We start from the raw sequence: 144,179 nt of genomic DNA, 5'->3' as shown, positions 1-144,179 counted from the left end.
AAGTTTTCATTCTCACTTTTTCGTGTGGTATGGCTCACCTTAGTTTTGAATTTTGCTGATTTTTGGATTACTTCCCTATGGTGTTCTTTAGAAACTAATGAGAAGAATGGATTTATCACAGGCACTTTTATGGGGCCCACATGGCTTCCGAACACAGGAACTTCCTCTGGCCGGGGCACAGGCAATTCGCGTCCGGACTTCAGCCGTTGAGTCTCGATCATCTTCATATGACGAGTCTTACTCTGTACGGCGTAGATTCAACATATGAAAGCTCTCAACTGGATTATCTGGCTCTTTAGCCTTGATCATGAACAGTCAGCACAACCTTCATATGATCAAAGGGTCCAAATATTCATTTAGAGAGTTTGTTTTTATTTATTTTTATTTTTTTTAAAGGGCGTCTGTCATCCATTGGAGATTTATCAAATAAATGGGCCCAAATCCACGCTCCTAAATAGGCCCACAAATTGTGAATTTAGCAACAAAGTGAGGTTTCTTAAGCCCCACACTACACAAGTAAGAGGGGTACGTGTGTGTGACATAATCTATCTATTGGATTGGATGGGCCAATGATGCAGGGGAGGACGTGAGGTCGAGCATTGTCTTCTTCAAAAGGATAACTATTCCGAATCCACAGAACTTCTCTGAACTCCTCACAAGACTTCTCGAATCATAAGAAAAGAAAGCAAGAAAATAGAAATAAATTTTAATAAATTCGAAATTGATTGATGAATTAATAAAAATGATTTCACAACCCTTTAAATAGGGTACCAAGCAATGAGAAAGAGATCAGAATCAAACTACAATTAAAACTCCTAGAATTCGCAACTTACTATAAATAGTAAACTTACTATTTATAGACAGACATGATATGTGATATGTCTATTAGTGCGTAAGGTTTTTGGTCAAAAATAGTAAGTGTCCTATTTGGCTTCACCAAGCTATTCTCCTAATTTTTCTAAGCTCTTTTCACGTTGGACGCAACTCCTAAAGCCCAACGGATGAAGAGTTATAATCAAACTAAAACTTACTATTTATAGTAAAAACGGAATTAACATAGGGAAATGATCATCAATCTGGTGGTAATTCACAAATCCGGCTTGGGTAACCCCGCATAGCCGAGTTAGTTGGCTAAAGTAGCTCGTTTTACCCTAAAATCATATATTTTACGTCTGATAGCTCATTCTAGATTGCGAGATACACTTGATTTAAGGATCAACGGTCCGGATCACTTCTGTCGTCGACCGAGCATTTTCTGATCCATCTTGGCCATGTAATTGTCCGTGACCCTCTCTACATCAGTCTCCTCCACTTCAAAAGATCTCGTCATCGAGTTCTCGTCTCGTTCTGGTTCATGATACTCGGTCAAGTCTGTGATGTTGAAAGTCTGTGAGATCGTCATGTCATCTATTGTCATTGATCTTTCAGATGATTGATACCGTTCCAATCTTCTTATTTTTCAACTTGTTGTACGTTCTGGTCGGAAATCTTTCTTTGCACAAATGAACCATTACTTGGTCACCCACTCAAACACTTTTTGTCGCCGATGCTTGTCCGCTTGCTCATTGTACTTTTTGTTCGAGGTATGAAACTTGGTCTGTACCTCTGCGTGAATGCTTATGATCCTGTCTGCCATATGTTCTGTTACAATGCTCATGCCAAAGAGTTTGGGCAAAGGGACCAAGTTAAGTGTGTGGGGAGGTACTCGTCCGTAAATAACTTGGAACAGGGATTTCCCCGTTAAGCGGTTCACCATGTTGTTAAATACAAACTCTGCTTGAGACAAGGCTAAATCTCACTACTTCGATTTTTCTCCTGAAATACATCGAGGGAGGTTTCCCAACGTGTGATTCACAACCTCGGTCTGCCCATCAATCGACGAGTGGTAGGCGCTGCTGAACTGAAGTCATGTATCGAATCAAGTGCACAAAGTTCGCCAAAAGTGGCTAATGAACTTCGTGTCACGATCAGAAGTAATAGTCTTGTAACCCTGTGTGGCCGCGCAACTTCTCTGAAGAATAGATTCGTCAAGTGTGTTGCATCGAGAGTCTTCTTGCATGGAATAAAGTGCGCCATCTTAAAGAAACAATCTACTACCACGAACACCGAATCCATGCTGCGTTGTGTTCGTGGGAGACCAAGTACGAAGTCCATAAATAAATCCTCCCAAGGGCCGTCAAGTACGGGTAACAGGGTGTAGAGGCCCGTATTATGAGATTACCCCTTGGAGGTCTGACAAATATAACAACATTGGACTGTTTTTCCTACATCACGTACCAATTGCGGTCAGCAATACCACTCTTCCATAAGAGCTTGTGTCTTGTCTCACCGAAGGTATTCACTAAGGTCACCTCCATGTAGCTCTTAGATTACTTGTCCCCTTAACAAACTTTTGAGGATGCACAGTCGGCTCCCCTTGAAAAGGAACCTGACTTGCACATGTAAGTCACCAAGGTGACCTTCTTGGCATCTAACCCATGTGTCATTGAAGTCGTCGTTGTTGGCATATATGTCCTTGAGGCGCTCGAACCTAACAACCTCATTGCTCATAGTGACTAACAAAGTTGCACAACGACTTAGTGCATCGGCTACTTTGTTCTGTTGCCTAGACTTATGTTTTAGCACGAACGTGAATTCCTTAAAAAATGAGATCCATCTAGCATGCATACGGTTAATGTTAGCTTGGCTATTAATGAATTTGAGAGCTTGATGGTCTGTGTAAAGTATGAATTCCATTTGAATCAAATAATGTCGTTAGTGTCGTAGTGCCTGAACCACTGTGTACAACTCGATCTCATATGTAGACCACTTCTTACGTGCATCGCTAAGTTTCTCACTATAGAAGGCTATCGGCCTACCTTCTTGAGACAAAACTCCCCCAATATTGACATATGAGGCATCACATTCAACTTCAAACAGTTTGTCGAAGTTGGGAAGTATAAGAACGAGGGTCGTGGATAACTTGCGTTTAATTTCGACAAAGCTCCTATCGGCTTCATCAGTCCACTGAAACTGCAATTTCTTCATGCAATATGTGATTGGTGACATAATGGTACTGAAAATTTTTACAAACTGACGATAGAATGTCGTTAATGTATGAAAACTTCGCACTTCGTGAATATTTGTGGGAACCAGCCACTCTCTGATTGCCTTCATCTTCTCCTCATCCACCTGAATGCCCGTGGATGTTACGACAAAACCCAGAAATAACAGGCTATCAGTCATAAAGTTGCACTTTTTTAAATTGAGATACAGTTCATTTTCAGTGAGCACTTGAAGGACCTTTTTGAGGTGTTCCATATGGGTGGTTTCGTCTTGACTGTATATCAAAATATCATCAAAATAAACTATAACAAACCGCCCAATGAAATGTTTCAGAACTTAGTTCATCAATCTCATGAATGTGGTAGGCGCATTCGAAAGACCGAAGGGCATGACCGTCCATTCGTATAATCTTTCCTTGGTCTTAGAGGTCGTCTTCCACTCATCACTCGACCGTATTCGAATTTGATGGTAGCTGCTCCTCAGATCTAAATTAGAGAATAATTTCGCGCCTTCAAGCATGTCCAACATATCGTCCAACTGTGGTATGAGAAATCTGTATTTTATGGCGATCTTGTTGATGGCCCAACTGTCGACACACATGCGTCAACTCTCATCTTTCTTTGGAGTTAATAGAGTTGGTATAACACATGGGCTCATACTTTTTCGAATAAGACCCTTACGGATCAGTTCCTCCACTTGCTCCTGCAGAATCTCGCACTCATTCGTACTCATCGAATAGTGAGGACGATTGAGTAAACTGGACTCATGGACGAAGTCAATATAATGTTGGATATCCTACATGGGGGGTAACCCATCAGGAAGGTTATCAGGTCAAATTTCTTTGAATTCATGTAACAAGGGTCTTTGTCTTTTAGGGATGATGGTAGGCTCGAGTTCTTCCCCTTTTACAATTAATGCATAAGCATATCCTGTTTCTTTGGATTCTTCCACGAAGTCCCGTATGCTTAAGAGAAAACGACCCTTCACTTTAGAAGTTTCAGGTGGTTCGTCTAGATCTATAGGGGCCAATATGGTCTTCCGACCATCCTTGACGAAGATATATATGTTATTTCGCCCTTTATGAGTAGCGTCACGGTCAGATTGTCAGGGTCGACCGAGTAGTATGTGACATGCTTCCATGTCAACCACAAAGCATACTACTTCATCCTTATAATGTTTGCCAATTAAAAAGGATATAGTGCACCATTTAGTTACCTTTGTTTCGCTGACCTTCTTGATCCAATCGATTGTATATGGGGAGGAATGACGCTTTGTTTTTAATTGTAATTTTTCACCATGACCTTGGAGACGATATTCTCGCTACTCCCACTGTCAATGATCACATCACAAACATTTCGATTCACTATACACCTAGTTCAGAAGATGTTATGCCATTGTGCATGCACTTCTTTTCTTAGCGCATATAATAGCCGCCTCACGATGAGCGACTCGCCACAATCTTACAGAACCCAACCTAACTAATCTGCCTCGTCCTCTGTGGTGTGCTACTGTTCTTCAACATCTGAATATTCATAGGCGTTATCAGCACTACCATCATTGATGGCGAGGTTCGCCACTTTTCGTTGGGGATAAGTATTTGATAGGTGGCCCGGTTGGGATTTCACTTGGCCGAGCATAGGGGTTCGGGATTCCACTTGGACCAACAGCAGCCGATAAGCCCCTTTGGGGTCTAGCTTGCTCGCTTCCTTGATCTCGGCTCTCAGACGTAGGAGGTTGAGCGCGTGCTCTTATGGGCTCCTTCCCTTTGGGCTATGGAGCTCCCTAGGGCGTCCGTGTGTTAGGACGTTCAAGTTGTGCTTCCGCCCGGGTAACCAACTTGATTGCATCATTCATCATTCAGACGGATTGCATCTGGACCCGATCCTGGATCGCCATATGCAATCTACCATTGAATCGGGCGACTTACTGTTCACAACCCCAAGTGTAGGGTCGCAAGGTAGTTGTAATCTCAGTGAGACCGAGGTCGAATTGTAACACCCTGTACTTTCTAGTACTCGGGTGTTACCATAAGAATCTGAATCAGTTTACATGCATTTAATAAGCCCATGTAGCTTTCCTCACACATTGACACCTAGTGATCCTCAAATCATCCATTTCAACCGTCCAGAACAACATTCGTTCGTACGATAAGCCGTCCACCCAATCAATTTCAAATTAGTCCATCATAGCTTTTGAAAAGTTGATCTTAGGATCTCAATCGCTCCGATGGATCAAAATTTTTAGGTGTATTTGATGATTTAATTATCATATAGAAAGGTATAAAAATGTATTGAAATAGGGTGATATGTGCATACTTAATGTATATAAAATATTACGAAAAATAATATTATATTAAATAAACATAAAGAGTGAAAATTTTACAATGTATAATTGGACTATAAATATTAATGTAGTAGTAAACATCTTGTATAAATATGTATACAAAATATTATTAGATATTTTAATAAAGTTGTAAATTACCTAACAATGCAATTTTAAATATGGTGGTGTATAATTTCAAATTCATATGTATGCATAGTATGATATTGTATATTATGAATTATACACTAGTAAAGGTGTGGTCAATAGCATGTGTATAGTAACATATTAATATTAAAATTATATTTATATAATTATAATTTTTTTAATTAATGTGATTATAAGTAATGTACAATAGAAGTAAATTTTATATTAATTGGCCAGTAACATATGGAGGAAGCCTCAAAAATGGCCCATTAGGATTTTCTAACCGTTGACACTCAATCTTGGGGTGATCCGACCCTTAGATCAACGGTAAACCACCATTGAAGCTAGGGACTGACCCGTATGGCCACCCGGACCTTGGATCTGCCCCATCCTTTGTAAAAGGCTATGGAAAGGCCCGTAAAATAGAATGGATGGTGTGGATTTACCACAAACATCATGGTGGACCCCACTTAACGACGTGCGTGTGTACGACTGGGGCACACCCGCCATGCACCGTAAGTACCTGGCCGATCAGACGTGTCTGACCCGTGTTTGGCTTAAAAAGGGAGAGACATCTCTCTCTCTCTCTCTTGGTTTCACAGCCGACGGATGCGCGTTCGTTTGGGACGCATTGGGGCCCGCCATCTCAGATCAGGTGGGAGATCTGATCCGTCAATCTTGTGCGCGACATGGCCCTAACTAAAACTATAACCTCCATCCCCGTTCACGCGACCTTATGTGCACACAAACGCTGGCGCAAACAAAGCCTGAAAGCACAAAGTTTCCGAAAATGGAAACTGTTACAGCCTGCTGGCATGATCCGAGTGAGGAGAAATCCTCTGATCTTAGGCGTCCATTTAATGTAAATCTCAGCCGTCCTACTGAGGGCGTCACTTCCTCAACACCAGGGGAGAAAACCAGTGGTCGAAACCATCGTTTCACCAGCTGTTTTGAGAAGCCAGTCAGTGGAATCAATCCAGGCCATTCGTGGCTCATCCGACGGTGTTGAGAGGCTTAGGGAAGTGTTACAAAAAGCGCATGGATCGCAGATGCAACGGGAGTTTCTCTTGATTTCGAAATCAGCCGCTTCCCTTCTCCAATGAACCCACCACCCTAATCCTCTCCAAGCTCTGAGAAGGCTTGTCTAGGAGCTTCCTAAGACCCATACGAGTTATCTAGAAGGAGTGGATTGGAGGAAGAAGCTCCACATTTGAATCCACCATTTTAGCTTGGTCATCTTCCTCGTCCAAAACAACACCGAGCCGCAGTCCGAGTTGGGTCGGTTCATGCCTCGCTGGGTTTCCAGCAAAGGAAGGAGAAAGGAAAGAAGGGAAGGAAGGAGAAGAAAGAGAGAAAAGAAAGGAGTGAGGGAGAAGAAAAACAGGGAGCGAGAGAGAGAGAGAGGGACCGTGCAGCTACACCACCAAGACTCGGCTGTCGTACGCGAGTCAGGCTGAGTCACGGCTCGAGTGGATGTGTGGGGTTGGGTTCAGATCCGACTCCAACACTCCAGTGGTGTTGTTGGACACACCGGCCACAAAGAAAAAAAGGAAAAGGAGAGATCAGGGGAAAGAGGAAGAAAGAGCTTGGGCCGAGTCTTGGGCTGGGTCGGAGCATGGGCACGTTAGATGGCCTTGTCCGAGTCAGCGTTACTAGACCTCCAGCGGAGAGAAGAAGAGAAGATGGAGGAGAAGCGGATAGAAGGGGGAGAGAGAGAGAGAGAGAGAGAGAGAGAGAGAGAGAGAGAGTGGGGTTGGTACGGCTACACCAACCTGACTCAGCTGGGTCCTAGCCACTAGTCTAGGCTGTGTCGTGGGCTGAGTGCAGCCTCTGATATGGGCCACGTCTTGGGCTGAGGTTAGCCTTAGGTGGGCTGTAATCCGGGCTAAAAAGAAATCAGCCAGGTTTAGGCCGAATACAACCATTCATTGGGCTGAAATCTGAACCGAGCCCAACCACAAATCTGGGCCGAGCTTAGCCTGCAAACTACTCATGGTTCAGGCTATCTAGGACCTCGACCCTTAGCATGCTCCATCCTGTATGAATGTCGTCAATCGAGTCATCAAGGTGAGAACTTTCAGATTCATCATTAGTTATTTCATTATTAATAATATCGCTATAATTTTCTATCTGTTATAACAATCAATGTCAGCATTATTATCATTAGTAGGATTATGAATATTAAGCATGATTAACCATTAGTAAATTACCTATACTAATGTTAGTCATTACAGACGAATTACGATTATTAAATCTTAGTGTGTCATTTTATCATTCTTAAATATTACCTTTGGAGATTAGAGCACACTATTTATTTCATTGCAATAATTATTAGTGCCTCGTTAGCTAATATTAGGTATATTGTTAATATTAATGATCGCTTGAAATTATTAGTGTTATTAGCATTTCGATCGACTATACATCATTAGCTGTTACTAAGTTGTTATTTTTAATTATTAACGTTATTAATATTGTTATTACATCCATCAGAAATAAAATCCAAGAATCTAACCTAAGCCTAAACTTGAGGATGAAATCCTAGACCTAAGCGGTCTAAACTCTAGGTCAATACCCTAACCATAGATTATGTGTTAGTATTAGCTGACAATTACTACTTATTATCCCTTCCAATATTATTATAAATTAATTATATAAATTAGGTTTCGACCCCTAAGCAAAGCCTAAAACTAAACTCTATGACAAAAACCCTAATTCTACGTTAAAACCCTAAGATGGATAACTCAAACCCTAGGTTGTGATCTTAAACCTAGGTAACTATAGAACTTTGATCTGATTGTACAAATTCATGTTCTTGATAGGATTCAATTCTAAGAGCGCAAACACTTAGCGACACCAGAGGGTGATTCGGTTCATCAGGTGATGATTCTTCCCCTTGAGCTTTCCATTTTCCCATTAGCTTAAGTTATAGTTTTTATTTTTATTTATAGTTGATATCTCCATTTCATAGTCACATGTGTTAATTGTTGGAATTGAATTGCTACATTACATGCTTGATGTTTATCCTGCATATTTATTCATGCTTGCGGATTATTTATGGATTGCTTATGGAACTTAAACTGGTACATCAGTAGGAAATCTCCACCTATAAATGTAAACCCATACTTGGGATATAACCCGACTGGTTGTGATAGTAATGGACTTTCGGCTTAGCGGTTATTGAATAATGATTTAAATTAACCATTGATGTGGGCCTACCATCCAGGGTTGTTGTGTCTAATGGTTTTCAAGGATGGTTTTTTATCGCATGGTTTTGATACTCGCCCTATGTGGCTTATTTTGGTATTTGCCTTATGTGGCTTTTTTTGATATCACCCTATGTGGCTTATTTCTAGTATTTTTCCTACATGGGTTCGATGTTTTATACAATGCAACCATGCGATGGTAAGCCCCATGTATTGTAATATGATTGGCCACTAGTCGACGGAGTTCTATTAAACATCCTAAGATGGTAGTCTCATGAGCCGGGGATGGTGGTAATGGGACACTATACTCGAGCTGTCAGCCTACGCTGGGTGACTAACCCCCTGTAGTGACCATTGAGTTACTTAAATTGGTTGATTGAAACTGGATTAATAACGGTTGGCTAATCATGCATTTATAGCATATTGGCGATGACGGATGGCTATTCTGAATGCTGTAGCACGTGCCCTAGAGTTGTTGGGGTATCGTTTCGCTAGCTCCCAGACCATCGACTATCGACCCCTGTTCCGACTGGATGATCTTTTCCAGGTCGATGATTGCATGGGTGACGAGCCCAAGTCCGACTGGATGTGCATCCCCAGGTTGATGTGCATTAACGCATCCATGCATTTAAAAAGACTGGATCATGTGTTATTTTGATTGCGCTGTTGTTTTATAACTATGCTTACCTAATGCGGCGGTGTGTAATCTTGAGGGAAATTCACATTAAGTCGGCCTCATCCATCAAATATACAACCATACAGGTAGCACAGGTGGCCCAGATGATGTTCACATTCATGTTGGTGAGGAGCAGCCTATAGTTGACAAGGGTGCATGTTTCTATTTGCCGGGATTTCACACTTCAAGATTGTTGCAGTTTACCTTGCTTCACATGTAATGTTATGTCATTTTGTATTTGTAAGAATGTGGACATTGGTTTGTATAAGTCATTATGGGCAACTCTTGTATATTTAAATGGTAATGCAGACTTTCCTTTATGTTTGATTTGTCCATACTACGCTCACCTGCTTACTCTGATAAATGAAAAAAAAAAATGTATACTCGAATTTGACCATCCTTTAAGGTTAACACTCGGGTTTTTGGGAAATGGGTCATATACTTGGGTCCTGAAAACACGGGTCGTTATACGACAGGAACTGAAACTTGCACGTATTCTGAAAGTAACTATAATTAGAAGAAGATGTGAATCTGATTCTGAAGTAATTGAGAAAATAATTATGATTAAAGTAATTAAAACTTAAGAATTCAAAGGTGGGAACTAGAGTTTCCAAGGATCTACTTGTAGAGATCAGGGAGATCTATGCTTGATTCAATGACACAACTGGAATCAGAGTCTCATCTTATCCAATTGGAAGATATCTCGGTAAAACCAAATCTGAACTTCCTTTGACCTAATTCTTAATGGATGAGAGGTGTGAGAACTGGAAGTGATTTTATCATAAAACCACGCCCATGAGACGAGAAAAACAACAAGATTTACCAATCTCACAACCAATCATAAGAGAATCATGAAAATAAGAAGGATTCCATCACCCAACCATGTCCATGGGACGATGGTGAACAACGGGATTTCCTAATTTCACAATCTCAATACATGAAAAGAACATACTCAAAGCTATCGCAGATCTATTGTAATTTGAGTCACAACAAACCATTATAAACTAAAAGTATTTCTTATAATCAAACTAGAATCAAAGATAGTTCAACTTAAACATGAATCAAAGTAATAGAAAACATCCCATCACGCTAAAGCTTCACCTTTTAGCCCTATCTAAGAGGTTTAGCCAATCATAGACATGATTGAATTAGAATCTCTTAAGAAAAGCATAAAAACAACTAAGGAAATGAAAGAAAAACTCTTGGCGACGGCTTCTTCACGCTTTTGCTCTACTCCACAAACCTTAGAAGATACTTAGGAACATCCTAAGGAGTCCTATTTATAGTTGTGGAACTCCAACTTTGGCACTTAGTTGAAAAACTCTAAAAACTGCCTCAAATTTCTGCAATTTTCTAAAATAGACTTCACTCTGCTCAATTTCACAGAATGACCCAGAGTTTCAAAATATGCATCTTTAAGATACTTTAAGAAATATGTTTGTTTTTAGGATTTTTTTTTCACTTCAAATATTTGATTCTCTTCACTCCTCACTTAGTTTTCTTGGATCTTTAGCATGTGAATTCTTTAATTTGGCCTTCTAAGATCCATCCCTTGCCTTGGTGATTCTTGAGCATCAAATCCATGCTTTTAGCACCCTTTTCAATCCAAGTTCTTAAATTAAATTCACCTTGCAACACAAACATGAGTAAAATAAAACATTAAGCATTATCATGTTTATAAAACGAAGATATAAACGAGGGATAATATGCAATATTTGACCCTCAACACAATCCCCAACCAGCATTTTGCTAGTCCCGAGCAAAGTATGCGAAAAATAAACTTTATTGCGCAATGTTCAAACCTTTTTCAGAAAATAATCTTTGTGTAATCAAGTTTGAATAAGTAGACTAAATGATGAGAAAGTGAGATTTTGAAAACCTAGAGTTGAATCACATAAGCAATCAATTAAATAAGTTCTTTATCCATTAAGTCAGAGCATAGTTCGCATATCAAGTTTTTCAATGTGCACTGTGAAAATCAACTTACTTTCTATAAGGATACTATCATTACATCATGTTAGCATTGCTCGTCACTTTAAGATTGGTTGAAAACTCGAGTACTGATTCCGAACTTATCCTATTTTCCTTCTTTTTTTAGTTTTTGATTTTATATCGATGGTCATTTATATTCATTCAATCTTTTCTCTTTTCTTTCAGATTTTTTTTTTTTTCAAACTTTTTCAATCTTTTCACCATACATGACCCTTTTTATCGATCTCCCGTTTTTTAACTGGTTCTTTTCATCTTTTAAGGTGGATAAAATTCTCCAGACTTGATTCTCACCATCTATCAATGATTCACATACTAACAATCAGAAATTCTAGCATTATTCATAGAAAACAATTTGAACGTGCCTTGTGATTTAGATTAACATGATATTCAAACTTCCTCTTAATCAATTGAGCACAAGAACTTAGGTGATAAATTACTTAGATGACTAGACTTTAGTAAGTCAAAATTTAATTCCTATCTTATCATTATACTCAAAACATTCTTAAATAGCAACTTATCGCTTTCTAAATAGATAACCATTAAAAAAATTTCAAAAATTTTACAAATTTTACTCAAAACTGAGAAAACACTGATTAGTTTACCTAATCTCTCACCCCTAACATAAAATCTACATTGTCCTCAATGTAAAAGAAATAAGCATGATTTGCAAAAGAGACAACGTAATTGAAGGAGAAGTGATGGAAAGATAGTACCTGATGAAGGAATTTTGAAGCTTTTTCCAAAGGATGTCAGCGTCAAGGTGGGTTAGCACAAGAATTTAACAATCGAAAAGCAAACTATCCTAAGCAAACGGAAAGCAAACTATCTTGAAATAGTAGAAGCAAACTATCTTAAAACAGCGGAAAGCAGTAAACCTAACTATACCTCCATCAGACTAGGTGGTCAATCCTAGTAAACAGGAATAATCAAATGTATGGACATATCCTCTGAATCAAATTTTTCAACAAATGACTTTAATCGATGTCCATTTACTTTGAATTCTTTGCCATTATTTAGATCTTGTATCTCGACGGCCCCATGAGGATAGACATTAGTAACAGTGAAAGGACCGGTCCAACGAGATCGGAGTTTGCTCAGAAAGAGATGTAACCGAGAATTATACAAGAGGACTTTTTGACCTAATTTTTGAAGAATATGTTGGTCATGAAACACCTTCATCCTGTCCTTATAAATTCTCGAGTTCTCGTACACATCATTCTGGGTTTTTTCGAGTTCATTTAACTGAAGTTTGCATAGCGAGCCAGCGCTGTTTAAATTGAAGTTCAGATTTTAATCGCCTAATAGGCTCTATGTTCCAACTCCACATGCAAGTGGCAAACCTTCCCATAGACAAGTCTAAAGGGAGACATTCCAATAAGGGGTCTTAAATGCGGTACGGTAAGTCCATAAGGCATCGGTCAATTAGATTGGCCAATCCTTATAGTCAGGGTTAACCGTCTTTTCCAAGATATGTTTAATTTTTCTATTAGAAATTTTAGCTTGCCCACTTGTTTGTGAGTGGTATGGAGTACTCACCTTGTGAGAGATGTCATATTTCTTCATTAAGTTCATGAATGACCTATTACAAAAATGTGAGCCCCCATCACTAATGATGGCTCGAGGCGTTCCGAACCGGGAAAGGATGTTCTATTTTAAGAATTTAATGATCGTTTGATGGTCATTGTTCCGACATGGAATCGCTTCGACCCATTTAGTGACATAGTCTTTTGCTAGCAAAATGTATAAATTTTCAAAGGATTGGGGGAGTGGTCCCATGAAATCGATGCCCCAGCAATTAAATACTTCTATGATAAGAATGGAGTTTAAGGGCATCATATTTCGATAGGACAATGCTCCCAATTTCTGACAACACTCACAGGCTTTGTAAAACTCATGAGTGTCTCTGAAGATAGTAGGCCCGTAAAAGCCGCACTACAAAATCTTGGTCGTGGTCTTTTTAGCAGAAAAGTGACCACCACAAGCCTAAGAGTGATAAAAGGAGATGACACTTTGGTGTTCATTGTCTGACACACATCTCCTTAAGATTTGGTCTGGGCAATATTTAAAAAAATATAGATCACCCTAGAAGAACTTACGAACCTCGGCGAAGAATTTTTTCTTATCTTGCGTAGTCCAACGTGTCGGCGTGAAACCTATAGAAAGATAATTAGCAATATCAGCAAACCAATGTGAATGAGAGACTTTGAATAATTATTCGTCAGGGAACATGTCATTTATATGTGTCATCTCAAGGGAATTAGAGATATCTAGGAGGGAAAGATGGTCAACCACTACGTTCTCTACTCCCTTTTTATCTTTTATTTCTAAATCAAATTCTTAGAATAGGAGGATTCATCTAATTAGGCGGGGCTTAGCATCATTCTTAGAAAGAAGATACTTGAGCACCACATGATCTGTGTAAATGATAATTTTAGATCCGATCAAGTAGGACCTAAATTTATTTAAAGCAAATACTACGATTAAGAGTTACTTTTTCATAGTTGAGTAGTTCACTTGGGTAGGATTTAGAGTTTTACTTGCGTAATGAATAGCGTAGGGCTTCTTTTCTTTTCTCTAACCTAAAACCACCCCAAGAGCATAGTCAGACGCGTCGCACATAAGTTCAAAAGGAAGGCTCTAATCGGGTGGCTGCATGATAAGTGCAGTGGTTAACATGCCTTTGAGCTTAGTAAAAGCTTCCTAGCATTGCTCATTCCACTCGTTTGGTGTATCCTTTTGAAGTAGCTTACATAAAGGACAAGAGAGGTGACTAAATTCCTTTATAAATCTCCTGTAAAACCCGGCGTGTCTTAGGAAGGATCGCACATCTCGTATGTTCTTGGGTGGATGTAAGTTAGAGATAAGGTCAATCTTAGCCTTATCTACCTCAATTCCCTTAGACGAGATGCTATGTCCAAGGACAATTCCCTTACAAACCATAAAATGACATGTAACACCCAGTACCATTGAAACACGAGTGTTACCCTTTAAACCCACATCAACCTAAATCAGATTGGATTAACCAAATAACTTGAACTCAACATATACAGGATGGGGATTCCAATCAACATTAAGGCCATCCATCAACGGTCTCCAGGTGCCAAAACGCGCCCTACAATAGTAAAGAAGGTGAGGCTATCTGAACGCTCTAAATTTAAGCCATTGTGTCGATTGAAACTGGTACAACACACTTGTCACCAACACTTGAGAGTTAGTTAGTTGCAAACCAAGTCTTCATCATAACCAATACCTTATATTAACTGTTGAAAACAAGTATCAGGCCCACTCAATCGACAAATCGCATCATATAGGCCGATAATAGTCCAAAGAAGTGTGTAACGGCCCACCTGGGCCTCACCATTGGCCCAACATAAGCCAGGATCCCTGTGTAGGGTCCCCAATGCGATAGTGTGGATTGCGATACTGAAATTTCAGTGGGCCCCTACACGATGCGTGTGCACTAAGAACACTTGTGCGCGAAGTGCACTGAAACCAGTGGCTTGGTCAACAAGCTTTGACTGACCCATTTGTGAATGAAAAGATCTCCCGCCATTTGGAGATTTAAACTGACCACCTTTAAGCTCCAAAGTGGCCCACCCAGGCCACTTTCTGATCAATCCGAGCCATCTATTAGGATCGTAGGGCCCGTCCGACCAAAACCGTATAACTGTTTGGTTTCGTGCATAGGGGCATGGGAAATCAAGCAGGGCTGCTCGGAATCCCTCGTGCGATAGAGATCCATTATGGTGGGCCCATCTGCGACCACCGTGGTAGCCCATGATCGGGATGAGCTGGCAGTCCCATCCATTCATCCATAAATGGATGATTTGTCCGTTGCCAAAAACGGCCGGACATCCACCTATAGCAAGGAAAGAACGAGGGTCCCTTTTTGGAAGTCGGTTGCTGACCGTCTGATGGGCCTCATCCAACTGTCGAAATCCCTTCCTTCATGGCTATATATATGGGACCCTGGTAGCCCTTGGGATGGGCATAAAGGAGAGAGAGGAGAGAGAAAAGAGAGTGGAAAGAAAGAGAGAAAAAAACAGGGAGACCGAACCCCTGTTTCAGCTTAAGAGAGGCAGGCAGCGGCTGTCTCAGGTAAAATGTTTTTTTTCATTTTCCTTGTAGCTTCAACTAGGTGAAGGTGATACTTGCCTGGACCGAAACTAGGCCAAGCAATAGCTGAGTTCGGTCCAGCAACAGTGGTGTTTGGGTCGAGCCAAGCAATGCTCTCTTCAGACCGCATTTTGGGCCCCATTTGGACTTTGTTTTGAGCTCTTAGTTGAGCTTCGAAACAGACTCTGGGGACAAGCCAAAACAATGGTTATATCAAGCTAGAAAATGACTCCATTTCAGTCCAGACCTGAGCCAATCAATGGCTACGTGGTGGACTGAGAAACCTGTTAGGATGGGTCTCTGTTTTGGACCGAGGCTGAGCCGATCAATGGCTCTATATTGGACTGAAAACCGATCCAACTGCAGCACCTGTGTCGGGCCAGGACCCGGCCAAACAATGGTCATGCGTCAAGCCAAAACTGAGAGGGTCTGAGGCTCTATTTTGAGCTAAAACAAGACCGAAGCTGTGGCAGGTAGCAGGCTCCTGAACGAGCACTGTATTAGGCTAAGAGAGACCAACAAGTGGGCCATGATCTGGACATGAAATCGGGTCTCAAGTAGGCCCTGGTTCCAGTCCACGCATGGGCCTTGCAGCTGGACCATAGACCGAATGATGTCAGGCCATTAATAGGCCATGATTAACGTCAGAGGCAGCCCGAGTTGTAGCTCTACTGAGGCAGAAAATGGCCCCATCTGGCCGTTCTAGGCAGCAGATGGGCCTGACATTCAACTGGGCCTCACTTAGAGTTCCGTGGGCTGCTCCATGCACGCCTACTGTAGGCCTCACCTTTCACTTACGTGGGCCGCACCTGAGACCAGATCTCAGTGGGCCGCACCACACGGCCAAACCGGGTGGGCTGCACTGTGTTGGGCCTCACCAAAATGCAGGTGGGCTGCACTGTGTTAGACCCCCACCTTTGATGGGTATGTCCAGCCCAGCAGCAGTTAGCTATTGGACGGACGTCAGCAACCCTGTGGGTCCCACACGCTGGATGTGTTTCATCTATGCCGTCTAAAAGATGGGCCGCACCCTGCATCAATTGGTGGGCCACATATGAGACACCCCACCTTGATGATTGGGGTCATCCAGGCCGTCTGATAACTGACGTCCAAACCCTGGACGTTTGAAACCTAAAGTATTATCACATATAATATATATATATATATACTATATGGCTAGAGTTGGTGGGTCCCACATGTGTGGACCCACCTCATGTATATACTCTACACCTGGGCCGTCCATCTGTTGGACGACCACTGACCCGTGTGATCACCTACATCGTCCATTGCTGGACGGTGCCATGTAAGGTCCACCTGGTGAATCTAAGGTCCACGTGTGAGGTCGGTACAACCCATAGTAATAATGAGCTTGAGCCCAGTAGGGCCACCTTGTTTGGGTAAGCATACGGTGGACCTGTTCACTCTAGCCCAAGTCTGAAAGGCCATGTTAATTGGATGAAACAATGGGAATACTTGACAAAAATTTAAACCGTGATTTTAGGGAATTCCTTGGGTGACTTTGGGGTGCAAAAGAACTTAGACCAACTACGCGAATGCGACCCTGCAGGTGATGCTTTTCCTCCCCTTAAGCTTTCCATCCCTAACTAGACCAGAAATATAGCTTTATTAATGTAAATGGTTAGACTAATGATAAACTGTGTGTGGAAATAGACTGCATTCACTTGACCTATCTATTTAGCATAATGATTTTCATGCTTACTATCGTTTAGATTCTTGATTTCTTTGAGCTGCCTAGATGAATAATCTAGTCATTCATGTTATGTATCTTATGTTAACTTAGTTAGTGTGTATTGATAAAAATATATGTATTGTTCCTCATTCCCTTTTCATATTATGATCTATGTTGTTATAACACATATGCTGTTGGAATCTCTCCATGGGAAGTTCTAAGCAAAGGAGAGTCCATGCTTAGGGTGTAATCAGACAAGTTATGATGTGAGTAGGCCCCTGACATGGAGGTTTTGGTTGTTGGTATTTGATCATGGGGTTTACAATCCATGTGTGGTTTCACCTAACTGACTTGGGATGAACTTCACAACATTTCTAATACCGTTGTTTACTCGTCTTTGGACCATTCATGTCGTCATGTTTTAATCGCCACATTTGGTAATTTCAACATTTCATTCCCAGTCGGCATTGGTGGTGGCCCATTTATGTTGAATTGATTGACCACATGTTGGTGGGTACCACACAAACCCTAAGATGGTAGCCTCATGGGCCGGGGATGGTAGTCATGGGATACGCTGGCATACGCTGGGCCATGTGCTCCCCGTAGTGACCGTGAGCTTAACTAAATTGGCTGAGTGTAATTGGACTAATGACGGATTGACTAATCATGCATACATGACATAGACCAGCATCTATTGCTATCGTACGTGATGTACGTATTTGTCTGATTGGATGTTTTTCTCAAGTCGATGATGTCCGACTGAATGCTTTTCCCAGGTCGATGATTGCATTGGTGACGAGCCCACTGTCTACACGGATGAGCATCCCTGGGGCGATGATTGCATTCAATACATCCACACACTTAATAAGACTGCATCTACTGTGTTTTGGATTACCTGTGTGTTTTTACGTTATTCCTTATTTAGGACGGCAGTATGTAATCTTGAGGGGAGATCACACTGAGCTGGCCACTCATTTATCAATGTTTAAACGTACAAAGGATGTAGGTATAGAAGCCGATGAGTACGCGGCTGACTTGGAGGTGGTGGCGGTCAAGGAGGAGCTCTACATCGAGGACCACAGCAGGAGGTGGCCACCTATTTTGGGCTAAACCAGTAGATTAACTCTTTATTTTTATTTTTAATACATTTAAAAACTTGAGAAACTTGAGGCTATGTAATTGGCCCCCAACTGAGTAGGCCAAAATATTGTTCGTATGTTAGTTCAGATATATATAATGTTTCTTTTCTCACTATCTGCACTTTGATTTACTTGTTAATTACCATTATCTTTAGCTAACTCTTGGTTTCTTGAAATTCGAGTCGTGTACTTAGGTTTTGAAAACCAGGGTGTTACATGACACTTCTCCCAATTTAGTACCAAGTTCTTTTTCTCATATTGTTTCAGCACATTTTTCAAAATTTCCAAGCATTCGCTGAAGGATGGACCAAAAACTGAGAAATCGTCCATGAAGACCTCTAAATATTGTCCCACCATATCAGAAAAAATATTCATCATACATCGCTGAAAGGTGGCGGGAGCATTACACAGTCCAAATGGCATCCTTTGGTAAGCAAAGGTGTCAAAAGGATATGTGAACGTGGTCTTTTCTTGATCTTCAAGGGATATCTCAATCTGATTGTAGCCCGAATATCCGTCAAGGAAATAAAAATCGGAATGACCAACTAGCCTTTCCAAAATTTGATCAATGAAGGGTAAAGGAAAGTGGTCATTCCTCGTGACGGTATTCAGCTTCCTGTAATTAATGCACATTCTTCAATCAATAATAACTCTAGTTGACACGAGTTCATTATTGGCATTGGCTACAATGGTGATTCTAGACTTCTTAGGAACCACTTGAGTTGGACTCATTCATTGGTTATCGGATATTAGGTATATGATACATACATCTAATTGCTTAAGAACCTCGGCCTTAACCACTTCTTTCATGTTTGGATTTAGTCTACGTTGTGGTTGTCGTGAGGTTTTCGCATCATCTTTAAGATGAATGTGGTGAGAACAAATCAAATGATCAATTTCCTTGAGGTTCGCAATCGACCATCCAAGGGCTCCTTTGTGCTCAATGAGAGTAGAGATGAGCATACTCTCCTGTTCTTGCTCAAGGTGGGAAGAAATCACAACCGAGTATGTCTCACCTTGACTTAAATAGACATATTTCAAATTAGAGGGCAAATGTTTTAGGTCAAGCTTCGATGCCTTAAGGTTAGACGGTAAAGGCACTAACTAGTTTGGGGCAATTTTTTAAATTGTGGCCTCCACCGGTTAACTTCTAGTACCAGCACGATCCCCATCTCCCTAATCATGTCATTATCGAAAGCATGGGGTGGGCCAGACATGTCTCTAGAGGGTTAAAGGATAATGTCAAAAGTGTTTTATCTTCCACGAAAGAGTTAATCATGTTAATGTTGTGGAAATCGTCATCATCCTCTAACTGTTTGCCTGTGTTGAAAAAGATATTCAACTCTAGTGTCATATTCCTGAAAGACATACTCATGACTCCATTCCTGCAATTAATGATGAAGTGGCGAGAAATGGGCGACCAAGAATCATGAGAATTTGAGTGCTCAAATAACTGATGGGTTGCGTATTCAGGACGATAAAATCTACCGGGTAGTAAAATCTGTCAACCTAGACCAAAACATCCTCAATTTCCCTTCTCGGTACATGAACTAAGCAATCAACAAGTTGTAATATAGTTAAGGTGGGTTTCAATTCACTCAAACCTAATTATTTATAGACGGATTAAGGAATCAGATTTACGACGCTCCTAAGTTAAGAAGTACATGCTCAATTCGATAGTTCTCAATTACACAAGGTGTGGTTGGGCTATCAGGATCTTTGTATTTCTGTGGCACATCTTGCTTTAGGATGACACTCACTTTTTCAATTAAAAAGATTTTCTTTTGAATATTTTGTCATCTTTTGGTCGTACACAAGTCTTTAAGGAATTTGGCATATGAAGGTATTTGTTTAACCGCATCCAGTAAAGAAATATAAACCTTCACTTGTTTCAACACCTCTAGAATGTCCTGAGAGTTAAAGAGAGATTTTGGTGCAACCAACCGTTGGGGGAATGAGGCAATCGGCTTGCCTTGAAGTTCTGGTTTCAATTCTTGTGGAGCGGTGATAGGTCTATCATCATTGTCCTCTTCCGGGTCCTTAGGCTTTTTAGCCCTTACCAAAATAGATTTGTCAATTATCTTCCCACTCCTAAGAGTAGTGATAAACTTAGCTTGCTCCGTTTGATTTGAAGAGCTTGAATCACTTATCTCATATTGCAGTTTGAGATTAGGGAGAGGTTGAGCAGGAAGCATCCCCTTTCCCCCAATTGTTAAGTGCGACTCTATCCTTTGAATAGATGATGCAAGTGTTCCCAATACTGATCTGATATCCTGGTTGAGTAGCTCTTGGTCTCGAATATGTTTTTGAACCGAATCCTCTTGAGGTTTTCCTTGATTTGGATTTTAATTGAAGAAACCTTGAGGGGTAGCAATTTGTCCATTCCTCCAACTGAAATTTGGATAATTTCTTCAACTAGGATTGTATGTATTAGAGGTAGGTCCATTGAAAGGTCTTTGGTAATTATTCATGACATTAGATTCCTCATTCAACACCTCTCAAAATGCAGGTATTGTTGGACAATTTTCAGTTGTGTGAACGTTGCAATCACAAACACCGCAAACAATTTCCTTAACCTTATCCTTCTTTAGTTCTATGGCCTCGAATTTTCTTATGAGATTAGCCACTTTAGCATTGATATCATCATCTTCTTTCAGAAGGTATAATCCGCTCATTTCCTTTAATTGAGTGGGCCTAGAAGTGGTACTTGATTTTGAATAGGTGTCTTATGATTGTGCGTTTTCAGCAAGTCTATCCAAGTAGTCCCACGCATCATCGACATTTTTATTCATGAATTCCCCATTGCGCATTGGTTCGACCAATTGGCGCATGGAAGATGTCAAACCATTATAGAAAAAGTCTATAATGCACCACATTTCAAAACCGTGTTGTGGGCATGAATTGACAAGATCATTGAATCGCTCTCAACATTGAAAGAATGTTTCTTCCTCCTTTTGGGCGAAGTTCATGATTGACTTTCTAAGGGTGTTCGTTTTATGATGTGAAAAAAATTTCTTTATGAACTCCCTTATCACGTCATTTCTTGTGCTAATAGATCGGGGACGTAGTGAATGCAATCATGTCTTAGCCTTCTCTTTCAAAGAAAAGAGAAAGAGTTTTAGTCTGATCGTGTCCTCAGACACGTTAGGAAAATATAAAGTAGTTATAATCTCGTCAAACTCTTTCAAATGTAGAATGGACTTTTAGATTCAAGTCCATGGAATTTTGGAAGGAGTTGGATCACTCCTGGCTTAATATCCATGTCTTGTATTTTCTGAAAAAATCATGCATGAGAGCGTGCTCACCCCTGTTGGTTGTAAATAGTCTCGCAAAGTACAAGGCATGGGAGCTTGATGCACCTCGTTCTCATCATGGATTTCCTCCACCCTAGGTTGGGGTGGATTTGGAGGTTGATTGACTGGTTGATTTGCAGCCATAAGTTCGGTTAACTCTGTAGATCTCAAGTGGTATCTAATCTTGTGATGGATAGATAACCCCTTAACCAATCCTCCTTCATTCAAGAGATGTAAAGTGTTGTCACGGACCCACTTGGGCATGAAACACTCTCAGCCCTCAATTTCAGATTCTAACCTAAACTTAAAAAGAAAAAGGGAAATAAAAATCTAAAAATAAAAAGAAAGAGAATTAGAAAGAAGTTACCAAATTAGAAGTTTCTATATTAGGATCCTGCAAAAGAAAAAGGAAAGTGAATTAGTTTCTAAAAAAAGAAATAAGAAAGTTTCTAAAAATAAAATTAGAAAGATGAGTTAGTGTCTAAAACTAAAAAGGAAAATTTCTAAAAAAAAGCAACCTAGTTTCTAAAAAATGAAAAAGGAAAGTTTCGAAAAACAAATTAGGAAAGTTTCTAAATCTAAAGACAGAAAGAAAAGATAGTTTCTAAAAACAAATTAGAAATAACCCTAATCTAATCTTATATAATCTTATTTTATCTAATCTTATCTTATCTGATCTTAGCTTATCTAATCTAATCTTATCTAATCTAATCTTATCTTAATTCCAAAACTAATCAAATCCTAAAAACACAACTGTCAGTCCCCAGCAATGGCGCCAAAAACTTGTTCACAACCCCAAGTGTAGGGTCGCGATGTAGTAATAATCTCGGTGAGACCAAGGTCAAATCCACAGGGACTGAAACTTGCACGCATTCTGAAAGTAACTAGAACTATAACTAGAAGAAGATGTAAATCTAATTCTGAAATAATTAAGAAAGTAATTGTGATTAAAGTAATTAAAATTTAAGAATTCAAAGGTGGGAACTAGGGTTTCCAAGGATCTACTTGTAGAGATCAGGGAGATCTATGCTTGATTCAATGACGCAATTAGAATCAGAGTCCCATCTTATCCAATTGGAAGATATCTCAGTAAAACCACATCTGAACTTCCTTTGACCCAATTCTCAATGGATGAGAAGTGTGAGAACTGGAAGTGATTCCATCACAAAACCATGCCCATGAGACAAGGTAAACAACATGATTTACCAACCCCATAACCAATCATAAGAGAATCATGAAAATTAGAAGGATTCCATCACCTAACTATGCTTATGGGACGATGGTGAACAACAGGATTTCCTAATTTCACAATCTCAATACATGAAAAGAACATACTCAAAGCTATCACAGATCTATTGTAATTTGAGTCACGACAAACCATTAAAAACTGAAAGTATTTCTTATAATCAAACTATAATCAAAGATAGTTCAACTTAAACATGAATCAAAATAATAAAAAACATCCTATCACGCTACAAGCTTCACCTCTTAGCCCTAGCTAAGATGTTTAGCCAACCATAGACATGATTGAATTAGAATCTCTTAAGAAAAGTATAAAAACAACTAAGGAAATAGAAGAAAAATTTTTGGCGACGGCTTCTCCACGCTTTTGCTCCACTCCATAAACCCTAGAAGATGCCTAGGAATATCCTAGGGAGTCCTATTTATAGTTGTGGAACTCCAACTTTCGCACTTAGTTGGAAAACTCTAAAAACTACTTCAAATTTACGTCGTTTCTTAAAATAGACTTCACTCTGCGCAATTTCATAGAATGACCTAGAGTTTCAGAATATGCATTTTCAGAGCACTTTTAGGAATATGTTTGTTTTCAGGACAATTTCAAGATTTATTTTCTTCACTTCAAATACTTGATTCTCTTCATTCCTCACTTGGTTTTCTTGGATCTTTAACTTGTGAATTCTTCAATCTTAGCATTTTAATATCTATTCCTTGCTTTAGTGATTCTTGCGCATCAAATCCATGCTTTTAGCACCCTTTTCAATCCAAGTTCTTAAATTCACATTGCAACACAATATATGAGTAAAATATAACATTAAGCATTATCATGTTCATAAAACCAAGATATAAATGGGGGATGATATGCAATATTTGACCCTTAACACAATCTTTAACTAGCATTTTGCTAGTCCCGAGCAAAGTATGCGAAAATTGAACCTTAATGCACAATGTTTAAACCTTACTTTGATACTAAACTGACGCGGGAGAGGACGTGAGGTCGAGCACCATCTTCTTCAAGAGGATAACTATTCCGAATCCACGGAACTTTTCTGGACTCCTCAAAGAGACTTCTCGAATCCATGAGGAAAGAGAGCAAGAAAATAGAAATAAATTAAAATAAATTCAAAATTGATTGATTAATGAATAAAAATAAGTTCACAACCCTTTAAATAGGGGTACCAAGCAATGAGAAAGAAATCAGAATCAAACTACAACTAAAACTCCTAGAATTCACGACTTATTATAAATAGTAAACTTACTATTTATAGACAGTCGTGATGTTTACTAGTGCGTAAGGTTTTTGACCAAAAATAGTAAGTGTCCTATGGCTTCACCAAGCTGTTCTCCTAATTTTTCTAAGCTCTTTTCACGTTGGACACAACTCCTAAAGCCTAACGGATGAAGAGTTATAATCAAACTAAAACTTATTATTTATAATAAAAATGGAATTAAAATAGGGAAACGATCGTCGATCTAGTGGTATTTCACAAATCCGGCTCGGGTAACCCAACATAGCAGTGTTGGTTGGCTAAAGTAGCTCATTCAACCCCAAAATCATATATTTTATGTCTGATAACTCATTTCGGATTGCGAAATACAGCTGATTTAATAACCGACGGTTCGAATCACGGTTCGAATCACTTTTGTCGTCGAACAGGCCTTTTCTGATCCATCTTGGCCATGTAATTGTCGGTGACCCTCTCTACATCAGCCAACCATGTAAAGCTCTTATTTCTCCGCACCCAACTTGAGACCTAAATTCAAAGATCAACAAATGAGCATCCATAGTTATCCATCGGGTACCCGGATCCGATGGGGTAGAGATGCGGAACTCAGAAATTAGACCCGGACATTAGGCTGATACCCGGGAAACCGACCCGCTGAGAGGCCTAGGCGTAATTCATTAAAACACCAGGGGCATTTGTAGATAATGGCTGCCGGGAGAGAGAAACCTACTTAAACATCTTGTCCGATCGTTATCCAGTCCAACTCCCCAAACCGGAATTTGACGACGGAGAATTCATAGCTATAAATATTTCGAAAAACAAAAAATAAAAAATAAAAAATAAAAGCAAAAGAAAAGTCTTCCTTTTTCTCTTTCAGTCTTCTTCTCTCTGCTTTCTCTCTCTCTCTCTCGGTCTCTCCCTCTCCTTCTGAGGTTAGTCTCTCCTTCTCTCAATCTCTCTTTCATTTTCTCTCACCAATCTTCATTTCTCATTTGTCGTTACTTGAATACTTTCACGTTTCTCACCTCTCCAAATTCCAGAAACTCTAGGGTTTTAGTGAGTCTAGGGTTTTGATTCGATTACGGTGCCGATTATTGATTTCTTTTTCAAATGGTAATTTGGTTCGAGGGAATTATAGTATCCTGCTCGTCCAGTGGGGCCAACGGTCTGGTGATCCTAGCTGTCGAAATGGTCTTCACTTCACAACGGGAGATTCTCAAGAAGTCTCCCAGATTGGAAGATCCCAATCCGTCCCATGTGGTGGCTTCTGAATGGATGGTCAAGAGAAGTAATAAGGCAACAGTCCACATTTAATGGGAGAATCCAAGTTTTGAAGGATTAGGGTCTTCCAAGTTGAGGGACCTCAGCGGTTTCGATCACCAAACAATTGGCCTCTGTAATGTTTCTTTGATTCGGTTGCCTCGATCACTTTTTTTCTTTTTGATTTTGATTTCTGCACAAAATCATGTCAGAGAGCGGATTAATATTGGATGAGAAAATCTAGTTTTTAAATTGGTATGAATGTTTATGTATAATTATTGTTGGTGTCGTCTTTGAAAATGTTTCTTGATTTCTTTAGATTGGATTTTGTTGTTGTTGGAGAGCAGATTATACGAGGTTCAATGATCAGTTTACAACAATCTTTGCATTTCTTGACTCTTGGTTTCTCTCTGTTTTAATTACAATGTTTTTCTTTTTTCATTTTGATGTGAAATAACTATGAGTAGTACTCGGTGTAATTCTTTGTAACATTTTTCATTTTTGCATTTCTTGACTCTTGGTTTCTTTCTGTTTTAATTACAATGTTTTTTCTTTTTTCTTTTTGATGTGAAATAACTATGAGTAGTACTTGGTGAAATTGTTTGTGACATTTTTTATTTTCAAGAAATTCAATTCTCACACTGAAATTGCTATTGGAAGCTGATTACAGTGGGAAGAAAAGAGAAGTGAGAAATTAGAATCGTAATTAGAGTCCACAACTTTCTTTTTAACTTCAATTCTCTACAGAAATCATTAGATTGTGGAGCTTAGGTTAATCCATTCCATTCCTATTGAGATTTCGTCTGACATTGTGTTCTTTCTGAGAAGGAATTGAGATATATTGTTTTTGATATTTGCTTCAAATAGCTAATTTTGTTGCTTACTTCATGCTTTTTCTTTTTCTGGAAAATTTGATCTCTTGCAGAAGTTGAAACTGAAAGTGGGGTTATAATTAGAAATAAAATCAGTGCAGTTTTCTGGTGTTGGGGCATTAATTTATGTTAATCTATTGGATTCCCTGAGTGATTTGCTTGGAGATTGTGTTCGTGAAGCCGAAGGATCAAGAAGCTTTTTCCTTCTCAATAACAAACGAAGGATCACAAAATGTTTCAGTGGATATTCCAATTCATTATCGGTTATTGACAGGTGGCTTAAGATGAATGTTGTTGGTAAAGTTGGGAGTCTCATTTCACAGGGTGTTTACTCTGTTGCTACCCCATTCCATCCCTTCGGTGGGGCAGTTGATGTCATCATTGTTGAGCAGCAAGATGGGACCTACAGAAGCACACCTTGGTATGTGCGTTTTGGTAAATTTCAGGGTGTTCTCAAAGGTGCCGAGAAAGTTGTTCGCATTTCAGTCAATGGTGTTGATGCCGGGTTTCATATGTATCTTGATAATTCAGGCGAAGCTTATTTTGTAAGAGAGGTTGTGTCAAGTAAAGATACAGAGAGTGATCAGCATCTGAAGAATTCAGATATTTCAGAATCTACCCAGGATGATAATGGCAGTAATCTACAAAGTGAGAATGGAGTCTCCAATGCTGGTGACATTGAATTCTCAAACGCATGTGTTGAAAATGGCGAGATTGAGAATGAAGAGGAGTTGCTTGAATTTCGCAAGGAGCAGGCTTCTCAAGCGAGTCCTGTTGGGTCACTGGGGTATGGAGCTTATCATTATGGGAGCTTAGATCAGGTGGAGGATTTAGTGAAATCCCAGGGTTCAGAGTCAGAAGTAGTGTTAGTGAGTGTAGATGGTCATGTGCTGACAGCACCCATCTCTTCGTCTGAGGAGAACACTGATTACGTGCAGCTAAGTACGCCCCGGTTCCATCTAGGCCCAGCTGAAGGAACTGAGGTAACAATTGAGCAGCTGCAAGATTCAGCCGAGTTTAGTGGAAATAATGGGGATCTCAGAACCAGTGAAGATGCATGGGTAGCAGGTTTATTTGGTGATTTGGATGAATCCAAACGCAACGGCGTATTCGAAGGTATTCCCCCCGTCTCTGATGGTGCTGATACTTCTGACTATTCATCTGATGGCTGTAAAGCTGCCAGGAAGCTTTCCTACCAAGCACAAGAGGCTCCCAACACAGAGAACGTGGGAGACAATTTGGGCATGCACGGTAGCTCTGAGGATATTGATGCTAGTATGAGTAGAAATGAGATTTTTAGAAGTTGCATGGAGCTTTCAGAACTAACCTTAAGCATCGACGATGAAAATTCACCAGGCACAGGCTTTCCATTGATGGGATTGGCAGTGAATAGTGGCATGTACGATTCACAGGAAAATTCTCCTTCTACTCTCCTGTCAAAGGAGGAAACACAAGCTGGGGATCATCAGAAATTAGAAAATCGTGCCACAGTACCTTTTCCCATCTCCAATCCACTGTGCAATGATGAGTCTCCCACTGTACCTATACAGATTGAGGCCTCTGAAAACAATGCTGTGGTTAATGAAAACACAGATGACGTTGTTTCTGTACCCACCATAACTAATGTTTCGCAAAAGTATGAGCAGCTTGGTGCAGCTCCAGAGCCGCAAAATTCTGAAAGTGAAGGAATGATTGTCCCTGAAGAAGAATGCACTAAGCTCAAGACTGGGGAATCCCTTTCAGCGATCTCTGGTGGTGGGAAGAAGTCTGATGCGGGCTTGGGTAAGGATGTCAAAGTGTTAATTTACTGTTGCAGTGGGTTCCTTTTCGCCATTGATTTAGGATGATGGTTTTTACCTTCTGCTTAATTGTTCCTTATGGCCTGCAGGTTTTGAGATTTCTCTTTGCCGCAACTTTCTCCATGCTGGTATTGGTCTGGGTTCTGCTGAGGAAGCCTTCAATGCCCATCAGATATCTGCGGAGGAGTTTAAGGTCTCTGGAGGATCAATTATTAAGAATGAGAACCTCATTGTTAGATTTAAAGGGCGATATTTGACGTGGGATAAAGCTGCTCCTATCATTCTTGGAATGGCTGCTTTCGGTTTGGACTTTCCTGCTGAGCTGAAAGAGGCTATTCCTGTTGAACAGGTGGAGATGCCAAAGAGCAGGGAAAATAGTCCTGTTCTCTCTTCCGCACCTTCTGGTCGCAGTTGGAGACTCTGGCCAATACCATTTAGAAGGGTTAAAACCCTTCAACACAGTAACAGTACCTCTTCAAGTGATGAGATATTCGTTGATTCCGTGCCTTACTTGAGTCCACTTGCAGAACCAACACAGACACGCAATAGTGATAGTCAGACTTCTCACAAGCAGTTTGTACGGACAAATATTCCTACTAGTGAGCAGATTGCATCTTTGAATTTGAAAGATGGTCAAAATATGGTAGCCTTCAGTTTCTCAACCAGGGTCCTAGGAAATCAACAGGTCTGCCATTTCTTTTACGGTTTAACATTTCTGTTAGGAAGATGATAATCATTTGTCATTGTATCCTGTCCTTGGTAAATTCTGAGAACAATCTTATTCAACAGGTTGATGCCCATATTTACTTGTGGAAGTGGAACACAAGAATAGTTATATCTGATGTTGATGGGACAATTACCAGGTAAATTCCCTTGGATCATTACATTCACTTCAGCTAATATAGTAGTTATGGTAGCATTTTTCATTTCATTGTCTATGGTTTTTTTTGGAAAGGATGAAAAACTTCTTCTAGGCATCACTTTACTGAAAGGTGACAATATTATTCTAATCTTATAGCTAATGGCTTCTGAGTTACTCCTACGGACTTCAGCAATCATATTATATTGAAAATATTTCCTATTTCTGGTATACCTGATAATTTCTTGGGTGTTTAGATCGGTTTTGGGTAACCATGTTATGTATGGATCTTACAGGCACGATCCTTCTAAGTAGGCACCTCTCCTGCTTCGAATCACGCTTCAAACTCGCGTTCCCACTCCTGCTTCCTACCTATATATACTAGAAAACATTCTGAAGCAGAAGCTTCCATGCTCTCGCACCCTTATCTGTTGCTGCTTCACTTCACTCTTTGTGCAACTATAGTTTCGTTTTAGCCTCAATGGGGACATTGCCGAGAAGTGATAACTTCAATATTAACAAATATTTAATGGCCGGAGTATCTAAAATCAAACTTTTGGGCTATGTAATTTGGGCTAAACACTGTAAGAGGTGTTAGTCTCCATGACCTTGGAGATCTGCTATGAGGTACATAAGTTCAGATAATTGCATTTAGCACAAATGTAATCACTGAAGTACAAAAAAAAATGACAAATTTACCTTATGCTGGAACCTTGCATAATTGGAAAAGTAACATTACATGAACAAAACATTATTAATATATGAATAACATCATAAGAGGATACAAGTGCAGTTGCAAGGCAAAGCAATTCTCCATCAGGGGGCATTCGGGTTTTGCTGGGCAGTTGAATGCCTCCAATGTAGCAATTTTTGTAGTTTATGTGCCTTTTCTGCTTTTTACATGGAAATTAGGAGTTTTAAGGGGAAAGTTTTGGCTGCAAATGTATACCTAACCTCAGTTTTATCAACTCAGCACTTCTTAACCAACTTTATTATACCAAAAACAATGATAAAACAATTGCAGGGGTGCAGAAACAAAAGGGAAAACAACAAAAGATCCCAATCCAGCCCTGCAAAAAAGAAAAAAGAAAAAAAAGTGCCTAATCCAGTCAAAACAAGTGCGTAACACTTGCACTCTGGTTCAAAACACATGCTAGACACACCTATGAAACACCCTTAGCCAAAGGGCACCTGAAGTCCTCGATGACCAGATGCAGCGCTGTTGCACCGTCTTTTGCTAAGAGATCTGCCTCACCATTGGCTCTCCTCTGAATGTGGGCAGACAAAAGCTAATCAGTGTTGGGGGCTGTTGATGATGTTGGTGCTGTGGATCAGAAGAAATCCCTCTTTAAGGCCTCGGTGGTGGGGATTTGGAGAGTATCAGTGGAGTCCATGATCCAAGAGCTGGAAGCACAGGCAAAGTCCCATAGTTCTGGAAATGTCCAAGCTCTTAACCTCAATAAGTTTCATGTCCTCTTCTGGTTTCAATCTCAAGAGCTATCTGGTTTGTGGAGAAGCGGCAACCCATCTTGTAAGTTCATACAGGCAGTTATTCCCTTGTTGGAAAAGAATAAAGATATCTGAAAATGATCAGGAAAGGTGGATCAGACTATTTGGTATTCCTCTTGATGTGTGGTTCATTGAAATGTTCGAGTTGGGGGAATGTTATGGGAGAGTGAGTTGGGGGAATGCTATGGGAGGGTGCTAGAGATAGACCCGTGGCTGTAATATAAAATGGTTGACCGTTATGCCAGCTGGTACTGTCATTGAATACCTTGATTATAGGTAGTAGAGTGGATCATTGTATTCAGTATCGGTATTGATGGATGTATTGCACCGTTGGGATATGGAAACATATCGGTATCGCATGGGAAATATTGGATGTATCGCATAATGTTTCACTATTTTTACGAAACATTGGGAAGTTGGTCCAATTTTTCAATGAAACTTTAGGGATGTTAAGAAAGACATCATTAAGCACTTAGAAATCAAAAGATTACAAAAAATAAGTGCTCATAAAATTTTTCCTGGATCCTAAACTGTGTTGTCTGACAGAGTGATGCAACTTCAAAACTAACTAATATAATTTACAAATCATAGAAGACATGTATGAAAACACAATCAATTAATTATTTTTAACCTTACACACGTGGCATACAAGCTAATGAAATTAAATTGTCCATATTATGTCTCGTAACCCAAAAATTAGGTTTATTTCCTCATCTAATGATGGGATTGGTGGACATTTCTTGGACAGTTAAGAATGAAAAGTATCCAATGGTCCTGTTTCAACTTTTAACAACTTTCAATAAACAAGTCCACGAGTGAAAGGTCAGGATCATTCAAACTATCTGATTTCTGAATTTTGGGACTGGGATTTAGCAACAGTAGTTCCACAATTAACTGGTTTAATTTGAAGTTAATATACGATGAAAGAAGCTATTGATTTGAAACATTCAATTGACCGGTTAAAGGTAGCTACAGTAGAAGAGAAGCGGCGTATGACAACGACGACAACAAGCGGTCGTCCTCCAAGGCATCTACACTGGTAAGAGGACTCTTGTAAATCAAACGGATCCAGCACTCAGACATCTAAGCGTCTCCAGGGCCCTAATAATACTAGCGACGATGATCATCTACAGGCTGACCACCTAACACAGGGCGACAAGGATTGGAAGGAGGTTTCTCGCCGGAAAACTTCAACGGAACCATCCTCCGCTAGGAATCGTGTATCCTATACGACCTTGTTCGTCAAAGGTTTCCCGAAGGTTTGGTACCCGCTCAATATCGAACGTGTTTTTGGTCGAGCCGTAGCGGCAATGGACGTAGTAATGCCTCGCGACAGGGAAACAGGCATGTACAGAGGCTTTGCGTTGGTTCGAATGTCCTCGGAGGAGGAGTTAGCCAGAGCTGTTAGCATGTTGCATGGTGTCAAGTTCGCCGGATGTCCGATGTTGGTTCAACGTGCGAGATTCGGTCCTGTGTTCGCTCACGCCCCCAACCTCGCCCGGTGCTCTTTCCTTCAAGGAGGTCCTCCTCCATCAGAATCAACCTACTTCCTGCCCCGCCCCACCACCTGCCAAGCCACTTACCCTGAACCCTCACAATGATCAACACGTCTCTACAGCTTCTAAAATAGGCGTCCCCATCGTACTTAACTCCACGGACTTTCGCAGGGCCTGTGAAGACCTAAAGGACACTATCGTTATCTCGTGCAAGGCCTCCATTTCTCAGGTTCGGGACTGGATATCTGAAACCACGGGTTTCCGGCCAGCTAACTATAAACTTAAACCCCTCGGCTTCAACGAGTTATGGGTGAAGTTTTGTCTCGGCGTCAATCACGAAATGATGCTAATGGCCGGTCATCTCCATTCTAGAGGGCCAGTGGCCAGAGTAATGAGGTGGGAAGAGTTCTCCACCTTCGGTATGGAGAACGTCTGGTTTCAAATATGGGGAATCCCTCTGGAGCTTTGGTTTGACGAGTTCTTCATCGCCGTCGCGGCCTACCTCAGTTCGTACCTTGAACTTGATTCGAAGACGAAGCTGGGGGGAGGAGTTCGGAGTTATCAGGGTTCAAGTTAGTCAGAAGAAGAATGCTTTACCGCCCGCGTCGGTCACGGTGACTGTCGACGACTGGTCCTTTGAATTCCCGGTAGTCAAAGAATCTCTCAACGAGCAGTATCCTTGATGGGGTGACCTATGGCGAATTCGAGAAGATCCGGCGCCGATGTCGTCAGAAACCCTCCTGTCCTCCATTGCTGAGAGAGCACGTGCTCCCTGCTCCAGCGGAGTACCTGTGGGCGACTCTAACTCTGGCGCAGTTGGCTGTTGTCATCTGGACCGTCCGCTCGACGGTTTGGAGACACGTGGACCTCCTCCTGCCTTGCACGTCGCCTCCTTCGGCTGCGTCGTCTCGAGCCCTAATCACGATTAATGTAGTCATATCGCCGGAGATGCGTGGCATCTCGACAGGAACTCGTGCTGCTCAAGTTACGTATACAGCGGATTCGTTGGCGACGCGTGGCGTGTTGAAACGGTCTTCGGGGTCGCAGTACCGCAAGGAAGCTTTTTATCCGGGGGATAAGCTGACGAGCCCCTTGGTTCTCGAGGCAATTTGCAGGAAATCGTCTGACGCTTTTGATTTTCCGCCGCCTGCCTCTTCTCCTTTACGCAAAGTCGGACACGCGTCACACTTCGAAGTTCGCCATGCGCAGGTAGCAGGACACGTGGGTGAGCCAAAATCCTCGTGCTTTTTGTGCGACGGGCCCTCTTCAGATCCGGACCCGAACCCTGCCCCTACCTATTCAACTGTTATCTCTCAACCCGAGACCCGACCTATAAGCCTAACCACCTCAATCCCTACCTCTACTACATCCATGCCCCATCCCAATATCCTGACCCCCATCTTCCGCTCAGATTCCCCTGCCCCTATTTGGAAAACTCCTAGCCTTACCCTTTCACCCCTCCTCTCTTCTAACCCCTATCCTTTCTTTGACCCTGAACTCGACTTGGGTGGGAGAGACACATCCAATTGTACTCTTTCTGATTATCAGTCTTGTCATTCTTCCCCAAATTCCACCCTTGCCTCCTGCATTTCACCTGGTGACGCGTTGGAGTTGGGTCCGCTGACGCTGTTCAACGAAAATTTCTCTACAGAAATCCTAATGGTGGAACCCCTCCAGATGATAGCGGACCCGCATCCAGAGGCCACGCCCTCGGAAAAGGAAAGGGCGGATTTGATATCAAAGTTACAGAACAAACGCTAGATTAAAGAAGCTATTGGGAAGGTGGGAAGGTTTATAGGCCTTTCCTTTGGAGATCGATTGGAAGATTACGTTGCCTTATTCCACTGTATAGAAGACCGTATTAGGCCCCTCCAAAAATGTAACTCGCCTGCCAAATAATTGGCCAAAATATCCAATAACTGCGAGCTTCAATGTCTAGAAGCCAGTCTAGGGTTCCTCTCAGCTTCAAAAGCCTCACCCAGGAGGCAGGGCAATCGAGGAAGGATGGTTATCCAATGAAGATCTTCTCTTGGAACGTCAGGGGTGTCGGCTCCAAGCATAAAAGGAGCCTGATCAAAGCTTCCATCTCTTGTCAAAATCCGGATGTTGTTTGCTTTCAGGAGACTAAGGTTGCCTGCTTTAAGGACAGTCTTTTGTCCACTCTTTGGGGTGCGATCGATGCAAAGTGGATCTCTCCGGACGTTGTTTGGACTTCGGGAGGGATCCTTGTAGCCTGGAAATCCTCCACATGGGATCTCCTCTCGTCCTCCAAGGGGAATTATTCTATCTCTGTTAAACTCCAAGATAAGTGTTCTTCCTTCCAGTGTTTGCTCTCAGTTGTTTATGGGCCTAACATTGACTCTGCTCGTCCTCTGTTCTGGGAGGAGTTAACGCAAGCTAGGCTTTCCTTTTCTGGGCCGTCATGTGTGGTAGGTGATTTCAACGCCACTTGCTATGCGGAAGACCACTCCAAACGTAGAAGACCGACGTCGGCTATGAATTAGTTCTTTGAGTGGATCCAGCTCCACCAACTCATCGATTTGCCGCTCTCGGGAGCCAGGTTCTCTTGGACCAATGGCCTGGTTTCTCCTATCCAATCTTGTTTGGATAGATTCCTCCTTTCTCCTGATTGGATCGAGGCTCTCCCGACCGTCCAGCAAGCGGCTTTGCCTAGAACCACCTCTGATCACTGTCCAATTATTCTTTCGACCAACGAAGACAACTGGGGCCCTAAGCCATTTAGGCTCAATCCCGCCTGGCTCCAATCGGACGAGCTCCGGCAGAAAATCATCGAATGGTGGCCTGCCTTTCAGGTGGCAGGCTTTGCCGGTCAAAAATTTCTGTGCAAGCTCAGACTACTTAAAGCTAAAATTAAGGAGTGGCGTTAGCAGGAGATTAAGGCAAGGGAAGCTGAGACCGACACCCTGATGGCGGAACTCCAGCAAATTGACTCCGAGGCTGAAGATAATCCACTATCGCCTGATTCTCTGTCCAGACGTATAGCCATTATTCAGATCTTGTCGAACTGAGCCATTTAAGAAGAAGCTTCATGGAGAATTAAGTCTAGAGCGAGATGGATCGCTGAGTGTGACAAGAACACGAAAATCTTCCATAATACGGCCAACTTGCATGCTCATTCGAAGGCCATTCTCAGCATTTTTGATAAGGGGAGAAGAATTGAAGACAAACGGGAGATCGAATCGTTAGCCATTGCCCACTTCACCGACCTCCTCTCCGCTGAGAATTGGGTCAAGCCACGCTTGGATAACATCTCCTTCCGTTCTCTGGAGTTCGCCGAAGCTAAGAAGTTGGAAGCTCAGATCTCTGAGGAGGAGATCAAAGCGGCAGTCAATGCTCTGGGTGGGGATAAGTCGCCAGGCCCAGATGGGTTCCTGATATGCTTCTTTCAAACTTTCTGGGAGGTTGTTCGAGTCGACCTCCTCCTCTTCATTCAGGAGTTTCACGATCGGGGGAGATTATCGAAGGGGCTTGGAGCGTCGTTTATCTCCCTCATCCCCAAGGTGGCGGGTGCTAGCTCCTTCTTCGATTTCAGACCCATCAGCCTGATAGGGAGTCCCTACAAAATTCTAGCTAAATTCCTTGCCTCTCGGCTTGCAAAGGTTATCGGCAACCTCATTTTGCCTTCTCAAAATGCCTTCATAAAGGGTAGACAGATCACGGATGTTGCGCTGATAGCAAATGAAGTCCTTCACTCCTGCCATAGGTCCAATCTAAAAGGCATTTTCTACAAATTGGATGTAGCCAAGGCCTACGATCACGTTGCCTGGGACTTCTTTCTCTATATGCTAGGTTGGATGGACTTCGGGGCTAAGTGGAGAATGTGGATCGCTGCCTGCATTGGCTCGGCCCACTTCTCCATTATTCTTAATGCATCCCCCAAAGGTTTTTTCAGAAGCTCGAGAGGCATGCGCCAAGGTGACCCCCTCTCTCCTCTCCTTTTTCTGATTGTGGCAGAGGCGTCGTCTGCTATGCTAACCAAAGGCCAGCAACAGGGGCTTCTTTGCGGAATTAAGATGCCTGCTCTTCCCAACCTGATCACTCACATCCAATTTGCGGACGACACTCTGATCTTTTTGGAAGAGTCGGCGAAATGTATCAACAATCTCCTTATTTCCCTTCGCTGCTTTGAAGCGGTCTCCGGCCTCAAGATCAACATGTCCGAATCTAAGATTATGGGTATCAACGTTCCCTCTCCCTCCCTTCAGACCTATGCAGACTCTCTTGGTTGTCAGGTCGCCACCTTCCCAACGTACTTCATTGGCGTTCCTCTTGGTTGTTAGGTCGCCACCTTCCCAACGTACTTCATTGGCCTTCCTCTCTCTGTGGGACGGCCGCCGAAAACTATGTGGGAAAAGATCATCAGCAAGTTTCAAAAGCTTCTCGCTACCTGGAAATGCCGTTATTTATCTATGGGTGGTCGTCTCACTCTTATCAAAGCTACTCTGTCTAGCCTTCCCCTCTATTTCATGTCCCTCTTCAGGTGTCCAAGTCAAGTGCTTAAGGCCATTGATAAAATCGGAAGAGATTTTCTGTGGTTTAGTAAAGAAAATCAGAGGAAGTTTCACTTGCTGGACCGGAATGACGTCTGCAAGGTTTTCAAGGAAGGTGGGGCAAATGTGAAAAATCTGAAATCGATGAATTCCGCGTTGCTTGGGAAATGGGTCTAGAGATTCACTACTGAGGAGGCTTTGTGGGCGCTGATAGTCAAAGGTAACTATGGCTCATCTCAAGGGGACTGGTGGCCTAAAGACGCCCTGATTTACAACGTTTCCCATATTTGGAAAGGTGTCATCAAAGAGAAATCCTCTGTCAACCAGCATACTATGTTCGAGTTGGGCGATGGATCTTCTATTCGCTTTTGGGAAGATCGCTGGCTCGGGGATCAGCCCCTCAAATTTCAATTTCTGCAAATATATCGGCTATCCCCTTCAAAAGACTCCCTTATCATTAATTGCTACTCTATCTCGTTTGGTCACATTATGTGGGACATCAGAACCTTCAAAAATCTTAACGATACTGAGGCTTCAGAGTTTGCAGCTCTCATGGCGTGCCTAATTTGTTCGGCTCCCCTCATTAATCAGCACGATAGCCTTCTCTGGCAGTTGGAGAAGTTGGGCCATTTTTCAGTCAAATCTTTGTACGCTGCCTCCAGCCCTGCGAATCATCACGTTCAAGAAGCGTCCCCTTTCATCTGGAAGTATCCGGCCCCTCCTAAGTTTATCTGTTTCGCTTGGCTAGCTGGTCGTAACAAAATTCTCACTGTTGATAATCTCCTCAAGAGAGGAATGCAGATAGTTAACATCTACCTTTGCTGCATGCGCCACGCTGAATCGGTCGATCACCTGCTCATTCACTGCCCCTTCATGTCTACAATTCTGACCGACTTCTGTCAGCATTTTTCTATTTCTTGGTGTACTTCTGTCTCGGCGGGAGGCATGCTTTCTACTTTGAATGGGCAGAAAGTTGGGAAAGTCAAATCCATCATTTGGCGTTTGTCAATTATCGCTATTTGGTGGGCTGTTTGGGAGAAAAGAAACAATCGCTGTTTCAACAATGTTTCCTCCACCTCGGTGGTTGGAACGAGGGCTAAAAAGTTGGTGATCGAATGGGCTTGTAATGTTAAGGACTTGAGGGCTTTTGATTTGTCTTTCCTTAGGTTGTTAGGGGTGGTCTGCCATCTCGGCAGTGTTGCCCTTTTCCTTGTTTTTGCTTTTTCTCCTTTTCTTTCTTTTCTCCTCCCACTGTTTTCTCCTTCCCTCTTTAATGAAAGTTGTTGTTGCTTTATATATATATATATATATATATATATATATATATATATATATATATATATATATATATATATATAATACACACACACACACGACGCATATACAATTTCTGAGTGAATGTATGTTAGTGTTGTACGTTTATCATGTGCATCATACAAGTGTACAATTTATGCATGCCTTTAAATAAAGAATAGGGATCTTGGTGGCTCAGGTGGCCCCCACTTGATGTTTATGTGCAATCTTCCTTGACCGCCAAGTGTGTCACCCCATGTTAGGCCAAGGCTAAAATATCAGCCCTTCCGTGAATCAGTTGGACCACATGATTGGAAATGGTGGGCAATGCTCTCCCTCCAAACTACTTCCCTTGGTGTGGCACACCTGAATCACGAATGAGCCTGATTTTTGGGCCCCAGATTTCATATAATTATCACGGTGAGCCTTGTAAAATTCAAGGGTGGATGTCTCTCCACCAATTGTTTCCTTTTGCATGTCCCACCTGGATCACAGGTCAACCTGATTTTTTGGCCCTAGTCCTAAAGTGAGATTACACATCTCTGATGGTTCGAAGTGGATTTCACATATGGCATATGTGAGATCCACTCCGACCATTATATGCGTAAATCCCACATTAGGTCCAATGGTAAAAAATGTGGCTTACTTATGATTCAGGTGGGCCACACCAAAGTAAACAGTTGGTAAAGAGATGTCCACCCTTGATTTTTGCAAGGCCCACCGTGATGATTATATAAAATCCACTCCAACCATTAGATGTCGCAACAAAATCTTAGAAACGGGTCCCAAAAAGCAGGTCCATCTGTGATTCACGTGGGCTACACTAAGGAAAATAGTTTGGAGGGGGTGAGCATTGCCTATACACTGTTTACAGTTGTGTGGTCCACCTAAATCACGGATGGGGCCGATCTTTGGGCCCAGGCCTAACATGGGGTGATACACTTGGTGAACGGGTTGGATTTCACATAAACGTAATGGTGGGGCCCACCTGAGTCACTGACCTCTTTCTCGCCAAACATGAGGTGACGCATTGGAGTAATAAAGGCTAGCAGCTTTTCTTTATTTAAAAAAGGCTCGCAATTCCTGTATCAGTAGTTGGATAGTGTAGTACACGGCTCCTCAATTGGGCGCTTTTATGGGATTTACTCTCTCATTATTTTGTAGGGGGGCAATCAAAATGTAACTAATCAATTCTGGGCATCTTTGGGAGTTTATCTTCATACCCACTGGTATTAATGGCCCGGGTGCTTGCATGCTCAGGTGTATATGTTTGTAGGTCTGGGTATATATGCTGGTGTGTAATTGGATATGCACATGTATGGATGATCTCGCATGGGCCTGACCATCCTGTGATGATTTGCTTACCAACCTCTAATGTTAATTAGACAGACTGCAGATTGTTACAGCAAATCATTCTTCCCTATTTCTAGAATGTTATACCACCTCAGCAGGCAAAATAAAGGACTTTCTTGAGATAGTTTTAAAATCTGGTTACCAAATTTCTTTTGTTAGCTGCAACAGTCTTTATTTATTCTGTTTTTCCCTGGTATAATATTGTGGCAAAGTCCATTTCATTTTCATAGTAAATATTGGCATTTTAGACTGGTAGAAGTTTTACTTTATATTAGTATGTCCAATTCTTATGATTAATGAATTACTTCGATCCATGTTTTTTTTAGGTCCGATGTCCTAGGCCAGTTCATGCCTCTAGTTGGGAAAGATTGGACACAGTCTGGGGTAGCACGCCTTTTCTCTGCAATTAAGGTATGTCTGTGTTTTATTATTCTAGTTTCAGGTAACTTTACTGTTTATAACTTGATAAAATTTTCAGTGAACTTCATTTCTATTCAATCAGCTGCCTGCCACAGCTCAAAAAACAAAAAACTCGGAAAACCCCTCCCTTCCCAAACTCTGAACTGGTTTAAGGATCTGATTTTCTTGCTTATTTCATATGTACTTTGAGTGAAATGGTCTGCAAATTGTGTTTATCAAACTGACAGCAAACGAGGTGGCTATGATTGAAACCCACACCCTTTACTTCTGAAACCCACGCATTTATATCAGTAAGATGTCTTGCTGCCATGAGATTGACATATCTGGGCAGTATTGCAGTTTTTTTCCCCCTTGTGAAGGTTCCCATTCTTTGACGTTCAGAAGAAAGCTTGCTTTATCACATGAGTTACATTTTTTCCAACTATTGCTAATCATACTTGCAGATACGCCCAGAGCTTTTGTGTGCTTATCTGGATAATTATCTCCAAATCAATGTTGTCAAAATTGTCTGATATATACCATATGAACCCTACGACACAGTCGTGTCATGCAGTGCATGATATGAATCACACACTAGAATCACAAATCTGAAAAAGTTGCACCCATATTATTGTGTAAATTGTGCAATTTGTACAAATCATAGGATTGTGTGGGACACAGTTTGGGCATCCCACATATATGAAAAGTTGAATTATTATTTTTTTCAAAAAAATTCCCTTTCTTTAAATAGCTTCTTAAAGCCTGCCCCTCTTAAAATATTGCTTCACTTTTGTCTTTTCTACAAATTTTGAGAGAAAAAGGAGAGGATTTGGGATTTTGAATATCCAAAATCCTAGGGAAAAGAATTCAAGATATCTTTCCCCTTGATATAGGATTGGACAGCCCTCAATCAACACTGAAGTAGTGTTCAAAATATTGTTATCATTACATGTATCAGAGACCCAGGATATGGAGATGTATTGGTATCAATCAAAAATATCACAACTACAGGGGAATGTATTGCTGTCTGAGGGAAATATTGGGGAAACATAAAGAAATAGTTGGAATTTTTGTATGGAAATTCAAGAGATGTTAAAAGGCACATTATTACACAATTATGACTCAAGACTTACAAAAACCATGCATAATAGGTTCCCATTGTATAGTTGCCCAAACTATGTATTGTCAAACAAAAATATTTAATTAATAAATATCATTTTTATGCACCAACTTTTGAGAAATAATGCACCAATTCGACACATATAACGCATTAACCAGGAAGAGATCCCCCAAAAAATTTAGGAAAAGGGGTTTTTCGTTGTTTTTAGTTTTTTATTTTCTAGAATTCTTCAAGTATTAGCATTGATGTTGTTGACATTATTGACAATATCGGTGCTATTATTGCATGTATCAACGATGCAATTTATTGATTTCGAGGAATTGCCGTCAATATCTCTCGATGTAAAAAATATAGCGTGATATCGATAATATCAACCGATATAACATTACACCACCCTATTTTTTGTATTGTTAGCCTACAGTATAGACAATATTGGCCAATATTATCGATAATATTGGCGATACCAAGGGGTACTAGTGAAGGGCAATGAGATCAATAAAAGGTGGAGAAGGTATTTTCAAAACTTGATAAATAACAATCACTCTGAAAGCATGGGGATAAAAAAGGAACCATAAACTCAAACGAAATCAAAGTCCAAGATACTTTCGTAGGATTATGATATCTTAAAACAGGAAAGGCCCTTGGGCCAGATGCTATACCAATAGAGGTTTGTAAGTGTACGGGAATACTATGTTATTTTGGTTGACAAAGTTGTTCAACAAGATTATAAGATTGAAGAAAATTATAGACAAATGGAGGAAAAGTACCATAGTACCTATTTGTAAGACTAAAAGAGACAAAGTTGCACTACTTTCGTGGGATTAAACTTATGAACCATACTGCGAAACTTTGGGAAGGAGTGATCGAGCAAAGTCTAAGGCATGATACAAAAAACTGAGGTTGGTTTTATGCTAGGGAGGTCCACCAATGAAGCTATTTTCCTACTTGGACAATTGATGGAGAAATATACGGAGAAGAGGAAGGACTCTCCATATGGTTTTTATTGACTTAGAGAAAGCTTACAGTAGGGTCCCTAGAGAGTTAATCTAGTCGGTGTTGGGAAAGAAAGGAGTTTCAAATGTGTTGACCACTAGTGGAGAACAAGCGAGTTCCCAATTATTATAGGCTTTCACTGGGGATCAGCATCAAGCCCATACCTTTCCAGAGTGGTTATGGACAAGTTAACGAGGAATTTGCAGTAAAAGATCCCGTGGTGTACGTTGTTTGAAAATGACTTTGTTTTGATTGACAAGACGAGGGAGCACATAAACACAACTAGATTTATAGAGGGGTGCTTTAAAATCTAAAGGATTTAAAATTAGTCGGACTAAAACTGAGTAGATTGACTACAATTTTAGTAACAATAGGAGTGGGAACGAGGAATTAGTTAAGAATGTTGACCAAAAAGTTTCCCAAAATGAGCACTTACGATATCTTGGGTTGATAGTTCATGAGAGTGAAGAGATTGAGAAGGATGTTACCCATAGAATTCAAATAAGGTGGAAGAAATAGAGATGTGCCTTTGGAGTTTTATGTGATCATCCTGAACCTCTCAAACTGAATGGGAAATTTTATAGGATGGCTATAAGACCAACCATGCTTTATGGGACAAAATGTTAGGTAGTTGAGGAACAACATTGCCATAGGATGTTTAGCTGAAATGGGGATGTTGAGATGGATGAGTAGCTAGACGAGGATCAAAGAATGCATTTGAAGGAATTTAGGACTAGCACCAATAGGTAATAAGAAGAGGGAAAGTAGACTTTATGGTTTGGTCATGTGCAACGAAACCAAGAACTGTGTTGGTTAGGAGTGAGTTGGTACAGGTTAAAGGCTCTAAAAGGGCAAGTGGAAGGCCCAAACGGACGTGGGTGGAGGTAGTAAGGAAAGAGGTAATGACCTTTGGTCTTAACTAAAGTTATGACCCTTAATAGAGTGGAATGGCGTAAAAGGATTCATGTAGACCAGATGAACAAGAAGATGATGATGATGATTGGCAACACCGCCAGTGTTCGTAGTATCAATATTTTTACATGTATCGCTAACCAAGGATATAGAAAAATGCATCAATATCCCTGCTCGGAAATGTATCATTGACTGAGAGAAACATTGGGGAAACAAAAAGGTGGAATTTTTTAGTGAAATTTTAAGAGATGTTAAAAGAAACGTGTTACGTATTCGAGAATTAAAAAATTGCAAAAAAACCTTACATAATAAGTTTCCATTTAATAGGCCTCAACCCTATGTTGTCGTAAAAAACCAATGCAATAGGGGCCTAAGCCATAGCTCGGGTATTTTCTCAGTAAAGTCTTTTAACAAGTCCCTTTGTGAAGGTCTTTAGGAGAATCTCGACAAGCATGCTTATCATTTCTGGCATTATGGTGTGCCCCCCATAGTTGCGGCATTTACTTGGTTGGTTGGGAGGAAGAGAGTGCTTACGATAGATAATCTCGAAAAGAGATCCCTGCCCATTTCTAATATGTGTTGCATGTGCAATCAGGATGCGGAGTCCATTGATCATTTGTCTATATCCTGCCCCTTTGTGGTCTCCATTTGGTATCATCTTCTAGGGACGTTCGGTGTTCAATGGGTCTCCTCAGGTACGGTTCATGATTTTCTTTGGGTGTGGCACGGGGGTATCAGGGGAACCAAGGATTGAACTAGCTGGCTCCTTTCGCTTCCGGTTGTATGGTGGTCGATTTGCTTGGAAAGAAATAGATGGAGGTTCTGAGATACCTCTCGTTCGGCGGTGTTTGTGGCGGAATGTGTTTTAATGCTAGTTGCTTAATGGAAAAATTCTTGTTAATTTCAGGTGCCGTTTCTAGTTGAGCGGCCGACGAGTTGCCTTTTTGTTTCTTTCTCTCTTTGTATTCTTTGCCGCTTGCTTTGGTTTGCTGCTTTTTTAATACAATTCATCACCCTTAAAAAAAATACTAAGAAAATTGAGTTTATATAGATATAGGTAATAACATTATGTAAGACATCCATGAACTAAGATAAATGAAAAGCATACCTATTCAGCTATCCCTCAAACCCACATGGAGTTACAAGGCGGCTTGAAGTCATCATATTTATCCCTTCTTTGTTGGCCATAGTATTGTTGCTCCATGGGTCGATAGTATTGTGCCTAGGCCATTGTCTGGTTGTACCAATAGGGGTTCTCTATCAGGTATCTCCAGTTCTCATCCTCCCCGAACTGTATGAGAACACCTAGACGTGGTACTTGTGGTACTGTGTAATTGTGACTGACTGTGGCTAAGTGGGGTCTGTAGGAAACAAAACTCCAACCCTGACTCCTAGATATAATCGAGCCTAATCATATGACGGGTACCCCAAATATTGCCCTTTATACCAGTAACCATAAGCGCTCTCCTGCGGCTGCCCATATCCATAGTTGGACGACTATAAATTAGTGTCATAGTTGTCATTCTCATAGTATTCTCCATGCGCATAAGGTGGGACAATAGTGAAGCTCCCCCATTATGAACTAATATTCATCGACAACAAGCTCCATGCAAGAGACTCCTAGTCGCGTGTCACCTTCCTCCTCCCATTCGTGTATCGCTGGAAATGCTTGCTGGACTCTGCTGCTCTCCATGAGGATGATGGATGAAATCCATGGTCTCTGTCCTAAATGGCATGGTCAAAGTGGCCTCCTTAGTGAACTGGCTAACAAATCGTCAACTCTGACCCATTGTGTAAATCCCACCACTGTAGCCTCCATCCCTAGTGCTTTCACCACCCCCACTGCCCTCACCACCACCTTTGTTGGACTGGCCTCCGCTGCCATCACCCCATCATCATTGTCATCACCCTTGCCACCATCGCTGAATTGGGATAAAGTCTTATCATCATCATTGCTCAAGTTGATTAGACATCATGGAGTATGTTACGATGATACCTTGTAACCCGCATTAGGACGTATCGGGCTCCTCATTAATGCGTTGAAAGAGTTAGCCTAATTGCTCATAGCCTAGTTGATATCAATACCAAGGGATGTTCCTTAGACTACCATTGAGGAAGGTCTCCTTCAACATCATTTAAATTTGTTTACACGGGTCCTCGGCATTATCTGCAAGTGCGCCTATCAACAATAGGTCTAGTGAGTCATGATGTCGCTCCATGTCGTGCTCTACCTGTAATTGTCTCTCTTTTGTCTTCATATTATAGTGACAACACATGAGCACAACTTCTAATGCCCCAGTCGATTCCTCTTGTTTGTGTGGATGAGCAACCATATGCCTTCAATTCCTCTCGCATATGAGAGTCTAGGCAAGCAAACAGATGACCAGTAAATGTAGTGTGGGAATGTAGCCTCTGTAAATTGCCTACTACTCACCTATCAGTCCATCAAAAGCATGCATTAGTTCGAACGGGGAATGAAATTGTTCCATCACGGACCATATTATTTGATTACTTAAAGCAATAAATATGCTCTCATGGCATCATCTTTTCCCTCAGCGCTCTTGCAGCTACGGTCAAGAAGTAACCCGTAGCATCTCAAAAGCGAAGTAGTTGTCAATCACAATTCACCGTTATCAATCATGCATCCAATAGTAGATTATAAGAAAGTACAATACTCAATTTATCATTAACTTATTCCCAAAATGTGTTTTCCTGTCGAGTTAGTGTATAACTTCTTGTAGACTTGGTGGACACAGTGTTCAAAATATCGGTATCGCACAATGTATCGCACCCTTGGGATACAGATACATATCGGTTATCGCATGGGATATATCGTTTGTATCGCGTAATTTATCGCACTTTTTGGGAAAACATGGGGAAACATTGGGAAATTGGTTGAATTTTTCAATGAAACTTCAGGAATTATTAAAAAATACCTCAATACATAAATTATAAAATCTCAAAAAAGAAGTGCACATAATAGGTTTCCTTTGTATAGGGTCTTAAGCTATGCGTTGTCTGATTGAACTGAGATAACTAACTATATTCAGATATGATGCATAATGGACAACTAATATGCCATGAAAAAAAAAGGATGGACACAGTGGATTTCTCACAAATATCATGGTGGGCCACACCATGAGCCTAATAGGACCATGAGGCAGATTCAAATCTCATGTGGAACACACCACAGGAAATAGTGATTCTTGAACGGCCACCATTAAAAACTTCTTAGGGCCGCACTGAGGTTGAACCTTGACTATGGGCCCACCATGATGCATGGATTCTATCCATACCATCCATCCATTCTAAGAGATCATTTTAGAGCATGAACCGGAGAACGATGTGCATGGAACCCTGATTGTGGCCCCACCCATTATGTATGTGTTGTATCCACATTGTCCATCCATTTGGAGAGACCATTTTAGGGCCTGAGCCAAAGAATGAGGCCTATCCAATACTCAAGTGGACCTTACCACAGAAAACAGTGCTATTGTAGGGCCCACCATGATGATATGTTGTATACCCACTCTGTCCATTCAATTTTTCAACTCATTTTTGGATGTTGTCCCAAACATTAAGTACATCCAAAATTTAGGGGGACCATACCACATGAAACAGTGATGATTAAACGTTCACCATTAAAAACATATGAAGGCCCACTTTAAATAGATCCATCATGTTTATTTACATCCAACCCGTCGATAAGGTCAACCAGAAGTGAATGAAGGGAATATACAAAGATGACCTTAACCCAAAACTTTCTTGGCCTATAAAGCTTTTAATGATTATTCACCACTTTTTATGCTATGGTTCACCTGAGATTGGGATTTGCTGAAGTTTTGGCCTAATGTCCTTAAATGATATGAAAAATCGGATGGATGGCATGGATAAAACATATACATCAAGGTGGACCCCACAGCCCATTTGTAAAGTAAGCCAACTAGTTGTTGTACTGCACATCAGTGGCCTCACTGCTGTATGTCTACGTGCGTATTAACTATGAAAAGAGGATTAAAGTTATGTGGGCCCCATCATGATTTATTTATTATATCTATACTGACCATCCATTTGGCGAGATCATTTTAGGACACTTAATAAAAAAAATGAGTCATATCCAAAGGTCAAGTGGACCACATCACAAATAGCAGCAGGACAGTGATTCCCACCGTTAAAACATTCGTAGGGCCCACCGTAATGTTTCTTCTCCATCCAATCTATTCATAAGGCCACACAAACATGGATGCAGAGAAAAAACAAATATCAGATTGATTGAAAACTTTTGCGATCCCAAAAAGGTTTCAATGGTAGACGTTTAATCTCCCACTACTTTCTGCGGTGTGGCCACTTGATCTTTGGATTTGTCTTATTTTTGGGCTTAGCCCTTGGAACGATGTCACGAAATGGACGAACGGTTTGGATATAACATTTACTTCATGGTAGCCCAAAGAACTCGTCAACTCACTAGCCAGGCCGCTGGTGTGCGGTACACCACCTGATCTGCTTCCATAAATGGCATCGGAAGCCATTTTCATGGCAAGAAAGGGTTCCAGTCCTTCCGGAAACCTAAATCTCAAATCCAAAATCCAAAATCCCTACGATTTTGGCAAAATTTTGGTCAAAATCTCCATTTTGCAGAAAATCTCTCCCCTGTTCGACGAAAAAATAGGAAAATCGGGGGTTTTTTCCGCACTTACGGCGCACCACTACCTCTCGATTGAGTGGCCCACCAAATTTAGCTTCCATTCACGCTCACATCTTCTGCAGGTACCGAAATCCCCTCTCTTACATGGATTTCCCTCTTTTTGTTAGGATTTTTTTTTTCAATTTTTTGAGAATATTGCAAACTCGACATTCCCGGCCTTTTATCATCGGAATTCTCTCCTCATATGGTTGTTGGCTTTGTAATGTGCGATAGTATCACTAATATTGGGGATTTCGCAAAAAATCGTGCGATATTATGCGATATATCGCACAATACAAAAAATTTCTATTTTTTTTTTTAAAAAAAATTCGGGGACTTTTGATGGGTTTCGTCTCGCTGGCCAGCGATAACGGTAATATCGGCCGATATTATCGATATTGCGAACACTGGGTGGACATCCATCTTCAATTCATTATCCTCCGAGAGTTGACATTTTAGTGGAACTTTATGCTGAGGTAATTTGTTGAAACCCAAATAATATTTAATCAATAGCATTAACATATAAACAAAAGTAATAGTTAATGAGCAAGTGAGAAATAAATGATGTTAATGTAAGAAACTTACCAACCTGGTGAAGTGGATACTCGAGGATCCTAATCCATGTATCGTCTATAATGTTAAATGCCCATTGATGTGAATTAGGGATGTATTCCTTATCCCTTCTTTCATCAATTGCATAGGCTTGTACATTGACCCCATCGATGGCCACGTCTCATTATCTATGGCTTTTGGGACATTGTAAATTAGTTACTTGATGCCAACGATGTCACGAACTTTCTCCCAGAATTCGTCATTTAGCGTTGTCCCTGTAATCCTCTCCACAGTCTGGATCTATATCTGATTCCACTTCATGTATCCGTTAGATCTAATAAGTTCCTCAGTCTTGCCCTATGCCAATACAAGTTGTCAAGTATGATAAAGTTCGTGGTGAACCTTGTTGTACCTCGTCGGACAATATCCCCTTAGCATTCATTGCGCATCACGACCAATAACTATGAGTGATTATACATGAAGTTGGTCACTCTCCTCGTCGCCTTTATGGTGGATTCAACTAACTCTCTCTGCCTTATTTACTTGAGCATGAGGTCAATGCAGTGATCCACACGGGTTTCAATAAATATTGTACTTCATTAACTTCATCTTGCCTTGACGACCGCACTATTGTGGATCCCACACCACATTCTTTAGGCTACATCTCCAATCACTTCCTTGAAGAGGTCATATATATAGGAGTGATCCCGTATGTGAATGGATGCATTAATAGATTAAAGAAACCTTGTTGCTCTCTATGGTAAACCATGAAGTTAATGAACGACAACTTCATGGCCCCCATCTGCCCATCACATATCACTATCACCCCGCATGTCTCCTCATTCAACTTTAAGTCCTCCACTCAACCCTACATCTCCTCATACTCACGATCTAAGTAGACCTCCACGAACTCTTCCAACATTGGAGGATTCATGCCTTGGTGAATGGCGTCGATCATATTATATAAGTGGGGGCCTAAAATTGTCAGTCTTGTCTCCTCAAGCCGTTTCCTCTGCTTCCTATCCCAACCCGATGCAAAGGACTTGCGCGCGGCCAACCTTTATTCCATTCTATCCGGCTTAGTAACACAATCCTCGAGATATGCCACTCGCTCAAACAATCCCTAGTCCCCAGTTAAGAACTTGTAACTCCTCCCTAATATCCCTATTCCATGCCTATTGTTGTTGCTTGTGTGTCTTACCCTCAGTCAACACCTTCATTATCTCTACTCACACCTCTGGAACACTTGGGCAATTGTTCACATTTTCGTACCCCCTGCTAAGTTCTCTTTCAACCTAGAAACTACCCCAATCCTTGATGTATTCCCATAGTAGCTGCAAATGGTTCCAAACCTATTTCCCTCGATTTTCTCTCTATATTTCCGCCCAATGTTCGTTCCTCCTTTTCCTGACATTTTAATTTATGCTACTTACATATGTATACAACTAATAATATCGTTAGGAACACAATAATCACTAAAAAGTTATTTCTAAAATGAAGAAAGATCCACACATGCATACAATACATACATCCATACATGTCTATCTGTCCATCAACACATTCATACATGTATCATACATCATCCATCTATGCACAAATGTATATACAAACACATTACATTCATACATGGATACATTCATGCATGCATGCATACATACATGATCAATGATCTATCCATGCATGCATTGATACATATATCATCCATCCTACCATCCACCCTATACTTGGTTACTTGCATTCATATGCACCTATCAATCTATTCTTGCATGATACTTCCATACATGAATAGCACACCCATCCATAACACATCCATGCATCCATCCATCAACGCACAAATTTGCACATACATATATCATCCATCCATCCGTACATTCATACATAATCATGAAATAGCATAATTATTTTTTACAAGTGAGTGGATTTTTATTTTATTTTTTAAAATAATTTTTAGAACTCAGAAGAATAATTTTTATTATAGAAAAATTAATAAGTTTTTTATGAAGTAGTGTCATTAATTTTTAAAATAAAAAATATATATATGTATGTATGTATGTATGTATCTATTTATCTATACATACATATTGCATTTTTGAATTGTAAATAAATTTTATATAATAAAAACTTTCGAAATATGAAAAGCTTTTGGTGATTCGATAGAACGTCCGCCTCTCGTCAACATATGAAAAATCCACTCTTTAATTACCAATTCTAGGGGAGAAAATAGAGAAAATTTTGATTTTCCTAATTTTCCCCAATTTCACCTCCCAAATGTTGAATTTTTCAACTCAAATCCATGCCCATGCATGACAATCATGTACAAACATGTATTTGTAATGAAATCTTTGCGAAATTCTAAGGAAAAAAAAAAAACCTTCTTTTTTTTCCAAAAATTTCTCACCTCGTGTTTTGGTCAACTAGTGCTTTCAGGTGGCGATTTCCCCCAAATGTAAGGTTTGATTCATGTAGGGGAAGCTTTATAAAGGGAAACAAGCGATATTTTGGCAATATGATATGGTGTCACTACATTGTCAACACATCACAGATACCTGGAAAATTGGCATTTCTAGTGTTATCAGTATTGCCAGGCTGGCAATACTGATATTATTGATAATATCGAGAATTGGAACACTGATCAGGGCCACTAGAAAAGAAGACATTGCAAATGTTAAATGCACAAGTGGGCCGCATGCATACAAGTGATTGTGCGCATGTATTTAAGGGGGAGCTCATTTCATGTGCAAGAGTCACGTACGGAAAGAGTCCTTTAGGGGTAGTTTTAGTAAGTCATAATTAAGAGAGAGGGTTGATTTTAGAAGGGAGTCTAAGGATGTGCCAGTAGGATCCTTTATTTTAGGCAAGGATAGAGTTTATTTTGTAGAAAATAAGGGTTCCAACAAGTCAATTTGGTAGCTTTTCAAGGCTTGCTATTGGTTAATGTGCAGGTCTCAAATGTATTGTGTTATGAGTTGCATAAGTTTCTGTTTTTGTTTTTATTTCTATTTTTATTAATCATCCTTAGAATAGTGTTACTATAACTTGTATTAATCTTAATGAAGGGCTGAGATGAAACTTGGGTTTTCTGGTTGGTAAGTAGTCATATGGGGGTTTTTCACATGTTATCTTTTACATCGGTTAATTTTAAAATTAAAAAATAAATAAATTATGATGGGAACATCACGCGCACACCCCCCCGCATGTACGCAAGTAGGAGGGCCTCACCATCGATCTGGATCGATAACGACGTCTAGGAAGGGCCTCCTAGTTAGAGGACTACGTCTTGGTTCGTTGGAGTAGATCCGATAGTCATGTGAATCCCACTATGGGTTCTCATGATCGTAGCCCACTATTTTAATTAAGCTAGTACTTTGGGTTTTGCTTATTATTGTTATTAGGAATATCATGGATGGTTTAGATTGCTTCGATTAGTTGTTATTTTTTATTACTTCGTCCCCAAGTAATAGGTTGTGCACATGGCGTGAGTTTTGAGGTATATGGTTTTCTTATAAATAGGCACCCTCTTGTAGGTTTATTTTTTTCTCATTGAAGATTAGTAAAATTTCTGCTTTTTTCCACTCCTCTAAATGCCTGAGTTGGTAGATTCAATTGGGTGTGAAACCTTTCCTTCTTTGGATGGCTAACTACCGTAGTGCGAAGCCACACTCATCCCGATTCACCCCCATCTCCTACCATCAGTATTCACCATCTCCTACGACCAACTAATCATCAAATCCATCATCCTTTCGCAGCGATTCTCCCCCTACAGCAGAATTTCGGAATCTGGCCATGCAGGAGGGCTGAAACTTCGGTGGAGCACCGTGATCAAACCGATCATCCGTTTGGCCTGAAACTTGGAGGGAATGTGGCCCACCACTAACCGACCAGGGCCAAGTTGGCCTTTTTCTGATTTATGGGCCCCACACACGTGCGGGCCACCACCAGCGCATGTGTGTCAGACGGGTTAGCTGTCCACACGTACGGAATCGATTTCAGGTTCTCTCTTTCCTCTCTTTCGCTCCTCTCACCTGATTTTCCTAACCCTAACCCTAGATTGTCCTAAATCCCTATTTCTCTGCCCTTTCTTCAACCTTAGGGTTCCCCGAATTGAAATCTGTGAACCCCTTGGATTGGAGAATTATTTTTGTGCATGTGTGGATGAATTTACCCTCTGATTATTGTTTGGTCTATAATTTTGATTGATCCAACCCCAGCTTGTATAAGCCTGGGCCTGCATAGATTCCCCTTGATTGAATGCTTGAACTTTTGTGTGGGATATGGAATTTTGTCTAATTGTTTCTGAACTAACGTGATCTAAAGCTTGAAAATCTTGCACATCAAATTTGAATTTCATGTCCTACATCAAATTTGGTATCAGAGAACGAGGTTTTTATAGGGGAATGCACTACATGTTAAGGGTTTAGTTTATTTGTGTCCATTATGCATTAAGTATCATCATATACAGTTGTCTAGAGGTCCATAATTTCTGATATAAGCTGCTGAATTTTCTGCTATCAGAAAATCCGCATATCTCTTTGCGAGATTTTCTGTTGATAGATTTTTTTGGACAGATAGGTTGCTGGAAATTGAGTAGTATTGTGTCGTTTTCTCCATATAGAGTCCTATAGGAGCATTTAGTCCTATCTAGGTGCATATAGTCGTAGTAGAAGGTCCTCAGATTAAGTTAGTAGTTGTATGCTCATACGTACGGGTCGTGGTTTTGGCTTGCACCCTACACTAAACATGGAGCAATTGTAAGAGTCAATGAACATGTTGACCCAACAGTTTGAGTCTTTGGGTAAGCGTTTGGAACAATGTATGGACCAACACTTTGAGCAATTTAATGTGCACGTTACCCAACTAGAGACTTCCACCGGGGCAATCCCCACCATTGGGGAAGATGCCTAATCTCGGGCAGATGATTAGGAGGTTAGACCAAGGAATTGGTCATGGGCACACATCCGTGCACCCACCCCGCGAGGGACATCATGAACAATATGACCCAAATGCGCAACGGCTCAAGGGAGTTAGAGTAGATGCCCCTACATTTGATGGCCACTTGACCCTAAAGCCTTTTAGACTGGCTGGCAGATATGGACCACTATTTTGAGTGGTATGACATGTCGGATGCTCGTCGAGTCCGATTCGCCAAGAAGAAGCTTGTGGGCTAAGTAAAGAGGTTTTGGGCTACTGTAGAGTGAAAGAAAGAAAGAGCGAGGGAGCTCCCAATAGTCCATTGAGGAGAAATGAAAGAAACACTTAAGTAGAAGTACCTCCCTTTCTCTTATCGCTTACAGTTGATTGAGGAATGGCAGTCTCTTCGACAAGGTTCCATGAGTATGGCGGAATACATTGAGAAGTTCGAAGAATACTTGACCAGGTGTGAAGTTGATGAGGATCTCATACTCACCCTTGCTCGATTTAAAACGGGCCTCCGTACTAACATTAGGAGAGAATTGCTTGCCAAAGACATAGACACTATTGAACAGTTGTATCAAGTAGTGTTAGAGGTCGAACAATTCCTTAAAACACCTATGGGAAGGCGGTTTGATTTTCATGATTCTAGTACTAAGGCCAACTCTTCTGGGGCTAAAGCCTAGCACTGGATACCAAGACAAACCTTCCAGCAGTTTTTAGTCCAGGCCCAAGGATGATAAGGGTAAAGAGGTTATCGGGTCTAGCTTGCGTAAGAGTGGAGCAACTAGGTGTTTTAGGTGTCAAAGGTTTGGTCATTTTGCCTGCCAGTGTGGCACGAGAGAGAGCACCAAGGTGTTCCTTCTTGATGAGCAAGTAGAAGTAGTACACCCAGAAAGTGACAGTGAGGAGGAAGAATATGAACCAGTAGAAGCCCCTAGTGATGAGGAAGATGGAGTGCAAGAGTCTGCGACTCTTGTAGTTGTGCGTCGCGCTTTTACACAAGCAAATAATACCGATAGTTGGCGCCATTGTTTTGTTCCAATTCAATTTGGGTCATATAAAGCCACATTTTGGTGTAATGTTGTTCCTAGGAAGCCTATCGATCTTGTCCCTATGTCACTATCCCATAGGCCATCAGAGTCTACAGAGTCCCTTGTGCATCACATTCATTCATGGCATCAAGAAATCAGGCAGAAGATCATGACTAGTAATGAACATTACACACTTTCTTCAGACCAACATAAACGTTTCAAGGAATTCAATGTAAGAGATTGTGATGGTCCGCATCAGGCCAGAGCGGTACCCTCAGGGAGCCGTTCGTAAATTACATGCTCGTAACACTGGACCATTTAAAATTATAAAACGAAATGGTCTCAATGCGTATGTGGTAGATCTTCCACCTTCCATGGGAATTAGTTTTACATTTAATGTGGAGGATCTAGTTGCATTTCAGGGGACCACTGATACATGGTCCGACCTTTCTCCTAACCATCCTGATTCCCCAGACTTTTTTCTTGATCCATGGCCCCCTCCTGACCCATCTTCCTAGCTTCTATCTCCCATACCTACCCTTCCCATACCCAGAGAGGAGATGGAGAATATTCTGGACCATCAGATAATATCCATGTTGGACGGCGGGTTTCAGAAGTACCTGGTTAAGTGGAAGTCACGCCCAGCTTCAGACAGTACGTAGCTCACTGAGGAGGAGCTTAAGAAACTTGATCCTGACATCTTGGAGCGGTTCAAGAGTTTTATTTCCCCAATGGCGAAATCTTCGTAGCCGGCGAGAGTCGATGGGAACATCACGTGCACAAGCCCCCCCACGCACGTACGCAAGGAGGGGGCCCCACCATCGATCTGGATCAATGACGACGTCCAGGGAGGGCCTCCTAGTTAGAGGACTACGTTTTGGTTCGTTGGAGTAGACTCGATAGTCATGTGAATCCCATCATGGGTTTTCATAATTGTGGCCCACTATTTTAATTAAGCTAGTACTTTGGGTTTTGCTTATTATTGTTATTAGGAATATCATGGATGGTTTATATTGCTTTGATTAGTTGTTATTTTTTATTACTTTGTCTCCAAGTAACAGGTTGTGTACATGGCGCGAGTTTTGGGGTATAGGGTTTTCTTATAAATAGGTACCCCTTGTAAGTTTATTTTCTCATTGAAGATTAATAAAATTTTTGCTTTTTTCTGCTCCTCTAAATTCCCGAGTTGTAGAGATTCAATTGGGTGTGAAACCCTTCCTTCTTTGAAGGGCTAAATACCGTGATACGAAGTCACACCCATCCCGATTCGCCTCCGTCTCCTACCATCAATATCCACCATTTCCTACGACCAACCAATCATCAAATCCATCATCCTTTCTCAACGATTCTCCCCTTACAACAAAATTTCGGAATCTAGCCCTGCAAGAGGGTTGAAACTTCGGCGGAAACTGTGATCAGACCGATCATCCATTTGGCATGAAACTTGGAGGGAAGGTGGCCCACCCTTGGCCGACCAAGGCCAAGTTGGCCTTTTTCTAATTTGTGGGCCCCACACACATGTAGGCCACCACCAGCGCATGTGCGTCAAGCGGGTTAGCTGACCACATGTGTGGAATCGGTTCCAGGTCCTTTCTTTCCTCTCTTTCGCTCCTCTCTCACCTGATTTCCCTAACCCTAACCTTAGATTATCCTAAATCCCTATTTTCATGCCCTCTCTTCAACTTTAAGGTTCCCCTAATTGAAATCTGTGAACCCCTTGGATTGAGGAATTATTTTTATGCATGTGTGGATGAATTTACCCTCCTTTGATTATTGTTTGGTCTATAATTTTGATTGATCCAACCCTAGCTTGTGTAGGCCTAGGCTTGCATAGATTCCCCATGGATTGAATGCTTGAACTTTTGTGTGGGATATGGAATTTTGTGTAATTGTTTCTGAATTAACGTGATCTAAAGCCTGAAAATCTTGCACATCATATTTGAATTTCATGTCCTGCATCAAATTAATCTCTGGAGGATGTGCTTCTCCCCATCTCTTCCTCTGGTGAAATCTTAGATCCACATAAATTACTCATCTGTCAATTGAAACAAGGGCCATTTGTCCCATGTGTTTCTACATCAAAACAAGGTAAAAACTACCAGGTAATATTGAAGAAGATTTTTCTCTTGGTTTTATTTGATTTCCTTGAGAAACCCCTCCACTACTTTCTTCCTTTGTTGGTTGTCTTCTTTTTCTTAGTCATTCTTTTGCATATTTGGGATGCATGAAGAGGGAATTTTTTTGGGCCTTTTGTTTTACCTTTTGAAATCATATTAAAAAATGTATAGAGTAATTTAAATGGAACGGATGATGTAAACTTTATTATGAGTCTATGACAAACAGAGATAATTGAATACATGCTCTCAATTGATAATTCCATGATATGTAGTACTTCTTAGCGCATATTGATGGCAAATAGATGATTGGTGAGCTTTTTTTTACAGAGATACTCATATACATGATCTCAACTGATGATAATACCATGATATGTATTACTTCTTGGTGCATATTGATGGAAATTAGATGTTTGATGAGTTTTTTTTTTTTTTTTTTCCAAATTTTTTTATAATTTTTCAGTCATTTTTCAATTTAAATTGAAAAAATCTCAAAGTTGCAAACCTGCCCGGGGTTTGGGCAAATGGCTGGTGTTGTGGGTTTGCTCCCCACAGACGGGAGTTTGATTCCCCTCCTGTACTTTACCTGATGCACGTGGTTTGTGGGTGATTGTGTGCATCCACAGGGAATAGTCTCACCTTAATAAGGGGCGGGGACACCCTGTTGTCATAAAAAATAAAATAAAAAATCTTAGAGTTGCAATTTGATATGGTTCGATGCCTATGACAAATTGCGACACGATAACAATTTCAGCAACATTGCTTCAAACTATATAAAAGTCTGGTTATGATCATGTAATATTTCAGGCTGACTAGCAGCATCTTCTTGTGTTTTAATTGCATATGCGTGTGTGCGCATGTTTGCATGCATGTCTTGCTGCATGATTGCTGATTACTGATCCAAGAGTTACATGAAAATTGTTGAGTTGTTTTTGTCATCTGTTTCAGAGCGATTAGCTTTATAGGGTTGAGATTGATGTTTCCTTATTGCATTTAACCACAGGAAAATGGTTATCAGCTACTCTTTCTGAGTGCACGTGCAATTGTCCAGGCATATTTGACTAGAAGTTTTCTTCTGAATCTGAAACAGGTATTCAAATGCTATGACTTCATATATTTCAATGCCACATGCTCTAATATGGGGCCAATGCTAGTATTTCAACTCCTTGGATCACCCTCAGGGTTTCATTTCCCAATGGAGGGTCAATTCTATCAACCTATGGATCCTTGGTAAATATGACTCACCATAAAATAAAATGAAATGAAAAACCTGCCGTGATGATGTCAACTAAAATATGGCCTATTGTGCCTATGACCTTTTTTTGGCCTGCTGGCTGTCATTTCGTTTAGCATGCCACTTCTCATCTGGACATGAATGAGCCACTTTTACCATATTAATAATGTCGCTCAATCGCTGTTCCTTATCTCTTTTGGCGCATAGTCTTGGAACTGGAGAGTATTGCTGCTATAAGTAGCTGCAGTACTTGTTTGTTGTGCAGATTTAATGACTGTGATGCCTGCAGGATGGAAAAGCGTTACCCAGTGGGCCTGTTGTCATTTCACCTGATGGATTATTTCCCTCATTGTATCGAGAAGGTGAAGTCTTATTCCTACAATAGTTCTGTACGTGCTCTGTGATTTGCTTGGCCTTGTTATTCTTGTGGAACTGTGATAAATTGGCCATTCATTTTCCTCATTATGCAATAAAAATTTGAGTGGCTATGACGTGAGATCTTGTTTCTTAATGACTGTAGAATTAAGGTTTTAGGAGCCGGTCTGCAATAAATAAGACAATAGGGCAATTTTCTTATTCTTCTCCGGTGCGGTTGAGGCGCAACAGCACAAGCAGATGCAAATGCTATTTGTAAAGGACTTTAGGCTGATCCCTGATTTGTTCCATAGCATTCTAGCATTGGAGGATATTCCAGGAATGTCTTTCAACTGGTTACCGTGTCAATTCGGAGTCTACTGATGTGGCAAGACTAAGAACAACTAGAACTAGAATTTAAAGTACTTACCTGTTAAGCTCCAGAACTCTTCAATGTTACCACTATTGAGATGAATGGGCAGTGGAATAGAATTTCCAGCGGCATTCTAGTTTATTCAACCAGTTACTCAAATCCAAATCATAATGTCATTATCTCCAAAAGTCCTTACATATGGCTTTATGTAGCCATATTAATTCACTATTTTAATGGAATAATCCAAGGAGATTCTCATTGGTTACATAATTAATTGAAAAATTAATAATAAAACCATCTGGGTCCACAAAAAGTGACTTATATCTAACCTGCTTCGTATAAAGTATTCCCAATAAAGAAACTTAAAATTCCACTAATAAAAGAGTCCTAACTTGTCTCTAATTCTAGTGCCGTGGTGGTGGGGTCTAGGGCTAAAAGATTAGTGATTGAATGGGCTTCTATTGTAAATGACCTTAAGTCTTTTGATTTTAGCTCCTTAGGCTTCTAGGGCCTCTCTGCTACCTCAGTGGCTGTGTCCCTTTTCTCTTTTCCTTGTTGTTTTCTTCTTTGTTCTTTTCTGGTTTCAATGAATTTTCTAGTTGCTTCAAAAAAAAAAAAAAAAAGTCCTAACTTAGCTCTAATTCTTGATGTACCATGTGTATGGTCCTCTATACACAACTGTCCACTCCTTTTTGTAGCAACTGAGATAATGATACTTTAACGATATGTAGGATCACTTAATGCTACTAGGAATCTCTTTTTTAAAAAAAATTGCTACTAGGGCTCCTAAATCCAACTAGGTCTCTCGAAATATCAGTCATTTTTTTTTTTTTTGAAAAGTAACTTGTATTAAAAGAAGGAGAAACAAAAAAAAAGGGAAGCTGCTGAGAAGGCAGGCCCTTAAGACAAAAGAAAAGAGAGATCAACATTGGTCCCATCCCTTTGAGACACCCATTCAGCAATGAAACATTTAACGTGAGAGGAAACTAAGCGGGAAGGTTTCGCCTCGTTCTGAAAACACCGCTTGTTTCTTTCAATCCAAAGCGCCCACCACACCGCCAAAATACTCAACCGCCAAATTCTGGATTTGATTTTGCCTATACGAACCCCATGCCAGGCTTTCAGAAGCTTGTCCACGTCCTTAGGAAAACACCAACTAATCTTGAAACAGGAGAGGATGGCAGTCCAGACTGAATAGGCAAAGGAGCAGTGGATGAGCAGATGATTAACCGACTTCGCAGAGGACATGCAACATAAACAAATGTTCGGGAGGATCATTCCTTTCTTTATAAGATTATCCATCGTGAGGATTCGATTGTTCCTTGCCAGCCAACCAAAGACCTGTAGCTTTGGGGGGACGTCATATTTCCAAATGAAGTGGGAGTGGTGAGAGGGGCTAGAACCGTTGTTGGCTGAAAGAATCGAAAAGAAGGACTTCACCGTGAATACGGAAGACTTTTCGGCTTTCCAGATGATACAATCATTGCAGGCCTGATTGGGAGAAACATCTTGGATGAACTGCAACATTTCCACAAATTGATCGCTTTCCCGATCCTGAAGGTACCTCCTACAAGGAATGTTCCAAATAATTCTGTCCTCAAGAAGGGCATAATTATCAACTATGAAGTTACTCTGCCTTTTCGCTACCTGGAAAATGGATGGATATTTATCCTTTAGAGGCATGTCTCCTATCCAAGTATCATGCCAAAACCTAATTCAATCTCCCTTTCCCACCTCAAACCTGATCATTCGGGTGACCTCGTCTTTCATTCGACTGATACCTTTCCAAACCGGAGAAGCCCTGTAGAGGGAAGAATCATTCGTCCACCATCCTCCGTTCGAACTCCCGTACTTTCCTTTAATGATAATATTCCATAGGCTATCCTCTTCATGTCCGAGTCTCCAAATCCATTTACCTAAAAGGGCCCGGTTCATCAGTCTAAGATCTTTGATACCTGCTCCTCCGTCTTTAAAATGTTTACAGACTTTCCTCCATTCCATAAGGCTGAATTTCTTCTTTTGTTCCTCGCCACTCCAGAGGAAATTGCGTCTAAGTGTGTCTATAGACTTGAGAACCCCAGCAGGACAACAAAAAAGAGACATAAAATATGTGGGGAGATTGGACAAAGCTGCTTTTATAAGCGTGAGTCTCCCACCTATTGAGAGATAACGGCGCTTCCACCCGACTAAAAGATGACGGAATATGTTGACTACTTTTTCCCATTGGTGGATCTTGGGCTGGCCAATACACAAAGGAAGGCCAACGAAGGCGGATGGGAGGGATCCCTCTACACAACCCATTAGCTCAGCAAGCTCCGCAGTTTCAAGCACTTCCAAATTGATCCCGTATAACTTGGACTTGGAAAGATTCACCTTCAGCCGTGCCACTGCTTCAAAACATCTGATAACAGTACGCAGATTCGCAACGGAGTCGGGAGAAGCCTCGGCGAAGATAAGGATGTCATCCACAAATTGAACGAGGGTTAACGGATCTTTCACGTTTTTAATTTGAATTCCCCAAAAAATGCCTTCCGATTGAGCTTTCAGAAGCATAGCAGAAAAAGCTTCGCCGATGATGAGAAAGAGGAAGGGGGAGAGCGGATCTCCTTGTCGGAGGTCGCGAGAGCTTTTGAAAAATCCTTTTGGGGATCCGTTTAATAAGATGGAAAAGAAGGCAGAGCAAACACATTCCTCGATCCATCGTCTCCATCGGTCGCCAAAACCCATATGTTTCATCAGGTAGAGAAGGAATTCCCAATCGACATGATCGTATGCCTTCTCCATATCCAACTTGCAGAAAATAAACTTCTTCTTTGAGGGATGGCTAGAGTGGAGGGCTTCATTGGCGAGAAGAGCAGCGTCAATAATTTGATGACCTGGAATGAACGCACACTGATTTGGACTTATAATCAAACCGATAACTTTCTTCAACCTGTTGGCAAGCACCTTAGCCAATATTTTATACAAACTTCCAATGAGACTTATTGGTCTGAAGTCCTTGAACTCGGAGGCTCCCGATCGCTTGGGAATCAGCACAATAAAAGTGGCACCAATGTTTGGAGACAATCTTCCTCTCTCAAAGAATTCGTTGAAGAAGGAGAGAAGATCCTCTTGGAGAAGATCCCAGAACACCTGGAAGAAGGAAACGGGAAACCCGTCTGGACCAGGGGACTTGTCGGCACCCAGATCCGAGACGGCTATGCAGACTTCATCCAAAGAGAAGCAAGACTCCAGAGAATTGCTATGTTCAGCAGTAATGCGGTTGAAAGAGAGGTTGTCCAAACGCGGTCTGGACCAACACTTTATGGAGAAGATCTTGAAAGAAAGAGATAGTAGATCTGCTGATCATATCTCTGTCGTCAGTCCAAAGCCCATCTATCTCCATGCAATTGATACGATTAACGCTGGCTTGAATCGTGGCAATATTATGGAAGTAGCTCGTGTTCCTGTCCCCTTCCTTGATCCATTTCGCACGAGCTTTCTGTTTCCAAGATATTTCCTCCTGATATTGTTTAGCTGAGAGAGCTTGAACTAGCTGAATTTTGTTTGCCAGATCCTGGGTAGACATGGGCCTGCTTTCAGCTTGAAAATCGATCTCCTGGATTTCCTTGAGAATCGAATCCAATTCCTGCTCAGCTTGAAATATCAGTCATATGACCCTTGTACGCCAACAACATCGTCTTTAGGATTGTATGATTGGTACAAATCATATATAAATGCATTTGGTTTATGTTCAAACCAGAAAGAACAATGGTTTTATGCCGTAGCATCTCTATTATATATAACGTGAGTAGCCAGTGGAAAAAATTTCAATGTAATTAGATTTTTTTCTTGATGGTAAGCAAGCTTCAACTAATATGCAAATAGGCACTGTAACTAGAGTTGTACACGAGTCGAACCGAGTTGAGCTTTACACAGCTTGACTCAGCTCAGCCAGTAGCTGACCCCAACTCGAACTCGGCTCGGCTCAATCCTCGAGTCTGACTGGTCAGCTTGACTTAATTCCGTTAGCAACTCGGACCAGTTCGAGCCAAGTTAGAGCCTGTGCGACATTTTCTCAAACACATGAAGTACACCTTCAATTTCTCACAGTATGCAAAACAACAGTAGCAGTTTACAAGTATTTTATCAAACACTCGGTAGGTAGCATCAAAATCAAGATACGGGGGTAGTTTTATCATGTAAAGTTTTTTTTGTTTTTTTTTTGTAGTGATTTGTTTTGTATCCATACCTTCCTCGCCACCAACTGATCATGCGGAGAATGCATGCACCCGAAACAACACTTGGTGAGCAACATCAATATCAACATCATTAAGTCATTTCATCAAACACTTGGTGAGCAACATCAATATCAAAACAACCGAGTCACCGAACCGATTCGATTTGAGCTCGGATAAGCTCGAACTCGGCTCAAAATTTTTCGAGCTCTAAAAATTAGCTTGACTCGGCTCAAACTCAGTTCCAAATTGAGTCAAATCAAGCTTTTTCGAGTCGAGCAAGTTGACCGAGCTAACTCGGAAAAAAAATAAAAACAAAAACCTTCAAGACAAACTGCTCTAAGAGGGAAGGTCCTGCTTTGCACCCATAGGATTTGTTAGGGGAGAGATTAGATTCACCAACAAAGAAGGGCCACATTAGGATTTCCTGAAGGATGATGAATTTGAGCTTGGATTTGTGCAAAAAGATGTGTCAGTTGCACTCATTCCAAATGAACTTGATTGCTATAGAGAACGGGAGAGTAGCTAGCACTCGCCCCATGGTGAGAGGAGGCACCGATTGTTTTTCCTTCCAGTGGCTTAAACTTTGCAGTATCAATGGACATGGGAAGGGTTTTAAACAAAAATAAAGCATTTAAGTATAATTTGAAAGGAAACCAGTCATCCGTTCGTCTGTTAGACACTAGCATTTTGTAACAAGAAAAACATTGATACGTAATTGATGCAAGCTGAATTGGACCCGCGATCCATGGGCTAAGCCTATTAAGCCAACGTTTAAGCCCCACAACTGGTCCATCAATAAGGAAGCCCAAGCCTCCTATTTAGGGAGCTAGCCAACAAATTCAATTAGCTAGCTATGCAATAATTAATCATTCAAATCTTCTTAATTACATTCTTATCCTTGGGCATCTCTTTATTACTTTTCCATTTTGTAATAAGTCATTGGTTGTCAACAATATTCTGAATCTTTCTTATATGTACGTCCCAAAGTTTATTTAAGGGCCTGGCATGAGTAGTATCAAGGCACCTTTGAATTGAATAAAATTTCTGGATTGTCTCATTCTGCTTTGTATGTGATTCGTTGCTTAGCTTGAAGGTGCTTACGTTTGGGTGGATCCTTCCCATCAGTCGGCTGTGTTAGTTTGGTATCAGAACGAGTCTCAATAGTTGAGTTGAAGTCCCGAATCAACAACAATTTCAATTTTTGTTTTTAGGTTCTTTAATCATAAAATTATTCATCTTTTCCTTTATTTTCTTCACTGTATCGATAACTCCTACCCCCCATTCACTTTTTTCTTTTCTTTTAAAAAACCTATTTCAACTTATCCATGATTCAACCCATTCATTAAGTATACACCCCCAAAAAAAAAAAAAAACCCATTCCAACCAATTAAAATAAACAAAACCAGCCCTATTCTAACCCATTAAAACCCCAAAATCAGCCCCATTCCAGCCCATTAAAACCTTGAAAAATCAGCCCTATTTCAATCCCATTAAAATCCCTAAAAAATCAACCTTATTCTAGTCACAATCTATCCTTATTTCAATCCATTAAAGCCTAGAATCTCACCTATTAAAAATCCTATATTCTAAACCAGAGATCGCCATATATTATGCCCATTACTTTTCGACGTCAACTCCTGATACGATGTCTACATGTAGTGGTAACATATATCTAGGAGGGCTTCTCGATGTCAATCAACAACAAGACAATTGCATCACCGCTATTAGCAAGGGTAGCTAGCCTGGAAATCGTTGTTGACCAACCACATGGAGAACAACATGGAGAGCAACCTGGTCCCATTAGAGATCCTATTAGTGACCTAAATCCACAAGGGTTCTAACTAGAACTTTTGTGATTCAAAATGGTATAGGTCTTCGAGAGTATGTTTATGACTTCATGGGATGGCTCTTTGCAGAGAGCCTACGATGCCTCAATAGGGACAACCAAGAAAGACAACATCACCAAAAAAGTACGAGTTGGAGTTCTAGACTTCACAGGTCATCTTGATGGAAAGGCTTTTGTCTACTGGATTACAATGCTTAAAGATTATTTTGCATGGTATGACATGGACGATGTCCAACGAGTAGCTTTATCAAGGTTAAGCTGACGGCAAGAAGAATTTGATGGCGAAGCATTGATGGCAACAATCTCATCATGGATCGTCCTACTATCATCAGGTAGGTTAACATGAGAGAGAAGCTAGAGAGTAAGTGTTTACCTTTTAATCACATGGATACTCCTCTCTAAGAGTTCCTTGTGTTTAAACAGGGAACTTTATTAGTGAATGGCTACACTGAGAAGTTCAATGAGCTTTTTGTCTGTTGTAAGCTTTAGAGAGATAGACCACATAATACCTAATCGCTAATCGATATCGAGCACGGTTATACCAAGAGATCCAGCATGAGATGGTCATGTATGATTTTGAGTCTATCAACGATGTTCATCAAAAGGCTCGACGAGTTGAACAACAACTGCGTCAGCACACTCTTCGATGCTTTGGCTCTCTAACTAGGGAACCTTCTGTGAGAAAAGGTCTAGATTCACATTTTAACGGGACCCACCGTAGCGTGAGATGGTCATGTATGATTTTAAGTCAATCAGCGATGTTCATCGAAAGGCTTGATGAATTGAATAGCATTTGCAACAACACACTCTTCGATGTTTAGCTCTTTAGTTGGGGAACCTTCTATGAAAAAAGGTTTGGATTCACATCTTAACGGGACTCCACCGCAAGGCTACCAACCACATCTGTACCCTTTTTAGCTATGTCTATAGATGCAGACTCCGCTTGTAAGGCAACTACAACCTTTGCAACGCCCTCCGCCACAGAATTCATTCCCAAGGCAACTGGTGTAGCGGGGAGAAAACACCATAGGGCAAGGCCCTAATTAGGGTTGTCAATGGGCCGGGCTCGGGCCTACCAAAATCAAAATTTTGAATAGTCCTGGCCCAATACAATTCAAAATTTGGGCCGAGGCCAACCCCAAGCCTAACTCGTTGACAACCCTAGCCCTAATCCTAATCCTCCCATTAGGCAAGAACGACAAGGTATTGATTGTTATTGTTGTGGATAGATAAGACACATTTTTAATGAGCGTCCGCAAGGTAATGAGGACCTCTGCCATCTGGATAACCTTGAATATTACAATGGGCACATTGAGATGGAATAGCCATATGCAGAGCCTACATCACAGCCAAAGGACCCCTTGTTGAAACTATGGTCGAAGTTGAGGTTGTTGGCCTACTCTTTTCATAAGCCACCTCCTTACCACCACTGAGGAAGAGGAAGACTGGTAACAGACCACCATTTTCCGTATGCGAGTAAAATGCTAGGGTAGGTTATCTAACATGATCATCGATGGCGATAGTGCAATGAACATTGTCTCTCAAGAGGTGATTGATAAATTCAAATTGCCAATTGAAAGGCATCAAAAACCATACAATGTTGCGTGGGTTGGTGACACTGCCATTCTTGTGACTTTAAGGTGTTTGATGTCCTTTAAAAATTGGGATCTATGAGGACGACATATGGTGTAACATAATTCTGATGAATGTCACCCACATCCTTCTCGGTCGACCTTGGCTCATTGGTTGAAAGGTACAAAGCAACAGTGAGGCTAACGTGCATACTTTCCTATGGCGAGATCATCATATCTATTTTTGCTCATTGCAGCTACGTCACCTCTTTCATCTACAGCCCCATCGTCAACATTGGTTGTTCTTTCTAACTCCCATGTTCTCTTCATGCGGAGTTAGAGGAAGAAAGCAATGACAGGCATAATGTTCGTTCTAGTTACAAAACAGGTGCAGGAGCTGGTTGCTAACCAGGATGTACCTATTCTTGATGAAGTCAAATCCATGTTGCATGACTTCTGAGATTCTGTGCTCTATGATCTGCCCGAGGAGTTGCCTCCATTGCGGGAGACTTCTTGTGGCTCAGAGTTGCGTCCGAAAACAAATTTCATCTTCTCAACTAGAAGTATGCAAACCTTTTTCAGAAGGTGGAGCGGGAATCAAAAAAATGGAAGAAAGTCAACTTGGCACTCTTGGGTAAGTGGGTGTGGAGTTTGCATGTGAAGGTAACAGTTTATGGCGCATCACTATAGCAGGCAAATACGGGACTGTGTCTATAGGATGAAGAACCAAGCCTTCTTCTCTCTATAGAGCCTCCCACTTCTGGAAATCGATCGTGCAGCTGGAGCAAAAGGTGTGGAATGGCATAGGGTTCTCTTTAGGGAGTAGGGCTTCATTTTGCTTCCGGGATGATCAGTGAGCAGGGGACAGCACTCTCAGATCTGATTATCCTAATCTGGCAGCCTTATGCACCACAGATAATATCACTGTGGCAAACTGCTTCTCTTGGACTGGTATAGATGGAATCTGGATTCTGCTCATAGATGGAAATTGAACAAAACAGAAATGGAAGAGCTTTCTCAGCTTCTAGCTCGTCTCCAGGGTATTGTGCCGAATCTGGGGTCCCAGGCTCTCCTCGCTGGTTGAGAGATAAAATGGATCTTTCTTTGAGAAATCCTTGCATAGCCTCATGCAGATCTCCAGGTTTTCTTAATCAATCTGGCAGAGTATGGTCCAATGGAGCCTCACCTAAGGTGGCTGCTTTCACGTGGCTGAGCCACAACAGTCCTCACCGTCGACAACCTGTGCAGGCAGGGGATGTTACCTCCCAACATCTGCCTCATTAGCAAGGCAGACACAGAATCAGCGTATCATCTCTTCGCCTCCTGTCCATTTTCAAGAGGGCTATGATGCAGCATCCTAGAATTCTTTAACGTTGCCTGGGTTATGCCAGGCTCTATTGAAGGGCTGATTGCGTTGTGGCACAGCAGTATGCCAATTGACATCACTAAGGCTAAACGGAGACTATCCTTGTTTTCTGGTTTTTGGACTATTTAGGGAGAGCGGATAACCGCTGCGTTAGAAATATGAGTGGTTCTCTCTCAGCAGCTGTGTCTAGGGTCTTCCTTCTTATTACGGAATGGGACCCTGACTAGAGGGTGTTTTTTATTTGTTTTCTCTTTTCTCCTGGTTTTTATTTTTTATTTTTTATTTTAATAGAATTCTTTGCCTTCCAAAAAAAAAACACAATATGGTTTGCTGAGGCTCACAATTCCTATTCATTGTCTAGATCCATACCATTGATATGATGTGCTCTACATGGATTAGTGATACCAAATTCTCCTTATATTGGTTTATCCTTATTCCTAACCCTTAGACCATGTTTCTCTTGTTTGGAAAATTCCTACCCTCTGATGGTCTAACTTGTTGTCATGTAAGGAATTGGGAACATCAGCAGAATGTATTTTTCTGCCTTAGGTCACTTCCTCTAATCACTGCATCTGTGTCTCTTGTTTGGAAATGAATGTGCATGCGTGATATTTGCTGCCTTCATTGTAGTTTCTGAAATTATTCATTAGAGAACATGTCTTCTGAACTCATGCTACAGTAATTGTTGTTTTCACAAACATTTTAACCTCACTAGGAGTGCCACAGTTATCTTGTTTGTGTATGCTAATTCTGTCGTGTTAAATGATGCGTGGTTGAGATTTCTTTTCTTGTTCATGGCAGTCATACGGAGAGCGCCTCATGAGTTCAAGATTGCGTGTTTGCAGGTAGATCTCCATTACTGACAAGTAATTGCTTTCTCAACTAGACTTCTGGCCAAACAGAAAATTCAGTCTGCAAATGTTTCATATCCTTGCATATGCTTGGACCCTTCGTTATTCACTCTACCATAGCAATTTCAAGAATGGAAACACTGAAATCATTTGTAGTAGTAGTAGTGAAGTTCTGTGCAACCTACCAAAATGAGCCTTGAAAACCAAAGCCCAGAAATTGGCATTCGCTGCCACCCTCATGAACCAAATTTTCTTATGTTTTTCAATAGACAGAAGTCTCAAGTGAATATAACTTCATGTCTATTTCCCGGATATTCATAGAAACCAAAAAAAAAAAAGCAGTTGTGCTGCATCTTTTGAAATACTCTTCTTTGTAACGTTTGTTTTCGAGCAGGATATTAGAGCACTTTTCCCTTCAGACTACAACCCATTTTACGCAGGCTTTGGAAACAGAGACACCGATGAGCTCAGTTACAGGAAGATGGGGATCCCAAAAGGCAAAATATTCATTATCAATCCTAAGGTATCATTTCCATCCTAAACAGGGAAAAAAAAATCTGTTTTTGGCCCATCTAAATTCTCAAAAAAATCTGTTTTTGGCCCATCTAAATTCTCTCCCTAAAACTGGGGCAGGGTGAGGTGGCTGTTAATCATCACTGCATTGATGTGAAGTCGTATACCTCGCTGCACACGCTGGTCCATGACATGTTTCCCCCCACTTCATTGGCTGAGCAGGTGAGTATCTCATCTCATTTCAGAATCTAGAATGTTATTTAAGTTTCTTCTTTTATCAACATTCTGAGGATTTTCTTTTTTCTTGCAGGAGGATTTTAACTCTTGGAATTACTGGAAGATGCCCATACCGGACATTGACTGCTGAGCCATGATGGTATGATGCATATAAGCTTCTTCTCTTCTACAATCCCTTTACAACCCGTTGATCAGAGGATTTGATTCCCGGCGGAATCAATACAGCTCACAATGCTTCTCGCTACTTGTCAGCTCTTGGAGGATACGTATGGCGGATTCATTGATTCGATTTTCTGGTCAGTTTCAGAGGCAGCTGTAATTTGTAAACCATTGATTCTTTTATTTGGGAAGCTACAAGAACTGAAAATTGAAACGATGGGAAATATTTGTCAGAAAGAAAAAAAAAAAAAAAACCACAATTTGTACCCATGCTCAAGCTTTTCCTGTAAGAAAATAAAGATTCTGACAGCCTACTTCACCACTAGTTTAGGTGGCCACTCAGTTCTAACCGTCCATATTGCATGGATTCTAGATCAGCAGGGTCTGGAGCTTGGATACTGGCCCAACCTCCCTATTGGCCTAATGTGGGAGGATTTGATCGGGCAACAGGCCACCGTTAGAGATGGGGCACACACAATGTATGTTTAAAAGTTGTCATGTGGAAAAGAGACTTGACCAAACTCCATCTATGATAGCAGCCTGCCACCCAATCAAGGCCCTCCACATCAGGTTGGCTGGGCCAATACTCAATCTGCGTCGAGATATGCAAGGTCCCTTTACCCAGGTCAGGGTAGTTACTCATGGTCAGGCACACCTGACCCATAAAGGTCTTGTGCAGACATGACTAGGGTTGTACATGAACCGGGCTAGCCCGGTTAACTCGCTCGACTCGGCCCGACCGGGAACTGAGTTTGGTCCAGGACGGGCCATTTTCTTCAGCTCAAAACTCAGTTCGAGCCGAGTTCGAACAGGTCCCAGTTCGGCCCGACTCGATCCGAAACCCGACTCAACTTGGCCCGACCCGGCCAGACTCAGCCGTTTACATATACATTTTAACCATTCATTTGATAGCCGCTGACTGAATAGCTGGAATAGTTTGACATATTTCAAGTTATGCACTGTCCACAATGTGACGTATAACTTGAACGGTCTAGATTCACCCAAATACAGAAGTGAATTATTGTCACGCCCCAGACTCGGTAACCGGACTCATAAGGAACCCGATGGCCAGTTCTTGCCGCAACAGCTTCCGTAGTATCCCATTCTCGGCTCCCAAGGCAGGTTCCGATCCTGGGATCCTACAAGGAAGATTTCCATAATAGAATAATCATTTTCAATGCGAGCATATCCAAGATTACAGCAAGTATATCTAAGAAAAACAAAGACACATCGCAAAATCCACTATAAATTTGAACTTTTACAAGTTTACATCAGGTTCAAAAGAACATATATAAGGTAATAAGAAAAAAGAGAGAAATCAACAACATTGGAGTCCTCACTACTCAACTCTACTCTATGCACTGCTGCTATAACGCCTGCATAGAATCTCCTGCATGCATCAATCGTGCATAAGCTTATAGAAGCTTAGAGGGTGGTGAAAGTATGTCAATGGTACACAGAAGAATAGTAGGAGGTACAAAGAAAGAAACATGCTTAATGAGAATATCACCAGTCTTACCAAGGCTTATCATGAATACCATACAATGAGTACTGGGAGCTATACCAAGGCAATGCATGAAGGGGCTTACATAGCCAATGCTAATGCAATGCAATTAACGTCAGTGCTCATAACCAAACTATATGTCAAGTATATTTCCAATCATAAAGAAATCACCAGGGTCCATTACACTGCCGAATGCTTACCGCTTTTACAGACCCCACACAGTCAAACGAGCGTAAGAGACCTCACTACCCGCCTGTGGACAGTCAATCACCAACAAGGCCTGAAGGTAGCAGACCCATTTATAAGCTGGTCAGACTCAGCCTAGCAATGCCTCCTTACACCAGGCAGGTAAGGCCACACTCCTATCCAACCGACTACACAACAGTGGGAGTCGCGGCCTAACGGTATAAGATCTTCATGCGCTCATAGTTTCCACTTGGTTACGGCGTTGGAGCAGATCTTTGGTACCATGGAAGTTTTGAAAATTTCACCCATGGGCATCCTATGCACTCGGTATGCTCAACTAATATTTCCGGTGTCCAAACATACGACCATCCACGAATATCCCTATGGAGGGAAGGCCCTGATGAAGTAAGGGCAGATACCCACATGCTATGCAATACCAGATGCATGAATCACACAATCACTCCTGCATCAATCCCAAGCATTCGTTGAGCTCCAGAGGGAAAAACTTCATCCCTCGGGGAGATACCACCACACACAATGGCACAACCATGGCCAATCACACCTCAACCAATCATGCATATGATGCGTATGGAGTGAGCCTTGAAGATGAATAGGGATGCGAATGAGGTAAAAATGAACTCTCTACCTAACCATGAAGGGTCTAGGTCCTTAACCAATCCCTCATAAGGAATACAACCTCTAGTGGGGGCCCATTTACCTGGGGTAGCCCACGAGATTAAGCATACAAGCTATGAGCCTAAATAATATAGAGATGGGCCTAGCAAAAGATTAAGGTGGGCATTCAACCACACTTAAAGGGGGTCCAAAATGGGAACATTCAACCACCATTTCCCCAAGGCATAGCCAACCATAATCCATATAGCTACAAGGTCCAAGGCCGACATCCAAACCACATACATAAGCCCCACATAAAGGCATGAGAAAAAGGGTCCAATACTACCTTCAACAACATGGGCCTAAGGAGGGGAATCAAGGCCCAAGGCCCAAGTCCCACTGGCCATAGGACTCTTAGATTAAGCTGAACTTAATGGGAAGCCCATGAGCACTAAAAAAAATATGGCCTAAAAATAAGTTTAAGTTGGGTGAAATGGGCCCCACTACATCAGCCCAATAACTAGCGATTTAAGTGGGCAACCAAAGGCCTAATACCACCCTTATCTCAGCCCATAAGTCCATCAAAATGGTAGAAGAGAAGCCCAACATATGGCTGGCCAAGGTGGGATGTTCCAGCCCAACCTGGGCGCACAAGGAAGTCCTAAAAATCTGGTATGTGTTTGGGTCCCACAAATGGTCATCAATGGTGGCGCAATCATGCATCAATTAAGCCCAAGAGAGTACTAAAATATAAAGGGCAGCAAATACCCAAATCCCTCAATGTGGTGGGTCCCTCATCCAATGAAAATCTAGCCATACAATGTACATTTTGTGCCCAATGGCTGGTCTTCCAGTCCACCTAGTTTCCTGGTCCTATTGAGGCCCAGAAACTTGTCCAAATGTGTGTGAATTATTTCTAAAAGGACCAGCATTACTTATAGGGGGCTCCACCAAATGGAAGAAGGAGTTTTGGCGCCCAAACTAAGTGGGCCTACTGCTGGAATGCAGGCCCAGCAGCAGCCCATGGCATGGGCATCCCAAGGGGTGGGACGGTCCAAGGCTTAGACGGCCCCGCCAACCACCTGCAACAAGGTGGGCTCCACACGTCCCAAGTGGGCCCCACATGGGACGTCCACCTGGGGTGGGCCCTCCCACATGGGCCACTCCAAACCACTCTGAATGGGAGAACGGCTTGGATGAAACATGCATCATGGTGGGTCTGCACGACGGCCAGCCCCATGCTGGACGTCATGCATGAACCGCTGGTCCAGCGCAATGGGCCCCACAATCATGGCCCAATGGGCCTCTATAACATCAGATGGTGGGCCCTAAAAATCATACACAAAGTCAAATGGGCTGGGGCCCAAAAACTCCCATCATTGCAATGAGGATGGCAAGGTTCAAAGGGAAATTCTGCAATTGCATGTTGTTGTCCTAAATTTGGGCACTCCATTGGAGTGGGTCCAAGGCCTCTAAAATTCTAGAAATCGAGGACCAAGGTCCCTCATCATGTATACAACAAGATGGAGTCCAGAAAAGTGGCCCACCTATAGAAGAAATGTTTATGAATTAAAGCTTTTATCAGATTACATTGCTGGACTGCACAGCAGAAAATTAAAATAGTGCTATCCCTAATTTGAACACCCCAAAGGGGTGGGCCCAAGTTCTCCAAAAATTGGGGAAATTTTATTCTAACCTACCCATACAAGTGCACTACAAGGTAGGATCCACAAAAGTGGCCCAACATTATAAAAACTATTATGTATTTATGGATTTCTAAACTGCAATGTTGCTAGAGAAGAAGAGAAGAAAGAGGGAGAGAGAGAAAAGAGAGAGAGAGAGAGAGAGAGAGAGGATTTTAAGGCAAGAAATGATGAGTTTCTCCTAGAGAAGGGAAAAATCTGAATTTTGCTAGAAAAGAGGGGCTTAGGATAGAGAAATGCATCATAGTTTTTCTAAGAAAGAGCAATCATTGCCTAGGTTTAGGCAAGTCCATCATACTAACTATAAAAAAAAATAAAAAATAAAAAAAAGGTATAGGGTAGCTTGTAGGTTAAGCTAGGTAATTATCGGATTCCAGGGTAGGTGTCACATATGAAAACGTGCACAAGCACCAAGTGGGTCCCACATCGTGATCAGTAGCCCAAATAATGCGCGGCCTATAACTTTTGATGGACACGTCGGATTCACGCACGAGACACGGCATTGGAACCACAACGACGAAACAGACAAGATGGCACAGGTTTCGGCTCAATCCGAATCGGGTCTACGTGACCGGACTTAAGGATGACCGCAAACACTATCCGATGGTCGCGGGTCGCTGGAATTCGACCGGTAGGACTGCGGCACCAAGATGAACGAGATGTATACTCACACACATACACATGCGAACTCAGGTCGGGTCTTACGATTATAATGTCCTGACTAGTTAAATTTTTTTGTGGAGTCTATAGTTCAACTATCTAAATCGTTGATCGAGGGCCTTGTAATGGGACGCGGATTATCTGTTAAAGCCCTTCCCATGAACTTACTGTAAGGTCTGAAATGGGCCCGAACTCGCCCGATTGCTGACCGAGCTGAGTTTGGGCTGGACATGTTGGCCCGGTGACCAGGCCGGGCCGCGTTTGGGCTGGGTTTGGCTGGTGACCGGGCCGGGCCGGGTTGAGCCCAGTTCGGCCCGATGTACACCCCTAGACATGATTGCTCAAGTGCACAAATTGTATTTTAAGCTGCCCCCAATTAATAGGTGGTGATCCAAATATATCACTAACTGGGAAAATACCTATCAGATGGGTGGTAAAAATTCAAAGTAACGTTTAAGATGCAACAATACAAGCATAGTTGTAAAACTTTGGTGAGTCAAATTGATGAGATTTTGAGCGGAGTCACCATGAAACTTGAAAGCTAGTGTAACTCACTTGTGATTTGGTGCAGCTGGAGCTGAGTGGCTGTTTGATATTACTTTATTCTTATTTTTTATATTTTATCCACACGGAACTACATGAAATATTTACAAATATTGTTAAATTAATTATTAAATATCGATTGTGGGTGATTATCCAATACATGTGGTTGTGGGTGATTGTGTGTACCAGCAGGTAGTAGTCTCACCTCAAAAGGGCGGCAACACCGATGTCTTTAAATAAATAAAAAAACTTATCGAGTCAAATAATGACTGAACTAAGTCTTCAAGCCAACCTGACCTAGCTGAATATGTGGTGGAGTTTTTGAACTATGCTTGCATGTCATGAATTCCAGGCTGTAATGTACAACAGAAAAATCCTCAAATGAAAGTGGAATTTCTAATATGCCAGACCTGTAAACCTTGTCGATTTTGATGTAGTCGCAAATTCATATACTAGTTGTCCACAACCATGGACATAACAACCATTCATGAATTGGTAGTCTTTTGAGTCTGCCATCCATAAATGATGATCATAAGTCATAACCATTCAAATAAATCAAATCCCATGACTCACCCATTCACTTGTTCTTGGTCATCATTCACATAATAAGCATGATAGAAGTTTGCATTTCAGGGCCTGCCCCAAATTTCTAAAAAAAAGTCATGATGGAGACTAATGCAAGCTTGTATTCAAAATATATTAGAATCCAAATCACAATTACATGAATCAATGTGGTTCCCAATCCTCAATTGTGTTTTGCAGAATGTGTTGGAATCTGAATATTGGAATGCCATACAATTATTTAATATTTTTACAGGACCTGCTTTAATTAACTAAATCAGTTTTAATATCTCAAATTAGTATTTGTATGTGATATTTGACAGCATAAATATATATAACCCATTGAAATATATGCTTTAGCCAAAACTTAGGAAATTCCGAACCTCAAGTGGGCCACAAATTTAAGGATTGCAAAAGAGCAACCCATTGATATTTTTTAAGTCCATTTAATGGCCAATGTATGGACAGTTTGGATCATTCTATCGATGTGATTTTAGTATTGCATCGGATAATTGGATTGTTTTGGGTTCTCATCAATGCAAGGGGATTCCCTGAAACCCAGGGCTCAAAGATATTCTTATGCTTGGGGCTGTGTGGGGCCCACAGAGATGTCTATAACAAATGCACTCTGTCCATCTATTTTGAAAGACCACAGTAGGACAGGATTCTAAACTCAGGTGATCCTTGCCACAAGAAACAGTGGGGATTGAACGCCTGGGGTTGACAGACGTTATCGGATGATATTTGTTACTCCAGTTTATATCAGTGAGTGGTAATAACCATATAAACGGTTTGGATGGCATATAAACATTCAGCTCCAGGAAGGTTTCAACGGTGGATGTTTCTGTTCCCATTGTTTTGTTGTTGTGGCCCACCTGAATTTTGAATTTGCCTGATTTTTAGAGTCATGTCCCATTGTTCAAAACAGATGGATGGAGTGGATATGTCATGAATATCTTTGTGGGGCCCACAACCCGGACCACAGGTACATCTCTCTACCTGATCACAGTCAATCCGACACATTTATTACACATGCGGCTCTCCTGACTTAAAAAACGGATTTAAAAAAACATTTCACTCCAACTACACCCGCGAATCACAGAAAAAATATGAAAATTTAAAATTCACCAAAGCTGTGTATTCCAAATCCCTCCGATTTCATCTACTTCCAAATACACAGCACCCATCAATGGATTTCAGATGGGATGAAATCTCTTCAAATCCCCTCAAATACAAGGTGCCAAATGAGCTCTTAAGATGTTCCTTCCTATCGAACCATTCGCAGATACCCATCTCAAGGTTTCAAAATCCAAGCATTGGAGCACATTATAAGCCAGCTCCAAGTCCAATATGCCATGGTGCGTATCAGAAGCTTTCCACATCACACATCGTACAAATGGGAGTGGATTCAATGCCTCCCGCTGCTTTTGTCTCCCGCTACTTTGGAATAAAGATCACTATTAACCTTTTCAATCTCAGTTGAAGAGCTCTCACTAGCATTATTCAAATGAGCATGGCTCTCTTAATTGACGGCTCCCACATCGATACAAACTGCCCAATTGGACAGCAATTGTTCCTTTCAAATCTTTCCATATGCAGGGACCGGGCAGTTCAAATCAAGCCATAAGCTCAACTTCACCTTTCCAACACATGATCTATGGTCGACATTGGTTTTACATGTATGATGATAGATTCACCTACCGATGAAAATGAGTGTCTAGCTCTACGAACAAGGAGATGGTTCACACTTCCACAGCCAGTTATCAGATCCACAACAATCAAGACCATCATAAAATGGTCACTGAGATATAAGAAGGGCCAATACCAGTCGTTTTTCTGCTTGTTCCGTTGGAGTTAAACATTTCCCCTTAACCATTTGCTTGCATAAGAAAATAGGCAAACCCCAGCTGCTCTGAAACTATCCACACGCTTTGTTTAGATTTTCAGTTGGTGCAATTACAGGTGGACCCGTGGTTCAATGACATAACCCATTGATGTGATGGGCCAAACTCTTGATAGCACCTGTCCAAAAATGTCCCCTAGATGGGAAAATCCAAAACCTACAATTGGTGGCCAGTGAACAGATGGCTTAATAAGGGAAAAACCATGATAGTCCATGTTCAGTCAGGGCCAGGATCTTCCAATTTGGGAAATTTTCATTGTGGGGCATATGCAGCAGGGTTCATCATCATCAACTTCAATCACTTAACCGTGGCCCACCTGTAAAAACTGAAAACCACAACCTGAGGATATTAACGGATCAAGCACTGTGTAACGCCCCCAAACTCCCATGCTCAATTAACAAAACCGCCAGCCATTTAAATTTCAAACAAGTAAAAATAAAAATTTTGGCATCCCATTTATACAGTACTGCAGTTTATTGCAGAATCACATTCTACAGAAATGAGCAAAGAAAAATGAGTGGATATCTAAGATATCTTCCCTTGGCTCATCAAGCGACCCACAATGCTTGCAATTCAAATGGAATCAGCCATGAAGCCAACTTATTCAGGATATCACACTCTATTCACAAATCAACAAGCTCTCAAAGATGATCACAAACCGCTTTTGTGAAATCAGATGTCGTTGAGTTGCCTCCGAGGTCAACTGTTCTGTACTTCCCTTCAGCAATAGTGTTGAGGATTGCACTGTGGATCTGGTCCGCCTTGTCATGCATTTCCAAGTGCCGCAGCATCGACACCGCACTCAATAGAAGAGCAGTCGGATTCGCAAGGTTCTGGAAATTTTAGTCAGGAACGAAAATTAGTAAAACCAGAGAACAAAGAGCAGACTATGTATAGTCCTATGTGCATGAACATGTTCACTAGCCTAGCATGCACGAGCATAAAATGATGAGTACATGAATGTATGACAAGATGATTCCAGGTCTAATTGCAAACTCACAATACTTAACAGTAGTAGATGATTGTCTTATGTAATTTTCAAGAATAAATTAACTGTGCAAACATTTGATGCATTAGGGACAGTACAAAGTGCTCAGGCTGTACTGCAGTTGCTTTCACACTGCAAAGCACATTGCACAGATGGGCCCTTCTATCAGTGATCAAGATCATTCATCATGTGGGCCCCAGTTGATAGACGATAGACTAAAACATCTCAATTGTACACTCCCAGCCATCCAATCATTGGACTTCTCACTGTTGTATATGAACCATTAGCTATGTTTTCTATCTAATGGTCAATTGACAGGCCAATCCAATGGCTAGGACTGTCAAATGTTGTAATCTTGTACAGCACCATCCAACTGTGGCAGGATCCAAGTAGCTCAAGGTGGGCCCAACTGAATGCTGAACAGAGAGAATGCACTGGTAATTCAAACCGAATGTAGACATCTCCTCAATGCATTATACATGTATGCAAACTGAATGTAGACATCTCTTCAATGCATTATACCTTGCCAGCAATATCAGGTGCTGAACCATGCACGGCCTCAGCCAGAGCAATGCCACCCTCACCAATATTACAGCTGAATAACAAAAAATATGGTTAGATGGATGAAGAACATAAAAGTGTATCCTATGGAGAAACAAAATATGGATACCTGGGTGTCAGTCCTAAGCCCCCAATTAAGCCAGCACAAAGGTCACTGATGATGTCTCCATAGAGGTTTGGCATTACCAACACATCAAATAGTGTTGGATTTTTCACAAGCTATTAAGAACAATTGAAACAGTGAGCAACATCAATGCAAAAACCTGACTACAAATTTCATGGTAACAAGTTGTATCCTTAAGAGCATTGCTATGCATAAAACATTTTTGCACACAGGTTCTTATAAGGACACATAGCATATGTGTACAAGAACCAGAACAAAATTTTCAGTGGTTCCAATTAGAAATGAGTGATAGTCGAAAACAATAGCTCAATCAGAGGAGGATCCTATTTCCTAACCACTCGGTTTGGAACAGAGACCACTCGGTTTGGAACAGAGACCAAAATAGCAGTCCTTTTTTTCTGCAAACTCGTGCCTACACGTACTGGAGAGGGAGGTGCCAGAACTTGTTGGTACTATGAGACAACACAACCCCTGACCAAGGATCGCAGTGCAAAGTGCAGAGCTGGGATCTGGCAGTGATGATAATATCGGCACTGTGTCCGAACACCTGATTTGATTGATTGCAACGCATGCTGGCACTCAGCGCCCTGCCTTAGAAGCTGGGAGAAGTGCGCTAGATACCTAGCACTCGGCGGTATAGCAGTGTGATCCGCTGATTCCTTTGAGAGTGACACCACTGCTGCCATCTACGGTGCCTTGTTCAGGCAATATGCCAATAATGGCATTCGGGGGCTTTTTTTTTTTTTTTTTGTTTTTTATTTTGATACATTTGGGTTAGTTATGGTATTTGGTGAAACAAAGACGTTCACTATTTTGGTAAACCCAAATGGAAGGTGATTGCAGGCAATACTACTTGGAGGATCCACAAAAAAAAAAAGGTAAGTTTTCTAAAGATTGGAGTTACATATATTGCTAGCCTTGTTTTTCGAGGATACTAATTGCATATTATAATCTCGAAAGAAAGAAAGAGGTTGTATTGACGGAATAGGTCCTTGCCGGAGATGATCTTCAATTTATTTCGATTACTCTGATGGATTTAATTGTTGGCACATCAATTGGATCTCATGGCATGCACATTAGTAACTACTAACTACATTGTTACCTACACCTGTGTGCATGTGTGGATGGGATAAGATATTTGTACGTAAGCATGATTGTGGAACATGTAGGATTGGAAGCGTCTGCAATAACCCTGCAAGTAAATAACATTGTGACTCTGAATGGAACAAAATTTAAGCGTGGAAGGATATGACATGGAGCTCATCGTAGGATGCATGGATCTGGACGTGCTTTGATGAACCCACAAAGCTGGTGGATGGCAATTTCACCAAGGTAAAGGCATTTTCTGAAATGTTTAGGGTGCACTTCCAGAACGACGAAATGCTAAGGCATTCTAAAGGCTGTTGATGAGCACTTTGTTTGGTCGGACCTGTCTTCCTCACTTGCAAATTTTACTAATATGATGCATAATGATCAGGGGATTGTGCGTAAGCGCATCATGTCCATGTCAAACCCAGCAATGAACATTAATAAGCATGGAATGAATATTTCTGATAATTGCTTGGTTACTGTGATCCTCAATTCTCTTCTCGTGCAATTCAGCTCATTTAAAATGACATGAAAGGCACCGAAAGAGGAAAGGGGACCTTAAACAGTTAATTATGATGAGTTCCCTTGGGGAAGAGTCCTCGAGCAAGAGAAAACTGCTACTGGTCATGTTGTTAGAAGTGGGCCCATCAAAAAGAAACTCTTCAAGAAGAAAGGGGTCAAGAACCATAGACCCAAAGGAAAAGGTGTAGAACAAGCTGGATCTTAACAGGAACAGAAAATGGGTGGCAAAGCTTTGATCATCAACTGCAAGAAGAAGGGCCATGTCAAGTGTAACTGCAAAGGGAAATTTAATGTGGTTGTCATGTGCCACTCAAAACTTAAAAGGGAAATTTTATAGATGGCTATAAGACCAGACACTTTATGGGACAGAATATTGGGCAATGAAGGAATATGTTCAGAGGATGAGTGTAGCTGAAATGAGGATATTGAAATGGATGAGTGGCAAGACCACAATAGAATTAGAAATTAATGCATTCGAGGGAATTTAGGAGTAGCACCAATCAAGGTATTTGATAACGGTAACAGTGTCCATAACAACCACCACCGTTCATGTTACGATATAGGCCACAAGACTGTTTTTTAAAAGAAAACTGTATCAACCCTGTAATGTGTAATGGTTCCCACCGTTACCATCACGTAACAGCCATTACGTAACTGCTTTTCAATACCTTAGCAAAAATAGGTAATAAGATGAGGGAAAGTAGATTTAGATGGTTTGGTCATGTGCAATGGAAACCAGGAACTCCTCCAGTTCCGAGTACAAGTTGAAGTCTAAAAGGGCAAGAGGAAGGCCCAAAAGGACGTGAGCGTAGGAAGTAAGAAAAGACTTCATGACCTATGGTCTAACTAAAGGTATGGCCGGTTACAAAGTGGAATTGCAGAAAAGGATTCATGTAGCCGACCCCCATTAGTTGGGATCATGCTTAGATGATGATGAAGAAGTGTAACTACACAAGGTTTCTAAAGTGGTTGGGAAAGAAAGGTACACTCAGTATAGCTCTTAAATGTTTGTAAGAGTAATTTGACTCATGTAGTCATGAATACTTGGGGGAATAGATATAGGTGCTACAACTCATAACGCCATGCAGAGATTTTGATGCAGCAAGAAGCCAATTGATAGAGAAGAGGATCTCTGTGGTGAAGGGAGTGTAAACAGAAGTAAAAGACCATAGGAACCAATAGAATAGAACTAAGTATTGCTTATATTTAAGAGATGGTTGATACATTGTATGTGCCTCTGCTATAGGGCGCAATTTACTTCCTGTTTCTAGACTGGATGAATGTTGTTATGTAAGAATGGATGCTTTACATTATATCGCGGTTGTCTGTGGTACAGGTTCACTTGTTGATTGCCTTCATAGACTGGACCTTAAGCCGTCTTTTGCAAAGTCATTTTTATCGCTGCATCTAAGGGGTGGTGCTTCCGCGAAACAGGCTACAATAAATGAAAAATCTGCAGAATTGTGGCATGGAAGATGGACATATTTCAAGGGAAATAATTGGCAAATGAGGGAGTTCTTTTTTTTTGAAAGATAAATGGCATAGTTCTTGACCATTGGATTTCTTAGATCTTGGGATTTGTATTAGTAGCATTAGGAGCAAACTCACAACGAATAGGAAGAAAGGTACTACAAGAAGTAATGGACTATTAGAAATCATTGGTGCTGATATTTGTGACAGTTTCCTCTTGCATGGGGTGGTGAACAACATTTCATTACCTTCATTGATGATTTCTCTCAATATTGTTATGCATACTCGATTCTTGAGGTCTGAAGCTCTTCATGTCTTCAAGATTTATCCAGAAGTTAAAAATTAACTTGGAAAGAAAATTAGAAAATCAACGTAGTTAGGTCAAAGTTGTCAGACTATGGTGGAGAATATTGTGGACAATGTCTTTCGTATCTGTTACGATACGGCCGTGACTATTACGCGATGCGGGGTGAAACGTGGCAGTTGATTTTTTGGGACCGTATAGGCCATTATAGGGGTCATAATGGCAGGTTACAGGGCATCACGACCGTTACCCCCGTAATGGTTGAAAAACGGCCACATTTTTTTTAACATTTAAATCCATTTTCCCCTCATTTTTCCACTTTTCCCATTCAAAAAACTTTCATATATTATTCCACGACAAATTTCGCCCTCTTACTATAACTTTTAGGATTAAAACCATATATTGAAGCGATTTGGGCGAATAGAAGCTCCAATGGCCATTTTTTTCAAAAAAATAAAAATAAAAATTGGTATTTATTTCTTCTTTTTTTCCTAATTTCTAGTTCTAATGCTTGATTCTGATATGTAAATATTAGAGGCACAACCGTGTTCATAAATTCACCAGACAACCAGATACAACACTCTCACCAAAGAGTAGACTGTTATGCTACCATAAACATCAAAACAAAAAATGAATATATATTTAAAATATTTACATTATTCTGGATTTTCTAAATATATTTTCAAAATTTTTGGGTAAAAAAATCAACCATTACGGGGGTTATAACGGTAGTTACGCCCTTGTATCAGTAACAGTAGTGACCGTTACGGCCACCGTTACCGATACAGAATACCTTGATTATGGAAAGTATGATGAGAGAGGCAAAAACCCATGTGCATATGCTAAGTTTTAGAAGAATGTAGAATCATGGCACAATAAACTGTATATTCCAAAACAAAATGGCGTTGTGGAGAGCCACAATCACACTTTGATGCAGGATAATTAACCACTTGCTCTAAAAGCTCAAACTGATAAAGAGTGATGAATCAATCCCTTTATCTCATAGCCCATGCCCCACATCGCATGGGTTAGGACCTCAGCTGAACCCCCCTCGTGGGTCCCACTTCACATGGGTTCCGCTTCACACAAGCCACCCGCTTCACATGGATGGGGACCACCCACCTCGAATGTGCCCCTGCATCCCACAGGCAACCCCACTCGAGCCCGATGTGAAAATGCCCCTGCATTAACCACCCCGATGAGGAGTCTCAAACACGAGACCTTCCGCTCTGATACTACTTTGATGCGAGACAATTAACCACTTGCTCTAAAAGCTCGAACTGATAGAGATCCCTTTATCTCATAGCCCAGGCCCCAAATCGCATGGGTTAGGACCTCGGCCAAACCCCCTCGTGGGCCCCACTTCACATGGGTTCCGCTTCACACGGACCACCCACCCCGAGTGTGTCCCCGCATCCCACAGGCCACCCCACTCGAGCCCGGTGTGAAAATGCCTCTGCATTACACTCTCAAGGGCATGTTTATGCACTGAGAATAGTTGTTCATATTCCTAACCAAGCTCCTAGTAAGGTTGTTCAAAGACTCCTTTTGAGCAGTGGACTGGTAGAAAACCTATGTGAGATATATGCTTGGGTGCAGTTGTCCAGCAGAAGTGGGTGTATAATCCTCATGAGAAGAAAGTGGATCCTACGACCATCAGTTGCAATTTTATAAGATATCCACGGAGGTCTTTTGTAAGACAAAATGCCGAAATGAATTGTTCTTCTAGGATCGTGAGAGAAATTGGATTGATCAGTGCAGTTTTGTACTCATTTGGACAAAAACACAGTTACCTAGTATCCGATGAGCATGTGCATTTCGCACTCATAAGATGGTGATTTGGGGATTTGCTAATTTGAGCACAAGTAAGTTCACGTATGGTCTTTGGGTAGAATCATTGTTTATAGTTATTATTACTTTTATATTAATGACAATGGTAAATTTTTATTTTATTTATTTATTTATAAATAAAGGGAAAAAAAAAAAACAAAATATAGCAAGCTACCAATTAAGATAATGTATAAGCATTACAAAAATACATAGGTGTTCTAGAAACTCCATCCTTTGCAAGCTCATCAGTGGAGTCGGTATCTTTAGATACATGCACAAAAGAAACCTGCAACTCTATCAAGATTTTTTTTATCTCATTAATGGAGAGGAGGAAAACGATTCCATGGAACTGGATTAGATGCCCAAGATGTGTTGGAATAGTCAATTCTGACAATAAGGGTCTCTGAATTGTTTTCTTTGAAGATAGAAATTCTGGATTTAACTGCTTGTAACTCAGACCGAAGATACTTGCCATCCCTACCAAACTCGAGAAGGCAAGAGGAATTACACCATTCTCATCCTAACTGCATTGCCCACCTTGGACGGACCCAGGTTTCATGTGGACATATTGTCAACGTTTTAACTTCCAAAATTTGTCATTATTTAGCTGTTCTATTGCTGTAATGGCATATCCAGCAGATAGACAGACAACCCTCTGCATTTAGTCTCTTTAGCAGGTTGTATGACACTTTTCGCAAAGCTGACCCAGTTTAGATGATTTATGGATCATGGTTGACAGAATGACAATTTTTCCTATTGTACTGTTTTTTACCTTTTTTCCTGCATGGTTAGAGGGCCTTCTTTTTATCAGTAACAATTTGCTTAAATAAATTAAAGGAGGGATACAAGAATTCTCTTAAGTCAATGAATGGACTCTCATGCCCAATGCAAATCAAAACCCTAGAGACCTTCCAAAAGTTCTATGTTAGATTTTAAGGAGTTTATCAATAGGCATAGAAAGAGATTTACTTAGCAAGCATATAAAGAACAACCATACTTCCAGAGACATACACTGCCTCGCTTTCCACTTTGGTTCGATGGTGGTACATTTGTACGCCTCAGTGACAACTTGGGTGCCGGTGTCTATTATTTAGGTACCAGAGAAATCATTCAGCACTTTGTGGTAGTTGCCAATTTTCAAATGAGAACTTTGGAGCCTGATCTTCGTGCTCAGCAGGCTCATCTGACCTTTCATTCTCCAGCCATCAACTTTTCACAAATTCCCCTTTGTGGTTAGCAAGCAACAGTTGTGCTAAGGAGCAGCATGGGTCTTGACCATTTTGGCATGTGAATCATGTTGGAGATTATGTATTGATGCGTTTTCTGCTATTTTTGCAACCAACTCATTGAGCACAACCTTTCATGTTTTTTGTTTTTTTTTTTCAGGTTAGCTTGTTAGTACACACCCATGTCAGTACACACACTTCATGTTCATGGATGCTTTCAGATCAGCAGTTTATTTGGTAATTGCCCCTCCATGACCTTAATTAGCTTGCTCGGGCTTTGGGGTGTGAATATGTTGAGCTGGGGGGGAATACTTGGTGAGGCCATGTTTGCATGTGAGTGGTGTCAATTTGACCCTCTGCCATCGCCAGTACCAAGAGCCCGGGTAAAAGAGGAAGGTTGACATCTATTGGACAGCCTTCAGTAAAACTTGCCAGTCTGCCATTTAAAAAGCCATCCCCAAATTGGTGGGAGGAAGGTTAAGAAGATGATGAAGTGATTGCAACAATCAAATCCCCCTGATTGTGGACCACAACAGTATATGTGCCCCACACCTTTGTGTGAACTTGTGTGCAAAAAGTTTGAATTGGCATTCCACTATACTAAAAGCAATACGTTCATGAGGTTAAACCAGATAAAGTAAACATTTTGTAGGCATAAAACTCCACTTTTTCCCTTGGCATTTTTCGTCATCGGAGATCTAGAGAACAGAACTCACGACAGAATGGGTCTCCCTAACAATGGATTATGGCACTTGACCCAATGTTTAACTTACCACCCTATGGTGTTCTATGTAAATAATAACCAGAAATTAGAAGATGCAGTGTTCAACATACCATCATACAGCAATTGTCAATAATGACTTCTTCATATTTAATTTCGGGATACTTTTCTGCAACCTCGCGGCAGCACTGCAGATAAAGATTAAAAAAAAAACTCGTTACTAACATAGATACATATGAGAGAGAGAGAGAGAGAGAGAGAGAGAGAGAAAGAGAAGCCAAACGAATACACGAGCCAAGCTTTGAGCTTTTGCAGCCACATACCTTGAGAAAAAGACCATCAGTCTTCCTCATTATGTTGGCCTTGTGTATGGCAGACACCCTTTGCCGACCATGGGTCTTGGCATAGTGAAAAGCATATTCTGCAACCCTTAAACTCGCCTGACGGGTAATGATCTTGAGACTTTCAACTACGCCTCTCACCACCTAGTATAACACACAAAATCAATTTAATGGTTTGGATAAGGGGCAATGTGAATCAATCATACATTTACATAATAAATGATAATAGATAACAAGATGCACATCTATTAAACAGGCTTACTTGGTGTTCCAGGCCACTGTACTCCCCTTCTGTGTTTTCACGAATGGTGACAAGATTGACATCATCATATCGAGTTTTGTAGCCAGGGAGGCTATAGCAAGGTCTAACGTTGGCATACAAACCAAGTTCCTTTCTTAGAGTAAGGTTCAAAGACCTGTGGCCCTTCCCAATTGGTGTGGCCATGGGCCCTTTCAAGCCAACACCGTTTCTGCGCACCGACTCCAAGCTCTCCCACGTTAGAAAACTCTCAGTTCTTGGGTCAACTTTGTCCCCCACAAAGTGTTCTTCCCATTCTATTGGGACTCCAGCTGCACTAAACACCTGCATTGATATATGGCATCCAACTTTATAAAGGTTAAAGGTTGCATTCAGCCAGTGAAATGCCAAAATAAAAATAAATAAATAAAAGAATATGACAAGCTGTTTGGACAATGCATGCCAATGCAGCAGCCCTCTCCATGGATATTTCCATTTTACTCGATTTTCTGCAACTATCTTTTTTCTTGTCTTCTGGCAACCGCTGCTCTTTCTTGAGGAGACAGTCCTGTTGGCCAGCACCTCCCTCATTTTGTATTCAAAATTTAGCCCCCTCCCTCCCTCCCCATCAACAACCTCCAGTTGTTCCATAAGAGTGTGCTTCCTATATTATAGTTCTAAAAGAAAAAAGAAAAGTTCACAAATGACAAAAATTGATAGATTTCTTATCATAGGGACGGGAAGCTATCTCCGGTAGTTTTGCAATTGGGCAAGCCACACCCAGTGCCTAATCATTGCCCGATTGTTCCCTCTTCAAAATTGGATGCATGCGTTCAGATTCGACCTTATGTGAATGGACGAGGAAGGTTTTGTGTCAAAGGTTAAGGAATGGTGGGGAAAGTTGCTTCGAGCTGGTAGCTCAATGGAAGACAAGGTGAATTCCAACATAAAGGTCTCCGGTCGAGCCCAGCTTAACTCTAAAAAAAAAATGGCGGCAAGAGTTTCAAGTGGAAGGGATAGCCCATAAAAAGTTGATGCGGAAACTCAAAATGCTCAAAATCAAGGTATGAAAAAACAATTATGTATCAGCCATAACGGCCGATACGTAACGGTAACAGCCATGACCGTTACGTGTTACGGGGTCATAACAGTCACCCCCTCAATTTTCGACCCATAACGGCTGTTACTACCCCGTAATGGTCAGAAAACGGCTTCTTCTTCTTTCTTTCTTTCTTTCTTTTTGCTTTTTAAGCTCCGATTTTTCACATTTTTTTATACTTTTCTCTTCCAAATTCTTCCTAAACCATTCTATTACAAATTCCGACCACTCTTAGCTTGAAATTGTGGATCAAAACAAGTTATTTTAAGGATTTTGTTGATTCGAAGCTCCATGGGCCATTTTCAGGAAAATCTTCAAAAATAGGTATTTATACATTTTCTTTCAATGTATTGTTGTTTTAATGGTTGAATATGATGTGTTAATCATAGTAGAACATTTTAATGTGCATTTAATAGATTATGGTAGTGATTTATATTTTTTTCTATTTTCACACTATTTTAGGCCAATTTTTAAAAATTACGAAAAATCATTTTTTTTTTCAATGTATTTTTGTTTTAATGGTTGAATATGATGTGTTAATCATAGTAGAACATGTTAATGTGCATTTAACAGATAATAATAGTGATTTTTTATTTTTTTTATTTTTTTCTATTTTCGGTCAATTCTTAAAAATTACGAAAAAACATTTTTTTCAATGTATTTTTGTTTTAATTGTTGAATATGATGTGTTAATCATAGTAGAACATATTAATGTTCATTTAACAGATTATGGTAGTGATTTTATATTTTTTTCTATTTTCGGATTAGTGACTTTATGTTTGTATTTTCTTAATTTAGACAGGTTTTGGAGCTTCTTAGGATTTACCGGTTTAGAACATATAATGTTCATTTAACAGATTATGGTAATGATTTTATATATTTTTTATTTTTTCTATTTTCGGCCAATTTTTAAAAATTATGAACAATCTTTTTTTCAATGTATTTTTGTTTGAAGGGTTAAATATGATGTGTTAATCATAGTAGAACATATTATGGTAGTGATTTTTTTTTTTTTCTATTTTTGTACTATTTCGGCCAATTTTTAAAATTTACGAAAAATCATTTTTTTTCCAATGTAATTCTGCTTTAATAGTTGAATATGATGTGTTAATCATAGCAGAACATGTTAATGTGCATTTAACAGATTATAGCAGTGATTTTATTTTTTTATTTTTTTCTATTTTTGAATTAATGACTTTATATTTATATTTTCTTATTTTGGACAGGTTTTGGAGCTTTTTAGGGTTTAGAACATAAATTTATCTTTATTGATTATATTCAAAAGTTCGAAATTTATGTTATTAATATATTTACATTAGGGTTCGAGATATAAATTAATTAATTCATTCTCCTATAAAAAGCAAAAACTGTATATAAACTAAGAGAATCGAGTAGACTCACATAGGTCATATCTACCTAAGGAAATGTATGGGTCTGGCCAACACGTGAGAATATTAGATAGCAACATTGTCAGAGGGTAGGTGGTACTAGGCACCAAATGAAGTGCAACTATTGTGAGAGACTAATAACTGGTGGAATTACGTGTCTCAAACAATATTTGACACATCGAAAGGGTCAAGTTGCGGGATATACTAGAGTACCAAAAAAGATAATGATTTTAATGCGAGTCAATTTGGATGAGTCAAAGGAGAAACGTGTTGCTGGACATTAAAATGGATTGACGGAGCGAATAAAATAAATATGTCATGGTGGGCCTTATAGAGTTTACCTAATACGGTAACCATAGTGAGTTACTCACTACCCAGTCCGCTTCTCCTTGCGTCAGACGGTCACAGCTCGGTGCTCGATGCGCACCTAGAGCCATGTGCTAAGAGGATGGGTTGGCTACTCCCCTACCACCATCCAATGGCTCGTAGTCGGTGTTCTGTGGACCCCACCATGATGTATTTATTTCATTTATGTCGTCCACTATTTTTTAAGATCATTTTATGGTATTAAACCAAAAATGAGGTATATATAGTTATTAATAGACCCCATCCGGATCGGATCGGTCCGAACTGACATTAATCCAAACGCGATCCGATGAACGGTCAGATCTGACTGGGCCAACTCGATCCGGGCCGATCCTGGCCTTGGTTTGGATCGGATCGGTTCGGATCCGTCGGATAGGTCCCGATTCTGCCCAGCTCTACTCAGCACACCATACAACTATCTACAGATCATGAGGCCGATGAACATTGACAAGGAGGTACACAAGGTCGGACTTATGAGTGTACTGAGTCACGATTAGGTCTAGTGGTGCAGCGAGAGGTCCGGAACATCAATAGGCCCATGGTCCCGGGCATTACGATGGATATTCTTATGGCCAATGGGATTATGCTTATAATGAGCTTGTTTCGTTACTTTCATGTTGGAGTAATCCTAATCCATATCCATATGATTATAGATATCCAGATCCTTCATCTCAAGATTCCCAATCCCAACAGCCTGAGTATGGGGACCAGTATGGCTACTCGTCAGACATTGGTGGATATTCTTACTCGGTGTCGAAGTCGTTCCCTAGTCAGGATTAGTCATCCTCCGGTTTCGTTGACCTGGTCTTTCCCTCTGGCACTGGATATTATGGATATGCGGCACTTATTCCACAATCGCAGCCTGATGATGATGATGACGTGGAGGTAGAGGTTGAGCAACCACAACGAAGCAGATTTTCATTTTGGTGATGAGTCACGGTGCAAGTGATGATTCGTAATTTTTATTAAGTATTGCTATATACCCATTAGTCCACTACCCACACATTCACCAAGCAAGCAAGTACACACTTGACATTGTTGACCAATCAAGTAATCCTTAATCAAGTTGCAGGAGAGTATATCATATACTTTTCTTTTTTTTTAATTCTTGAGGATGACAGGAATCGCAGGATAGGAGGAGAAGTCTCTAATATGTTGAAGATTTTAAAATAGAATGAACATTGTAATTTCTACAAGTCTGGACTCTGAAGATCTCAGGTTTGTTAATAACTTAATAATAATATAGAATAAATTATGAAAAATAATTGCAAACACCTGCATGGCGACACATGTAAGATATTTTGATATTAAATTCATTCTAATATATCTATCATTGATTCATTAATGTTAGATAGTTAGAAAATTAAATACATGAGTTTTGTAGTCAATTCCAAGTTGTCAAGTTCATACATTCATCAGGCAGCCCGATACAACTTCTCACTAAAGAGTGGACCGTTACATGTTCAAAATTATAAATGAATGCATATTTGGAATATTTATAATATTCCGGATTTTTTGGGTATTTTTCTAGATTTTTCTAACCAAAAAAATAAACCAACCGTTACAAGCCCCGTATCGGCCAATACGAAGCATATCCGTATCGGTAGCGGTGGGAACCATTACGCCCACCGTTACCGCTACAGAACACCTTGCTCAAAAGTAAACTAGAGAGGAATAAAAACAACTAGAGAAAAATTAGGATGATGTCCACTCTCCTCATTGAAATTCAGGAGAATGATATTAAGGAAGAGTGGAAAGACATCCAATAGTGATATAAACCAAATATTTGAGCTTCGGGAGTGAATTTAGAATTAAAACAAAAGAAGAAATCATGTGGCCTCAAAACTCAAGAGCCCTTCAGCGCAAGGAGGGACAAAATCATGAAGTATTCAACCATATGGATAGTGTGAGAAGGGTGACTTGCATCCATAGATTGGTGGATGGGAATATGCTTGAAAAGGCACAAGGCATTGGCTAGGCAATTGTCAACTTTATCCAACAATAGTCATAGAGGAGGAATTGAGAAGGTCATACTTTGCAATCTGGAGATGGGTGGCATTAGGATCAAGGCAGACAATTTCCTTGAGTGACCCATAGAGGAAGACGATTAAGAGGCATTGACCAAATGGGGAAGATAAGGCCTCAAGTCCGGATGGCTTTCCAATGGCATTGTTCAAGAAGCTCTAGGGTAAGGCCAAAACTTCTCCATTTACTTACCTTGGGCTACCACTTCACATTAGTAAACCTAAGGAGCACAAGTGGGACCCCGTCATTATGAAGTTCGACAGAGATTGTTAACTTGGAAAAGTGATTACCTTGCATTAAGAGGTTCTATTGATCTTATTAAAGCAAATTTGTTGCTTCTGCAAATATACTACATGTCATTTCAATGTTCGATGAACATTCATAAGTTGGAAACTAGGAATGGAATTTCTAATGGAAAGAGCAAAAGCTTGTAGCAAGTATCATCTATTGGATTGCAATGAAGTGTATCTTCTCCTCCCAAAGAGGAAGGGAGGAGGAGGAAGTCCCCTTAGATTTTTCCAATCTCTAAATAACATTTACTGGGCATTAAAATAAAGACAAAATAAACAAGAATATTATCTACTCTTCCAACACTAGTTTTCTTTCCATCTTTTCTTCTACTCTCTCTCATGTGATTTGAGATTCTCTTGTGAAAAGATACTATTTGGTGTGAATCCAAATGTGTGAAGCCTATATCATTTTCATTTGTATCTTATATTCTTATTCTCTTCTAAAAGGTTGTTTTTTTATTCTCATCTATTCTCAAATCTTTCTCTACCACTTTTCTTCTGTAAACCTCAAGTCCCTTTAGCCTTTCCGTCTAACCTAAACTTGTTACCTAAATCCATCTTTTTCTAAGCCATCACTCCACTAAACCCAACCCATCACAACCAGCCCCACACGTGCGGATAGGGCTGTACAACCGAACAGTCAGTCCCTTCCCTCTGTTTTCTTCCCATTATTCAATCCATCTTCCTATACTATAAACCCTAGCCTAAAATTTTAATCCCCAATTCCCTACGAAACCATAATCCCCCAATTCCCCACGAAACCATAAATCCTTAATTCCCAAATCCTAAATCTCCCATTTTCCCCAAAATTCCCAAAACCCCTTGAAACACTAACCCTAGAATTGCGCAAATCCACCCATTGAATTAGAACCATACCTATGCTAACGTGAGAGTTCCAATCTCTCATTGGGCCTTAGATTTTCATGCTTATGTGGTCTATGCTTGTGTAGGATTGTGATTTAGCGTAAATCTGAATTTTATTATCTATTGGGTACTCTTTTAATCATGGTAGAATGGCATATTATTATTGGTTATTTTGGGGAATTTTGAAAAGGGATGTCATGAACTATCAAAATTCCATGAAAGGGGACGGTTGTCTTCCAATGACTAGGGAGCCTTGGTTGCAGCCGAAACTAGACAATCTCGTATTTAGCTGGTTTTCTGAAGAGCAAGCTGCTTCATTAGAGACCCCCTTTTCGGAAGACAAAGTTAAAGCGGCCATTGATTCACTAGGGCAAGATAAAGCACCGGGTCCGAATGGTTTTCTGATGGCTTTCTTTCAACTCTTTTGGGGAATTTTGAAAAGGGACGTCATGAACTTTATGTCAGAATTCCAAGAAAGGGGATGGTTGTCTTCGGGGCTTGGTGCATCTTTTATAGCCTTGATCTCGAAGTTTTCAGGGGGCTGATTCTTTGAAAGATTATTGACCGATCGGTCTTGTAGGGGGTCCCTACAAGAACTTAGCAAAGGTGTTGGCGACAAGGCTGTGGAACATTATTGGTCACGTCATCTCCAACAATCAAAGTGCTTGTCTCGAGTGGGCAAATCTTAGACAATGCTTTAATTTCCCATGAATGCCTTGACTCCAAGCATAGAGATGGCGTGAAGGGGGTCGTTTGCAAGTTGGACATTGAAAATGCCTATGACCATGTTGATTGGACCTTTCTCGATTGCATGTTGAATCGGATGGGATGTGGGACGAAATGGAGATAGTGGATTTAAGAGTGTGTTAGCTTGGCTTGCTTCTCGGTTCTCATAAATGGATCTCCAAAGCTCAAGGGGATCCCTTAACCCCATTCCTCGTCCTTTTGGTGGTGGAAGCATTGGGAAGAATGCTTCATAGGGCCTAGGAGGGCTTTACCCACGGCTTCTCAGTTGGAAGTATGTCCCAGACCATCTCTCAATTTCAGTTTGCGGATGATACCATCATCTTTTGCGACACCTCCGCCCCGATGGTGGACAAGCTAAGGACTTTAGTCAAATGCTTTAAGGTCATGTCCGGTCTCAAAGTTAACTTGCTCAAAACAAAAGCAAGATGTAGACGGTGAGATTGGAGGCAGATGAAGTGGAGGAGCTGGCTGACATCTTTAGTGGTGAGCGGGTTCTCTTCTGTCCACATTCGTTGGCCTGCCGCTTTGTGTGGGAAAACCAACAAGGCATCTTTGGGAAAAGGTGGTGGAAAGAGTCAAGTGGATGCTTGCTCATTGGAAAGGTCACTTCCCATAGCTTGGTGGCTGTATTACTCAAATTAAAGCAGCTCTTTCAACTTTCAAGCATCCCCTTATACTTTATGTCACTCTTCAAATGCCTGGCATCAGTGCTTTCCAAACCGACGAAGCTCGGGAGGGATTTCCTGTGGCAAGGCCCGGATGATACGTAAATGTTCCATCTCCTCAATTGGAATGAGGTTTGCAAATCATACGAAGAGGGAGGAGGGGCAAGGATAAAGGATCTTAAAACAATGAATATTGCTTTACTCGGCAAATGGCTTTAACGGCTCAAAGAGAAGGAGCTCTTTGGAAAGAGGTTCTCAAGAATACGGAGTCTCTATGGGGAAGGGGTTGGGGGGTTAGGGATTTGGCCTCTCTATAAAGCATCAACCCCCTGGAAAGGAGTTTACTCGTGAAAGCGATGTTCTTGCAAGGTGGGGGTTTCTCAGTTAGTAATGGAGCAAAGATCAGATTTTAGGAAGATGTGTGGGTGGACTCTTCAACCCTAAAAGAGTTATTTCCTTCCATTTTCAGCTTGGCACCAGATCCCTCCTTCTTGGTGGCAAATTGTTTCACTTGTATAGGAGGGGCAATAGTTTGGGTCCCCCCGTGTAGACGTTTTCTACAAGATGAGGAGGTGGAAGAATATGTTAGTCTTCAGGATCTTATCCAACATATCATCCTAGTCACCTCGGAATCGGACAAGATGGTGTGGAGACTTGATAAGACAAATGCCTTTTCAGTTAAATCCTTCTACTCTCAAATAGGCAAAGCTGGAACTCATTGTGATTTGTGCGCCACTCATTATGTTTGGTCTTATCTTGTTCCTCCAAAAATTGCAGCATTTGGATGGCTAGTAGGGAGGAAAAAGGTCCTCACCATGGATAGAGATGGGCATGGGACGAGTCGACTCGGCAGACTAGACTCGCCTGACTCGTTCAAACCTGACTCGAATCGAACGAAGTGGGTGACTCGATCCAAACTGAGTAGACTTCACCCAATCCAAACTCAAACCTAGTCGAGTCCAAGTCACCCATTAACTCGACTCGACTCAACCCAAAATCCATTTCGGTTCTGACTCGACTCGATTTGAAACCTAACTCAACTCAGGTTTGGGTACTATATATATTAAATAATAACAATAATAACTACCCGTTGCACGCCTGTCAACCGCACCCGACCCAAGTCACCGACCTCTCTCCTTCCCTCTCCCGAACTCGGCAGCCACCCACCACCACCAAGCCACCCTCCCCGCTCTCTCTCCACTCCCTCCCTCATTTCCCGCACGGTCATACGACCCGACTGTCTATCTGTCCCGACCTGATAGCCACCATAGTTCGGCCGCTTGTCTCGACTCAGGCAGCAGCTCGTCCGCAACCACCCGGCTAACTGTCTAATCAAGGTAATTTCTAATTTTCTATAGTTCTATTTTCATGATTTTCATCTATTCATTTCTAATTTGGGGGTTTCGTGAAATTGGGGTCGGGTAGGGTTAAATATCCAAATAGGAATGGGCTTGGTGCGTTCAGGCTAGCTCTGATTGAGCCATTTCTAAACCCTAAACCTTAAACCTAAAACCTAAAACCTAAACCCAAAACCAAATCCTAAATTTAATCCCTAAAAGGCTAAACCTAATTCCTAAACCATAAACTTAAACCCTAAACCCTATTATGGACAAGGTTACTCAGGTTACACACCATAAAGGCATTCATCATACAAAGGATATTGAATGAATGAATGGTTTGTATGTACAACTCCATCTTAACATACTTTTTGAGTTTTGACAATGTTTATTTTCTTTGTTCGTTTTTTTTTTTTCTGTTATAAATTACTTTTAACAATGTTTATTCTAAACAACTCAACTCAAGTACACTACAAAATCGGGATACAAACAGGAAAAAGGTCAACTTGACCCGACTCGGTGCTGACTCGACCCGACTCAGTCAATGTGACCGGGTTGGACTAAGACCAGGTTAGTGCAGGCCAGACTCGAACTCGAATCAGGTTAGACATGCTGGACTCGGTACCAAGTCGGGTCGAGTACGAGTCAGCTCTATTTCAAAACCGGGTTAGCTCAGGTCAACCATAACTCGGTTTGACTCGACTTAATGCCCAGCTCTAACCGTGGATCATTTGAGGAGGGAGGAATGACACTTTCCAATGTGTGCATTATGTGCATGCGCAATGAAGATTGTTGACCACAACTTTCTTCATTGCCCCATGCTGGGGTCAATATGGGTAGATATTTTGGGTCGGTTCCAAATGTCTTGGTGTCATCCAAGCTCCGTGGACCGTTGTTTGCTGGCATGACATGGCATCAGTCTTGGCCACCAAAAGAAGGCTCTTTGGAGGATGGCCCTTCGCGCGCTTTGGTGGGCAGTTTGGGAAGAAAGGAACGCGAAATGTTTTAATAATTCCAAGTTTGTGGAAGGCATGTCCCTTAGAATCAGATTGTTGATAGTCGAATGCACTTTCCCTACTTCTAAGCTAAAGGGGTGTAATATGGAGTTCTTAGGGATGTAGTTTTAACGCCATCTCGGCGTCTCTCTTTCCTGTTTTGATCTTTTTCTTTGCTTTTGTTCCTTTTGGCCTTTGTTCTTTTTTAATAAATTTTTGTTCTCTCTCTAAAGAAAAAAAGAAAAAAGACAACGAAACATTATGCCATACGAGCAACATTTCCCATGCGAAACCAGTATGTTTCTGTATCCCAAGGGTGCAATACATGCGTCCATACCAATACCTAAATCAGTGCCTACAACCAAACCTTCTCACTAACCCTTCTACATCCTCATTCACTAGCCTTATCCACATCATTTCATAAATAAAGGTGTTGGGCCCAGCCCATGCAACGGGCCCATACGCAGCTATTACATGGAATGGGATTATTATAAAATAGATGGGGTACTAGTGTTTCACCTAAACAACCTCATATTCCTCTCTCTCTCCATCTTCCCCACATACAAGATCTGCTACAAGTTTAGCACCATGTTCATTTAACATTTTGTACGCTGTTAATGCAGCTAGAATAGGAGCTTAACAATTGCAAGAATTGAAACTGAGGACATAGAATATAGAAAGTAACAGATAACTGTAAGGAATCACTCCACACAAACCTAAGGCATCACACCCTAGGGCTTCTAAAGGCATTGCACTGATAGAATGAATCCCATTGCAGAAAACACGAAAGAAATAATTTATTTTTCTTTTAAAGATGAAAGAAATAAAATTTTATTCCCTCAAAATATCATAATTGGACAATTCTATATCACCTGCACGTCTATTTCTAGGTCCAAGGACAGAGAAATTCTTGCACACGTTAAACTAAATCCTACAGGTTCAAACACTTAATCGTAAGAAATCTTAAATTCCTATTGGTTAAAAACCATCACTAAAAATGATACAAAAGTTATGGTTGTCAATGCGTTTAGATGATGATGAGGGTTGTCAACAGATTGAGCCCATGCTAAGCAAATTCAAATTTCGAGTGGCCAACCAGATAGGCCCAGCCCATTCAAAATCAGTGCTGAGAGACAACCCAAGCTCACCCATTTATAGCCCTAACTAAATTCATATAGGTTCATATGATGTGACATAGATCAATTAGAATTAGACTCAACTACTTAAATAAAAATATTAAATAAACTGAATGTAGATTGTACTTGTGGACTCATCCAAACCACCAGATTGATCATGTAGACCCAAGAGCCAATCAGGCCATTCATTTGATCTGGATTAATTATCAGATGGATCTTGTCCAAATTCTCAATCAAGCTAAATTGAACAATTGATGTAGTCTTTATCTTTAAACTTGACACCAGATGATCCATATCTTCAATATGGACAGTCAGATGATCCTGTTATTCTTTGCAGCCAACTTCCCGAGCATCCCCTCTTGTATTCTGTTTCTTCCCTCTTTTGGGCAGTGCTAATTCATGTCTGGGTGATGTCTTGTTGGCAGCAGCTAGTTTGGATGAGTGCATTTCGACTCCAACAACTGTTTTAGAAAATTGAGCGGCATCATGATGGAATTTTATTTACAATCAAGATTGGGGTTCCACCAATTCACTTGACATAAAAATAAATTAGTGGGCACCCTGCTAGAACCTTGGTGAATAATTGGAATAGTGGGAAGCTAAAATGTTCAATTACTCACAAAGAAATTTCCGAATCCTTACACTTGAGGAGACTCAGTGACGCAGGACAATTAACCACTAGCTCTAAAAGCTCGAACCGATAGAACATGGCGAATTAATCCATTTATCTCATAGCCCAAGCCCCACATCCCATGGGTTAGGACTTCGGCCGAAGCCCCCTCGTGGACCCCACATCACATGGGTACCGCTTCACACGGGTGGGGCCCGCCTCACACGGGTCGCCCACCCCGAGTGTGCCCCTGCATCCCACAGGCAACCCCACTCGAGCCCGGTGTGAAAATGCCCTTGTAAGCAACCAGCAAGTAAAACGAAACAGGTCATGGATATCCAAGCTATTAGTCAATGACTGGTTATTGTTTGTGTAACATATGTACAAGAACCAAGCCAATCACTCAACAGGCCAAATTGTAGATGTGTTAGAACCCAAAAAATCACATGGAATGGAGAATCCTAACCAATAGCTTGGAGGTATTTTGAGGACAATAAATAGACTGTTTTGAAAGAAAATAAAAAATAAAAAAATCAACTATTCATCCCTTTTTTTCTTAAAAATCTCTAGTTTGGCTGATGGCCCATCCATGGTAGGTCCAGAGAACCAACAGACTGTAAATTCATATACGAGTGTCGTGTCTACCGTGAGAAATTCAATGATAGATTAAACAAAAGAAAGTGACAAAATTCCAGCTTTCCTCAACTAGAGAAAATAACTAATAAACAGAACAAACTGACTACATTATGATAAGAGCCATGAATTAACACTCCACTTGAAGTTGGAGTATGTGCATCTATCATTCCATGTATTAGCTTGGGACCAAGGTATTCAATAATGGTAACGGCCAGTGTAAGGGCTGGCCATTCAACTGTTACGTTTTAACCTGAGAGGTTTAGATTGACTTACAAAATTCATATATTTCATTTTTTAATTATCTAATATCAATGATTCAATATATATAAGATTATGAGTATGAATCGAATGATGAGACAATCATATAATTACATTTATGTAACCATGTTACCACAGACAATCATAGTATGGTTGATTAAAGACCACCCGAATGCCCTCAAAACGGCCTGAAATTCATGCATTCTATGGAACTCACCCCACTAAGCAAATCCTTAACCCTTTGATACCATTTTCTTCGAGAAAGATGAGGAAAATATTAAAAATTAAATTTAAGACCACTTGAATGCCCCCCAAACAGCATAAAATTCACGCAATCTGTTTGACTAATCACACTAATTCATATCCCTAAACATTTGACATCATTTTCCTTAAAAAATTTAAGAAACGATTAAAAATTAAATTTGAATAAAAAGTGTTGAACCAATTTAGCACAACTTGAATGCCCCTCAAAATGGCCCAAAATTCATGCGATCTGTGAAACATATTCCTTACAATTTGACACCATTTCCATCAAGAAATTTAAAGAAAAAAATCAATTTGGAATAATAGTGTCGGGCCACTTTAGGACCACTCAAATGCCCTAAAAACAGCCCGAAATTTATGCAATATGTGGAACTCATCCTATTAATGCATATCCCCAACCATTTGACACCATTTCCCTCAAGAGATTTAAGGAAAAAATTTAAAATTAAATGCGAATGAATAGTTTCAGGACCATTTGGGACCACCCAAATGCCCCCACAACAGGCCAAAATTAATGTAATCTATGGGATTCATCCCACTAATGCATATCCCTAAGCATTTGACATCATTCCCGTCCATAAATTACAGGAAAAAAAAAAAATTTTAAAAAACATTTGGCACTATTCATTACAAGATGACCTGAAATTACAAAAAAATATTAAAAAAGAAAAAGGGATGAAAAACGTTGATTTAGTGCATGCATGTGTAGATTTAAACTCCATACATATATATTTAAACAATGTTGTCAAAAGCAATCGCATAAGCGAGAATGCAATCACATAATTGCATAATGTTGCGTACAGTATGTGATGGTCGCATATGCCATGTGTACAATATACGATCACAGTGTCCAACAGTCAGAAATCTAACTGTTGGACTGTCTTTTTTTATCATGATTTTTTTCCTATACAGTAGGAAATTGTTATATCATAGAATGTCTGAAAATTTTTTTCCTAAAAACCCCCCCCCCCCCCCAAAAAAAAAAAAAAAAAAAAAAAACCTCTCATTTTAAAGTACTCAAAAGCCCTAAGCCCTAAACACTCTCATTCTCTCTTTCATAGTTTCGCTTGAAGGCTTGAAGCAAAAAGCAATAGTCAAAGAAGACTAGAAGAAATCCTCTCTCTCTCTCTCTCTCTCTCTCTCTCTCTCTCTCTCTCTCTCTCTCTAATCTATCATCTAATCTTTATCGCTCATTCTCTCCTCTTCCTTCCTTTACTTTCTTTCTCTCAAGTCTCATCTCCTATCTCTAACTTCTTGCTTTCACTTTCTTTATCTCAAATTATATATCTCTCATTCTCTAATCTTTCTTTCATTGGCATTCTATTTCTAATCTCTAAGTTCTATCTAACATTCATTGTCTTTTTTTTCCATTTCAATAGTCAAGACTCAAGAAACTCAAGTCAACTCAAGACTCACCCAACATTATTTTGTTTTATTGACTACTGTATTCATTTATAAATTGTAATTTTATAATTGGATTGTGTAGTGTATCATTCTTATTCATTTCTATTATTAAGATTCGAGACATTAGACATTCAAGTTCAAGTATTGAACACTAGATTTGAAGACTTCAAGAGAGGTTCAATTTCAAGACTTCATTTGGAGGTTCAAGACTTCTTTTCTCACACCACAATCCCGCCCCCTTCCAACCCCCCCCCCCCCTCTCTCTCTCTCTCTCTCTCTCTCTCTCACACACACACACAATTGTTGTAAATTGTAACTCCACCACTATAGTGAGACACTCTCTCCCTTTCTCTCTCTCTCACTCACTCATATGGTAATAGACTAATAATAATAGACTAATATTAGACATCTACATTAGTATTTTTACTAGTTAGTAATTTAGTAGTTACTAGTTAGTTAGTAATTAATACTTAACTAGTAGCTAGTCTATAGCTTATTTGTTTGTCTAATACACTTACTCATATACTACTTACTAATTAGTAGGTAGTTAGTACTTAGTAACTAGTTACTCATACACTACTTAATACTTGAGTTGACTCAACTCATCAAGTGTCATCATCATGTCTTCTTCCCAATCTTATTCTTTGAAACCGGAGTCAAATGACCCGGGTTGGAAGTAAATGTATTATCAAAGTGTTGGTGAAAAGCCCTAGATAGTGTATGATTTGTGTGGATTCGGGAGTTCTGGTGGTATTGGCTGGCATAAACAACACCTTGTGTACACACTAGGATCATATGCAAGAGCATGTCCCAACGCTACTCCAGAGATCTATAAGGAAATCATGGAGTACATGAACAAGCATGCTCGAAAATGACATAACACATAGGTTATTCAAGAAGAATTTATGGAGAGAGAAGCTAATGAGGATATTGATGTTGTAGATTTGGATGCTTCTACACCACCTACATCCACAGGGCAATCTATACCAGCAGCCAAAAGAGCCCGTGGGCATAAGCCTATGGATAGGCGGGGTAGACCACATCTCGAAGATGTGGGGGTAAGGACAAAGGACCCGCCCAAACCACTTTGGAAAACCGTTATAAGCAGAAAAATAAAAATAAAAAAACCACAATTCAGTATATTGCAAAGTAGTTGTATCAAGCTGGTGTAGCTTTCAACACAGTAAAGATGAAGAGTTTTAAGGTAATGGTTGAAGCTATGGCTTGAACTCCCTTCCTATAATGAAGTGAGGGAGAGTTGCCTAAAAAATGAGGTTAAGCTTACTAGAAATCTTATCTCCAAATATAAAGAGAGTTGGAAAATCTATGGTTGTACTCTAATGGCTGATAGATGGACCGATAGATCCAGTCAAACGTTCATAAATTTTCTTGTTGACTGTCCAACTGGAACAATGTTTTTAAAGTCCGTAGATGCATCGGCTCATTCCCACGCGGCCGATTATTTATTCAAACTGTTAGATAGTGTAGTTGAAGGGGTATGAGAGGAATATGTTGTCCAAGTTATCACAAACCTAATTATGGAACCGCAAGTCGCCTTCTTATGGAGAAGAGGCGATGTTTATTTTGGACCCCATGCACGGCACATTGTATTGATCTAATATAAGAAAATGTAGGTGGGTTGTATCTTAAGGCAATTGTTAGGGCTAGGAGAATCTTGGTCTTTATATACAAGTATGCCCTTCTTCTCCATCACGTGAGAAGCCACCTTGGATGTATTTTGCTTCGTCTGGCCATGACCCGATTCGCAGCAACTTTCTTAACATTAAAAAGGTTACATTCAAAGATTTGAACTTAGAACATTTGTAGTGTCGGCCGATTGGAATAATGGGCCCTAGTCAAAGAAGGTCGAAGAAAAGTTAGTTCAACAAACCATTATTTTCCAATTATTTTGGAATCAAGTGATAAAAGCAATCATCGGAACCCTTAGCAAGTGTGTTGTGATTGATGGACGGTGATGAAAAGCCACCCATGGGCCATATCTACGATGCAATGGAGAAGGCCAAAATCATGAGACACTTCTACTATAAAGAACATGATTACCAGCCCATCCTAAATATTATCAATGTTTTCAGTAGCGCTTGTAGTGTAGCGGTAGCGTCCGCTACGTAGCGTAGCGTTGCCGTGGCGCTATGTAGCGTGCCAAATAGCGTAAATCCCCTGTAGCGTATGCCAGTGTTCGAAATATCGATACTATCGGCCGATATATCGGCTGATATTATCGGTATCGCACCACTGCGAGACGATACACCCCCGATAACCACTGGAAGATACCAAAAAATTCAAAATCCCAATATCGGCCGATATATCGTCGATATCGCACGATATATCGACAATATGGCGAGATTTCCTCTCCATTATCGTCGGAGACAAATGCACGGACAGAAAATCGGATCCAGCTTGTGGAGAATAAAAAAAAAATTGAATTAGAAAAAAAAGAAAAAGAAATCAGAGCGTACCTGGCTAGAGGTGGGCCACTCGACAGGTAAGTAGGATTTTCTGCAAATTTTCTTCAACTTCCCCCTTTCTTGGAGATTCCAGCGAGGAATCAGGCCGTGGTCGACATTTCCGGGTCACAGGAGAGAAATCTATCGACGTCCGAAGAAATCCAAGCGAAATCCGGAGAAATCCTCTCCGAAATGTCGAGAAATCATCGTGAGATATGAAATTTCCTAGATTTGGGTGAGATTTTAGGGTTCCGGAAGGCTGGAACCCTCGCTGCGTCGAAAAACAAGGGCGTCCGAGCCCTCTTTTAGTGATTTTGGGTTGGGTGGTGTACCGTACACCACCGAGTGTTGACGTCATCAAGTGTTGTGGGTCCCATCATAAGGCATGCGTTATATCCAAACCGTTCTTCCATTTGGCGAGCTCGTTGTAAGGCTTGAGCCGAAAATAAGACAGATCCAGAGAACAAGTGGACCACACCCCAAACAACAGACAATAGTGGGAGATTGAACGTCTACCATTGAAACCCTTTTGAGGTCAGAGAAGTTTTGGATAAATATGATATTTATTTTTCCTCTTCATCCAGCTCTGTGTGACCTCGTGAACAGATTGGATGGAAAATAAAAGTCACGGTGGGCCCTACGAATGTTTTAACGGTGAGAATCACTGTCCCACTGCTATTTGTGGTGTGGTCCACTTGAGCTTTGGATATTAATTATTTTTTGGCTCATGATCTAAAATAATCTCTCCAAATGGTTGAACGGTGTGGATATAATAAATATATTATTGTGGGGCCATATAACATTAAATGTAATCCAAAAGGAAGCGGATTGGCTGGTGTACCACACGAGGACGCGGATTGCGTACTACCCCCGCCCGTCCCTAGCTCCGAACGGGCAGGTCTGTGGTCGGGCCCACCGTGATGTATCTGTACATCCAAACCGTCAATCCCTTTTCTCATATTATTTTAAGGTATGAGTACGAAAATGAGGCATATCCAACGCTCAAGTGGAGCACACCAAATAATAAGCTTGGTTGCATTAAAATGCACTAAGCATTAAATGTCGGTGGGATTAAATGCAAGAGTCATTTTGTAGGGCCCACCATAACATTTATTTTCCATCCAATCTGTTCATAAAGTCACAAAGACATGAATTAAGAGGAAAAACAAATTTTATATTGATCCAAAAATTCCATGAACCCCTAAAGGGTTTCAATGGCAAACGTTTAATCCCCCCATTACTTTTTTCAGTGTGGTCCACTTGATCGTTAGATCTATCTTATTTTTCGTCTCAAGTGGACTACACTCAAGGAAACAATGGTGGTTGAACACAGTACCATTAAAAACTTTTTAGGGTGCACCTTGATTTTCCCTATATTTTATTAGGCACTTAATTTATTGATAACTTCACGTAAGTTTGAATGAAGAGAAAAAACAATTATCAGCTTGATCTAACCTTTTGTGGCCCACTAATGGTCAATCATCATTGTTTCCTATGGTATGGTCCACTTGATTATTGGATCTGCTTCATTTTTTTTTTGAATAATGTCCTAAAATGATATGAAAAAACGGATGGATGGGGTGGATACTGAATATAGTTGTCATAGTTCAATCGCACAGCGCATATCTTAGTACAATATACAAAGGAAACCTATTATGACCATTTATTTTTTCAGATTTTATGATTTAAAAGTGTGTATTAGGGTCTTTTAAAATAATCCCTGAAGTTTCATTGAAAAAATCAACAATTATCTTAATATTTCCCCATGTTTCCCAAAAGTGCGATAAATTATGCGATACAAACGATATATCCCATGCGATAACCGATACGTATCTGTATCCCAAGGGTGCGATACATTATAAGATACCGATATTTCGAACACTGGCGTATGCTACGGGGGTCATAGCGTACACAATGGACACGTAGCGTGTAGCGCAGGTAGCGTGCACTACGTTGTAGTTTTTTTTTTTTTTACTTTGTTATAAATAGTGGTGAACTCACACCACAACTACTTTACTTTTTTTTATTTTTTTTAAAGAAGAGACAGTCAAATAGGGTATTCGAAACTCCCTGGAAACCTACGCCGAACGCAACTTCTTCTCCCCCTCTTCAATCTTGTGATCCAAAAACCCATCGAAGGAGCTTCTTTGGCCGATTGTTGGAGACTATAAGGAGGTCCATTTGGTGCAGTTTCATGATCAATGGAGAAGAAATGAAGGAGAAATTAGATTTCCCCAATTCCGATTCCCGTCGGCTATGAAGCTTCAAATTTTAGAGTTTTCATTAATTGAATCTCATCTTGAGACAACAATAGGTACGCTTGTTCCCCTTGGTGAGTTACTTTCGATGTACAATGAAAATAACTTGTTATTTTGAGTTTTTTCTCATTTTTTCCTTTTTAAAATGCCGGTTACTATGCATTTTTTGTTCTTTATCATTTTTTTCATTTCTTTTTCAATATCTCTGTGGCTATGCATTGTTTTCTATGGTATGGCCCACGTGGGGCCCACTGAGGTGTGTGAATGGGGTAGATTTGCATTGTTTTCTATGGTACGGCCCACGTGAGGCCCACTGAAGTGTGTGAATGGGTGAATTTCTGATGAATGTGACATTTGTATTGTACTTGATGCTCTTAACCGTGGGATTTTTATTTTGAAGAATGTGACATTTATATTTTTTTTTTCTTTTTTTCTTACTATTTATCATATTTTTCTTTTTTTAAATTAAAAAATATAAGTATCGTGTAGCTTACGCTACATGCTACACTATTTCGCTACAAGCTACAGAGAGTTGAACGCTACACAACACACTACCGCTATTTAAAACACTGAATATTATAGATGCTAAATGGGGCAGCCAAATGTCATTCTCATTGTATTCGGCTGCGTACATCCTTAATCCGACCATATTCTTTGTGTCCACCAATCAGACAGTGGCATCGGCGATGCATATAATCGGATTTCTTGATGTTTTGGAAAGAATTATTCCAAATAAACAAGAACAAGATAGAATTTCTAAAGAGTTGGACTCATGGTGTGCCGTAAAGGCCATTACGGGGCCATAAAGGTCGTTACGTAAAGGAAATGATAGCAACCATTACATGTTATGAGGTCGTAACGGCCATAACAACCGTTATGAAAAGAAATGAAATGTAACCACCATTAACGGCCCGTTCCGCCCCCTGTAAAGGCCATAACAGGCCCATAATGGTCTGTTACAAGGTAGATATAGGTTTTTCGAAATTTTTTTAACGTTATGGGGGCATATACAAGTTTTTCAAGGTTTTTTTCAATTTTTTTAGAGAGAGAGAGAGATTATAACGGCCATTGTTGGGGTTGTAACAACCGTTATGACCCATATCATAAAGGTTTTTCAAAGAATGCTTAAAAAATAGTCTGACAAACTATCATTTCACAATCGTTAGGGACATAAGTACTGAGGGCATTAAGATCTTCAAAACCCTTAGTTGGTGGGTTAAGATTCATGGACGTACAATTATGATGCAATCGAGAGAGTTAGATATTTTAAAAATATATATGATACACTTCAATTATAAAAAAATGTAATTATAAGCTTGTATTGAAAATAATAGATAAAAGATTGGGCGGCCAAATGTCATCTTCTTTGTATTTAGCTAACTATATTCTTAATCATATCGTGTCCTGCTTGTGAGATGAGCTGGTAGAGAGTGGTGTGTGTGAGTGATCTGGGGTTCAATCCCTAGTAGCCAAGTCTAAGATGTTCAGGGTGAACTTGGAAGAAGCTGAGTTAATCCAGTTTGCAGAGATAGTCAACTGTTCTTTGGGTAGCCTGCCGACAACTTTTGTTGGTCTCCCTTTGTACGTGGGGAAACCTCCAAAATTTTTATGGGAGAAAGTTCTCGATAGATTCGAATATTATTTGGCTAGATGCCAATGCAAATATCTGTCTTTAGGCGGCCGTATCACTCTCATCAAAGCAACTCTCTCTAATCTTCTGTTATACTTTGTCCTTTGTAAATGTCCAGGTAGGGTTCTAGACAGGCTCGAAAAATTAAGGCGTGATTTTCTGTGGCAGGGTAATGAGAAAAAGAAGAAATATCATCTCTTGGATTGGAAAAAGGTCTATCAGCAGGTGCAGCATGGGGGAGTGGGTATCAGATCCCTCAGAAGCATGAACTAGGCGTTATTAGGCAAATGGATCTGGAGACTGGGCAAGGAAGATGGGAACCTATGGAATCGTCTAATTAAAAAGAAATATAGGACTTCAGTAGGAGGATGGTAGACTAAGGACTCCTCGGCTTATAGAGCTTCCACCCTATGGAGAGGTATATTAGCTTCAAAGCAGGAGGTTTTGAAAGGTATTGCTTTCTCCGTAGGTAAAAGAGATAAAATTTCTTTCTGGGAAGACATCTGGATGGGAGACAACTCTTAAAGACGAATTCCTGAACATTTACCGTTTGGCTCCAAATCGGTCCGTCTCCGTAGCAAACAGTTATCATATGCAAGGGACTAACATTATCTGGATCCTGCCTTGCAGAAGAAATTTATATGATTGGGAAATTCAAGAATATGCTTCTCTCCTTAATCATATCAGTATGGGCAAACCTGATCAGTCTTCTGCTGACTCATTGAAATGGAGATTAGAAAAATTGGGTATTTTATCAGTTAAATCTCTCTATTACTCCATCTCCAAATCGAGTGCTGCTTTAATAGAGATCTTTATTGATAAAATTTGGAAATACAAGCTGCCCCCAAAGATCGCTGCGTTCGGTTGGCTGGTTGGAAAAGAGAAAGTGCTGACAGTTGACAATTTGCGAAAGAAAGGAATGATGATCACGAATATCTGCCCTTACTGTATGGGTAATGCTGAATATGTTAATCACCTATTCATAAACTGTCCTTTCCTCAATCAGATCTGGCCGATTGTGTTTACTTGGTTCGATCTATCTTGGTCGCTCCCTCAATCAACAGCAAAGCTATTAAAAGCGTGGCATGGTGTGTCCATCAGAAAGTAGAAAACTATTGTTTGGAGAATGGTCCTCTTGGCAGTTTGGTGGGCAGTTTGGAAAGAAAGAAATCATAGATGTTTTAAGGGTGTTTCCAATTCGGTGGGATTCGCAGTGTCCAGAATTCATTTCTATATCACTGAATGGGTTGTCTTTAATCTTCCCTCAGCGTGTAATCTGTTCTCTATGGGATAGTAACTTTCCCGCTATCTCAGCGGGTTCTATCTCGCCTGTTTTACCTTTTTCTATCTTAATGAAAGTGAATGTTATCTCTCAAAAAAAAAAAAAAAATCCTTACTCTTGCCATATATCCCTCACTTCCACCAATTGCAATGAGACAGAAGCAATGCATATGGTAAGATTTCTTGACGTTTTGGAGGGAATGGTTCTAGATAAGGATGAACCAGATAAGATATCTACTTGAAGAGTGCAGGAATTTACTCAAGAGATATAGTCATTCAGCATAGAACTATGAAATTGCCAAGTATAAATATCTTAGAGAATTAATCTTTCTTTCTATGAGAATTACTCTTACTTAGAATAATTTTGTTACAAACTACAAAGTCTAACTTGCTCTGGTTGTTATTTAAACATCTGACTAATGGAGAATGTATGAAGTAGACCCGAACAGGATGAATTCAGCACTGAAGAAGTTGGCATGAAAATTCTTGGCCTCGCATATTCTACAAGCAATTATGAGCACAACTGGAATAAGTTTGAAGTGGTAAGATTTTGAATTCACTTTTCAAATGTTGAATTTAAAGTGAGTGTTAAAAGTATCTAAAGTGATCACTAATTCACTTTCACACTAAAATAAGGAATCTTCTTGAACAAAAGAAGCAAAATGACTTTGTCTTCAATACAACCAAAAGTTGCAGGAATGACATAGCTAAGTGATAAAAAGCCTAATTTCTATGATTCCATTTGCTTAAATAATCTTAGAGGTAGACAATGAGTAACTTGTAAAGACAGAGGATACAACCCTTATAAGCAAGGATGCCCGAGTAGAAGATGTTGCATTTGGATCAGCACCTAAAGAAAGTTCGAGTCAAGAAAACGGGGGTGGGTAGCAGAAGATGATATAGAAGAGATACCAGAAGAAAATGATCAACCATTAATGTAAACGAGCAACTTGTGGGAACCAATGACAAAGAAACAGAAAAAGAGGAAGCATACATCGAAGAAGGAAATAATTCTGATGCCAATGATGGCGGAGATGTAGACAATGGATTAACGATTAATGTGTATAGCCTATTTTGAATTTGTAATTTCACTCATTTGTACAATGTATTTCTACATCAAGTCATCAATAAAAAAATTATTTTACTTTTCTCACAAATTTGAGTATACGTATCATTTGAGTACTTATTACTATGTAAGTTAACCTGTTGTAATCTAATAGCCTAATAGATGCAATGTAATAAATATAACAAAATATGAAAACATTAATAAAATAGGTATAAAAAATTTCCAAATACTTGTAGTAATTTTACATATTTTTTGTAATTATTTTCTATTTTTCCTTTATTATTCGATTTTTTTTAAATAATAATAAGGGGCTATGCAACCGTATATACAATTATGCAATTGCATATGTAAACAGCCACCCTAAATCACTTAGGGTGGCTTATGGGATTGGAAAAAATTAGATGACTAGTGGACAAATTGCTGCCCAGTGGTTTCATTTATGAAAGCCTCAATCCGTGTGCCATGCCAGCATTGTTAATACCAAAGAAGGATGGTCATTAATAGATGTCTGTTGACAAACTTGCCATCAACAAGATAATGGTAAAGAACTATTTTCCAATTCCATGCCTAGATGACATATTGGACATGATAGCGAATACTACAATCTTCTCGAAGATCAATTTCCAAAGTGAATACCACCAAATAAGAATTTGTCATAGGAATAAATGGATGCCCACTTTTAAATGAAGTATGGATTGTACAAGTTGCTAGTTATGCCTTTCAACTTGACAAAGGCACCTAGTACATTCATGCAAGTGATGAAGCAGATTCTTCATAGGCAAGTCCATTGCCATATACTTGGATGGCATCCTTATTTATAGTTGTTCACGAGAAGATCACTTGATCCATCTTTGCCAGGTGATGAACGTTTTACACTACTAGAAACTCTACATCAATTTGAAGAAGTGTGCCTCCATGAATTCCAGGGTGCTCTTTCTAGGGTTTGTTCTTTCAGCAAGAGTAAGGGTTGGTCCTGAAAAGATAAAAGATATTGTCGATTGGCCTACTCTCATAAATATTCATAGGGTTTACAGTTTTCATGGGTTCTTGACGTTACTTTAATACCATCATGGCGCCCATTACTAAATGTATAATGATTGGCCTGTTTAAATGGACTGAAGTAGCAACAAAGGCATTATTTCAAGAAATAAAGCAAAAAATGGCAAAAGTGCCAGTCTCAGGCTTCCTAATTTTGAGAAGTTATTCGAGATTGCCTATGATGCATCCTACGTAGGCATAGGAAGCGTCCTCAGTCAAGAAGGGCGTCCGGTGGCCTTTTTCAACAAAAAAACTCAATGAAGCACGAAGAAGTATTCTACATATGACATGAAATTTTACATTATTGTACAAGCCTTGAAACATTAGCATCATCACCTCATTCATTGGGAATTTATGTTATATTCTGATTATGAAAATTTGTGTTATTCGAATTCACAAAAAAAAAATTTTAAAAATTAAAAATTTAAAAAAAAAAAATGATGAGGGCACGGCACACTAAGTGGAGTGCTTATATTTAGGAGTTCACATTCAACCAAAAGCATCGTGCAAGGTAGAAAATAGGATAGTAGATGCCCTTGGCTAAAAATCATATATCTACCTTATCAATCTCTAGTTGTCGGGTTCAAGGAACCAAAAGAAACTATGCAACAAATGATAATTATTAGAAGGCATTTTCACCGAGTACCCTTGATATAGTGCGCATGATTGATAATTATAAAAACCTCCTTGCAAGAGCTTGTGGTACGAGAGCTTCATTCGGTTGGCCTTCGTGGTTACTTCGTTTTTTTTTCTTTTCTTTTTTTTTTTTTTTTTTTTTGGAGGGGGAGGTAAAAGAACTTCTATTAAATAACAACTATAGCCCTACCTTCAAGAACCAATCACTATGGTCCCAAAATACGACATCTAACTTTGCCCTCTCAAACACATCTGATTCTAACCCACTCTTATCTCGAAAGAATGATTATTCATTTTCCCCCATAAAGTCCATATGACCACCAACAAAACTAACCTCCATGCCACCCTTCCATCACTCAATAAAATTTTCCTTAATCCTTCAAAAAAAAAAAAACTCTCCTACACCCTTCAAGCAAACGCACGGTCGATGAACAAATGGTTAAACAACTCCGTGTCCTTCATACACATGATGCAACAATTAAGAATCGCCAACAATCTTGTATGCAAGTTGTCTATTGTGAGCACCTTATTCCTTCCCGCTAACCAAGCAAAAGCTACTACACCTTAGGAGGGGCCCGTATGACCATACATGGGAAGTATGTTTGCACGTCCCACCCAAAGAGCTATTGGTCATCAACTTATAAAAGGATCAAACTGAGAACCTGACAGAGTTGACCTAAGACCACATCGTCAAATCCCTCATGCCCAAAGACAATTTAGCTAGATGAAGCTTCTCTAAAAGCCAGATTAACACCTTTGCTTGTTCATCCGTCCGGTTCCTCCTACAAGGAGGTGACCAAACAACTGTGTGAGCGGAGATGGAAAAGCAATGCGTAATGGGAACGTCCCAATTTGGAGCCAAGATAGCAATCATCGAAAACTCCTAAAGGGATCTCTCGCCAATCCACAGCTCTTGCCAAAATCGAAAAATTCTCCATTGGTTATTTTGGAATCAACAAAACAACAGCCCTAGTCAAGGACCCTTTTTACGAGTCGAATTTGAAAAAAGATGTGGGAATTATTGTTCAACAATGTCATGTGTGTTGGTTGGGCAAAGTGAGCAAGCAGAATACCGGTCTTTATACTTCACTGCCCGTGTAGCTGTGCTAGATGCTCCATGGGAAGATAATGCAAGGGCATTTTCACACCGGGCTCGAGTGGGGTTGCCTATGGGATGCAGGGGCACACTCGGAATGGGCAGCACGTGTGAGGCGAGTCGCTCATGTAAGGCGATACCCATGTGATTTGGGGCCCACGAGGGGGGTTCGACCGAGGTCCTAACTCATGGGATGTGAGGCCTAGGTTATGAGATAAAGGGATTAATTCGTCATGATCTAACAGTCTAAGCTTTTAAAGTAAGTGGTTAATTGTCCTGCATCAAAGTGGTATCAGAGCGAGAGGTCTCGTATTCGAGACTCCTCGCCGGGGGTGATTAATGCAAGGGCATTTTCACACCGGGCTTGAGTGTAGTTACCTGTGGGATGCAGGGGCACACTCGGGGTGGGTGGCCCGTGTGAGGCGGGTGGCTCGTGTGAGGCGGTACCCATGTGATTTGGGGCCCACAATGGGGGTTCAACCGAGGTCCTAACCCTGGGATGTGGGGCCTGGGCTATGAGATAAAGGGATTAATTAGCCATGCTCTACCAATTCGAGCTTTTAGAGTAAGTGGTTAATTGTCTTACATCAGAAGATTTTCGTCATGAGATTACTAAAGATTCAACATGGCTATGACTCTATTTACATTGTGGTTGACAAGTTTTCGAAGATTGCCCATTTCTTTCTTGTAAGAACACATCGGATGCTTTATGCATCGCCGATGTTTTTTTTAAGAAGGTAGTTCGTCTATATGGTGTTCCCAAGATAATTGTATTTAATCGTGATCGCCAAATTTATGAGCTACTTCTGGTGAACTTCTTGTGAATTTTGCGGTCTAAAGTTCTCAAGTACTTATCATTCACAAAATGGTGGATCACGAACAGACTGAAGTCATCTACTGCAGTCTTCAAAATATACTTCGGTATTTGGTTAGTGACCATGTGACTTCGCATTATCACAAATTATAATAGTTTTATGAGCTACACTACAGGACTCATATCCTTTCGAAATTATGACCTCAACAGCCTATAAATTTAGTTCCACTTCCTATTGCAACTCAATCAAGCTCGGATGCCAAGGCTTTTGAATAGCATAATAAGGAGATACATGAAGTCAGACAAAAGATCAACCTTGGTAATGAAAATTACAAGGAGCACGCAAATGTTCGACAGCATTTTGCACTTTCAAGAATGGGATAGGATCATGGTATGGCTCAAACCTAACAAGTTTCCAGAAGGCTCTTACACCAAGCTCCACTGCAAAAAGACAAGTTTTTGTCATATTTTAAAGAAGCTAGGCGATAATGTATACTTGATCAAGCTTCCGCCCAAAATAAAGATCCGCCCCATTTTCAGTGTGGAAGACCTTACAGTTTATCTTACATTATGAAGATGAGAGCACGAAAGAACAAGCTACCCAAATACCCGAAATACCACGCCAATTCGAAAAATTCATTGAAGATGTGTTAGAAGATCCAAATCGGATAGTTTCCATATGCCAAGGAAGGTATCAAAAGTTGCTTGTCAAGTAGAGCGCCGACCAAGATCCAACAGCATGTGGATTTCAGCAAACCATTTCAAGCGATCAACTTGAAGCTCCATATAGAGTACATTGCCATTAACTTGAGGGAACCAAGTTTTTCAAAGTCAAGGGGCACACGTGCATGCTCCACATGTATACATAAGAAAAGGCCCAATTTCCTTTTATAACTTGTTTCTAATTTCCTTTCTTTCATATTTTTATATTAGGAAAAATATCTCTATGATAAATAAGTATCATTAGATTTTCATATTTAAGGGTTTTCTTGTTTTAGAGATCTTGGCTGGTAACGAATTCTTTTTTTGAAAGGTAAGCTACCAAGGAATTCTATTTTTAGATTCCTTAGATTATGCTAGAGATTTTCTCAAGAAGGAAACCTTGTAAACACTCATTATAATAAGGCATAGACCCTATGGAATAAGACAATTGAATGATACTTTGTTTGAGCAAATTCTCTTGTTTTTCTAAAGTAGTGAATTGAGGGTGGGGGAGTGGTGATCTCTAGTATAAGACTAGAGAATTTTTGAGCTTGCTTACAGTCATTGCATCTTTTCCCTCTTGTGATTCAAACTTCTAATCCGGGACATTGCAATTAGTTTCTTCCTTGATCTAGTTGCATTACCCTATCCCAAAGATCAAATTGGTCAGCCAATAATGGGCTGCATGTGTATGAGAAAATGGACAGTTATAGAAAGAAGACAACAAACTAAATACTAGAAAGGAAATAAGGTTTTTGGACATGGCCGCCTGCTTGCCATCTGTCCACAATTGATCTTTCCTTCTTTTTTTCCCTTTTTAAGAGCTTTTTTAAGTCCTCAACTCTTTAACACCTCAATTTCTCTTCACCACATGTAAGCTCAAGTACGCCTCAGGTTTGGACCATAGCCATTGGATTTGGGTTCATTCCGATGATCCAAATCATGAACCTAGTGAGGTATGCATCTGATGGGAGCTATCATGAAAATCTTCATCACTGAAAAGATCCCAAACTCTTAACTAATGGCACACAAAACAACCATAAAGTAGAAGGCTTATATTCAAATGAAAAAAGTTTAATGATCAAGGGGTTTAAATGTTCCCATCTTTTAAAAAAAAAAATTTAGGTATCCCCGATCACGCTAATGAACATCATGTGAGTGGTTTATATTACTTAAATATGAGGCTGAATCCAAATGCCATAGTGCAAATGTATCTTTACATCAGTGTGTTCAAACCTACTATAAACAATAAACCTCCACTCACACCCCTTCACTTGCTCCCACTCAAACGCATCTCCTTTCTTTTCTTTTTTTTCTTCTTTTGAGCACATCTCTTTCCCAGTATGCATGTCATAGTTGTACACAATCAATACCATTCAAATCGCTGACCTGATTGTGGATGTAGCATGAACCATCTGATTTGCCCTTATAATTTGGACCGCTCACTAATTGACTTTTAACCATTAATTTCATATCCCATCAATTGGATGGTTAAGGATTGCTTGATAAGTGTTATTTTTTAGATATGCTCCATCCATAATTCGCCCTACAATTTAGATGGTCTAGATAGCCTTATATGAGTGCCACACAGTGTTGTCATGTGTGACCGCATATGCGCATATCCATATGTAGATTGCATATGTGATCATGGCACATATGTGCCATATGTGAAAATATGCAATCTATGCGATCGCATATTGGCCAACGGTTGGCACTTCTTCTTCTTCTTTTTTGCAAAAAAAAAACAACTTTTTGCTTATAAAAAGGCTTCCGAACCTCCTCCATTTGCAATATTCTCACCCCAAAACTCTCTTACTCTCTTCTTCTCTTACATTTCTTAATTCCAAGTGGTCTTAATCTCTCATACATTTCCTACTTCCAAGTGGTATTAATCTCTCTTACATTTCCTACTTCCAAGTGGTCTTAATCTCTCTTACATTTCCTACTTCCAAGTGGTCTTAATCTCTCTTTCTCTCTCTTGCATTTCCTCTCTCTTGGAAGTTGGAAGATCAAGATTCAAGCACTTGATGTTTAATTCAATGTTTAATTGATTTTATTTCTCTTAAATATATTTTAAATATGTAAAATTAGTTATCTATTAACTTAGAAAAGTTTCCCCTTAATTTCTTATATTTTTTTACAATTTTCCCATATTTTCAATTTCTTTTTATTTTTCGAATATGTGTTTGTGTGTGTGTGGTCGCATATGCAGTTGTGGGATCGCATATGTGCATATGCGATCGCACATGATCGCATATGCGATTCAACAACATTGGTGCCATGTGTGAGGAGATGGCAAGCCACAGACAAAGTCCTGTATTTTCTCTCCTATATTTTCTCTTTGATCCTTTTTACTCTCTCATAATAATAATCGTTCCCTCTTATTTTTTATCTTGATAAAAGAAAACTGTTACACCTTTAACCACGCTCTTTTCTCTCTCGCAACATCTATTTTCTTTTCATTTCTTCATCCACATAACAAAGTCCTCTGTGAAGCGGCTAAAACCACCATCGACCACTTGATGCGACTAGAACCACCGCCCAATCAACACACCACCAAAATCAAACACCCTTTGATTCTAATGACGCATGGAATATGCAATGATAATGTGCAATAAATTTTATAAATTTTAAATTTTAAAAAAAAATTAAAAAAAGGAAAAGAATCCAAAACCGCAACCACACAAGATATACATGGTTCACCACTTGGGCTACATCCACGGGCAATCCGACAAAGAAAATTCATTATATTAAGAAGATATTACAAAGAATAAGGAATGGGGTACCTTCATCAAGAATACAACAAAACCCCATTGAATTCAAGCTTAAAAGAAAAATCTCTCCACCATAGCAATGCTAGCAATAGATCTTCTCACCTTAAAGACCTTAAGAAGAAGCACTTAGTGTACCTCTTGAAAGCCTTGGAATCTTAAATCTTGTCTAAAAGCCACCCTTTCAAGAGTGAAATACCAAAAATGCCCCTTCAAAGGTCCACTAACAATTGGGCCTTGTTTGCTTATATGAAACATGGGTCATGTGGGCATAAAAGATTATTAAAATCCATAGTGATTTTAGTGTCACTATTTTCACAATCTCCACCTTGATAATAAAACCACTTCCTCGCCTTGCCAATTCACCATCATTAAACCTTGTTTTGAACCCTAAAGAAGTCAAGCTCCAATATAACCTCTCCACTTGAACGGTCTTTGTAAGCATGTCTGCTACATTCTCCTTCGTTCCTACCTTCAGCAAATGAATTTGCCATCTTCAATAATTTGACAAATGAAATGATGTCGAATTGCAATGTACTTGTTTCTCTTGTGATTAATCGGATTCTTTGCCAAATAGATGGCGCTCATATTGTCAGAAAACAAATTCATAGGTTTACAAACAAAACCTATCTCTCCCATAACTCCTCGAAGCCAAACCGCCTCCTTAGAAGCTTTCGTTGCCACCATGTACTCGGCATCTGTAGTCAACAATGATACTATTCCCTGAAGCTTTAACATGCAACTTATAGGACCATTTGCAAAAAAAAATTTAAAAAAATTCCCCATAGTTAATCATCGCTTATCTAGATCACTAGGAAAATTTGCATCAACAAAACCATGCATCACCATTGCCCCTTTACTATATGTAAGCACATGATTATTTGTGCCTCTCAAGTATCGACGTACCCATTTTGCTGCCTCCCAATGTGGTTTCCCCAAATTTGTCATGAAATGACTAAGCACCCCAACCACATAAGCTATGTCCGACTTAGGACATACCATAGCAAACATCAAACTTCCAACCAAACTGGCAAACTTGCATACGAAATCCAAGCCATATATTTTTCCCCCCTCTGACTTTGAACTTTGTTCGGAAGATAGCATGAAATGCGCGACCAATGAAGTCTTTATTGGCTTTGCCTTACTCATGCCAAACTTGTCAGGCACATTTTCAATGAACCTGCTTCAAGAAAATGACAAGTTTCCACTTTGTCTATCCCGTTCTATCTTCGTTGCAAGGATTTGACGTGTTATTTGAAACCAAACATTCTGGATTCAATGGAATTTTTCTTTTTAAAGACAAGATTCAAGATTCCAAGGCTTTCAGGAGGTACTCCCAGTTCTTCCTATCAATGTGTCCAAGGTGAGAAGATTTATTACTAGCATTGCAATATTGGAGGGGTTTTTTCTTTTAGGCTTGGATTCAACGGGGTTTTATTGTATTCTTGAAAAAGGTAATACACTCCTTATTCTTTGTCATCTCTCCTTGATATACTCAATGAGGTTTTCTTTGTCAGATTGCCCGTAAATGTAGTCCAAGTGGTGAACCGCATATACCTTGTGTTCTTGTATGTTTGTGGTTTTAGATTTTTCTCAATTATCTTCTTTCTATTTATTGCACGTGATCTTTGCATATTCCGGGTGCCATTGGAATCAAAGGGTGTTTGATTCTAGTGGTGTATTGATTTAACGGTGGTTCTAATCACATCAAGTGGCCCGCGATCGTTTTAGCTGTTTCTAGTGCTATCAGAGCTATTGGGTTTGTATAGTAAATTGGAGGCGATGACTAATTGTAGATTTGAGGTGGAGAAATTTGATGGGCAAAAAAAAAAAATTAAGCTTTGAAAATAAAAGTTCAAGATTTGCTAGTTTAACAAGGGCAACATAAAGCATTGTTTGGTGAGGCAAAGAAACCAGAATCTATGGCCGATAATGATTGGGATGAGATGGATCTCAAGGCATTGTCTATTGTTCGCTTGTGTTTGGCAGATCATGTCTTATTCAATATAATTAATAAGCACACCACGGTAGGTTTATGGGAAAGGCTAGAAAACTTGTATCAAACGAAGTCCCTAACAAACCGGATTTTCTTAAAAAGAAAATTATATGCCCTAAGGATGAAGGATGGTACAAAAATTCCGAACTATCTAAATATAGTCAACAATATTATTTGTCAACTTGGAAGCATAAGCATGAGAATAGAAGAGGAAGATAATGAGGTGACATTACGTTACCAAAATCTTGTGACAATTTGGTTACATCATTGAGTTGTACTAAGGAAGACTCACTTAGTTGGCATACGGTTTGTAGTGCATTGCTTGCCGATAAACTTCGAAAAAAGACATCTATGCAAGGAATGCCAAATCGGTTACGTATCGGCCGATACGGCCGATACGTAATGGTAACGGTACGCACCGTTACCCGATTCGGGGCCGAAACGGCCGATTCCAATTTTTGTACCCGTATCGGCCGATACGGGCGTAACGGTCACCCGTAACGGTCAGCGCCGTAACGGTCGAAAAACGGCCTTTTTTTTTTTTCGAAACTTCTTGCTTCCAAACTCCTTCTCACTCCTTCTACTGCTAATTTCGACCAACCTTGGCTAGATATTTGAGGAAAAAACACATTATATTGGCGGATTTTGTTGAATCAAAGCTTGGTGGGCCATTTTTCATAAATTTGTCAAAAATAGGTATTTATATTTTTTTTAATATGTTTTGCTGTTTTAATTATCTCATATGATGTGTTAATCATAGTAGAACATGTTAATATGCATTTTACAGATTTGGGGTGCCATTTAATATTTTTTAAATATTTTTTTCTATTTACGCATGAATTTTGCCCCTTTTTTTTAAAATTCAAAAAATCAATTTTTAATGATTGTTTTGCTGTTTTAATCACTCCATATGATGTGTTAATCATAGTAGAACATGTTAATGTGCATTTTACAGATTTGGGATCCCATTTTATATTTTTAAATATTTTTTCTATTTACGCATGAATTTTGCCCCTTTTTTTAAAATTCAAAAAATCAATTTTTAATGATTGTTTTGCTGTTTTAATCACTCCATATGATGTGTTAATCATAGTAGAACATGTTAATGTGCATTTTACAGATTTGGGGTCCCATTTTATATTTTTTAAATATTTTTTTCTATTTACGCATGAATTTTGCCCCTTTTTTTAAAAATTCAAAAAATCAATTTTTAATGATTGTTTTGCTGTTTTAATCACTCCATATGATGTGTTAATCATAGTAGAACATGTTAATGTGCATTTTACAGATTTGGGGTCCCATTTTATATTTTTTAAATATTTTTTCTATTTACGCATGAATTTTGCCCCTTTTTTTAAAAATTCGAAAAATCAATTTTTAATGATTGTTTTGCTGTTTTAATCACTCCATATGATGTGTTAATCATAGTAGAACATGTTAATGTGCATTTTACAGATTTGGGGTCCCATTTTATATTTTTTAAATATTTTTTTCTATTTACGCATGAATTTTGCCCCTTTCTTTAAAAATTCGAAAAATCAATTTTTAATGGTTGTATTACTGTTTTAATCATGCCATATGATGTGTTAATCATAGTAGAATATGTTAATGTGCATTTTACAGATTTGGGGTGCCATTTTATAATTTTATAATATTTTTTTCTATTTACGCATTAATTATGGCCCTTCTTTTATAAATTTAAAAAAATAATTTTTTAACGATTGTTTTACTATTTTAATCATGCCATGTGATATGTTAATCATAGTAGAACATGTTAATGTGTATTTTACAGATTTGGGGTGTCATTTATAATTTTTTTTCTATTTTCGAATTAGTGACTTTATGTTTTTATTTGCTTATATTGGACAGGTTTTGCCTTGGAGCTTCTTAGGGTTTAGTTAGAATATAAAATCATCTTTATTAACATAGGTCATACACTCATACTCAAATTTAATTATCTAGTGTCTACCTAAGCCTAAAGAAATGTCTGGATCTGGCCAACAACAAGTAAGTGATGATATTGGATGGCAACATTGTGAGAGGGTTGGTGGTACTAGGCACCAAATGAAGTGCAAGTATTGTGATAGACTAGTGACTAGTGGAATTACCCGTCTCAAACAACATTTGGCACATCGAAAGGGTCAAGTTGCGCCATGTAGTAGAGTACCGAAAGAGATAATGCTTTTAATGCAAGCTAGTCTGAATGAGTCGAAGGGTAAACGTGCTGCTGTACAAAAGAAGAAAGATGATATTTTGGATGCAGCTCAACAGGAAGTGTTTGGTCCTGAATATATGGGCATTCGTGATGAAGATATTATTGATTCTGACGAAGATTCAGATCGAGAACTTACTATAGCTAGGAGAGAGAGCTTGCGTCTAGCTCGTGAAGAGGAAGAACGTCGCCGCATGTTTGGCACGCATGGGTCAGTGCGTGATACAGGGGGGGGGGGGGGGGGGGGGGGGGGGTGGGAGTGGGCTTCTGCAGGGGGGGTAGGTTTGGTGGGTTACGACGTATGTTTGGGAGCCGATGACAGACATCTTCACTTGATGCCCCTATACGTTTGGATGAAGAAGTAAATGAGCCTAGGAGACCCTCTATTGATCCAATCCTGTTTAGGAAAGAATCAACTAAACAAAAGAAGATAAAACAAATGTAGAGTAGAACTTCCGTTGAGAAATTAGGTAGAGCAGCAACAAAGTTATTTATACATGCCAACATACCTCCTAACGTAGCCAATTCTCCATATTGGCAAGTGGTAATTGATGCAGCAACAGAAGCAGGTGAAGGAATAAAAGCTCCCACGGCTAAGGAGAATAGGGGAAATGGATAGATGCAGAGTATGCGGACGTGAAAGCATACGTGGCTACCTTTAAACCTGTATGACAAGCCAGAGGATGCACAATCATGTGTGATGGTTGGACTGGCCCAACCAGACGCAGCATGATCAACTTCATGGTATACTGCCACTTAGGAACTATATACCACAAGTCAATTGATGCCTCAGAGGCAACAAAAAATTCTACTTATATTAATGGACTAATGGATAAAGTTGTGGACGAGATTGGAGAGGAGAATATAGTGCAGATTGTGACAGATAATGAAGCAACATATAAGCTTGCAGGACATATGTTGATGGATAAGAGAAAACATCTTTTTTGGTCACCATGTGCTGCCCATTGTATTGATCTTATATTGGAAGATATTGGGAAGAAGAAGAATGTTAAGGAAATGGTCGAAAGGGCAAGGGAAGTGACGACGTTTATTTATAACCATAATCAAGTAGTTGCAATAATGAGAAAGTTTACGAAAGGACGAGAGTTGTTGAGGCCTGCGGCGACTAGATTCGCAACAAACTTTATAGCATTAGAGAGTTTATTCCAGCATAGAGAAGAGTTGAGTGAGATGTTCGCTTCCCGAGAATGGCTCAACACAAAACATGGGAAGAAGACATCAGGAATACCGGTCGAAGTTGTGAACACCATACGGGACAACAAATATTGGAAGAAGGTCAAGGCGATCCTAAAGGTGATGGAGCCACTAATGAGGGTACTCCGTCTTGTTGAATCCGATGAAGCACCTACCATGGGCTTTCTATATGATGCCATGGATAAGGTAAAGCTTGCAATTCAACGTGATTGTAGAAGTTGGCAGACTTATTGGAAGATGATCGACAAGAGATGGACAAACCAACTCCATTACGATCTTCATGCAGCAGGTTACTACCTAAATCCTAGGTATAGATATGCCCAATCATTTGTTGCGGATGATGAAGTTCGTGTCGGGCTAAAAAATGTGATAAAGAGATTAGAGCCTGACTTAAATCTGCAAATAAAGGCATTAAATGAATTAGATACATTTGGAAATCGCCTTGGTAGCTTTGGAGATGCTCTTGCACAGCATGCATGCAGTGTCTAGATTGCAACCGGCCGAATGGTGGATTAATTTCGGAGAGAGTACGAAGGCTCTCCAAAAATTGCAGTAGAAATTTTGAGCTAGACAACATCTTCATCTAGTTGCGAAAGGAATTGGAGTTGTTTTGCGCTCATTCATTCAAAGAATAGGAATAGATTGCAGACTAGAACATTAGATAGACTTGTCTTCATGCACTACAATATAAAACTAAGAATGCGACGACATCATAGGAGCATTACAGCTACTGATGACGGAGACTACTGTCCAATAAACTTGGATAATATTTATGATGAGGATGACCCACTTCTACCTTGGTTGGAAACAAGGGAAAAACAAATTGAAGAGGATAGTGAAGAATTGGAAATTGATGACCCAGAAATACGCAGAGCACAACAAGAGAGTCGTGCAGATGTGTTGGACCCAGTAAGAGGGGCAGCGTTTATGCCACGTACAGATACGGCTCAAGATCAACAAAAGAGTACGAGCAGTGGTAGCGTGACCGTGTCGGATGAAGACGATGACCCCCCTGCCCCTGGTGCTGGCACTTCTGGTGTTGCTCAGTGCCCTATACAGCCGTCTACAGATCACGATGTCGATGAACAGCGACGAGGTGGTACACGAGGTCGGACTTATGAGTGTACCGAGTCACGATACAGCCAGCAGGAGGTGGGTACATCTAGTGGTGCACCGGGTCCGAGAGGTTCGGAACATCAGCAGGCTCATGGTCTTGGTTATTATGATGGATATTCTTATGGTGAATTGAATTATGATGGTTATACTGAGCCTGTTCCATCACATTCATGTTGGAGTAGCCCTCCCGATCAATATCCATATGATTATAGATATCCAGATCTAAATCCAAGTTACTCATCACAGCAGATGCACTCTCAATCTCAAGATTCTCAACAGCCTGAGTATGAGCACCAGTATGGCTATTCAACGGGCACTGGTGGATATCCTTACTCCGGGTCAGAGTCGTTGCCTAGTCAGGATCAGTCATCCTTTAGTTTCATTGATCTAGTATTTCCTTCTGGCACTGGATATTATGGATATGCAGCACCTACACCTATTGGACAGCCTCAGCGTGATGGTGACGATGACGATGATGTGGAGGTCGAGCAACCACAAAAAAGCAGATTTTCATTTTGGTGGTGACTTGTGATTGTGACTTGTGAGTATATATTTGTGTTAAGGTAAGTATTTGTTGCAACAGACAGCTCACAACAGTATTATTGCAAGAAGCGAGTACACACTTGACACTGCCGAACTTGTATTTAAAATAGCTCCCCCGACAACCAATCAAGTAATCCTTAATCAAGTTGCAGGGAGTATATCAGACACTACTAATTTTTTATTTTTTATTTTTTAATATTCTTGACTTGAGGATGACAAGTCATAGACAAGAATCATCACAGTCACGTGCATGGTGCACCACACTGCACAGGACCACAGGTATGTTCGAGAAATTCCTCAAAAATAATTGCAAACACCTGATGTAAGATATTTTCATTTTACATTCATTCTAATATATCTATCATTGATAGTAGATAGTTAGAAAATTAAATATATGAATTTTGTAGTCAAATTCAGGTTATCTGGTTCATAAATTCATCAGACAGTCCGATACAACTTCTCACCAAAGAGTGGACCGTTACACCACCATAAACATGTTCCAATTTATAAATGAATGCATATTTGGAATGCTTAGAATATTCTGAATTTAATCCATATTTTTTCATATTTTTTTGGCAAAAAAAAAATTTTGCGCCGTTACGGGCCGTTACGCCCCCGTATCACCGTTACGCCCCCGTATCCGTATCGGTTTTGGAGGACACCGTTACGCCAACCGATACCGATACGGGATACCTTGCATCTATGGGAAGTTCAATTAGTACGAAAGTGGGGGCTCTTATGACAAAAGGAAGGCAAAATGACCATGGTAACAAACCGAAGAATTCTTCAAGAAGCAAATCTTGGAGTTGTTCAACATCAAGGGGTGACAAAGGTGCTTATTGGGTATGTGGCAAGACCGGTCACTTAAAGAACGATTGTTGGAAAAGAAAAAACCATCCACCATTGCAATGCTAGCAATAGATATTCTCACCTTCGACACCTTGAGAAGAATAACTTACAATACCTCTTGAAAGCCTTGAAATCTTGAATCTTGTCTTCAAGAAGAAAAAACCATTTTTGAAACCCCCGTGGAAGAAGAAACCCCTCTCTAAAATTAGTAACTCTTAACTTTTTCCCAATACAATTTACTCTAAAAAGGCACCCTTTCATGAGTGAAATACCAAAAATGCCCCTCTAAGGGTTCACTAACAATTGGGCCTTGTTTGCTTATGTGAAACATGGGTCATATGGGCTTAAAAGGTGATTAAAACCCATAGTGATTTTGGTGTCACTATTTTAACATTGTAATTGTAGGAAGAGTATGTGACAGTCAAGTTCTGTGGGCCCAGTGTCATGTCTGTGTGACGAAAACTCAGTCCATCAGTTGAGACACATAATGTTATAACCCAAACCCACCCACCCACTCCACCTTGCCCCCTTTCTCACACAGGTGCTCTCCAGCGGTGGAGAGTGGCTGTTGTGGAACTTTTATCCATTGGGTCGCTGATATGTAACCCCAACATTCTCTCCTCTCTTTTGTTTTTCTTCTCCCTTTAATCTAAATATATATCGTTGCCTTTCAATATATGTGTGTGTGTGTGTGTGTGACCCCAACATGTGTGACCCCAACATGCATCATCGCAGCCAACAGAATTTCAGCATAATGGGTACGATTCAACAAAACAGGTATATGTCATTGAATTAGATTATTTGATTGAATAATTCTATAATCAACCATCTATATTTTCAACAATTTTATAATTAACCATCCATATAAATGACTGTCTGGACTAATTGATGTGTATGATTAGACAGCATTTTTTTTAATTTTTGAAAGTGTGGATGGAACAATATCTAAAAATTAAGACAATTTATGTGGAGATAAAAGTAGCAGGTTTAACTTTAGAACGGTGCATGTTACACTTGAAAACCATTTTCTTTTGGGTGTTCCTTGGCGGGTCCCACTGGTCCTCCGGCTGCGCAATGAGGACTAAATATGACAATTCCATTTTCGTCCCTTCATTGAAACTTTCTCCGTTCTTTTCTCATTATCAATATTTTGCGAATAGAGAACCCTAACCTTAATTGACATTCCAAGCCGTCAATTGTCGACTCTGTCTCTTGACCGCCGATCAAAGATAACATCATTTCGGAAAATAGAAATGGAAATGAAAATGTGAAAGGATTTCGAGCATGTGACCTGTTTTACGGATGCCGCGATCTCAGGGCCAATTCCATCGCCAGGGAAGAGAGTAGCTCGAATCGGATTGCTGCCAGATGAGAGAGTTCGGGTGGGAGATGAGGCGAGAACGGTTGATGAGATCTGATCGATCGGACGGTTCCGGATTAGTCGCCCGATTATGGAAGCCATGAGAGATAAAGAGAGAGAGAGGGTGAACGCGGGTTGTTTTGAAGACGGACTGGAATCTTCAGAGAAAGCGAGAGAGAGGGTGACCGTGGGTGTTTTGAAGGGACGAGAATTGCGTTACCATTCCCACCAGGACCTAGCTAGGGACGGGCGGTCGCTACAGGGCTCCGTGGGGCCCACCGTGTGTATCATTTTAGGGGGTAACCCCAAAAATGAGGCAGATCGAAAGCTTAAGTGGACCGCACCACAGAAATCAGCGGTGACAACGAGGCCCACCGTTCAGACCTTCCTTGGGCCAACCAAGGTAGGGTCACATGTATACAAAACTTCCGTGGGCCCTGAGAAGTTTTTTAATAGTAGGTATTCAGTCCCCACGGCTTCCAGTGGTGTGTTCCATTTGAGCCTCTGATCTACTTCCTTTCGTAGCTCATGCCCTAAAGTGGCATGTCAAAATGGACTAAGGACAGCTTGGGTAAAACACATAAATTATGGTGGCCCCACAGAGCTCCATCAGGACCGTCCATCTCTAACTGGTCCTGGTGGGAGTGGTACGCGATCTGCTTACGTTTGAAGACGGACCGGAATCCTCTCCAACGCCTGTTCTAAGCAGTGCGTAAGTTGTCGTGTGATGCTCAGGTTGCCTATGACCCTTGATACGCGGGCATTTAGAAATTGATGCGTGATATATATTAACTCAAATCAACTAACTTGATTGTGCAGACTCAAATAAATTAGCTTGATTGTGCAGCAACTGTCCCAAAGTCAAGATCTCAATATAAGAGTTGGTTGAGCAACTCTATCCTCCATTCCGTGGACACTTGTTTGTAGAAATAGGACCGTTGGATATTTTTCCATTTTAGACCGTCCAATAAATGTCCATTAATCCAATAGACAAATGTTCAAATAAATCTCTCCTTTTTTTTTGCACATAACATGAATGCTTTAATTTGTTTAATTAGATACCAGATGAACAGTTATAGAGTTTTTCTCCGGCGTAAAACACCCAAGCTTTGTGGGCCCACCACGTCGCTATGGATAAAATCTCTCCATACATCATGTGTGCTCCTCAATAAACGTGGCGAGGTATTCCATCAATTGGAACCGTTCATTCAGGTATATCTATCATGGATGGGCTATTTAAAAATTTTTTAAAAAAAAAATAGACAAGTTAAAGAATCTCAACCATCGATTTTCTTTGAATTGAAGGCCACTAGTGGAATGAATGACATCATCCCGTTGATATATATTTTCAAATATTACTGTCCATTGTACACAAAGCTACAATGATAGACTTGATTGATCTGTATACCACCACCGCCACTTGTTCTATGGAGGGACGATTCTTCTAGGAAAGGGATTTTCACTCTACTAGCATTGTAAGTAGGGGTGCACATTTAACCGTTGGAACCGTGTAACCAGACCGGAACCGTTGGATCGGTCCGGTTTGGTCCGGTTCCAGGGTGCTAACGGTCTGGTTCCGGTTCCAATATTTAGAGAACCGTTAGGAACGGTTCGGTTCCGGTTTAGGGTCCTGCAGAACCGATCCAAACCGTTGATCCGAACCGTTGATCTGAACCGTTAACCGAACCGTTGATCCTAACCGTATACCCGAACCGTAGAACCAATCCGTGCAGGAACCGTGGATCCAAACCGTGATCCGTATTTAAAAACAAAAAAAAAAAAAAAATCCTAACATTACATCGCCCTACCCTTGCCCCTGCCCTCTTTAGTCTTTCTTGCGCCGCACTCCCTACCCCTGCCCTCTCTCTCTCGCGCTGCACTCCCTGCGCCTGCCCTCTCTCTCTCTCGCCAGCGTCGCCGGCTCGCCACTCTCTGTCTCTCTCTCTCTCTCTCTCTCTCTCTCTCTCTCTCTCTCTCTCTCTCTCTCTCGCCGTCCGCCCTTCCCATCTCCCAATCACTGGAAAACCCTCTCTCTCGCCGTCCCAATCACCGCGACACTCTCTCTCTCTTTCGGTACGCCATTTTCTTTCTAGATTTTTCAAATTTCTCCCCCCTTTCAAAACCCTAGCTCGAAATCTCTAATCCGTCTCGAATTTCTCCCCCATTTTCTTGCATTTACAGTGGTAAACAGTTCAAAAAAATCACGTACAGCCATCCCTCTCGCGCTGGCCGCCCCTCTCCGATCGTCCATCGCTGGCCGTCTCTCTCTGGCCATCTCGAATCTTGATCCGAACTTCAACAACGGCTTCTTCATCATTCTCTGTGATGGTAATTAGCAATTATCAATGTTATTGATTTTCTATAAATGTTTTATTGAATATGAACCATTGTTGCATTTGTTTTCTTATACTATTTGCGGGCCACTAGTGTTCGTTGTAAGGGGAGACAGTTGACATCTCCCCTGACAGGGACGAGAACGGCTTTTGGGCTTTCCTGTTACCACACATCCCTATTTGTGGGCCACTATTCCAAGGGTTAGTGGGTTACAACTCTGGACTGCCCTGTCAAAGAAATTTTTAGGTGGCAGGGTCCATGAGAGCAATGGTCTGGATAATTGAACGATGGGCCTGCTTGCTCAAGCTGAAAACTTAGAGTCCAGCATTAGATAAATTCATGGTGGTTGAAGGGTGCATTTGATTGCACTAAATACCAAGAAATCTCTTGTTATATCACTGACAGCCTAAAACAGTTATTGCCTTATTGGGGTATCTGTTTGGTTGAGTTTTGAGAGTTTGTGTTGTGAAGACTACTAAGTTTTTTAGGTGGTTTTTGTTTTGCCTTTTGTTACTTGCAATGTTAATTGAACATGATTTTAGATTCTAATAATTGGATTTTAGAGAGCCATTATGTAATGCCTCTAACTATTTGATAAAATGGCTTAACAAGAAATGTTTTGTGTGGATTGTAGTATTTTATATTTAGATGTGATCTTGAGTTGGTAAATGTGGTACACTCGACTGCAGCCACAATAGTCAAGTGTACTTCCATTGACAACTTTGAAGCTACAAATGTTTTGTCTTGACTCTTGAGGCATACTTGCATATGCCTTACAAAGCACTAGCATGGTGTTGTTATTAAGTCATCATCTGCTTTCTTTTGTTTTGCCATTCTCATGAATGGATGATAAATGGAAAAAGGCTTTTTTCTCCATGATTGGTTAATATGTTCTCCCTTGTTTCTAAGCTAAGTTTGCAAAAACTGTATGTATGGTTTCTTCCTTCTGACATGCAAAATTTCGATTGCAGATGGAATGAAATGATAATTTACATTGTTGTTATTGAATGTTTTAGGGTGTTTGGTTGCAACCAAACACATTACATCAATGTTTTATTGAATGTTAGGTGTTTTATTGATGTTTTTTTTTTTTTTTTTTGTATATCTTAATTCTTATTAGATGTCAAGTACTGGAGAGACAAATAATCCTCAAGAGCTCTCTATCACTAATTCTCCATCTCATGCAAAGGTATGTCTTCCTAAAGACAAGGGTCGTAAATCTGACGTTTGGGATCATTTTACAAAAATTGTAAATGACGGGGATGGAAAAGCGAAAGGGGCTAGATGTAACTACTGTAGTTCATCCTATGCATGGTTGAGTGAGAATGGGACTAGCACTTTGAGAAAACATATATCAAAGTGTCCCAAGAATTTCCAAAATAAAGACAAGAAACAGAAACTTTTGTCAATGCATTCAATATCAGAAGATGGTGGTAGTACCCTTGGTGTGTGGAAATTTGATCAAGATCTATGTAGAGAAGCACTTGCAAAAATGATAATCGTAGATGAGTTGCCTTTCAAGTTTGTTAAGCATGAAGGATTTCGTTACTTTTGTAGCGTCATGCAACCTAATTTCAAAATATTATCACGTACTACAATGGCAAGGGATTGTATGGCATTGTATGTGAGTGAGAGAAAAAAAACGAAGGATTTATTAGTGAACTCAAATCAAAGAATTTGTCTCACTACGGATTCATGGACCTCAGTGCAGAATCTTTCTTACATGTGCCTTACAGCTCATTTTATCAAAGACTGAAAATTGCATAAAAGAATTTTAAACTTTTGTGTGATTTCTAGTCACAAAGGTGAAGAAATTGGTCGAGCAGTGGAGGCGTGTTTAATGGAATGGGGTATAGAGAAACTATGCACGCTTACTGTGGATAATGCAAGTTCCAACGATGTTGCTATTTCATATATGAAAAGAAAGATGTCTAAGAAGAGTGATACTTTCATTTTAGGCGGCGAATTCTTTCACATGAGGTGTTGTGCACATATTCTTAATTTAATTGTGAAAGATGGGTTAATTGGATTAAAAGATTCATTAACTCGAATTCGTGGGGCAGTGAGGTATGTTAAGAGTTCTCCACAAAGAGAACAACGTTTTAAGGCATGTGTAGAGAAAGAGAGAATAATATATAAAAGTTGTTTATGCCTAGATGTTCAAACTAGGTGGAACTCCACATATCTCATGCTAGATGCTGTAACAAAGTTCCAAAAAGCATTTGAGAGATTAGAAGAGGAAGATCCACATTTCACCATAGAACTTCATGATGGACCGCCTATCACTAGTGATTGGGATGATGCTCGGGTTTTTACAAAATTTTTGTAGAAATTCTATGATGCAACTGTTCGCTTGTCTGGTTCTTTATATGTCACTTCTAATTCATATTTTCATGAAGTTTGTGCCATTGAAAGTTTCTTATCCGAATGGTCAATCAGTATGGATTCTACTTTAAATGCCATGACTAAGAAAATGAAGATTAAATTTGAGAAGTATTGGGGAAATATTGGCAAGGTGAATATGATGTTATTGATTGCTGTTGTGTTGGATCCCCATTATAAATTGAAATATGTGAAGTTTTGTTATTCTGAAGTTTACAAACCTGCCATGGTGATTGAGCTCACTAAGAAGATAAGAGAGACATTTAATCGTATTTATGATGAGTATCAAAAGTTGCAGTCAGTTGATTCTTCTTCAAGTCAAGCCATTTTTGACATGGATGTCGACCAATCAATTAGTTGTACAAGTGAGCAATTAATTTCTCTCAAATCGAAGTTTCAAAAACATTTGGAAGAAGAAGAGAATTATGGAGGCAAGTCTGAAGTGGACAAATATTTGGAGGAATCTTGTGAAAAGGATGATCCAAACTTTGAAATTTTGAATTGGTGGAAGGTGAATAGCTCAAAGTATCAGGTTCTTTCTCAAGTTGCAAGGGATATTTTAGCCATTCCTGTATCTACCGTTGCTTCTGAATCGGCTTTTAGTATTGGAGGTCGTGTTCTAGATCAATTCCGTAGTTCTCTTACCCCTAAGCTCGTGGAATGCTTAATTTGTGCACAAGATTGGTTACGTGCTTCGCCTTTCCCCATTCAAGTTGAAGAAAATATGGCTGAAATTGAAGCTCTTGAATCAGGTAAACGTTCATTTGATCAATATAATTTACTTTTACTTATTGTGTTCTTCTTGATTTTAATAAATTATTATATTTTTGCAGCCCTATCTTCTATTTGAGGACTTTCATATCAAGTTTACTTTGGTGAGGTTCAATTGACTATGATCTACAGGTTGGTTTCCTTCTGCTTTGTGTTTTCATGGTCTTTTCATGTTTATTGAGCATTTGTTGTTTGTTGGGTGTTAATGTGTTTTAATAGGATTGTTGTTATTGTTGGTTTGTTAAAGTTTCTTATTGTTGGTTTGTTGAAGTTTCTTTCTTCTTTTACTGGTATATTAGAAAATTAGGGTAAGAATGGATTTCTAAAGCATGGTCCCACTTGTCAGAACTGAAAATTTATGTATACATTACCAACAATCTTCTTTAACATCTAATATGTTGATATGTTGAAGTTGTTTAATTTTATCTAAAGTTTATTCCACCTTTTTCACCTTTGTGGTACACTTTTATGGACTGTTGGAAGAGTAGGATTGGTGAAAAATGTGAGGTTTGGTAGTTGTTTAATTGTGACATGTTTCAGGCAGATTCTAAACTACTGGTTGCATCGTGGTCATATAATCTTGGTGAGGTTTGATAGTTTTAAAAGGCATTTCTTAGTTTTGAAGGAATGGTCATGCAAATCAGATGACTCTACAGTTTGTCCTGGTGTTAATTATTAGATGATCTTTTCTCTATTTGGTTGAGATTTCCCCAGGTTTATACATTTGGAAAGACTAATATGAGCACACAGTGCAATCTGCAATTTCTGCTAAGTTTCTTCAATCTATCCAAATTTTTTATTGCAATGTGAGTTGATACCATTAACGATCCATGGTTAATTCTGTCAGTGACCTGCAGAGCAACCAATTTACTGGATCAGTTAACGTCTTGGCTGGTCTCCCTCTATCATACCTATATGTCTTGAACTGTCTTACTTTGTATGGATTGTCTATTCTTCAACACTTTTTAAGCTTGAGTACAAAGTTCTGATTTTAACTGCTCTTAAGTTTCAGTAGTGTATTGATTTTGAGATGAAAGGCTATTGTGATTAGGCCTTTCTATTCTAATAAACATATTAGTCAAGGCTAGTAATAAATCATGTACTAATCATATGTATTAATGAGAAAAGAGATTCGTGATGGAATAAGTTTGGTGCTTTCTTAGCAACGTATTAATGTGTAATGTACAGGTACAGTTCAGTGCTGGAGAGTCCACTTATCTCTTTGGTAGAAATGATTCAAGGGCATGCCTGGAAACAGCACGTCCAAAAAATCAAAAGCTCCCTTGTAATGGATTGCTTATGATTCTAACGAATCACTTTCAATAGATGATCTTAACCATCCATCCATGGCATACAACTCAGATAAAAGATGGTCATAAAAAAACAGACGGCTACTTTTCAGGTGGATAGGATCATCTGACTGGTGTGATTCTTTCAGGGCGTCCAATAGATTGTAAGTTTGTAACTATGGACAGTCCAGATTCATTCCTTGAAGATAGTTGCCTAAAAGTAGAAATTGTTGATGGCACTGTATGATGGCTGATAGATGAATTTTTATGATAGTGGTTGGTTTAGTTAGTTGATTTTGTCATAAGAAGCTCAGATTTTCTATAATTTAATATGATTTCAGTTTGTATAAATATGATTTTAGATTTTTCTATATCTGCAAAAGATTATAAAAATCTTATGGCTTTATGATTTGTGATTTACATTTTCAATCCTCTTGCTATTTTGTGATCCGACTTGACTTTCAAAACATTGCTCATGAATGGAGATGTTGCACCCATGTGGCAAGCAACAATGTAATCATAACCATTCATGTGGCAAACAACTTCCAACTGACAGGAACCTTATGGAAATCAGGAAGCTTAGTTGAAATAATTGGAGTGTGTTTTCATGTTCAGACACAGAACAATTTTTTGGAACAATATCATACTACCAATATAGCTGCAGAATCTGAAATTTCATTCAATAGGCTTAACAAAACCCAACTGCACAGACCTTCAAGCTCTTCAAATCTAAGGAGCATGAGTAGGTGAATGGATACAATTCAGTCGTTAATATGTGGAGAAGAGTAAGTAATCTTCTTTGTTGCTTCTTAATTGCAAATGGTTAATCTTACTAGAGTTTCTCACCGTTGATGTTAAGTCATTTGTGCAGCTTGAGGGATCTTTTTGTTAATTGGGCCACACATGGCTGGGCTCCATTTTTGTATTAAAAAAAATTAAAAATCCCCAAGTGACTTCTTATTAAAAAGCAAACAACCAAATTGTAATTTTCTCTATCTGCTTTTGGGTACCCATGTGACTTGAATTGCAAATGCTCTATCTAAATCATGAGGAAATGGAAAAGTTAGCAATGTTTGCTAGTATTCATGAGGAAGTAGTCTTCAAAATTCAGTTATATGCCATTCATATTGAGTTTCTGGAATCCAAATTGCAATTACATTTACTTTTAAGTTATAGTCAAGCTAAATGTTAGTTTGATTGCAGGACATACAAGAAGCTAAATGTTATTTATGGTTGTGAAACAACATTAACTTCTGTCATTTCCTCATTCACACTTCACTTGTGCATCCAAGTACATCCATGACCATTTATTTCTAAAAGTTGAATATCCCACTGTTATGGACATAGTCCCTGTCTTATTTTTTGGGTGTGATTACAGGGCATACAAGAAGCTGACAGATCTTCAGAAGGGTTCTACAATCTACATCCGTTCTGGCATCATCATCATGTTGAAGAACTCAACAATCAAGGCGGGTTTGTCATATGATGGCGGATTTTTTCCTTTTTGGGTGTGTGTGTTTGCAGGACATACAAGACATTCTTTTTCCTTCTTTTTTTTTTTTCATATCTGTGGACTGTGGGAACTAGACTGAAGTTTTGCTGAAATCTCCCAGGCTGCAAGATCCTAGCCTTTTTTTGCTGTTGTGGCCTGAAAATAGACAATTACTAAGAGAAATGTGACATTGATTCCAGGGTGGTGCATGTGGTAACCCTTTCTCTTGCACCTTGGGTTGACCTTTTTGTGATGATTGGAGCATAATATTCCTTTTCTTCTATTTCATCTTCTTTTTTTTTTTTTTTTCAAATCAACTAATTGGGTTGAATTTTTAAAAGCCCAGAACCGTGGATCCGATCCGGGACCGAACCGTTCTTCACGGTCCGGTTCCAGTTCGGTTCTAAGATGCTAACGGTTCAGTTCCGGTTCCAGTATTCAAGGAACCGTTAGGAACGGTTCGGTTCCGGTTTCACCCCAAAACCGGACCAAATCGACCTGTGTGCACCCCTAATCGTAAGGGTCAAAATCTCTAAATTAAACAAAAGTTCCAAATATTTTGAAGGTAATCATCCGACGAGTCTTAAAATATTTTTTTAAACCAAATTGCCCTTGTCCTTGTATCATTAATTGTATGATTTTTCAATGAATAAGAAGTTAAGTCGTATTTCATCCCGAGAAAGTGACGTGACGAAAGCCCTTTTTTAGCGTAGGGAAAGCCCAACTCATGTAGTCCACATTGATGTATATGTATAATCAATGCCACTCATCATTTATGCCGTGTCATTTTAGGGTTAAGGCCTAAATATTAACTTGATCTATAACTAGTGTGGGCCACACAACAGAAAACAATGGTAATAGTGACACACACTGTTGAAACTTTCGAAGCTCACCGTTATGTTTGTTGGAAGTGAACCATGCCGAAGCAAGGACTTCTTAGGACCACGGTGAGCTAGCTGACAAAGTGGAAGGAACGGATCACCCTATTGTGGGCCTTAGGCTATGGTATTAATAAATATGGGTTAAAACATTTGTTCATTAGAGATTTAGTCCATATCATTTCATCCATTTTTTGTAGTAAATGAAGTAAATATATAACAACATCAACCCTTAACACATCACGACCTTGACCTTGACAGCCTTGACTCTTAACACACGACAACCTCAACCCTTAACACATCACAACATCGACCATTAACACATGACAACCTTGACCTTTAAAACATGGCAACTTCGACTTTGATTGCATTTCATCCAACTACTGTAGTAAAGAAAGTAGACATGTGACAACCCCGACCCTTAGCACATCACAACCTCGACCCTCACAGTCTTAACCTTGGCAACCTTGACCCTTAACATATCACAACTTTGACTCTTAACACATGACAACTTTGACCTTGATAGTTTTTCATCCATTTATGGTATATAAAGGAAGTGAACATATGACAACCTCAATCCTCAACACATCACAACATCAAACCTCACAACCTCGACCTTGATAACATTGACCCTTAACACATGACAACCTCGATCTCAAGGTCAAGAATGTGAGAGTTGAGGTTGTGATGTGTTAAGGGTAGAGGTTATCACGTGTTAAGGGTTATGGTTGTCATATGTTTACTTCCTTTACCACAAAAAAAAGGATGAAAGGCTATCAAGGTCGAGGTTGTCACATGTTAAGGGTCGAGGTTACCAAGGTCGAGGTTGTCATGTGTTAAGGGCCGATGTTGTCATATGTTAAGGATCGAGGTTGCATGTGTTAAGGATTGGGGTTGTCATATGTTAAGGGTCGAGGTTAGGAGGGTCAAGGTTATGATGCGTTAAGGGTCGAGGTTGTCATGTGTTAAGGGTTCAGGTTGTGAGGGTCGAGGTTATCATGTGTTATGGTTCATAATTGTCATGTGTTAAATGTTGATGTTGGGAAGGTCGGGGTTGTGATGTGTTAAGGGTCGATGTTGTCATGTGTTAAGGATCAAGGTTTTCATATATTCAATTCATTTACTATAAAAAAAAATTGATGAAAAGCTACGTACTAAATTCATAGTGAAATAATGTTTCAATCCGTAGCCATTGGTACCATAACTTAAGGTATATAATAGGTGATTCGTTTCGTCCACCTTGTTGGCCAACTCACCATGGTCCCAAGAAGTCCCGACCTAGGCATAGTTCACTTCTAACAAATACAACAGTGAGCCTAGAAAGTTTTAACAGTTGCTGACATTATCACCACTGTTTTCTATTATGTGGCCCACGCTACCTATGGATCAAGATGATATTTGGGACTTAGTCTTAAAATGACACGGCAAAAAAGATGAACGGCGTGAATTGTACACATACATCAATGTGAGCTACACGAGTCGGGTCTTGCCTATGTCCAAAAATGACTTTTGCCATGTCACTTTCTCGAGAGTCAAGATTGAATACACTCAGGGGCTGTTTGATTTTCCAACTATTACAGTAAAACAAGGTAAATACGTGTAAATAATAATTAACTAATTTCACCTGTTTGAAATATGCGAGGAATTACATATCGAAAACCGTTCACAAAAACCATGTTACAACTGATTTCAACTTGTGGGCCCCATCATGACGTATGCGACTTATCCGCACCATCCAACTTTTTTAAACAGCACCTTTTATGGTATAAGTCAAAAAATGAGGCAAATCCCAAGGTCAAGTAAGCCACACCTTAAGAAATAGTGATTGTAAAAACGTCAATGGTTGAAAACTATTTTCTCCCTAGGGCCCACATTGATGTTTATTTGTCATCTAACATGTTCACAAGGTAATAAAGCCATGGATAAAGGGAAAACAAAATTATCAACTTGATCCAAAACTTCTAGGGCCCAAAAAAAGCTTTCAATGGTAAAATTAACCTAAAAAGCTTTTTAAGATTCGTAATATTTAGAACTTCACTCCTATTTAGAGATTCCGGGCATACCTCAATACTAGTAGGGTCAAAATCCGTCCAAGATATTCCTAACTGTGCAGTGTCATTCATGAGCCGTTTACATAAACGGTAGTGAAACATGACACATGTCCAACGGCTCCTGGGACAAGGATTGCGTCGTACCCCTGGGAACGGGCAGGACCTTTGAGTGGCCACTTTGATATATGTGTCTTATCACACCTTTCATTTATTTTTTCCTGTAATTTTAGATTATATGCCAAAAAAATGAGGTATATCTAAGGCTCAAGTGGACTACACAATAGGGATTAAACTTTTACCGTTGAAAACTTACCGGGACCACATAAGTTTTTGATGGAGCTTGTATTTGTTTTTTTTATCTTCATTCAAGTATATGTAACTTTATGAATATATTGGGTGGAAAATAAACATCATAGTGGACCCTACAAAAGTTTCAACGGTGAGGATCATTACCACCTCTACTTCATGTGGTGTGGGCCGCTTGAGCCTGATCTACCTTATTTACTAGATTATGTCCTCAAATGATACGAAGAAATGGGTGGACGGTGCGGATAATACCCATAAATCACGGTGGCCACTCAAAGCTCCTGCCCGTTCCCAGCTGGAGACGGCCGGGGTTAGGACGCAATCCGCGTCCCGGCTCCTGTATCAAAGTAAAAATGCACGGGACTCAACCCGGTAGTACGCAGCGGCGTGGCAGAAATATCCTGTGCAGCTCTCCTCAAGATGGACGTGGCAAACATGAGGTGATCAAAACCGTTCTTCTGGTGGGCCACCATGCGGATATGCTATAGACCTAAACTCTCACTGATCGGACACCACGGACCATCTAATTATTCGGAATATTAGGGCCCGTTTGGCCGGTTGGATTGGAAGTTAAATCCCAGGATTGGCAGGCGTACCAAACAGAGTTGGTGATCTAATCCCAATCCCATGGTTCTTAAGATAATCTACTGACAAGGCCATCATTACCTTTAAATCCCATCCAATCCACCCCTAATCCGTTCAAATTTGCCTGAGACGTGTTTGGTATGAGGGATTGGAAGGGATGGAAAGGTTTAATCCCGGGATTGGCCAGGCCTGCCAAACAGACTGGATATAGCAATCTAAGGATATGGTCAGGCCTGCCAAACAACTGGATATAGCAATCTAAGGATATAGCGATCTCATGGATCTCAAGACAATCCACCGACAACACCATCATTACCTAGAAGTCCTGCCATCCACTTTGATACCATTCAATCCCTACCAATCCACCCGGCCAAACGGCCCCTTAACGGTTCGATGCGGAACATTGTTATTACCGTTACTTTTGCAGGTCTCTCACTGGACGGCTATGACAGTTTGCTCTCCTTGATTTTTGCGATGAGGCCCATCCACGTGATGGCCCACCAGAGCAAAAGTTCTGATCGCTACTTGTTTTCGAGACTAGATGGACTCGATGATTTCCATTCGAAAGGAAGGCTGACGTGAGTGCCAAACCTTACATGTGGCCCGCACGTGACAGAGAACGCGTTTACAAGACCCAGTCCGTCTGGGCCCCACTAAATGTGACCCGGTACAGAGAGGAAGGCGGTTGCAGATTCCAAAATGCTGGCAGGACTTGACGGGGAAATTGGATAGTTGAAAAGGGTGTTGACCGAAAATCCACATTTTTGTACTCTAATTCTGCGGCTAGGATAGTCTGATCAGCTTAAACCTTGGACCATAATATATCTACGGTGAGAGCCCGCATGATGAGCGGTTCAGATAACATGCGCGATGGCTTATCCACACGTGTGCCAGGTGTACAGTGACTGCGGAAATTCGAATGGCTAGGATTTGGCCGCCAGGAGTGTTTGAAGTTTCCACGGAATTGCGGGTGGGATGTGATTCGTTGCGTCCGACCAGCCGTGCAATGGGGCTGACGGACTGGGATTGGGTACTACCCCGGTCGTCCCTAGGAACGGACAAGGGCTATGAGGGCCCCTGATGTATGGGTTTTATCCACACCGTCCATCCATTTTTCCATATCATTTTAGTGGAGAAGCCTTAAAAATATGCAGATCCAAGGCTCAAATGGACCGCACCACAGGAGACAGCAACGATAATGACCCCACCGTTGAAACCTTCCTATGGCCCACTTGATGGTTAATTACCATCTAACCTGCTCATAAGATTATATAGATATAGACGAAGGGATAATAGAAATATCAGTTTGATCCAATACTTCTGTGGCCCCTAAAAAGTTTTTAAGGTAAGTGTTTAATTCCCATTGTGTGGTTCACTTGACGCTAGGAATTGACTCATTTTTGGGATTGCACCCTTAAATCATATGGAAAATATGGATGGACGGTTTGGATAAAAGTGTTCATATATCAAGGTGGCCCCTCGTAGCCCCGTTATTTACTAGCAAGACACCGCTGGTACCCAAATCGTCGGTGTCGAATTAGGGGTTCGTTTGGTACCCGGGATGTTTAGCACTATAAGGGCCCGTTTGGCCACCTGCATTAGGTGGGATTAAACTGAATGGAATTGAAAAAGTAGCATTAAATGCATGTGTAAGGTGTTGTCTCCGGATTGGGTGTATCCCATGTTTTTTAATGGTATATTTGGAAAATATAGGAGTAACTTTTATCCCGCGGGATTGAAGCAAAATCATGTTTGGGAAAGATAGGATTGCAAAAATCAGGCCGATCAATTATTAAACAGGCCACACTAGCATGTTGAATCTCCTTGTCAACAGCTTTGACTTAAAAATTCCATTGTTTTTCTAAAGTGTGGCCTGCATGAGAGGTGGTTCACAAGGGTGATTTTTGCACCACGTGATCTTCTTGGTGGGGCCTACCTTTTGCATGGCTCTGGTGTCTCACATGCATGACATATTGGTACGTTGGACAGGTTGAATGGCAAACTAACTGGTTATAGGTGATAACTACTCTTATTGTTGGTCTTTACTTTTTAATTGTTATGCCTAGAATCTAGACTGGATATGATGAAAAATGTTAACTCGGTGGCTGCATGCCTTTTTCGTGTGCTTCTATTGCTCATTGAGTGGAGTTTCAAACCGTTTCTATATTGACAATTATTAAACAGGCTCAATTCCAGGTAACTTAGCAACATGTTTGGATACGCAATTGAGCTAAATTGTAATAGCTTAATTCAATATTAAAGGAATGACAATGGGGCATGTTTCGATGAAGCGTCTTGATTTCTATTCACAATGGTGAGAAAACCCTAATTGCAATTTCATGTATGGAAATTAAAATGACCTAATAGAGAGTACTGTCGTCCAATTTAAAAGTTACAATACATAACATTTGAGACCATGCAGATAGCGTTAATGAAGTTCCTATAGTTTGATCACAACATACAATGCAAAAATAAGAACTATGATTGAAACGAAAAATAAAACAAAGGTCGTCTCAACGAGCGGATTTAAATCATCTGTGGATGTACCCTCTGAAACCGTTGTTGGCGTATCGAATGTCATATACAAGTCTTCTGTTGATGTACCTTGTGTAACCGTTGTTGACGTCTGACGTTGAGGTTGGGTTGAGATGTCCAAGTTCGGAGTCCGAATGTTTACATAGGAATCTATGTCGGCAAGGGCAGACGTCTCCATTGTTTGTCTCTGGCCTGATCTAATTATTGTACGGGACCTCAAAAAATTCTCCCATTCCTTCGTCGCATCCTCCAAACATGTGAATGAGCGATGATTATTGCCGCGAAATCCTTTGACCTGCAAGCATGCTTCCTCCCATGAAGTATATATGCCAGGCCGACAACTAACATATACAACATAATACTTTTCCTTCGGCATCTGTATTAACAATTAAAATATATAATATTGCTAATACAACGATATAGGCATATATCATAGCAATGGGCATTCAATTCATTTAAGCAAGCAGATAGTAAATAAAATAAAATATATTTTTTTTAAAAAAAGACAGTAAAATGATATAGTAAATCATACGAATCCAAAAGGTCTAAACATCATATCCACCATAACGATAATTTAAAATATTAGATGTCCACCTATGCTAATACCATATCCAACTATCCAACGTATCATTTAAGCAAATCCTAAATAAGTCTATTACTCAAACATACAGATACTAAACTTGAAAATGCAAATAGTCTTGACCAACATAGAGAAAATGTATAGCGTCCCAATCTTAAGACGAGTGGTGTGTAAACTTAAGGTGAAATATTTCCATCAGATGGGCCCCATACATTCTGGGCAACTTTTTCAGCCAATCATAATGATCCTTTCCTCGTAGGTTAATGAACATGGCAGCAAGCCACTCATCCCTGGAGAGTAATTCACCGACATTGAATAGGTCGGTTTATGTCAATCCTTCTACCTCTTCTAAGGCACTTAACACTCTATTCATTCGATTGGCTTCCTTACCGTCACCCATGCGAATGTCAAATTCACGCATTACATTGGCAACATTATCTATAGATGTACCGAGTACCTCATAGGGATGAGCGGGTGGCGTCCTTTTCTTAGAAGAGCTACCGTTACTAGTAGTCTCCGAAGATAAAGGTCGGGTTGGACTATTGTGAAATGATCGATTAGTAGTAAAATGGTGACTGTCAGTTGAGTAGCGTAAATCCGATTTGGAATCACCCAAATTATCCAAAGATAGATCGACATTATCATTCATCATGTCATTAGTGTCCGACCAAGCCTCGTTTAAATCTCGTTGTACTCGAGATGAGATTTGATCGATCGGATGGTTCCGGATTAGTCGCCCGATTATGAAAGCCATGAGAGAGAGAGAGAGAGAGAGAGAGAGAGAGAGAGAGAGAGAGAGAGGGTGAGGGTGAACGTGGGGTGTTTTGAAGACGGACTGGAATCTTCAGAGAAAGCGAGAGAGAGGATGAACGTGGGTGCTTTGAAGGGACCAGAATTGGGTTACCATTCACGCCATGACCTAGCTAGGGACGGACGGTCCCTGCATGGCTCCGTGGGGCCCACCGTGTGTATCATTTTAGGGAATGATCACAAAAATGAGGCAGATCGAAAGCTTAAGTGGACCGCACCACATAAATCAGTGGTGACAACGAGGCCCACCGTTCAAACCTTCCTTGGATCAACCTACCTGTTGGTAAGATCACATGTATACAAAACTTCTGTAGGCCCTATGAAGTTTTTTAATAGTAGGTATTTAGTCCCCCACAGCTTCCAGTGGTGTGGTCCATTTGAGCCTTTGATCTATTTCCTTTCTTAGCTTATGCCCTAAAGTGATATGTCAAAATGGACTAAGGACAGCGTGGGTAAAACACATAAATTATGGTGGCCCCACAGAGCCCAGTCAGGACCGTCCATCTCTAACTGGTCCCGGTGAGAATAGTACACGACTTGCTTACATTTTGAAGACGGACCGGAATCCTCTCCAATGCCTGTTTTAAGACGTGCGTAAGTTGTTCTATGATACTCAAGCTGCCTATGACCCTTGATAGGCGGGCACTTAGAAATTGACACGTGACATATATTAACTCAAACAGAGATTTTTCCCTACAGTAGGACCCACCTATGGCCCACGAACCTTTTCAGCCCACTTATTCCTACTTTTCAAGAATAAGCCTCTACTGCACGGAGAGCTTTTCACCGGACCAAAATACCCCCCCTCCTCCCGAAAGTAGGTTGACTGGTGCTCGAAGATGACGACTGATGCTCCTCGAACTCTGACTTATACAAATGGTTTAAAAGATATCAAAGTTACATGGCCCTACAATTATGTATTTATTATATCCACAACTTTCATCCATATTTCAAGATCATTTCAGAGCATTATATAAAAAAATAGAATCATATCCAAAGACCAACTGGGCCACACCACCAAGAGCAGCGGGAAAATTGATTATCCGAAATGATCTCGAAATATGGATGAACGTTGTGGATATAATAAATACATAACTGTGGGGCCATGTAACTTTGATCTCTTTTGAACTGTTCCTACAACTCCGAGTTTGAGGAGCGTCAGTGCTTGTCTTCGCACGCCAGCCAATCCGCTTTCAGAAGGAAAGGTGGAGGTATTTTGGTATGGTGAAAAGCTCTCCGTATAGTAGGGGCTTATTCTTGAAAGGTAAGAATAAGTGGTGTTTAAAAAGTTCGTGGGTCATATGGTAGGAAAAAACTCACTTAAATAAACTAGCTTGATTGTGCATACTCAAATAAACTAGCATGATTGTGCAGCAACTGTCCCGGAGTCAAGATCTCAATATAAGAGGTTGAGCAACCCTATCCTCCATTCCGTGGACACTTGTTTGTAGAAATTGGACCGTTGGATATTTTTCCATTTTGGACTGTCCAATAAATGTCCATTAATCCAATAGACAAATGTTCAAATAAACCTCTTTCTTTTTTTTGCATATAACGTTGATGCTTTAATTTGTTTAATTAGATACCGGACGAATAGTTATAGAGTTCTCCTGCATAAAACACCCAAGCTTTGTGGGCCCACCACATGGTTATGGATAAAATCTCTCCAACCATCATGTGTGCTCCTCAATAAACGTGGCGAGGTGTTCCCTCAATCGAAACCGTCCATTCAAGTATATCTATCATGGATGAGCTATTTTTGGAAAAAAAAATAAAACAGACAGGTTAAAGAATCTCAACCATTGATTTTCTTCGAATTGAAGGCCACTGGTGGAATGAATGACATCATTCCATTGATGTATATTTTCAATTATTTTCTGTCCATTGTACACGAAGCTATAAGGATAGACTTGATTGATCCATCGTACCACCACATGTTCTATCAAGGGATGATTCTTATAGGAGAGGGATTTTCATTGTATTAGCATTGTGATAGGGTCAAAATCTCTAAATTAAATAGAAGTTCCAAATATTCTAAAGGTTGTTATCCTACGAGTCTTAAAATGCTTTTCAGACTAAATTACTATGGTCCTTGTATCATTAGTTGTATGGTTTTTTAGTGAACAAAAGGTTAAGTTATATTTCATCCCGAGAAAGTGACGTGGTGGAATCCCTTTTTTAACGTAGGGAAGGCCCAACTCATGTGGCCCACATTGATGTATATGTATAATCCATGCCACCCATCATTTTTGCCATGTCATTTTAGGATTAGGGCCCAGATATCAACTTGATGTATAACTAGTGTGGGCCACACAATAGAAAACAATGGTGACAGTGTCACCCACTGTTGAAACTTTCCAAGCTCACCATTATGTTTGTTGGAAGTGGCCCATGCTGAAGTCAGGACTTTTTAGGATTACGGTGAGCTAGCTGACAGGGTGGAAGGAACGGATCACCCCATTGTGGGCCTTAGGTTATAGTATTAATAAATACAGGCTAAAACATTTGTTCATTATAAATTTAGTCAGTAGCATTTCATACATTTTTTTGTAGTAAATGAAGTAAATATATAACAATATCAACCCTTAACACATGGCAACATCTACTTTCAACACATCACAACTTCGACCTTAACAACCTTGACCTTTAACACACGACAACCATGACTCTTAACACATCACAATCCCGACCCTCCCAACCTCGACCATTAACACGTGACAACCTTGACCCTTAAAACATGACAACCTCGACCTTGATTACATTTCAGCCATCTATTATAACAAAAAAAAAGTGGACATACCCCGACCCTTAGCACATCACAATCTCGACCCTCACATCCTCGACCTTGACAACTTTGACCCTTAACACATCACAACTTTGATCCTTAACATATGACAACTTCGACCTTGATAGTCTTTCATCCATTTATGGTAGTAAAAGAAGTGAACATATGACAACCTCAATCCTTAACATATCATAACCTCGACCTGAACAACATCGGCCCTTAACACATGACAACATCGACCCTTAACGCAATGGTCGAGGTTGTAAAGGTTGAGAATGTAATGGTTGAGGTTGTGATGTGTTAAAGGTCGAGGTTATCATGTGTTAAGGGTTATAGTTGTTATATGTTTACTTCCCTTACCACAAAAAATGGATGAAAGACTATCAAGGTTGAGATTGTCACGTGTTAAGGGTCGAGGTTACCAAGGTCAAGGTTGTCATGTGTTGAGGGCCGATGTTGCAATATGTTAAGGGTCGAGGTTGTCATGTGTTAATGATTGAGGTTGTCATGTGTTAAGGGTCGAGATTGGGAGGGTCAATGTTGTGATGCATTAAGGGTGGAGGTTGTCACGTGTTAAGGGTTGAGGTTGTGAGGGTCGATGTTATCATGTGTCATGGTTCGAGGTCGAGGTTGGGAAGGTCAGAGTTGTGATGTGTTGAGGGTCGATGTTGTGATGTGTTCA

General features: G+C 40.3%; 4 protein-coding genes, 1 non-coding gene and 1 pseudogene across 11 annotated transcripts; 5 read left to right on the top strand and 1 right to left on the bottom strand.

Moving 5' to 3' along the window:
- Positions 1-21,207: 21,207 nt before the first annotated feature.
- On the top strand, positions 21,208-21,314 carry LOC131254572 (small nucleolar RNA R71). Its single transcript, XR_009175692.1, has one exon. It is a non-coding gene; the product is annotated as a small nucleolar RNA R71 (small nucleolar RNA).
- A 3,524-nt stretch (positions 21,315-24,838) lies between these two features.
- On the top strand, positions 24,839-68,786 carry LOC131253067 (phosphatidate phosphatase PAH1). Of its 7 annotated transcripts, none has more exons than XR_009174821.1 (11): positions 24,841-25,017; positions 26,271-27,999; positions 28,106-28,701; positions 28,806-28,879; positions 39,364-39,448; positions 56,757-56,843; positions 57,277-57,349; positions 67,519-67,562; positions 68,009-68,091; positions 68,202-68,303; positions 68,392-68,786. XR_009174821.1 is itself a non-coding variant. In XM_058253893.1 (11 exons), exons 2-11 carry the CDS (start codon positions 26,502-26,504, stop codon positions 68,446-68,448), a joined length of 2,745 nt encoding a protein of 914 aa, XP_058109876.1. In that variant the 5' UTR covers positions 24,844-25,017; positions 26,271-26,501; the 3' UTR covers positions 68,449-68,786. The 7 variants fall into 7 exon arrangements, 2 of the variants coding, with proteins under 2 accessions (XP_058109877.1, XP_058109876.1); XM_058253893.1 differs by having other exon boundaries at positions 24,844-25,017; positions 67,963-68,091; XR_009174822.1 differs by lacking the exon at positions 57,277-57,349 and having other exon boundaries at positions 24,842-25,017; positions 67,963-68,091.
- A 7,803-nt stretch (positions 68,787-76,589) lies between these two features.
- On the bottom strand, positions 76,590-124,902 carry LOC131253066 (isocitrate dehydrogenase [NAD] catalytic subunit 5, mitochondrial-like). Its single transcript, XM_058253892.1, has 7 exons — positions 124,631-124,902; positions 85,592-85,912; positions 85,312-85,473; positions 85,102-85,176; positions 77,812-77,921; positions 77,664-77,736; positions 76,590-76,986 (listed from the first exon to the last, which is right to left on the bottom strand). Exons 1-7 carry the CDS (start codon positions 124,799-124,801, stop codon positions 76,795-76,797), a joined length of 1,104 nt encoding a protein of 367 aa, XP_058109875.1. The 5' UTR covers positions 124,802-124,902; the 3' UTR covers positions 76,590-76,794.
- Positions 124,903-126,909: 2,007 nt separating this feature from the next.
- Positions 126,910-129,090, top strand: LOC131253065 (zinc finger BED domain-containing protein DAYSLEEPER-like). Its single transcript, XM_058253890.1, has 2 exons — positions 126,910-127,027; positions 128,154-129,090. The coding sequence occupies exons 1-2, from the start codon at positions 127,025-127,027 to the stop codon at positions 128,787-128,789; spliced, it is 639 nt and encodes a 212-aa protein (XP_058109873.1). The 5' UTR covers positions 126,910-127,024; the 3' UTR covers positions 128,790-129,090.
- On the top strand, positions 127,126-127,216 carry LOC131254651 (U6atac minor spliceosomal RNA; annotated as a pseudogene).
- A 131-nt stretch (positions 129,091-129,221) lies between the features above and the next one.
- Positions 129,222-133,054, top strand: LOC131253064 (zinc finger BED domain-containing protein RICESLEEPER 4-like). The gene is made up of 3 exons (XM_058253889.1): positions 129,222-130,167; positions 130,249-130,318; positions 132,854-133,054. Exons 1-2 carry the CDS (start codon positions 129,474-129,476, stop codon positions 130,263-130,265), a joined length of 711 nt encoding a protein of 236 aa, XP_058109872.1. The 5' UTR covers positions 129,222-129,473; the 3' UTR covers positions 130,266-130,318; positions 132,854-133,054.
- The last annotated feature ends 11,125 nt before the right edge of the window (positions 133,055-144,179 follow it).

The sequence above is a fragment of the Magnolia sinica genome, chromosome 8 (assembly GCF_029962835.1).
Source record: "Magnolia sinica isolate HGM2019 chromosome 8, MsV1, whole genome shotgun sequence".
NCBI classification, from domain to species: Eukaryota; Viridiplantae; Streptophyta; class Magnoliopsida; order Magnoliales; family Magnoliaceae; genus Magnolia; species Magnolia sinica.
Note: the sequence above shows the minus strand (reverse complement) of the source record. Positions and strands in the feature narration are given on the sequence as shown.

Bases quoted from the DNA above. Each gene is read 5' to 3' on its own strand.
- LOC131253067 (XM_058253893.1), top strand. From the start codon at position 26,502: ATGAATGTTGTTGGTAAAGTTGGGAGTCTCATTTCACAGGGTGTTTAC. The intron at 28,880-39,363 runs GTAAATTCCCTT...TGTTTTTTTTAG, and splicing joins GTTGATGGGACAATTACCAG to GTCCGATGTCCTAGGCCAGT. The intron at 68,092-68,201 runs GTATCATTTCCA...AAACTGGGGCAG, and splicing joins TATTCATTATCAATCCTAAG to GGTGAGGTGGCTGTTAATCA.
- LOC131253066 (XM_058253892.1), bottom strand. From the start codon at position 124,801: ATGGCTTCCATAATCGGGCGACTAATCCGGAACCGTCCGATCGATCAG. The intron at 85,474-85,591 runs GTAAGCCTGTTT...GTGTTATACTAG, and splicing joins ACAGTGGCCTGGAACACCAA to GTGGTGAGAGGCGTAGTTGA. The intron at 76,987-77,663 runs GTATAATGCATT...TAAAATTTCCAG, and splicing joins CACCTGATATTGCTGGCAAG to AACCTTGCGAATCCGACTGC.
- LOC131253064 (XM_058253889.1), top strand. From the start codon at position 129,474: ATGGATTCTACTTTAAATGCCATGACTAAGAAAATGAAGATTAAATTT.